At 38.9% G+C, this 144179-nt stretch overlaps 1 pseudogene; it reads left to right on the top strand.

The window, feature by feature from the left end:
- Positions 1–24788: 24788 nt before the first annotated feature.
- LOC144331494 (uncharacterized) lies at positions 24789–120438 on the top strand (annotated as a pseudogene).
- Positions 120439–144179: the final 23741 nt, after the last annotated feature.

Raw genomic sequence — 144179 nt, 5'->3', positions numbered from 1 at the left:
GATAAATCATATTTTGAATGGGGCAGTTTGAATCACTGATTCTTTGGAATCTGAGAGAGGACATTTGGCAATGCTCTTTAGAATACCCTGAAAAGGAAATAATCGGAGATAGAAACCAGGAGAAGCTTTCTGTGAAACTGCTCTGTATCACTTGAATTCCGCTCACACAGTTATGTTTCTCTTTTCATTGAGCAATATTCTAACACTGTTTTTGTTTAGTCTGCAAAGGGAAATTCGGGAGCGCTTTGAGGCTTATGGTGAAAAATGAAATATCTTCAGATAGAAAATGGACAGAAGCTTTCCGAGGAGCTGCTTTGTATTATATGTATTCCACTCACAAAGTTATGCTTTTCTTCACTTAGAGGATTGGGGAATCTCTTTTGGACAAAAAGCTACCAAAGGACATTCGGGAGTATATGGACGGCTATGGTTAAATTGGAAATATCCTCAGACAAAAACTGGAAAGAAGCTTTCTGTGAAACTGCTTTGTGATAGATATGTTTATTCATCTCACATAGGTAAACATTCTTTATATTACGAAGTTTCAAAACTCTGTCATGCATGGATCCACGACAGCACATTCGGGAGCACATTCAGGCCTATGGTGAGAAAGAAAATCTCTTCAGATAAAAACTGAAGAGAAACGTCTGAGAAACTGCTTTGTGATGTGTGCATTCCACTGAGGGAGTCATACTTCTTTTCTCATAAGGCAGTGATTGAACATTATTTCTGTAAAACCGAAAAGGTGATATTTTGGTTCGCCTTCAAGACTATAGCGAAAAGTGATATATCCTCAAATAAAACCCAGAAAGAAGCGTTCCAAGAAACTGCTCTCTGATATGTGCATTCATTTCAGAGTTAAAGCTTACTCTACGTTGTCAAGTAGGAATCTGCGAAGGGATAATAAATGGTGCCTGGAAGCGTGTGGTGAGAAAGGAAATGTCTTCCGATGAAAAATGGAGAGAAGTTTTCTGAGCAACTGCTTTGTGATGTGTGTATTCATCTCATAGAGTTAAACCATTCTTTGGATTGAGCAGTTTGAAATCACTGCTTCTGTGAAATCTGAGGAAGGACGTTCAGGAACACTCTTTAGAATATGGAGACAGAAATGTCCTCCAATAAAAACCAGAAGGAAGCTTCCTATGAAACTACTATGCCTCGTGTTAATTACTCTCTCAGTTAAACTTCTTTTTTCACTGAGCAGTTTTCTAACACTGTTTAGGTTTAGCGTGCAAAGGGATATTCGGGAATGCTGTGAGGCTTATGGTGAAAAAGGAAATATGCTCAGATAGAAACTGGAAAGAAGCTTTTGGAGAATCTGGTTTTTGCTATGTTTATTCATCTCACATAGATAAACCTTTCTTTACATTATACAGCTGGAAACTCCATCATGGACAGATCCGCAAATGGACATTTGGGAGCACATTCAGGAATATGGTGAAAATGGAAATATCTTCACATAAAAACTGGAAAGAAGCATTTTGAGAAACTGCTTTGTGATGTGTACATTGCACTCAGGGAGTTATACCTCTTTTCTCATAAGGCAGCGTTTGAACATGATTCCTGTAAAACTGAAAAAGTGATATTTCGGAGCGCATTGAAGACTTTGGTGAAAATTGAACTATCCTCAAATAAAATCCAGAGAGAAGCATTTCAAGAACCTGCTCTCTGATATATGCATTCATTTCACAGAGTTAAATCTTACTGTACATTGCCCAGTTTGGAAACTCTGTTTTTAAGGAATCTGCGAAGCTATATTGAGTGTCGCCCAGAGGCCTGTGGTGAGTAAGGAAATGTCTTCCGTTGAAAATTGGAGAGAAGATTTCTGAGCAATTGCTTTGTGATGTCTGTATTCATCTCATAGAGATAAATCATTCTTTGTATTGAACAGTTTGAAATTATTATTTCTTTGGAAGCTGGGGAAGTCCATTTGGGAATGGTCTTTAGCATATGCTGAAAAAGAAATACCTTCAGATAAAAACCAGAAGGAAGCTTTCCGTGAAACTCCTCTGTGTCGTGTGAATTCCACTCACATAGATCAGCTTCTCTTTTCATTGAGCCGTATTCTAACACTGTTTTTGTTTAGTCTGCGAAGGGATATTCGTTAGCTCTTTGAGGCTTTTGTGAAAACGAAAATATCTTCAGACAGAAACTGGAGAGAAGCTTTCCGAGGAGTTGCTTTGTGATGTGTGCATTCCACTCACAGACTTATACTTTTCTTCGCTCAGAGGATTGGTTAACCTCTTTTGGAGAAAAGCCACCAAGGTACATGTGGGACCATATGGATGGCTATGGTGAAAAAGGAAATATCCTCAGACAACAACTGGAAAGAAACTTTCTGTGAAACTGCTTTGTGATGGCTATGTTTATTCATCTCACATTGATAAAACTTTCTTTATATTTTGCAGTTTGGAAACTCCGTCATGGACAGATCGGCAAAGGGACATTCGGGAGCACTTTCACGCCTATGGTGAAAAAGGGCATATCTTCAGATAAAATATTGAGAGAAGCTTTCTTAGAAATTGCTGTGTGATGTGTGCATTCCATTCCGGAAGTTACACCTCTTTTCTCATAAAGCAGTGTTTGAATACTCTTCCTGTAAATCCAAAAAAGTTATATTTCGGAGTGCATTGACAACTATGGGGAAAAGTGATCTGTCCTCAAATAAAACCCAGAAAGAAGCATTCCAAGAAACTGGTTTCTGATACGTGCATTCACTTCACAGAGTTAAATCTTACTCTTCATTGCCCAGTTTGGAAACTCTGTCTTTGAGGAAACTGTGAAGGGATATTAAGTGACAACCGAGGCCTGTGGTGAGCAAGGAATAGCCTTCTGATGAAACCGGGAAAGAAGTTTTCTGAGCAACTGCTTTGTGATGTGTGTATTCATCTCATAGAGACAAACCATTCTTTGGATAGAGCAGTTTGAAATCACTGCTTCTGTCGAATCTGAGGAAGGACATTGGGAACGCTCTTTAGAATACAGAGAAAGAAATATCCTCAGATAAAAACCAGAAGGAAGTTTTATGTGAAAATGCTCTGTGTCTTGTGAATTCCTCTTGCTCAGTTAAGCTTCTCTTTTCATTGAGCAGTTTTCAAAGATGGTTTACGTTTAGCGTGCAAAGGGATATTCGGGAGTGGTTTGAGGCTTACAGAGAAAAAAGAAATATGTTCAGCCAGAAACTGGAGAGAAGCTTTCCGAGGAACTGCTTTCTGACGTATGCATTCCACTCACAGTGTTATAACTTTCTTCTCATACGGCATCGGGAAACCCTTTTGGACAAAAAGGTACCCAGAGATATTTGGGATCATATTGACGAATATAGTTAAAAGGGAAATAGCCTCAAAGAAAAACTGAAAAGAAGCTTCCTGTGAAACTGCTCTGTGCTATGTGTATTCACCTCACATAGAAAAAGCTTTCTTTACATTACGCAGTTTGCAACCTCTCTCAGGGATGGATCCGCAAAGGGACATTTGGGAGAACATTCAGGACTATGGTGAAAAAGGAAATATCTTCAGATAAAAACTGGAAAGAAGCTTTCTGTGAATCTGCTTTTTGCTATGTTTATTCACTCACTTAGTAAAGCTTTCTTTACATTATGCAGCTTGGAAACTCTCTCATGGACGGAACCATGAAGGGACATTTCGTAGCACATTCAGTCCTATCGTGAAAAAGGAAATATCTTCAGATAAAAACTGGAGAGAAGTTTTCTGAGAAACTGCTTCTTTGTGATGTGTGCATTCCACTCAGGGAATTATACCTCTTTTCTCATAAGGCAGTGTTTGAACACTGTTCCTGAAAAACCGAAAAAGTGATATTTCGGAGATCATTGAAGACTATGGTGAAAAGTGAAATATCCTCAAATAAAACCCGGAAAGAAGTGTTCCAAGAAACTTCTCTGATATGTGCATTCATTTCACAGAGTTAAAGCTTACTCTACATTGTCCAGCTTGGAAATTCTGTCTTTGAGGAAGCTGCGAAGGGATATTTAGTGGCCCCCGAGGCCTGTAGTGAGCAAGGAATTGTCTGCCGATGAAAACGGGAAAGAAGCTTTCTGAGCAACTGCTTTGTAACGTGTGTATTCATCTCATAGAATTAAATCGTCCTTTGGATGAAGCAGTTTGAAATCACTGTTTCTGTGGAATCTGAGGAAGGACATTTCGGAATGCTTTTTAGAATATGAAGAAAGAAATATCCTCAGATAAAAACCAGATTGAAGTTTTCTGTGAAACTGCTATGTGTCATGTGAATTCCTCTCGCTGAGTTAAGCTTCTCTATTCATTGAGCATTTTTCTAACACTGTTTATGTTTAGTATTCGAAAAGATATTCGGGAGTATTTTGTAGCATACGATGAAAAAGGAAATATGTTCAGATAGAAACTGGAAAGAGGATTTTCAATGAACTACTTTGTGACGTGTATATTTCACTCACAGTATTATATCTCTCTTCTCACAAAGGATTGGGGAATCTCTATTGGAGAAAAAGCTACCAAGGGACAATCGGGAGTACATGGATGGCTATGGTGTAAAAGCAAATATCCTCAGACCAAAGCAGGAGGGAAGATTTCTGTGAATCTGCTTTTTGCTATGTTTATTCATCTCACATACATAAAGCTTTCTTTATATTACGCACCTTGAAAATTCTGTCATGGACGGATCCGCGAAGGGACATTTGGGAGCACATTCTGGCCTATGTTGAAAAAGGAAATATCTTCAGATAAACACTGGAAAGAAACTTTCTGTGAATCCACCCTTTGCAATGTTTAATCACCTCACATAGGTAAAGCTTTCTTTACATTGCACTGCTTGGAAACTCCATCATGGACGGGTCCGTGAAGGAATATTCGAGATCACATTCATGTCCATTGTGTAAAAGGAAAAATCGTCTGACAAAAACTGGAAAGAAGTTTTCTGAGAAACCACTTTGTGATGTGTGCATTCCACTCAGGGTGTTATACCTCTTTTCTTGTAAGGCAGTGTTTGAACACTGTTCCTGCAAACCCATAAGGTGTTATTTTGGAACTCAGTGAAGACTATGGTGAAAAGTGAAATATCCTCAAATAAAACCTAGAAAGATGCATTCCAGGAAACTGCTATCTGATATGTGTATTCATTTCACAGAGTTAAAGCTTACCCTACGTTGCCCAGTTTGGAAACTCTGTCTTTGAGGATTCTACGAAGGGACATTAAGTGTCGCCCTGAGGCCTGTGGTGAGCAAGGAAATATCTTCTGATGAAAACTGGAGAGAAGCTTTCTGAGCAACTGCTTTGTGATGGGTGTGTTCATCTCATAACGTTAAACCACTCTTTGGATTGAACAGTGTGAAACCACTGTTTCTGGGGAATCATAGGAAGGACATTTGGGAATGCTCTTTATAATATGGAGAAAGAAATATCCTCAGAAAAAAATCAGAAGGAAGTTTTCTATGAAACTGCTATGTGTCATGTGAATTCCTCCTCTCACTCAGTTAAGCTTCTCTTTTCACTGAGCAGTTTTCTAACGCTGTTTATGTTTAGCGTGCAAAGCAATATTTGGGAGTGCTTTGAGACTTATGAGGAAAAAGGACATATGGTCAGATAGAAACTGGAGAGAAACTTTCCATGGAACTGCTTTGTGAAGTGTGCATTGCACTCACAGTGTTATACCTCTCTTTTCATACAGCATCGGGGAAACCCTTTTGGAGAAAAAGCTACCAAGGGATATTCGGGAGCATATTGACACTTATGGTGAAAAGGGAAAGAGCCACAGACAAAAACTGGAAATAAATTTCGGTGAAAGTGCTCCATGATGTGTGTATTCAACTAGCATAGATAAAGCATTCCTTACTTTACGGAACTTGGAAGCTCTGTCATGGACAGACTCACAAAGGGACTTTCGGGAGCACATTCAGGACTATTGTGAACAAGTAAATATCGTCAGATAAAAACTGGAAAGAAGCTTTCTGTGAATCTCCTTTGTGCTATGTTTATTTATCTCACATAGATAAAGCTTTCTTTACATTTTGTAGCTTGGAAACACTGTCATGGATGGATCCGCAAAGGGACATTTGGGACCACATTCAGGCCTATGGTGAAAAAGGAAATATCATCAGATAAAAACTGGAGAGAAGCTTTCTGAGAAACTGCTTGGTGATGTGTGCATTCCACTCAGGGAGTTTTACCTTTCTTCTCATAAGGCACTGTTTGAACACTCTTCCTGTAAAACTAAAAAAGTGATATTCAGAGCACTTTGAATACTATGGCAAAAAGTGAAATGTCGCCAAATAAAACCCGGAAAGAAGCATTCCAAGAAACTGCTCTCTAACATGTCCATTCATTTCAGAGAGTTAAAGCTTACTCTACATTTCCCTGTTGGGAAAGTCTGTCTTCGAGGATTCTGTGAAGGGATATTAAGCGGCCACCAGAGGCCTTTGGCGAGTAAAGAAATGTCTTAAGTTGAAAATTGGAGGCCGGGTGCGGTGGCTCAAGCCTGTAATCCCAGCACTTTGGGAGGCCGAGATGGGTGGATCACGAGGTCAGGAGATCGAGACCATCCTGGCTAACACGGTGAAACCCCGTCTCTACTAAGAAATACAAAAAATAGCCGGGCGAGGTGGCAGCGCCTGTAGTCCCAGCTACTCGGGAGGCTGAGGCCGGAGAATGGCGTGAACCCGGGAGGCGGAGCTTGCAGTGAGCTGAGATCCAGCCACTGCACTCCAGCCTGGGCTACAGAGCGAGACTCCGTCTCAAAAAAAAAAAAAAAAAAAAAAGAAAAAGAAAATTGGAGAGAAGCTTTCTCAGCAACTCTTTTGTGATGTTTGTATTCATCTCATAGAGTTAAATCATTCTTTGGATTGAGCAGTTAGAAATCACTGTTTCTGTGGAAAATGAGAATGGACATTTGGGAACGCTCTTTAGAATATTCTGAAAAAGAAATAACCTCAGAAGGAAACCAGAAGGAAGCTTTCTGTGAAACTGCCCTGTGCCACATGAATTCCACTCGAGAGTTAAACTTCTCTTTTCATTCAGCAGTATTCTAACACTGTTTTTGTTTAGTCTGTGAAGGGATATTCAGCAAGGCTTTGAGGGTTATGGTGAAAAAGGAAATATCTTCAGATAGAAACTGGAGAGAAGCTTTCTGAGGAGATGGTTTGTGACATGTGCATTACACTCACAGAGTTATACTTTTCTTCTCATAGAGGATTGGGGAATCCCTTTTGGAGAAAAAGCTACCAGAGGACATTCGGAAGTGTAGGGACGGCTATGGTGAAAAAGGAAATATCTTCAGGCACAAACTGGAAAGAAGCTTTCTGTGAAACTCCTTTGTGATAGATATGTTTATTCCTCTCACATAGATAAAACTTTCCATCTATCACGCAGTTTTGAAACTCCGTCATGGACGGATTCGCAAAGGGACACTCAGGAGCACATTCAGGCCTATGGTGAAATAGGAGATATCTTCAGATCATAACTGGAGAGAAGCATTTTGAGAAAATAATTTGTGTTGTGTGCATTCCACTCATGGAGTTATAGCTCTTTCGTTGTAAGGCAGTGTTTGAACAGTGTTCCTGTAAAACTGAAAAGTGATATTTCAGAGCGCATTGAAGACTATGGCAAAAAGTGAAATATCCTGAAATAAAACCCAGAGAGAAGATTTCCAAGAAACTTCTCTCTGATACATCCATTCATTTCACAGAGTTAAAGCTTACTCTGCATTGCCCAGTTTGGAATCTCTGTCTTTCAGGAATCTCTGAAGGAATATTCAGTGACACCTGGAGGCTTGCGGTGAGGAAGAAAATGCCTTCCAATGAAAACTGGAGGGAAGTTTTCTGAGCAACTGCTTTGTGATATGTGTATTCGCCTCATAGAGTTAAACCATTCTTTGGATTGAGCAGTTTGAAATCACTGCTTTTGTGGAATCTGAGGAAGGACATTTGGGAATGCTCCTTAGAATATGGAGAAAGAAATATGCTCAGGTAAAATCCAGAAGGAAGCTTTCTGTGAAACTGCTCTGTATCATCTTAATTCCTCTCATTCAGTTAAGCCTCTCTCTTCATTGAGCAGCTTTCTCACCCTGTTTATGTTTAACGTGTAAAAGGACATTCGGGAGTGCTTTGATGTTTACGGTGAAGAAGGAAATATGTTCAGATAGAAACTGGAGAGAAGCTTTCTGAGGAACTGCTTTGTGACGTGTGCAGTCCACTCACAGTGTTTTACCTCTCTTCTCATACAGCACTGGGGAAACCCTTTTAGAGAAAAAGGTACCAAGTTATATTCAGGAGCATGTTGATGCCTCTGGTGAAAAGGGAAATAGCCTCAGACAAAAACTGGAAAGAAGCTTTCTATAAAACTGCTCTCTGATATGTGTAATCATCTCACATAGATAAAGCTTTCTATACATTACACAGCTTGGAAACACTGTCATGGACGGATCCACAAAGGGACATTCGGGAAGACATTCAGGACTATGGTGAAAAAGGAATTACCTTCAGATAAAAACTGGAAAGAAGCTTTCTGTGAATCTGCTTTTTGCTATGTTTATTCAAATCACATAGATAAAGCTTTATTTACATTACACAGCTTGGAAACTCTGTCTGGATGGATCCACAAAGGTACGTTCGGGAACACATTCAGGACTATGGCAAAAAAGGAAATATCTTCAGATAAAAACTGGAAAGAAGCTTTCTGTGAATCTGCTTTCTGCTATGTTTATTCATCTCAGAGAGATAAAGCTTTCTTTCCATTTCACAGCTTGGAAACTCTGTCATGGATGGATCCATGAAGGGATATTCGGGACTACATTCAGGCCTATGGTGAAAAAGGAAATATCGTCAGATAAAAACTGGAAAGAAGCTTTCTGAGAAATTGCTTGGTGATGTATGCATTCCACTCAGGGAGTTACACCTTTCTTCTCATTAGGCACTGTTTGAACACTCTTCCTGTAACACTAAAAAAGTGATATTTGGAGCACTTTGAAGACTATGGCAAAAAGTGAAATGTCATCAAATAAAACCTGGAAAGAAGCATTCCAAGAAACTACTCTCTGACATGTCCGTTAATTATAGAGAGTTAAAGTTTACTCTACATTTCCCAGTTGGGAAAGTCTGTCTTTGAGAATTCTGTGAAGGGATATTAAGGGGCCACCAGAGGCCTGTGGTGAGCAAGGAAATGCCTTCAGTTGAAAATTGGAGAGAAGCTTTCTAAGCAACACTTTTGTGATGTTTGTATTCATCTCATAGAGTTAAATCATTCTTTGGATTGAGCAGTTAGAAATCACTGTTTCTGTGGAAAATGAGAATGGACATTTGGGAACGCTCTTTAGAATATTCTGAAAAAGAAATAACCTCAGAAGGAAACCAGAAGGAAGCTTTCTGTAAAACTGTTCTGTGTTGCCTGAATTCTGCTTGCAGAATTAAGCTCTGTGTTGCATGAAAACTGCTCTGTGTCACGTGAATTCCGTTTGCACAGTTAAGCCTCTCTTTTCATTCAGCAGTATTCTAACACTGTTTTTGTTTAGTCTGCGATGAATATTCGGCAGCTCTTTCAGGCTTACAGTGAAAAAGGAAATATCTTCAGATAGAAACTGGAGAGAAGCTTTCTGAGGAGCTGCTTTGTGATGTGTGCATTCCACTCACAGAATTAAACCTGTCTTCTCACAGATGATTGGAGAATCGCTTTTGGAGAAAAAGCTAGCGGAGGACATTTGGGAGTATAAGGACGGCTATGGTGAAAAAGGAAATATCCTCAGACAAAAACTGGAAAGAAGATTTCTGTGAAACTGCTTTATGATAGATCTGTTTATTCATCTCACATAGATAAAACTTTCCTTATATTACACAATTTGGAAACTCCATCATGGAGGGATTCGCGAAGGGACTTTTGGGAGCACATTCAAGCCTACCGTGAAAAAGGAGATATCTTCAGATAAAAATTGGATAGAAGCTTTCTGAGAAACTGCTTTGTGATGTGTGCATTCCACTCAGGGTGTTATACTTCTTTTCTCATAAGGCAGAGTTTGAACTCTGTTCCTGTAAAACCATAAAACTAATATTTCATAGCACATGGAAGACTATGACAAAAGTGAAATACACTGTAATAAAACCCAGAAAGAAGCATTCAAAGAAACTGCACTCTGATGTGTGCATTCTTTTCAGAGAGTTAAAGCTTACTCTACATTTCCAGTTTGGAATGTCTGTCTTTAAGGATTCTGCAAAGGGATATTAAGTGGTGACTGGGGGTTGTGGTGAGCAAGGAAATATCTTCAGTTGAAAACTGGAGAGAAGTTTTCTGAGCAACTGCTTTGTGAAGTGTGTATTCATCTCATAGAGTTAAATCATTCTTTGGATTGAGCAGTTTGAAACCACTCTTTCTGTGGAACCTGGGAAAGGACATTTGTGATTGCTCTTAAGAATATGCTGAAAAAGTAATACCCTCTGAGAAGAACCAGAAGGAAGCTTTCTGTGAAATTGCTGTGTCATGTGAATTCCACTCACATAGTTAAGCTTCGGTTTTCATTGAGCAGTATTCTACCACTGTTTTAGTTTAGTCAGCTTAGGGATACTCGGGAGCCCTTTGAAGATTATGGTGAAAACGAAAGTATCTTCAGATAGAAATTGGAAAGAAGATTTCTGGGGACCTGCTTTGTGATATGTGCATTCCACTCACAGAGTTATACTTTTCTTCTCATAGAGGATTGGTGAATTCCTTTTGATGAAAAAGCTACCAGGGAACATTCAGGTGTATATGGATGGCTATGGCGAAAAAGGAAATATCCTCAGACAAAAACGGGAAAGAAGCTCTCTGTGAAACTGCTTTGTGATAGATATGTTTATTCATCTCACATATATAAAACTTTCTTTCGATTACGCAGTTTGGAAATGCCGTCATGGGCGGATTCATGAAGGGACATTCGGGAACACATTCAGGACTATGGTGAAAAAGGAAATATCTTCAGATAAAAACTGGAAAGAAGCTTTCTGTGAATCTGCTTTTTGCTATGTTTATTCATCTCACATAGATAAAACTTTCTTTACTTTACACAGCTTGGAAACTCCTTGGTGATGTGTGCATTCTACTCAGGGAGTTATACCTTTCTTCTCATAAGGTACTGTTTGAACACTCTTCCTGTAAAACTGAAAAAGTGATATTCAGAGCACATTTAAGTCTATGACGAAAAGTGAAATGTCATGCAATAAAACCTAGAAAGAAGCATTCCAAGAAGCTACTCTCTGACATGTGCATTCATTTCAGAGGATTAAAAGTTACTCTACATTTCCAATTTGGAAAGTCTGTCTTTGAGGATTCTGTGAAGGGATATTAAGTGATGACCGGAGACCTGTGGCGAGCAAGGAAATGTCTTCCATTGAAAACTGGAGAGAAGGTTTCTGAGCAACTGATTTGGGATGTGTGTATTCATCTCATAAAGTTAAATCATTCTTTGGATTGAGCAGTTTGAAATCACTCTTTTTGTGGAACCTGAGAAAGGACATTTGGGAATGCTCTTAAGAATGTGCTGAAAAAGAAATATCCTCCAATAAAAACAAGAAAGAAGCTTTCTATGAAACTGCTCTGGGTCATATGAATTCCACTCGCACAGTTAAGCTTCTCTATTCATTTAGCAGTATTTTAACACTGTTTTTGTTTAGTCTGCGAAGGGATATTCGGGAGGGCTTTGAGGCTTACAGTGAAAAAGGAAATATCCTCAGATAGAAATTGGAGAGAAGCTCTCTGAGGAGCTGCTTTGTGATGTGTGTATTCCACCCACAGAATTATACCTTTCTTCTCATAGAGGATTGGGGAATCCCTTTTGGAGAAAAAACTAACAAGGGACATTCGGGAGTATATGGACTGCAATGGTGTAAAAGGAAATATCCTCAGAAAAAAACTGGAAGGAAGATTTCTGTGAAACGGCTTTGTGATAGATATGTTTATTCATCTCTCATAGATAAAACTTTCCTTATATTATGCAGTTTGAAAATTCGTCATGGACAGATCCACAAAGGGACATTCGGGAGCACATTCAGGACTATGGTGAAAAAGGAAATATCTTCAGATAAAATCTGGAAAGAAGCTTTCTCTGAATCTGCTTTTCACTATGTTTATTCATCTCACATAGATAAAGCTTTCTTTACAATACGTAGCTTGGAAACTCTGTCATGGATGGATCCATGAAGGTACATTCGGGAGCACATTCAGGACTACAGTGAAAAAGGAAATATCTTCAGATAAAAACTGGAAAGAAGCTGTCTGTGAATCTTCTTTTGGCTATGTTTATTCATCTCACATAGATGAAATTTTCTTGACCTTCTGTAGCTTGGAAACACTGTCATGGATGGATCCGTGATGGGATATTTGAGATCATATTCAGGACTATGGTGAAAAAGGAAATATATTCAGATAAAAACTGGAGAGAAGCTCTCTGAGAAACTGCTTTGTGATGTGTGCATTCATCTCATAGAGTTAAATCATTCTTTGGATTGAGCAGCTTGAAATCACTGTTTCTGTGAAACCTGAGAAAGGACATTTGGGAACACTCTTTAGAATATGATGAACAAGAAATACCGCCAAATAAAAACCAAAAGGAAGCCTTCTGTGAAACTGCTCTGTGTCATGTGAATTCACCCCCAGAGTTAAGCTTCTCCTTTCATTGAGCAGTATTCTAACACTGTTTTTGTTTAGTCTGTGATGGGATATTTGGGAGCACTTTGAGGCTTATGGTGAAACCGGAAATATCTTCAGATAGAAACTGGAGAGAAGTTTTCTGAGGAGCTATTTGTGACGTGTGCATTTCACTCACTGAGTTACACATTTCTTCTCACAGAGGGTCTGGGAATCCCTTTTGAAGAAAAAGCTACCAAGGGACATTCAGGAGTACATGGACGGTCATGGTAAAAAAGGGAATATCCTCAGACAAAAACCGGTAAGAAACTTTCTGTGAAACTGCTTTGTGATAGATATGTTTATTCATCTCACATAGATAAAACTTTGTTTATATTACGCAGTTTGGAAACTCCATCATGGACGGATCCGTGAAGGGACATTTGGGAGCACATTCAGGGCTATGATAAAAAAGAAAATATCTTGAGATTATAAGTGTAGAGAAATTTTCTGAGAAACTGCTCTGTGATGTGTGCATTCCACTCAGGGAGTTATATCTCTTTTCTCATGAGGCAGTGTTTGAACATTGTTCCTCTAAAATGAAAAAAGTTATATTTCAGAGTGCATTGAAGACTATGGGGAAAAGTGATCTGTCCTCAAATAAAACCTAGAAAGAAGCACTCCAAGAAACTGCTCTCTGATATGTGCATTCACTTCACAGAGTTAAAGCTTACTCTACATTCCCAGGTTTGGAAACTCTGTCTTTGAGTAATCTGTGAAGTTATATTAAGTGGCGCCCCGAGGCCTGTGTTGAGCAAGGAAATGTCTTCCATTGAAAACTGGAGAGAAGTTTTCTGAGCAACTGCTTTGTGACATGTGTATTAATCTCATAGAGTTAAATCATCCTTTGGATGGAGCAGTTTGAAATCACTTTTTCCATGGAATCTGAGGAAGGACATTTGAGAACGCACTTTAGAATACGGAGAAAGAAATATTCTCAGATAAAAACCAGAAGGAAGCTTTCTGTGAAACTGCTATGTGTCATGTGAATTCCTCTCACTCAGTTAAGCTTCCCTTTTCATTGAGCACTTTTCTAACACTGTTTATGTTTCGTGTGCAAAGGGATATTTGGGAGTGCTTTGAGGCTTAGGGTGAAAAAGGAAATACGTTCAGATAGAAACTGGAGAGAAGCCTTCCAAGGAATTGCTTTGTGTCGTGTGCATTTCACTCACAGTGTTATACCTCTCTTCTCATAAAGGATCGGGGAATCCCTGTTGGAGAAAAAGGTACCAAGGGACATTTGGGAGTATATGGATGGCTATTGTGAAAAATGAAATATCATCAGACAAAAGCTGGAAGAAAAATTTCTGTGAATCTGCTTTTCACTATATTTATTCGTCTCACATAGATAAAGCTTTTTTTTTTACATTACACAGCTTGGAAACTCTGTCATGCACGAATCTGCAAAGGGACATTCGGGAACACATTCAGGACTATTTTGAAAATGGAAATATCTTCACATAAAAACTAGAGAGAAGCATTCTAAGAAACTGCTTTTTGACGTGTGAAGTCCACTCAGGGAGTTTTACCTCTTTGCTCATAAGGCAGTGTTTGAACACGTTTCCTGTAAAACCAAAAAAGTGATATTTTGGAGTGCATACAAGACTATAGTGAAAAGTGAACTATCCTCAAATAAAACCCAGAAAGAAACGTTCCAAGAATCTGCTCTCTGATTTCTGCATTGATTTCACAGAGCTGAATCTTACTCTACATTGTCCAATTTGGAAACTCTGTCTTTCAGGAATATGTGAAGGGATATTAAGTTGTGCCCGGAGGCCTGTGGTTAGCAAGGAATTGTCTTCCGTTGAAAATTGGAGAGAAGCTTTCTGAGCAACTGCTTTGTGATGTGTGTATTCATCTCATAGAGTTAAATCATCCTTTGGATGGAGCACTTTGAAATCACTGTTTCTGTGGAATCTGAGGAAAGACATTTGGGAATGCACTTTAGAATATGGAGAAAGAAATATCCTCAGATAAAAACCGGAAGGAAGCTTTCTGTGAAACTGATCTCTGTAATGTAAATTCCACTCACACAGTTAAGCATCTATTTTCATTCAGCAGTATTCTAACACTGTTTTTGTTTAGTCTGCCAAGGGGTATTCAGCAAGGCTTTGAGGCTTACAGTGAAAAATGAAATATCTTCAGATAGAAACTGGACAGAAGCTTTCCGAGGAGGTCCTTTGTGACGTGTGCATTCCACTCACAGGATTTTACCTTTCTTCTCATAGAGAATTGGGGAATGCCTTTTGGAGAAAAAACTACCTGGGGACATTTGGGAGTATATGGACAGCTATGGTGAAAAAGGAAATATCCTCAGACAAAAACTGGAAAGAAGACTTCTCTGAAACCACTTTGTGATAGATATGTTTATTCATCTCACAGAGATAAAACTTTCTTTCTATTATGTAGTTTTGAAATGCCGTCAAGGACGGATTGACGAAGGGACATTCAGGAGCACATTCAGGCCTCCAGTGGAAAAGGAGATATCTTCAGATAAAAACTCGAAAGAAGCTTTCTGATAAACTGCTCCGAGATGTGTGCATTCCACTCAGGGAGTTATACCTCTTTTCTCATAAGGCAGTGTTTGAACACTGTTCCTGTAAAACGAAAAAGTGATATTTTGGAGTGCAGTGAAAATTGTAGTGAAAAGTGAAATATCCTCAAATAAAATCCAGAAAGAAGCATTCCAAAAAACTGCCCTCTGCTATGTGCATTCATTTCACAGAGTTAAAGCTTACTCTGCATTGCCCAGTTTGGAAAATCTGTCTTTGAGGAATTTGCGAGGGGATATTTAGTGGCCTGTTGTGAGCAGAGAAATCTCTTCCTTTGAACACTGTGGAGAAGCTTTCTGAGCAACTGCCTGTGATGTGTGTTTTCAACTCATAGAGTTAAATCATTCTTTGGATTGAGCAGTTTGAAATCACTGTTTCTGTGGAAATTGAGAAAGGATATTTGGGAACGGTCTTTAGAATTTGCTGAAAAGGAAATATCCTCAGATAAAAGCAGCAGGAAGCGTTCTGTGAAACTGATCTCTGTCATGTAAATTCCACTCACACAGTTAAGCTTCTATTTTCATTCAGCAATATTCTAACGCTCTTTTTGTTTAGTCTGCGAAGGGATATTTGGGATCACTCTGAGGCTTACGGTAAAAAAGGAAATATCTTCAGATAGAAACTGGAGGGAAGATTCCTGAGGAGGTCCTTTGTGAAGGGTGCATTTCACTCACAGAATTTTACCTTTCTTCTCATAGAGGATTGGGGAATGCCTTTTGGAGAAAAAAACTACCTGGGGACATTCGGGACTATATGGATGGCTATGGTGAAAAAGGAAGTATCCTCAGACCAAAACTGGTAAGAAGATTTCTGTGAAACTGCTTTGTGATAGATGTGTTTATTCATCTCACAGAGATAAAACTTTCTTTCTATGACGTAGTTTTGAAACACCATCATGGATGGATTCATGAAGGGACATTCGGGAGCACATTCAGACTTCTGGTGGAAAAGGAGATATCTTCAGATAAAAACTCGAAAGAAGCTTTCTGAGAAACTGCTCTGTGATGTGTGCATTCCACTCAGGGAGTTATACCTCTTTTCTCATAAGGCAGTGTTTGAACACTGTTCCTGTAAAACCCAAAAAGTGATATTTCGGAGCGCAGTGAAGACTGTGGTGAAAAGTGAAATATCCTCAAATAAAATCCAGAAAGAAGCATTCCAAAAAACTGCCCTCTGCTATGTGCATTCATTTCACAGAGTTAAAACTTACTCTGCATTACCCAGTTTGGAAAATCTGTCTTTGAGGAATTTGCAAGGAGATATTTAGTGATGCCCCGAGGCCTGTTGTGAGCAGAGAAATCTCTTCCGTTGAACACTGTGGAGAAGCTTTCTGAGCAACTGCCTGTGATGTGTGTTTTCAACTCATAGAGTTAAATCATTCTTTGGATTGAGCAGTTTGAAATCACTGTTTTTCTGTGGATACTGAGAAAAGACATTTGGGAATGCTCTTTAGAATATGTTGAAAAAGAAATACCCTCAGATAAAAACCAGAAGTAAGCCTTCTGTGTAACTTCTCTGGATGATGCCAATTCCACTCATACAGTTAAGCTTCTTTTTCATTGAGCAGTATTGTACCATTGTTTTTGTTTAGTCTGCAAGCGGATATTCAGGAGCACTTTGAGGTTTATGGTGAAAACGGAAATATCTTCAGATGGAAACTGGAGAGAATTGCTTTGTGACATGTGAATTCCACTCACAGAGTTATACCTTTCTTCCTAGAGAGGATTGGGGAATCAGTTTTGGAGAAAAAGCTACCAAGGGACATTCGGGAGTACATGGACGGCTATGGTGAAAAAGGAATTATGCTAACAAAAAAAACTAGAATTAAGCTTTCTGTGAAACTGCTTTGTGATAGATATGTTTATTCACCTCACATAGATAAAAGTTTCTTTATATAATGCAGTTTGGAAACTCTGTCATGGACAGATCCATGAAGGAACATTCGGGAGCACATTCAGTACTATGGTGAAAATGGAAATATCTTCAGATAAAAATCGCAGAGAAGCTTTCCGAGAAACTGCTTTGTGATGTGTGAATTCCTCTCACTCAGTTAATCATCTCTTTTCATTGAGCTGTTTTCTAACACTGTTTGTGTTTAGCGTGTGAAGGGATATTCGGGAGTGCTTTGAGGCTTATGGTGAAAAAGGAAATATGTTCAGGTAGAAACTGGAGAGAAGCTTTATGAGAAACTGCTTTGTGATGTGTTCATTCCACTCAGGGAATTATACCTCTTTTCTCATAAGGCAGTGTTTGAACACTGTTCCTGTAAAATGAAAAAGTGTTAATTTGGAGTGCATTGAAGACTATGGCGAAAAGTGATATATCCTCAAATGAAACCCAGAAAGAAGCATTCCAATAAACTGTTCTCTGATATGTGCATTCATTTCACAGAGGTAAAGGTTACTCTATATTGCCCCATTTGGAAATTCTGTCTTTGAGAAATCTGCCAAGGGGTATTAAGTGGTGCTTGGAGGCCTGTGGTGAGCAAGGAAAAGTCTTCTGTTGAAAACTGGAGAGAAGCATTCGGAGCAACAGCTTTGTGATGTGTCTATTCATCTCATAGAGTTAATCATATTTTGGATTGAGCAGTTTGAAATCACTGTTTCTGTGGAATCCGAGGAAGGGCATTTGGGAACACTCTTTAGAATATGGAGAAAGAAATATCCTCAGATAAAAAAAAATGAATCTTTCTGTGAAGCTACTATGTGTCTGTGAATTCCTCTCACTCAGTTAAGTTTCTCTTTCCATTGAGCAATTTTATAACACTGTTTTGTTTAGCATGTGAAGGGATATTAGGGAGTGCTTTGAGGCTTACAGTGAAAAAGGAAATATGTTCAGATAGAAATTGGAGAGAAGCTTTCTGAGGAAATGCTTTGTGACGTGTGCATTCAACTTAGGAAGTTATACCTCTTTACTCATAAGGTAGTGTTTGATCACTGTTCCTGTAAAACCGAATAAGTGATATTTTGGAGCGTATTGACAACTATGGCAAAAAATGAAATATCCTCAAATAAAACCCAGAGAGAAGCATTCCAAGAAACTGCTCTTTAATATGTGCATTCATTTACAGAGTTAAAGCTTACTCTACGTTGCCCAATTTGGAAACTTTGTCTTTGAGGAATCTGTGAAGGGATGTTTAGAGGTGCTCTGAGTTTTGTGGTGAGAATGGAAACGTCACTGATGAAAACTGGACAGAAGCTTTCTGAGCAACTGCTTTGTGGTGTGTGTATTCATCGCACAGAGCTAAACCATTATTTGGATTGAGCAGTTTGAAATCACTGTTTTTGTGGAATCTGAGGAAGGACATTTGGAAACACTCCTCAGAATATGGAGAAAGAAATATCCTCATGTAAAATACGGAAGGAAGCTTTCTGTGAAACTGCTCTGTGTCATCTTAATTCCTCTCACTCAGTTAAGTCTCTCTTTTCATTGAGCAGTTTTCTAACTCTGTTTATGTTTAGGTTGTGAAGGGAAATTCGGGATTGCTTTGAGGCTTACAGTGAAAAAGGAAATATGTTCAAACTGAGACTGGAGAAATTTTATCCGAGGAACTGCTTTGCGACGTGTGCATTCCACTCACAGTGTTATACCTCTCTTCTCCTACAGCATCGGGGAAAACCTTTTGGAGAAAAAGGTACCAAGTAATATTCGGGAGCATGTTGATGCCTATGGTGAAAAAGGAAATAGCCTCAGACACAAACTGGAAAGAAGCTTTCTATGAAACTGCTCTGTGATATGTGTATTTATCTCAGATAGAAAAAGCTTTCTTTACATTACACAGCTTGGAAACTGTGTCATGGATGGAGCCATGAAGGAACATTCGGGAGCACATTCAGGAGTATGGTGAAAAAGTAAATATCTTCAGATAAAAACTGGAAAGAAGCTTTCTGTGAATCTGCTTTTTGCTATGTTTATTCATCTCACATAGATAAAACTTTCTTTACATTACGCAGTTTTGAATCTCCATCATGGATGGGTCCGCGAAGGGATATTCAGGATCACATTCAGACCTATGGTGAAGAACAAAATATCAACAGGTAAAAACTGGAAAGAAACTTCCTGAGAAACTGCTGGGTGATGTGTGCATTCCACTCAGGGAGTTACACCTTTCTTCTCATAAGGCATTGTTTGAACACAGTTCCCTTTAAAACTAAAAAAGTGATATTCGGAGCACATATGGCGAGAAGTGTAATGTCATACAATAAAACCTGGAAAGAAGCTTTCCAAGAAACTGCTCTATGACATGTCCATTCATTTCACAGAGTTAAAGCTCACCCTACATTTCCCAGTTTGGAAAGTCTGTTTGAGGATTCTGCGAAGAGATATTAAGTGGTAACCGGAGGCCTCTGGCAAGCAAGGAAATGTCTCCCGTTGAAAATTGGAGAGAAGTTTTCTGAGCAACTCTTTTGTGATGCTTGTATTCATCTCATAGAGTTAAATCATTCTTTGGATTCAGCAGTTTGAAATCACTCTTTCTGTGGAATCTGAGAAAGGACATTTGGGAACGCCCTTTAGAATATCCTGAAAAAGGAATAACCTCAGATAGAAACCCGAAGGGAGCTTTCTGTCAAACTGCTCTGTGTCATGTGAATTCCACTCGCACAGTTAAGCTTCTCTTTTCATTGAGCAGTATTCTGACACTCTTTTTGTTTAGTCTGCAAAGGGACATTCAGGAGCACTTTGAGGCTTACGGTGAAAAAGGAACTATGTTGGGATAGAAACTGGAGAGAAGCTTTCTGATGAACTGCTTTGTGAGGTGTGCATTCCACTCACAGTGTTATACCTCTCTTCTCATAGAGCATCGGGAAAATCCTTTTGGAGAGAAAGGTACCAAGGGACATTCAGAAGCTTATTGACACCTATGATGAAATGGAAGTAGCCTCAGACAAATACTATAAAAAAGTTTTTTGAAATGGCTCTGTGATATGTGTATTCATCTCACATAGATAAAGCTTTCTTTACATTACACAACTTGGAATCTCTGTCATGGACAGATCCGCGAAGGGATGTTTGGAAGCACATTCAGAACTATGGTGAAAAAGGAAATATCTTCAGATAAAAACTGCAAAGAAGCTTTCTGCAAATCTGCTTTTTGCTATGTTTAGTCATCTCACATAGATAAAACCTTCCTTATATTATTGGATTTGGAAACTCCATCATAGACACATCAATGAAGGGACACTCGGGAGCAAATTCAGACCTATGATGAAAAAGGAAATATCTTCAGATAAAAACTGGAGAGAAGATTTCTGAGAAACTGCTTTGTGATGTGTGTATTCATGTCATAGAGTTAAACCATTCTTTGGATTGAGCAGTTTGAAATCATTGTTTCTGTGGAATTTGAGGAAGGACATTTGGGAATGCTCTTTAGAATATGGAGAAAGAAACATTCTCAGATAAAAACCAGATGGAAGCATTCTGTGAAACTGCTATGTGTCATGTGAATTCCTCTCACTTAGTGAAGCTTCTCACTGTTAACTCTGTTTATGCTTAGCATGCGAAGGTATACTGGGGAGTGCTTTGAGGCTTATGGCGAAAAAGGAAATATGTTCAGATAGAAACTATAGAGAAGCTTTCCAAGGAACTGCTTTGTGACGTGTGCATTCCACTTACAGTGTGATACCTCTCATCTCATAGAGCTTCAGGAAAACACTTTTGGAGAAAAAGGTACCAAGGGATATCCGGGAGCATATTGACTCCTATGGTGAAAAGGGAATTAGCCTCAGAGAAAAACTGGAAACAAGCTTTCTGTGAAACTGCTCTGTGATATGTGTATTCATCTGACATAGATAAAACTTTCTATACATTACGCAGCTTGGAAACTCTGTCATGGATGGATCCACGAAGGGACATTTGGGAACACTTTCAGGACTATGGTGTTAAAGCAATTATCGTCAGATAAAAACTGGAGTGAAGTTTTCTGAGAAGCTGCTTTGTGATGTGTGCATTCCACTCAGTGCATCATACCTCTTTTCTCATAAGGCAGTGTTTCAACACGGTTCCTGTAAAACCAAAAAAGTTACATTTATTGGAGCATTGAAGACTATAACGAAAAGTGAAATACCCTCAGATAAAACACAGAAAGAAGCATTCCACGAAACTGCTCTCTGATATGTGCATTCATTTCAGAGTGTTAAAGCTTACTTCTCATTGCCCAGTTCCGGAATCTCTGTCTTTGAGGAATCTCCTGAGGGACATTTAGTGGCTCCCAGAGGCCCTTGGTGAGCAAGGAAACCTCTTACATTGAAAACTGGAAAGAAGCTTTCTGAGCAACTGCTTTGTGATGTGTGTATTCATCTCATAGAGTTAAACCATTGTTTGGATTGAGTAGTTTGAAATCACTGTTTCTGTGGAATCTGAGGAAGTACATTTGGGGACGCACTTTAGAATATGGAGAAAGAATTATCCTCAGATAAAAACCAGAAGGAAGCTTTCAGTGAAACTGCTATGTGTCATGTGAATTCGTCTCACTCAGTTAAGCATCTCTTTTCATTGAGTGGTTTTCTGACACTGTTTCTGTTTAGCATGCGAAGGGATATTCGGGATCGCATTGAGGCTTACAGTGAAAAAGGAAATATGTTCAGACAAAAACTAGAGAGAAGCATTTCTAGGAACTGTTTGTGACGGGTGTATTCCACTCACAGTGTTATCCCTCTTTTCTCATACAGCATCGGGGAAACCCTTTTGGAGAGAAAGGTATCCAGCTATATTCGTTAGCATATTGACGCTAATGGTGAAAAGGGAAATAGCCTCAGATAAAAACTGGAAAGACGCTTTCTGTGAAAATACTCTGTGATATGTGTATTCATCTCACATAGATAAAGCTTTCTTTTCATTACACAGCTTAGACACTGTCATGGAAGGATCCAGGAAGGGACATTAGGGAGCACATTCAGGACTATGGTGAGAAAGGAAATATCTTCAGATAAAAACTGGAAGGAAGCTTTCTGTGAAACTGCTCTGCGTCGTGTGAATTTCACTCACCCAATTCATCTTCTCTTTACATTGAGCAGTATTCTAACACTGTTTTTGCTTAGTCTGCGAAGGGATATTTGTTAGCACTTTGATGCTTATGCTGATAACCGACATATCTTCAGATAGAAACCGGAGAGAAGCTTTCCAAGGAGCTGCTTTGTGACGTGTGCATTGCAGTCACAGAGTTATACCTTTCTTTACTTAGAAGATTGGGGAATCCCTTTTTGAGAAAAAGCTACCAAGAGACATTTGAGAGTATATGGAAGGCTATGGTGAAATGGAAATATTCTAAGACAAAAACTGGAAAGAAGCTTTCTGTGAAACTGCTCTGTGCTATGTGTATTCATCTAGCATAGATAAAGCTTTCTTTACATTACACAGCTTGCAAATTCTGTCATGGACTGATCCACCAAGGGACATTCAAGAGAACCTTCAAGACTATGGTGAAAAAGGAAATAGCTTCAGGTAAAAACAGGAAAGAAGCCTTCTGTAAATCTGCTTTTTGCTATGTTTATTCAATCACATAGATAAAGCTTTCTTTACATTATGCAGCTTGGAAACTCTGTCATGGACAGAACCATGAACGGACATTTGGGAGCACATTCAGGCCAATGGTGAAAAAGGAAATATCGTCAGATAAAAACCGGAGAGAAGTTTTCTGAGAAACTGCTTTGTGATGTGTGCATTCCACTCAGGGAGTTATAACTCCTTTCTCATAAGGCAGTGTTTGAACACTGTTCCTGTAAAACTGAAAACATTATATTTTGGAGTGCATTGAAAACTACAGGGAAAAGTGAACTATCCACAAATAAAACCCAGAAAGAAGCATTCCAAGAAACTGCTCTCTGATATGTGCATTCACTTCACAGAGTTAAAGCTTACTCTACATTGCCCAGTTTGGAAACACTGTCTTTGAGAAATCTGCGAAGTTATATTAAGTGGCACCTGGAGGCCTGTGGTGAGCAACGAAATGTCTTCCATTGAAAACTGGAGGGAAGCTTTCTGAGCAACTGCTTTGTGACATGTGTATCCATCTCATAGAGTTAAATCATTCTTTGGATTGAGCAGTTTGAAATCACTGTTTCTGTGGAACCTGAGAAAGGACATTTGGAAACGCTCTATATGCTGAAAAAGAAATACCCTCCGATAAAAACCAGAAGATAGCTTTCTGTGAAACTACTCTGTATCATGTGAATTCCACTCACACAGTTAAGCTTCTCTTTTCATTGAGCAGTATTTTAACACTGTTTTTGTTTAGTCTGCAAAGGGATATTCGGGAGGGCTTTGAGGCTTACAGTGAAAAAGGAAATATCCTCAGATAGAAACTGGAGAGATGCTTTCTGAGGAGCTGCTTTGTAATGTGTGCATTCCACTCACAGAATTATACCTTTCTTCTCATAGAGGATTGGGGAATCCCTTTTGGAGGAAAAACTACCAAGGGACATTCAGGAGTATATGGACAGCCATGGGGAAAAGGAAATATCCTCAGAAAAATACTGGAAAGAGGATTTATGTGAAACTGCTTTGTGATATATATATTTATTCATCTCACATAGATAAAACTTTTCTTATATTAGGCAGTTTGGAAACTGTCATGGATGGATCCGTGAAGGGACATTTGGGAGCACATTCAGGCCTATGGTTGGAAAGGAGATATCTTCAGATAAACTCTGGATAGAAGATTTCTGAGAAACTGCTTTGTTATGTGTGCATTCTACTCAGGGAGTTATACCTCTACTCTCATAAGGCAGTGTTTGAACACTGTTGCTGTAAAACCGAAAAAGTAATATTTTGGAGCCCATGGAAAACTATGGTGAAAAGTGCAATATCTTGAAATAAAACCCAGAAAGAAGCATTATAAGAAACTTCTCTCTGACATGTGCATTCATTTCAGAGAGATAAAGGTTACTCTACATTTCCCAGTTTGGAAAGTCTGTCATTGAGGATTCTGCAAATGGATATTAAGAGGCGACCAGAGACCTGTGGCAAGCAAGGAAATGCCTTCCGTTGAAAACTGGAGAGAAGCTTTCTGAGCAACTGCTTTGTGATGTGTGTATTCATCTCATAGAGTTAAATCATTCTTTGGATTCAGCAGTTTGAAATCACTCTTTCTGTGGAATCTGAGAAAGGACATTTGGGAATGCTCTTAAGATTATGCTGAAAAAGAAATACCCTCTGATAAAAACCAGAAGGAAGGTTTCTGTGAAACTGTTCTGTGTCATGTTAATTCCACTCACACATTTAAGCTTCTGTTTTCATTGAGCAGTATTCTAATACTGCTTTAGTTTAGTCAGCTAAGGGATGCTAGGGAGTGCTTTGAGGCTTACGGTGAAAACGGAAATATCTTCAGATAGAAAATGGAGAGATTTCCGAGCAGTTGCTTTCTGACGTCCGCATTCCATTCACTGAGTTATGCTTTTCTTCTCATAGAAGATTGGGCAATCCCTTTTGCAGAAGAAGCTACCAGAGGACATTCGGGAGTAAATTGTTGGCTATGGTGGAAAAAGCAATATTCTCAGAAAAAAATTGGAAAGAAGCTTTCTGTGAAACTGCTTTGTGATAAATATGTTTATTAATCTCCCATAGATAAAACTTTCTTTCTATGATGCAGTTTTCAAATGCCGTCATGGACGGATTCGTGAAGGGACTTTCGGGGGCATATTCAGGCCTATGGTGAAATAGGAAATATCTTCAGATATAAACTGGAGATCAGCATTCTGAGAAACTGCTTTGTGATGTGTGCATTCCACCCAGGGAGTTATACCTCTTTTCACATAAGGCAGTATTTGAACACTGTTCCTGTAAAACCGAGAAAGTGATATTTCGGAGTACATTGAACACTATGGTGAAAAGTGAAATATCCTCCAATAAACCCAGGGAGAAGCGTTCCAAGAAACGGCTCTCTGATATGTGCATTCATTTCACAGAGTTAAAGCTTACTCTATGTTGCCCAGTTTGGAAACTCTGTCTTGGAGGAATCTGTGAAGGGATATTGAGTGGTGCCCAGAGGCTTGTGGTGAGCAAGGAAATGTCTTCCAATGAAAACTGCAGAGATGCTTTCTGAGCAACTGCTTTGTGATGTGTTTATTCAACTCATAGAGTTAAACCATTCTTTGGATTAGCAGTTTCAAGTCACTGCTTTGTGGAATCTGAGGAAGGACATTTGGGAACACTTCTTAGAATATGGAGAAAGAAATATCCTCAGGTAAAATCCAGAATGTAGTTTTCTGTGAAACTGCTCTGTGTCATCCTAGTTTCTCTCACTTAGTTAAGCCTCTCTTTTGATTGAGCAGTTTTCTAACCCTGTTTATGTTTAGGATGTAAAAGGCCATTCGGGAGTGCTTTGAGGCTTATGGTGAAAAAGGATACATGTTCAGACCGAAACTGGAGAGAAGCTTTCCGAGGGACTGCTTTGTGAAGCGTACATTCCACTCACAGTGTTATACCTCTCTTCTCCTACAGCATTGGTGAGACCGTTTTCAGGAAAAATGTACCAGGTGATATTCGAGAGCATGTTGATGCCTCTGGTGAAAAGGGAAATAGCCTCAGACAAAAACTGGAAAGAAGCTTTCTACGAAACTGCTCTGTGATATGTGTATTCATCTAACATAGATAAAGCTTTCTTTACATTACGCAGCTTGGAAACTCTGTCATGGACGGATCCACAAAGGGACATTCGGGAGCATATTCAGGACTATGGTGAAAAAGGAAATATCTTCAGATAAAAACTGGAAAGAAGCTTTCTGTGAATCTGCTTTTTGCTATGCTTATTCATCTTACATAGATAAAGCTTTCTTTTGATTACACAGCTTCTGTCATGGATGGATCCGCGAATGGATATTCGGGCTCACATTTGGGCCTATGGTGAAAAAGGAAATATCTTCAGATAAAAACTGGAGAGAAGCTTTCTGAGAAACTGCTGGTGATGTGTGCATTCCACTCAGTGAGTTATACCTTTCTTCTCATAAGGCACTGTTCGAACACCATTCCTGTAAAACTAAAAAAGTGATATTTGGAGTACATTGAAGACTATGGCAAAAAGTGATATGTTGTCAAATAAAACACAGTAAGAAGCATTCCAAGAAACTGCTCTCTAATATGTCCATTCGTTTCACAGAGTTACAGCTTACTGTACATTTCCCAGTTTGGAAAGTCTGTCTTTCAGGATTATACGAAAGGATATTAAGTGGCAACTGGAGGCCTGTGGCGAGTAAGGAAATCTATTCTGTTGAAAATTGGAGAGAGCTTTCTGAGCAACTCTTTTGTGATGTTTGTATTCATCTCATAGAGTTAAATCATTCTTTGGATTGAGCAGTTTGTAATCACTGTTTCTGTGGAATCTGAGAAAGGACATTAGGGAACGCTCTTTAGAATATCATGAAAAAGAAATAACTGTAGATAGAAAAGAGAAGCAAGATTTCTGTGAAACTGCTCTGTGTCGCGTGACTTCTGCTTGCACAGTTAAGCTTCTCTTTTCATTGAGCAGTATTCTAACACTGTTTCTGTATAGTCTGCGAAGGGCTATTCATTAGCACTTTGAGGCTTATGGTGAAAATGGAAATATCTTCAGATACAAAATTGAGAGAAGCTTTCTTAGAAATTGCTGTGTGATGTGTACATTCCACTCAGGGAGTCATACGTCTTTTCTCATAAGGCAGTGTTTGAACACTGTTCCTGTAAAACCGAAAAAGTGATATTTTGGAACTCAGTGAAGACTATGGCAAACAGTGAAACATCCTGAAATAAAACCTAGGAAGAAGCATTCTAAGAAACTGCTCTCTGAAGTGTGCATTCACTTCAGAGAGTTACAGCTTATACTACCTTGCACAGTTTGTAAACTCTGTCTTTGAGGAATCTGTGAAGGGATATTAAGTGGTGCCCGGAGGCTTGTGTTGAGCAAGGAAACGTCTTCCGATGAAAACTGGAGAGAAGCTTTCTGAGAAACTGCTTTGTGATGTTTGCATTCATCTCATAGAAATAAACCATTCTTTTGATTGAGCAGTTTGAAATCCCTGTTTTTATGGAATGTGAGGAAGGACATTTGGGAACACTCCTTAGAATATGGAGAAAGAAATATCCTCAGGTAAAATCCAGAGGGAAGCTTTTTGTGAAACTGCTCTGTGTCATCTTAATTCATCTTGCTCAGTTAAGCCTCTCTTTTCATTGAGCAGTTTTCTAACCCTGTTTGTGTTTAGCATGTGAAGGAATATTCGGGAGCGCTTTGAGGCTTACAGTGAAAAAGGAAATATGTTCAGACTGAAACTGGAAAGAAGCTTTCCGAGGAACTGCTTTGTAACGTGTGCATTCCACTCACAGTGTTATACCTCTCTTCTCATATAGCATTGAGGAAACCGTTTTGGAGAAAAAATTACCAAGTGATATTCGGGAGCATGTTGATGCCTCTGTTGAAAAGGGAAATAGCCTCAGATAAAAACTGGAAATAAGCTTTCTGTGAAACTGATCTGTGATATGTGTATTCATCTCACATAGATAAAGCTTTCTTTTCATTATGCAGCTTGGAAACTCTGTCAAGGACGGATCTGTGAAAGGACATTCGGGAGCATATTCAGGACTATGGTGAAAATGGAAACATCTTCAGATAATTACTGCAGAGAAGCTTTCTGAGAAACTGCTTTTTAATGTGTGCATTCCACTCAGGGAGTTATACCTCTTTTCTCATAAGGCAGTGTTTGAACACTGTTTCTGTGAAACCGAAAAAGTGATATTTTGGAGTGCATTGAAGACAATGGCGAATAGTGAACTATCCTCAAGTAAAACCCAGAAAGAAGCATTCCAAGAAACTGCTCTCTGATATGTGCATTCATTTCACAGTGTTAAAGTTTTCTCTATATTGCCCAGTTTGGAAACTTTGTCTTTGAGGAATATGCAAAGGGATATTAAGTGGCGCCTGGAGGCCTGTGGTGAGCAATGAAATGTCTTCAGTTGAAAACTGGAGGGAAGCTTTCTGAGCAACTGGTTTGTGACGTGTGTATTCATCTCGTAGTGTTAAATCATTCTTTGGATTGAGCAGTTTGAAATCACTGCTTCTGTGAAATCTGAGGAAGGACATTTGAGAACGCTTTTTAGAATATGGACAAAGAAATATCCGCAGACAAAAACAGGAAGGAAGTTTTCTGTGAAACTACTATGTGTCCTGAGAATTCCTCTCCTCAGTTAAGTTTCTTTTTTCATTGAGCAGTTTTCTCTGACTGTTTATGTTTAGCATGTGAAGGGATATTCGGGAGCGCTTTGAGGCTTACGGTGAAAAACGAAATATGTTCTGACCAAAACTGCAGAGAAGCTTTCCGAGGAACTGCCTAGTGACGTGGGCATTCCACTCACTGTATTATACCTCTCTTCTCATACAGCATTGGGGAAACCCTTTTGGAGAAAAAGGTATAAAGGGATATTCGGGAGCATATTGATGCCTAGGGTAAAAAGGGAAATAGCCTCAGAGAAAAACTGTAAAGAAGCTTTATGTGAAACTGCTGTGCTCTGTGTATTCGTCTCACATAGGTAAAGCTTTCTTTATATTACGGAGCTTGGAAACTCTGTCATGGATGGATCTGCGATGGGTTATTCGGGAGAACACTCAGGATTGTGTTGAAAAACGAAATATCTTCAGATAAAAACTGGAAAGAAGTTTCTGTGAATCTGCCTTTTGCTGTGTTTATTCATCTCACATAGATAAAGCTTTCTTTACATCGTGCAGCATAGAAACTCGGTCATGGACGGATCCATGCAGGGATATTCGCGATCACCTTCAGGCCTATGGTGAAAAAGGAAATAACTTCAGATAAAAACTGAAGAGAAGCTTTCTGAGAAACTGCTTTGTGCTGTGTGCATTTCACTCAACGAGTTATACCTCTTTTCTCATAAGGCAGTGTTTGAACACTGTTCATGTAAAACCAAATAGTGATATTTCAGAGCGCATTGAAGACCAAGGCAAAAAGTGAAATATCCTCAAATAAATCCAGGAAAGAAGCGTTCCAAGAAACTGCTCTCTGGTATATGCATTCATTTCACAGAGTTAAAGTTTACTCTATGATGCCCAGTTTGGAAACTCTGTGTTTGAGGAATCTGTGAGGGGTTATTAAGTGGCACCCAGAGGCTTGCAGTGAGCAAGGAAATGCCTTCCAATGAAAATTGGAGAGAAGCTTTCTGAGCAACTGGTTTGTGATGTGTGCATGCATCTCATAGAGTTAAACCGTTCCTTGGATTGAGCAGTTTGAGATCACTGTTTTTGTGGAATCTCAGGAAGGACATTTGGGAACACTCTTTAGAATATGGAGAAAGAAATGTCCTCCAATAAAAACCAGAAGGAAGCTTTCTGTGAAACTGCTCTGTGTCGTCTTAATTCCTCTCACTCAGTTAAGCCTCTCTTTTCATTGAGCAGTTTTCCAACCCTGTTTATGTTTAGCATGTGAAGGGATATTAGGGAATGCTTTGAGGATTACGGTGAAAAAGGAAATATGTTCAGACGGAAACTGGAGAGAAACTTTCCTAGGAACTGCTTTGTGACGTGTGCATTCCACTCACAGTGTTATACCTCTCTTCTCATACAGCATCAGGGAAACTCTTTTGGAGAGAAAGGTACCAAGTGATATTCGGGAGCATGTTGATGCCTATGGTGAAAAGTGAAATAGCCTCGGGTGAAAACTGGAAAGAAGCTTTCTATGAAACTGCTCTGTGATATCTGTATTCATCTCACATAGATAAAGCTTTCTTTACATTACACAGCTTGGAAACTCTGTCATGGATGGCTCCATGAATGGACATTCAGGAGCACATTCAGGTCTATGGTGGAAAAGGAAATATCTTCAGAAAAAGAATGTTAAGAAACTTTCTGTGAATCTGCTTTTTACTATGTTTATTTGTCTCACATAGGTAAAGCTTTCTTTTGATTACGCAGCTTGGAAACTCCATCATGGATGGATCTGCGAACGGATATTCGATATCTCCTTTGGACCTATGGTGGAAAAGGAAATATTGTCAGATAAAAACTGGATAGAAGCTTTCTGAGAAACTGCTGGGTGATGTGTGCGTTCCACTCAGGGAGTTATACCTTTCTTCTCATAAGGCACTGTTGGAACACTGTTCCTGTAAAACTAAAATAGTGATATTCGGAGCACATTGAAGACAATGGCAAAAAGTGAAATGTCCTCAAATAAACGTGAAAAGAAGCATTCCAAGAAACTACTCTCTAACATGGCCATTCGTTTCACAGAGTTAAAGCTTACTCTACATTTCCCAGTTTGCAAAGTCTGTCTTTCAGGATTCTGCGAAGAGATATTAAGTGGCAACCAGAGTGCTGTGGCAAGTAAAGAAATGTCTTCCATTGAAAATTGGAGAGAAGCTTTCTGAGCAACTCTTTTGTGATGTTTGTATTCATCTCATAGAGTTAAATCATTCTTTGGATCGAGCAGCTTGAAATCACTGTTTCTGTGTAATCTGAGAAAGGACATTTGGGAATGCTCTTTAGTACATCCTGAAAAGGAAATAACAACCACATATAGAAAGCAGAAGGAAGCTTTTTGTGAAACTGCTCTGTGTCGTGTGAATTCCACTGCCACAGTTAAGCTTCTCTTTTCATTGAGCAGTATTCTAACACTGTTTTTGCTTAGTCTGCGAAGGGATATTCGGGAGCACTTCGAGGATTGTGGTGAAAAACGAAATATCTTCAGATAGAAAATGGAGAGAAGCTTTCTGAGAAGCTGCTTTTTATCATATGTATTTCACTCACAGAGTTATACTTTTCTTCACTTACAGGATGGGGGAATCTCTTTTGGAGAAAAAACTACCAAGGGACATTCAGGAGTATATGTGCGGCTGTGATGAAATTGGAAATATCCTCAGACAAAAACTGGAAAGAAGCTTTCTGTGAAATTGCTTTGTTATAGATATGTTTATTGATCTCACATAGGTAAAACTTTCTATACATTACGCAGTTTGGAAACTCCATCAGGGACAGATCCACAAAGGGACATTCAGGAGCACCTTCAGGCCTGTGGTGAAAACGGAAATCTCTTCATATAAAAATTTGAGAGAAGCTGTCTGAGAAACTGCTTTGTGATACCTGCATTCCACTATGAGAGTCATACCTATTTTCTCATAAGGCAGTGTTTGAACACTATTCCTGTAAAAGTGAAAAAGTGATATTTTGGATCGCCTTGAAGACTATGGCAAAAAGTGAAATATCCTCAAACAAAACCCAGAAAGAAGCATTCCAAGAAACTGCTCTCAGATATGTGCACTCACTTCACAGTGTTAAAACTTACTCTATGTTTCCCAGTTTGGAAACTCTGTCTTTGAGGAATCTGCAAAGGGATAATAAGTAGCACCCGGAGGCATCTGGTGAGCAAGGAAATGTCTTCCGATGAAAGCTGGAGAGAAGTTTTCTGAGCAACTGCTTTGTGATGGGTGTATTCATCTGATAGTTATACCATTCTTTGGGTTGAGGAGTTAGAAATCACTGCTTCTGTGGAATCTGAGGAAGGACATTTGGGAACACTCTTTAGAATATGGAGAAAGAAATATCCTCCAATAAAAACCGGAAGAAAGCTTTCAGTGTAACTGCTATGAATCATGTTAATTACTCTTGCTCAGTTAAACTTCTCTTTTCAGTGAGCAGTTTTCTTACAACGTTTATGTTTAGCATGTGAAGGGATATTCAGGAACGCTGTGAGGCTTATGGTGAAAAACGAAATATGTTCAGACAGAAACCGGAAAGAAACTTTCTGTGAATCTGGTTTTGCTATCTTTATTAATCTCACATAGATAAAGCTTTCTTTACATTACACAGCTTGGAAACTCCGTCATGGATGGATCTGCGAAGGGACATTTGGGAACACATTCAGGTGTACACAGAAAATGCAAATATCTTCATATAAAAACTGGAAAGAAGCTTTCTGTGAATCTGGTTTTTGCTACGTTTACTCATCTCACATAGATAAAGCTTTCTTTATATTATAGAAACTCTGTCAAGGACGGATCCGCGAAGGGACATTCGGGAGCACATTCAGGACTATGGTGAAAATGGAAATAAATTCAGATAAAAAATGGAGAGAAGCATTCTGAATAACTACTTTGTGATGTGTACATTGCACTCAGGGAGTTATACCTCTTTTCTCATAAGGCTGTGTTTGAACACTGTTCCTGTAAAACCGAAAAAGTGATATTCCGGAGTGCATAGAAGACTATGGCGAAAATTGAACTAACCTCAAGTAAAATCCAGAAAGAAGCGTTTCAAGAAGCTGCTCTCTGATGTGTGCATTCATTTCACAGAGTTAAATCTTACTGTACATTGCCCAGTATGGAAACTCTGTTTCTGAGGAATCTGTGAAGGGATATTAAGTGTCGTCCAGAGGCCTGTGGTGAGCAAGGAAGTGTCTTCCGTTGAAAACTGGAGAGAAGCTTTCTGAGCAACTGCTTTGTGATGTGTGTATTCATCTCACAGAGTTAAATCATTCTTTGTATTGAACAGTTTGAAGTTATTGTTTCTTTGGAACCTGGGAAAGGTCATTTGGGAATGGTTTTTAGCATATGCTGAAAAAGAAATACCCTCAGATAAAAACCAGAAGGAAGCTTTCTGATACTGCTCTGTGTCATATGAATTCCACTCACACAGTTCAGCTTCCCTTTTCATTGAGCAGTATTCTAACACTGTTTTTCTTTAGTCTGCGAAGGGATATTCGTTAGCACTTTGAGACTTATGGTGAAAACGGAAATATCTTGAGACAGAAACTGGAGAGAAGCTTTCTGAGGAGCTCCTTTTTGACGTTTCATTCCACTCACAGACTTATACTTTTCTTTGCTTACAGGATTGGTGAACCTCTTTTGGAGAAAAAGCCACCAAGGAACATTCGGGAGTATATGGGCGGCTATGGTGAAAAAGGAAATATCCTCAGACAAAAACTGGAAAGAAGCTTCCTGTGAAACTGCTTTGTGATAGATATGTTTATTTATCTCACATAGATAAAACTTTCTTTATGGTACGCAGTTTGGAAACTCCGTCATGGACGGACTGGAGATGGGACATTCAGGAGCACATTCAGGCCTATGGTGAAAATGGAATTATCTTCAGATAAAATATTGAGAGAAGCTTTCTTAGAAATTGTTGTATGATGTGTGCCTTCCACTCAGGGAGTTATACCTCTTTTCTCATAAGGCAGTGTTTGAACAATGTTCCTGTAAAACCGAAAATGATATTTTGGAGATCATTGAAGACTATGATGAAAAGTGAAATATCCTCAAATAAAACCCAGAAAGAAGCATTCCACGAAACTGCTCTTTGATATGTGCATTTATTACACAGAGTTAAGGCTTACTCTACATTGCCCAGCTTGCAAATTATGTCTTTGAGGAATCTGAGAAGGGATGTTTAGTGGCGCCCGAGGCCTGTGGTGAGCAAGGAATTGTCTTCTGATGAAAACGGGAGGGAAGCTTTCTGAGCTACTGCTTTGTGATGTGTGTATTCATCTCATAGAGATAAATCATTCTTTGGATAGAGCAGTTTGAAATCACTGCTTCTGTGGAATCTAAGAAAGGACATTGGGAACGTTCCTAGAATATGGAGAAAGAAATATCCTCAGATAAAAACCAGGAGGAATCTTTTTGTGAAAATGCTCTTTGTCTAGTGAATTCCTCTCGCTCAGTTAAGTTTCTCTTTTCATTGAGCAGTTTTCAAACACTTTTTATGTTTAGCGTGTGAAGGGATATTCAGGAGTGCTTTGAGGCTTATGGTGAAAAAGGAAATATGTTCAGACGGAAACTGGATGGAAGCTTTCTGAGGAACTGCTTTGCGACGTGTGCATTCCACTCACAGTATTATAACTTTCTTCTCATACAGCATTTGGAAAACCCTTTTGAACAAAAAGGTACCAAGGGATATTTGGGAGCATATTGACGAATATGGTGAAAAGGGAAATAGTCTCATAGAAAAACTGGAAAGAAGCTTTCTGTGAAACTGCACTGTGCTATGTGTATTCACTCACATATATAAAGCTTTCTTTACATTATGCAGCTTGCAAACTCTGCCATGGACGGATCTGAGAAGGGACATTTGGGAGCATATTCAGGACTATGGTGAAAATGGAAATACCTTCACATAAAAACTGGAAAGAAGCTTTCTGTGAATCTGGTTTTGCTATATTTATTCACTCACATAGATAAAGCTTTCTTTACATTATGCAGCTTGGAAACTCCATCATGGATGGAACCACGAAGGAACATTCAGGAGCACATTCAGGTCTATGGTGAAAAAGGAAATATCTTCAGATAAAAACCAGAGAGAAGTTTTCAGAGAAACTGCTTTGTGATGTGTGCCTTCCACTCAGAAAGTTATACCTCTTTTCTCATAAGGCAGTGTTTGAACACTTTTCCTGTAAATTCAAAAAAGTTATATGTCAGAGTGCATTGAACACTATGGGGAAAAGTGATCTGTCCACAAATAAAACCTAGAAAGAAGCGTCCCAAGAAACCTCTCTCGATATGTGCATTCACTTCACAGAGTTGAAGTTTACTCTACATTGCCCAGTTTGGAAACTCTGTCTTTGAGGAATCTGTGAAGTTATATTAAGTGGCGTCCGGAGCCATATATTCAGCAAGGAAATGTCTTCCGTTGAAAAGTGGACAGAAGATTTCTGAGCAACTGCTTTGTGACGTGTGTATTCATATCATAGAGTTAAATCATCCTTTGGATGATGCAGTTTGAAATCACTGTTCCTGTGGAACCTGACAATGGACATTTGGGAACGCTTTTTAGAATATGGAGAAAGAAATATCCTCAGATAAAAACACGAAGGAAGCTTTCTGTGAAACTGCTATGTGTCATGTGAATTCCTCTCACTGAGTTAAGCTCTTTTCATTGAGCAGTTTTCTAACACTGTTTATGTTTAGTGTGTGAAGGGATATTCAGGAGTACTTTTAAGCTTACGGTGAAAAAGGAAATATGTTCAGATGGAAACTGGAGAGAGGCTTTCCGAGGAACTGCTTTGTGACCTGCACATTTCACTCACAGTGTTATACCTCTCTTCTCATAAAGGATTGGGAAATCCCTTTTGGATAAAAAGCTACCAAGGGACAATCGGGAGTACATGAATGGCTATGGTGAAAAAGGAAATATCCTCACACAAAACCTGGAAGGAAGATTTCTGTAAATCTGTTTTTTGCTATGTTTATTCATCTCATGTAGATAAAGCTTTCTTTACATTATGCACCTTAGAAACTCTGTCATGGACAGATCCGTGAAGGGACATTCAGGAGCACATTCAGGACTATTTTGAAAATGGAAATATCTTCAGATAAAAACTGGAGAGAAGCTGTCGGAGAAACTGCTTTGTGATGTGTGCATTCCACTTAGGGAGTTTTACCTCTTTTGTCATAAGGCAGTGTTTGAACACGTTTCCTGTAAGACCGAAAAAGTGATATTTCGGAGCGCATTGAAGACTATGACGAAAATTAAACTATCCTCAAATAAAACCAGAAAGAAGCGTTCCAAGAAGCTGCTCTCTTGTGTGTGCATTCATTTCACAGAGTTAAAGCTTACTCTACATTGCCCAATTTGGAAACTCTGTCTTTAAGGAATCTGCGAAGGGACATTAAGTGGCGTCCACAGGCCTGTAGTGAGCAAGGAAATTTCTTCCGTTGAAAACTGGAGAGAAGGTTTTTGAGCAACTGCTTTGTGATGTGTGCATTCAACACATAGAGTTAAATCTTTCCTTGGATTAAGGTGAAAACGGAAATATCTCCAGACAGAAACTGGAGAGAAGCTTTCAGAGGGGCTGCTTTGTGATGTGTGCATTGCACTCACAGAGTTATACTTTTCTTCTCTTAGAGGATTGCTGAACCTCTTTTAGAGAAAAAGCCACCAAGAGACATTTTCGAGTATATGACAGGTATGGTGAAAAATGAAATACCCTCAGACTAAAACTGGAAAGAAGCTTTCTGTGAATCTGCTTTGTGATAGATATGTTTATTTATCTCACACAGAAAAAACTTTCTTTATATTACACAGTTTGGAAACTCTGTCATGGATGGATTGGCGATGGAACATTGGTGAAGGGACATTCGGGAGCACTTTCAGGACTATGGTGAAAAAGGAAATATCTTCAGATAAAAACTGGAAAAAAGCTTTCTGTGAATTTACTTTTTGCTATGTTTATTCATCTCACATAGATAACGTTTTCTTTACATTACGTAGCCTGGAAACACCGTCATGGACAGATCTGCCAAATATCATTTGGGAGTACCTTCAGGACTATGGAGAAAAAGGAAATATATTCAGATAAAAACTGGAGAGAAGCTTTCTGAGAAACTGCTTTGTTATGTTTGCATTCCACTGGGGAGTTATATCTCTTTTCTCATAAGGCAGTGATTGAACACTGTTCCTGTAAAGCAGAAAAAGTGATATTTCAGAGCACATTGAGGGCTATGGAGAAAAGTGAAATATCCTCAAATAAAACCCAGAAAGAAGCATTCCAAGAAACTACTCTCTGAAAATGTGCATTCACTTCACAGAGTTAAAGCTTACACCAAGTGGCCCAGTTTGGAAACTGTCTTTGAGGAATCTGCCAAAGGATATTAAGTGGCGCCTGGAAACATGTGGTGAGCAAGGAAATGTCTTCCGATGAAAACTGGAGAGAAGTTTTCTGAGCAACTGCTTTGCAATGTGTGTATTCATCTCATAGAGTTAAACCATTCTTTGGATTGAGCAGTTTGAAATCACTGCTTCTGTGGCATCTGAGGAAGGACATTTGGGAACACTCTTTAGAATATGGAGAAAGAAATATCCTCCAATAAAAACCAGAAGGAAGCTTTCTGTGAAAGTACTATGCATCGTGTTAATTACTCTCACTCAGTTATACTTCTTTTTTCACTCAGCAGTTTTCTAACACTGTTTATGTTTAGCCTGTGAAGGGATATTCGGGAATGCTGTGAGGCTTATGGTGAAAAAGGAAATATGTTCAGACAGAAACTGGAAAGAAACTTTCTGTGAATCTAGTTTTTGCTATGTTTATTCATCTCACACAGATAAAGCTTTCTTTACATTACGCAGCTTGGAAACTCCATCATGGATGGATCTGCGAAGGGACATTTGGGAGCACATTCAAGAATATGGTGAAAATGGAAATATGTTCACATAAAACCTGGAAAAAAGCTTTCTGTGAATCTGGTTTTTGCTAGGTTTATTCATTTCACATAGATAAAGCTTTCTTTATATTATGCAGCTTGGAAACTCTGTCATGGACGGATCCACGAAGGGACATTCAGGAGGAGATCCAGGACTATGGTGAAAATCAAAATATCTTCAGATAAATACTGGAGAGAAGCGTTCTGAGAAACTGTTTTGTGATGTGTACATTGCACTCAGGGAGTTATACCTCTTTTCTCATGAGGCAGTGTTTGAACTTGGTTCCTGTAAAACCAAAAAACTGATATTTTGGAGCACATTGAAGACTATGGCGAAAAGTGAAATATCCTCAAATAAAACCCAGAAAGAAGCGTTTCAAGAAGCTGCTCTCTGATATATGCATTCATTTCACAGAGTTAAATCTTACTGTATGTTGCCCACTTTGGAAATTCTGTTTTTGAGGAATCTGCAAAGCGATATTAAGTGTCGCCCGGAGGCCAGTGGTGAGCAAGGAAATATCTTCCATTGAAAACTGGAGAGAAGCTTTCTGAGCAACTGCTTTGTGATGTGTGTATTCATCTCTTAGAGTTAAGTCATTCTTTGTATTGAACAGTTTGAAGTTACTGTTTCTTTGGGACCTGGGAAAGGCCATTTGGGAACGGTCTTTAGCATATGCTGAAAAAAAATACCCTCAGATAAAAACCAGAAGGAAGCTTTCTGTGAAACTGCTCTAGGTCCTGTGAAATCCACTCACACAGTTAAGCTTCCGTTTTCATTGAGCAGTATCCTAACACTGTTTTTGTTTAATCTGTGAGGGGATATTCGTTAGCACTTTGAGGCTTATGGTAAAAACGGAAATATCTTAAGACAGAAACTGGAGAGAAACTTTCTGAGGAGCTGCTTTGTGACGTGTGCATTCCACTCACAGAGTTATACTTTTCTTCACTTAGAGGATTGGTGAACCTCTTTTGGAGAAGAAGCCACCAAGGGACATGCAGGAGTATATGGAAGGCTATGGTGAAAAAGGAAATATCCTCAGACAAAAACTGGAAAGAAGCTTCCTGCGAAACTGCTTTGGGATAGATATGTTTATTCATCTCACATAGATAAAACTTTCCTTATGTTACGCAATTTGGAAACTCCGTCTTGAACAGATCGGTGAAGGGACATTAGGGAGCACATTCAGGCCTATGGTGAAAAAGGAAATATCTTCAGATAAAAACAGGAGAGAAGCTTTCTGGGAAACTGCTTTGTGATGTGTGCATTCCACTCAGGGAGTTATACCTCTTTTCTCATAAGGCAGTGTTTGAACACTCTTCCTGTAAACCCAAAAAAGTTATATTTCGGAGTGCATTGATGACTATGGGGTAACGTGATCTGTCCTCAAATAAAACCCAGAAAGAAGCGTTCCAAGAAAGTGCTCTCTAATATGTGCACTCACTTCACAGATTTAACGCTTACTCTATATTGCCCAGTTTGGAAATTCTGTCTTTGAGGAATCTGAGAAGGGATATTAGGTGGCTCCCGGAGGTATGTGGTGAGCAAGGAAATGTCTTCCATTGGAAACTGGAGAGATGGTTTCTGAGCAACTGCTTTGTGATGTGTGTATCCATCTCATAGAGTTAAAGCATTCTTTGAATTGAATAGTTTGAAATCACTGCTTCTGTGGAATCTGAGGAAGGACATTTGGAAATGCTCTTTAGAATATGGAGAAATATCTTCTAATAAAAACCAGAAGGAAGCTTTCTGTGAAACTGCTATGTATCATGTTAATTATTCTTGCTCAATTAAACTTCTCTTTCACTGAGCGGTTTTCTAACTCTGTTTATGTTTAGCGTGCGAAGGGATATTCAGGAGCACTGTGAGACTTACAGTGAAAAAGGAAATATGTTCAGATAGAAACTGCAAGGAAGCTTTCTGAGAATATGGTTTTTGCTATGTTTATTCATCTCACATAGATAAAACTTTCTTTACATTACGCAGCTTGATAACTCTGTCATGGATGGATCCGAAGGGACATTTAGGAGCACATTCAGGACTATGGTGAAAATGGAAATATCTTCATGTAAAAACTGGAAAGAAGTTTTCTGTGAATCTGGTTTTTGCTGGGCTTATTCATCTCACATAGATAAAGCTTTCTTTACATCGCAGCTTGGAAAATCTGTCATGGATGGATCCGTGAAGGCACATTCGGGAGCACATTCAGGTCTATGGTGTAAAAGGAAATATCTTCAGATAAAAACTGGAGAGAAGCATTCTGAGAAACTGCTTTGTGATGTGTACATTGCACTCAGGGGGTATACCTTTTTTCTCATAAGGCAGTGTTTGAACCCTGTTCCTGTAAAACCGAAAAAGTGATATTTCATAGCACATAGAAGACTATGGCGAAAATTGAACTATGCTCAAATAAGACCCAGAAACAAGCGTTTCAATAAGCTGCTCTCTGACATATGCATTCATTCCACAGAGTTAAAACTTACTGTACATTGAGCAGTTTGGAATCTGTTTTTGAGGAATCTGCGAAGTTATATTAAGTATTGCATGGAAGCCTGTGGTGAGCAAGGAAATGTCTTCCATTGAAAACGAGAGAGAAGTTTTCTGAGCAACTGCTTTGTGATGTGTGTATTCATCTCATAGAGTTAAATCATTCTCTGTATTGAACAGTTTGAAGTTACTGTTTCTTTGGAACCTGGGAAAGGTCATTTGGGAATGGTCTTTAGCATATACTGAAAAAGAAATACCCTCAGATAAAAACCAGAAGGAAGCTTTCTGTGAAACTCTTCTGTGTCGTGTGAATTCCACTCACATAGCTCAGCTTCTCTTTTCATTGAGCAGTATTCTAACACTGTTTTTCTTTAGTCTGTGAAGGGGTATTCATTAGCACTTTGAGGCTTATGGTGAAAACGCAAATATCTTCAGACAGAAACTGGAGAGAAGCTTTCCGAGGAGCTGCTTTATGACGTGTTCATTCCACTCACAGAGTCATACCTTTCTTTGCTTAGATGATTGGTGAACCTCTTCTGGAGAAAAAGGCACCAAGGGACATGCAGGAGTATATGGATGGCTATGGTGAAAAAGGATATATCTTCAGACAAAAACTGGAAAGAAGCTTTCTGTGAAACTTCTTTGTGATAGATATGCTTATTCACCTCACATAGATAAATCTTTCTTTATGTTATGCAGTTTGGAAACTCTGTCATGGACAGATTGGTGAACAGACATTTGGGAGCACATTCAGGCCTATGGTGAAATAGGACATATCTTCAGATAAAAAATTGAGAGAAGTTTTCTTAGAAATTGCTGTGTGATCTGTGCATTCCACTCCAGGAGTTAAACCTCTTTTCTCATAAGGCAGTGTTTGAACACTGTTTCTGTAAATCCAAAAAAGTTATTTTTCGGAGTGCATTGACATCTATGGGAAAAAGTGATCTGTCCTCAAATAAAACCCAGAAAGAAGCATCCCAAGAAACTGCTCGCTGATATGTGCATTCACTTCACAGAGTTAAATCTTACTCTTCATTGCCCAGTTTGGAAACTCTGTCTTGTAGGAATCTGTGAAGGGATATTAAGTGGCACGCGAGGCCTGTGGTGAGTAAGGAATCATCTTCCAATGAAAACGGGAGAGAAACTTTCTGAGTAACTTCTTTGTGATGTGTGTATTCATCTCATAGAGGTAAATCTTTCTTTGGACAGAGCAGTTCGAAATCACTTCTGTGGAATCTGAGGAAGGATATTGGGAATGCTCTTTAGAATATGGAGAAAGAAATATACTCAGATAAAAACCAGAAGGAAGCTTTCTGTGAAAATGCTGTGTCTTGTGAATTCCTCTTCCTCAGTTAAGCTTCTCTTTTCATTGAGCAGTTTTCAAACACGGTTTATGTTTAGTGTGTGAAGGCATATCGGGAGTGGTTGGAGGCTTATGGTGAAAAAGGAAATATATTCAGACAGAAACTGGAGAGAAGCTTTCTGAGGAACTGCTTTGTGACATGTGCATTCCACTCACAGTGTTTTACCTCTCTTCACATACAGCATTGGGAAACCTTTTTGGACAAAAAGGAACCAAGGGATATTTGGGAGCATATTGACAAATATGATGAAAAGGGAAATAGCCTCAGAGAAAAACTGGAAAGAAGCTTTCTGTGAAACTGCTCTGTGCTATGTGTATTCATTGCACATAGAAAAAGCTTTCTTTACATTATGCAGTTTGCAACCTCTGTCATGGACGGATCCATGAAGGGACATTTGGGAGAACATTCAGGACTATGGTGAAAAAGGAAATATCTTCAGATAAAAACTGGAAAGAAGCTTTCTGTGAATCTGCTTTTTGCTATGTTTATTCACTCACTTAGTAAAGCTTTCTTTATGTTACACAGCTTGGAAACTCTGTCATGGACAGAACTATGAAGGGACATTTGGGAGCACATTCGGTTCTATGGTGAAAAAGGAAATATCTTCAGATAAAAACTGGAGAGAAGTTTTCTGAAAAACTGCTTCTTTGTGATGTGTGCATTTCACTCAGGGAGTTATACCTCTTTTATCATAAGGCAGTGTTTGAACACTGTTCCTGTAAAACCAAAAAAGTGATATTTCGGAGATCATTGAAGACTATGGCGAAAGTGAAATAACCTCAAATAAAACACAGAAAGAAGCGTTCCAAGAAACTAATCTCTGATATGTGCATTTATTTCACAGAGTTAAAGCTTACTCTACATTGGTCATCTTGGAAATTCCGTCTTTGAGGAATCTGCAAAGGGATATTTAGTGGCGCCCAAGGACTGTGGTGAGCAAGGAATTGTCTTCCGATGAAAACGGGAGAGAAGCATTCTGAGCAACTTCTTTGTGACGTGTGTATTCATCCCATAGAATTAAATCATCCTTTGGATGAAGCAGTTTCAAATCACTGTTTCTGTGGAATCTGAAGCAGGACATTTGGGAACGCTTTTTAGAATATGAAGAAAGAAATATCCTCAGATAAAAAATAGAAGGAAGCTTTCTGTGAAACTGCTGTGTGTCATGTGAATTCCTCTCACTGAGTTAAGCTTCTCTTTTCATTGAGCACTTTTCTAACACTGTTTATGTTTAGCATGTGAAGGGATATTCGGGAGTACTTTCCTTTTTTTTTTTTTTTTTTTTTTTTTTGAGACGGAGTCTCGCTGTGACACCCAGGCTGGAGTGCAGTGGCATGATCTCGGCTCACTGCAAGCTCTGCCTCCCGGGTTCACGTCATTCTCCTGCCTCAACCTCCGAGTAGCTGGGACTACAGTTGCCCACCACCACGCTCAGCTAGTTTTTTGTATTTTTAGTAGAGACAGGGTTTCACCATGTTAGCCAGGATGGTCTCGATCTCCTGACCTCGTGATCCACCTGCCTCGGCCTCCCGAAGTGCTGGGATTACAGGCTTGAGCCACCGCGCCCGGCCTGGGAGTACTTTCAAGCTTATGATGAAAAAGGAAATATATTCAGATAGAAACTGGAGAGAGGCTTTCTGAGGAACAGCTTTGTGACATGTGCATTTCACCTGCAGTGTTATATCTCTCTTCTCATAAAGGATTGGGGAATTTCTATTGGAGAAAAAGCTACCAAGGGACAATCGGGAGTACATGGATGGCCATGGTGAAAAAGGAAATATCCTCAGCAAAAGCTGGAAGGAAGATTTCTGTGAATCTGCTTTTTGCTATGTTTATTCATTTCACATAGATAAAGCTTTCTTTACATTATGCACCTTGGAAACTCTGTCATGGACGGGTCCACAAAGGGACATTCGGGAGCACATTCCGGCCCATGGTGAAAAAGGAAATATTTTCAGATAAACACTGGAAAGAAGCTTTCTGTGAATCTACCTTTTGCAATGTTTAATCACCTCACATAGGTAAAGATTTCTTTACATTGTACTACTTGGAAACTCCATCATGGACGGGTCCACAAAGGGATATTAGGGATCACATTCAAGTCTATTGTGTAAAAGGAAATATTTTCAGATAAAAACTAGAAAGAAGTTTCCTGAGAAACTGCTTTGTGATGTGTGCATTCCACTCAGGGTGTTATACCTCTTTCTTTGTAAGGCAGTGTTTGAACACTCTTCCTGGAAAACTAAAAAAGTGTTATATTGGAACGCAGTGAAGAGTATGGCAAAAAGTGTAATATCCTCAAGTAAAACCTAGAAAGAAGCGTTCCAGGAAACTGCTCTCTGATATGTGTATTCATTTCACAGAGTTAAAGCTTACTCTACATAGGCCAGTTTGGAAACTCTGTCTTTGAGGAATCTGCGAGGGGACATTAAGTGTCACCCGGAGGCCTGTGGTGAGCAAGGAAATATCTTTCGATGAAAACTGGAGAGAAGCTTTCTGAGCAACTGCTTTGTGCTGAGTGTGTTCATCTCATAGAGTTAAACCACTCTTGGATTGAGCAGTGTGAAATCACTGTTTCTGGGGAATCATAGGAAGGACATTTGGGAATGCTCTTTAGAATATGGAGAAAGAAATATCCTCAGATAAAAATGAGAAGGAAGCTTTCTGTGAAACTGCTGTATGTCGTGTGAATTCCTCTCAGTTAAGCTCCTCTTTTTATTGAGCAGTTTTTGAACACTGTTTATGTTTAGCGTGCAAAGCGATATTTGGGAGTGCTTTAAGGCTTATGACGAAAAAGGATATACGTTCAGATAGAAACTGGAGATAAACTTTCCGTGGAAATACTTTGTGATGGGTGCATTGCACTTTCAGTGTTACACCTCTCTTTTCATACAGCATTGCTGAAATCCTTTTGGAGAAAAAGAAACCAAGGGATATTCGGGAGCATATTGATGCCTATGGTGAAAAGGGAAATAGCCTCAGACAAAAACTGGAAATAAATTTCTGTGAAACTATTCTGTGATATGTGTATTCATCTCACATAAGTAAAGCATTCTTTACATTACACAGCTTGTAAACACTGTCATGGATGGATCCGCAAAGCGACATTCGGGAGGACATGCAGGACCAGGGTGAAAAATGTAATATCATCAGATAAAAACTGGAAAGAAGCTTTCTGTGAATCTGACTTTGGCTACGTTTATTTACCTCACATAGATAAAGTTTTCCTTACACCATGCAGCTTGGAAACTCCGTCATGGATGGATCGGCAAAGGACATTTGAGTTCACATTCAGGCCTATAGTGAAAAAGGAAATACCTTCAGATAAAAACTGGAGAGAAGCTTTCTGAGAAACTGGTTTGTGATGTGTGCATTCCACTCAGTAAGTTATACCTCTTTTCTCATAAAGTAGTGTTTGAACACTGTTCCTGTAAAACCGAAAAAGTAGTATTTTGGAGCACATTGAAGACTGTGGCGAAAAGTGAAATATACTCAAATAAAACCCAGAGAGAAGTGTTCCAAGAAACTATTCTATGATATGTGCATTCACTTCACAGAGATAAAGCTTACAGTGCACTGTCCACTTTGGAAACACTATCTTTGAGGAATCTGTGAAGGGATAGTAAGTGGCACCCAGAGGCCTTTGGTGAGCAAGGAAACGTCTTCCATTGAAAACTGGAGGGAAGCTTTCTGAGTAACTGCTTTGTGATGTGTGTATTCATCTCAGAGCTAAGTCATTATGTGAATTGTGCAGTTTGAAATCACTCTTTCTGTGGAACCTGAGAAACGACATTTGAGAACACTCTTAAAAATATGCTGAAAAAGAAATACCCTCCGACAAAAAGCAGAAGGAAGCTTTCTGTGAAACTGCTCTGTGTCATGTGAATTCCACTCGCACAGTTAAGCTTCTGTTTTCATTGAGCAGTATTCTAACACTGTTTTAGTTTAGTCAGCTAAGGGATACTTGGGAGCGCTTTGAGGCTTATGGTGAAAATGGAAGTATCTTCAGATAGAAACTGGAGAAAATATTTCCGAGGAGCTGCTTTGTGACGCGTGCATTCCACTCACAGAGCTATACTTTTCTTCCCATACAGGATTGGGGAATCCCTTTTGGAGAGAAAGCTACCAGGGGACATTCGGTATTATATCGATGGTTATGGTGAAAAAGGAAATATCTTCACACATAAACTGGAAAGAAGCTTTCTGTGAAACTGCTTTGTGATAGATATATCTATTCATCTCACATAGATAAAACTTTCCCTCTGTTACACAGTTTTGAAACTCTGTCATGGACGGATTCGTGAAGGGACATTTGGGAGCACTGTCAGGCCTATGGTGAAATAGGAAATATCTTCAGATAAAACCTGGAGAGAAACTTTCTGAGAAACTGCTTTGTGATGTGTGCATTCCACTCATGGAGTTATAGATCTTTTCTCGTAAGGCAGTGTTTAAACACTGTTCCTGTAAAACTGAAAAGTGATATTTCAGAGTGCATTGAAGACTCTGGCAAAAAGTGAAATATCCTCAAATAAAACCCAGAGAGAAGTGTTCCAAGAAACTACTCTCTTATAAGTGCATTCACTCCACAGAGTTAAAGCTTACTCTACGTTGCCCAGTTAGGAAACTCTGTCTTTCAGGAATCTCTGAAGGGATATTAAGTGGCACCTGGAGGCTTGTGGTGAGCAAAGAAATGTCTTCCGATGAAAACTGGAGAGAAGCTTTCTGAGCAACTGCTTCGTGATATGTGTGTTTGTCTCATAGAGTTAAATCATTCTTCGGATTCAGCAGGTTGAAATCACTCTTTCTGTGGAATCTGAGGAAGGACATTTGGGAACACTCCTTAGAATATGGAGAAAGAAATATCCTCAGGTAAAATCCAGAATGTAGTTTTCTGTGAAACTGCTCTCTGTCATCCTAGTTTCTCTCACTCAGTTAAGCCTCTCTTTTCATTGAGCAGTTTTCTAACCCTGTTTATGTTTAGCATGTAAAAGGACACTCAGGAGTGCTTTGAGGCTTACGGTGAAAAAGGAAACAAGTTCAGACCAAAACGGGAGAGAAGCTTTCCGGGAACTGCTCTGTGACGTGTGCATTCCACTCACAGTGTTATACCTCCCTCCTCATAAAGCATCGGGGAAAGCCTTTTGGAGAAAAAGGTACCAAGTGATATATGGGAGCATGTTGATGCCTATGGTGAAAAGGTAAATAGCCTCAGACAAAAACTGGAAAGAAGCTTTCTATGAAACTGCTCTGTGATATGTGTATTCATCTCACATAGATAAAGCTTTCTTTACATTACGCAGGTTGGAACCTTTGTCATGGACTGATCCACAAAGGGACATTCAGGAGGATATTCAGGACTATGGTGAAAAAGGAATTATCTTCAGATAAAAACTGGAAAGAAGATTTCCGTGAATCTGCTTTTTGCTATGTTTATTCAAATCACATAGATAAAGCTTTCTTTACATTATGCAGCTTGGAAACTCTTTAATGGACGGATCCCCGAAGGGACATTCAGGGGCACATTCAGGCCTATGGTGTAAAAGGAAATATCTTCAGATAAAAACTGGAAAGAAGCTTTCTGTGAATCTGCATTTTTCTATGTTAATTCATCTCACATAGATAAAGCTTTCTTTACATTTCGTAGCTTGGAAACTCAGTCATGGATGGATCCGCGAAAGGATATTCAGGATCTCATTCGGGCCTATGGTGTAAAAGGAAATATCATCATATAAAAACTGAAGTGATGCTTTCTGAGAAACTGCTTGGTGATGTGTGCATTCCACTCAGGGAGTTATACCTTTCTTCTCATAAGGCACTACTTGAACACTGTTACTGTAAAACTAAAAAGGTGATATTCGGAGCACTTTGAAGACGATGGCGAAAAGTGAAATGTCATCAAATAAAACCCGGAAAGAAACATTCCAAGAAACTTCTCTCTGACATGTCCATTCATTTCAGACAGTTAAAGCTTACTCTACATTTCCCAGTTGGGAAAGTCTGTCTTCAAGGATTCTGTGAAGGGATATTAAGTGGCAACCGGAGGCCTCTGGTGAGCAAGGAAATGTCTTTCACTCAAAAGTGGGGAGAAGCTTTCTGAGCAACTCTTTTGTGATGTTTGTATTCATCTCATAGAGTTAAATCATTCTTTGGATTCAGCAGTTTGAAATCAGTGCTTCCCTGGAATCTGAAAAAGGACATTTGGGAATGCTCTTTAAAATATCCTGAAAAAAAAAATCCTCTGATAAAAACCAGAAGAAAGCTTTCTGTGAAACTGCTCTATGTCATGTGAATTCCACTCGCACAGTTAAACTTCTGTTTTCATTGAGCAGTATTCTAACACTGCTTTAGTTTAGTCTGCTAAGGGATACTCGGGAACGCTTTCAGGCTTATGGTGAAAACGGAAATATCTTCAGATAGAAACTGGAGAGAAGATTTCTGAGGAGCTGCTTCGTGACATGTCCATTCCATTCACAGAGTTATACATTTTTTCTCAAAGAGAATTGGGGAATTCCTTTTGGAGAAAAAGCTACCAGGGGACATTCATGAGTAAATGGATGGCTATGGTGAAAAAGGAAATATTCTCTGACAAAAACTGGAAAGAAGCTTTCTGTGAAACTGCTTTGTAATAGATGTGTTTATTCATCTCACATAGATGAAAGTTTCTTTCTATTACACAGTTTTGAAATGCAGTCATGGACGGATTTGCGCAGTGACATTCAGGAGCACACTCAGGCCTATGGTGAAATAGCAGATATCTTCAGATAAACACTGGAGAGAAATTTTGTGAGAAACTGATTTGTGATGTGTGCATTTCACTCAGGGAGTTATACATCTTTTCTCATAAGGCTGCGTTTGAACACTGTTTCTGTAAAACTGAAAAAATGATATTTCGGAGTGAATTGGAGACTATGTCAAAGAGTGAAATATCCTTAAATAAAACCCAGACAGAAGCTTTGCAACAAACTGCTCTCTAATATCTACATTCATTTCACAGAGGTAAAACTTACTCTAAGTGGCCCAGGTTGGAAACTCTGTCTTTGAGGAATCTGTGAAGGGATATTAAGTGGCACCCAGAGGCTTGTGGTGAACAAGGAGACGTCTTCCGATGAAAACTGGAGAGAAGCTTTCTGAGCAAGTACTTTATGATGTGTGTATTCTTCTCATAGAGTTAAACCATTCTTTGGATTGAGCAGTTCGAAATCACTGTTTTTGTGGAATCTGAGGAAGGACATTTGGGAGCACTCCTTAGAATATGGAGAAAGAAATATCCTCAGGTAAAATCCAGAAGGAAGATTTCTGTGAAACTTCTCTGTGTCGTCTTAATTCCTCTCACTCTGTTAAACCTCTTCTTTCACTGAGCAGTTTTCTAACCCTCTTTATGTTTAGCATATGAAGGGATATTCGGGAGCACTTTGAGGCTTATGGTCAAAAAGGAAATATGTTCAGACCGAAACTGGAGAGAATCTTTCAGAGGAACTCCTTTGTGATATGTGCATTCCACTCACAGTGTTATACTTCTCTTCATACACAGCATCAGGGAAACCCTTTTGGAGAAAAGGGTACCAAGTGATATTCGGGAGCATGTTGATACCTATGGTGAAAAGGGAAATAGCCTCAGACAGAAACTGGAAAGAAGCTTTCTCTGAAACTGCTCTGTGATATGTGTATTCATCTCACATAGATAAAGCTTTGTCTACATTATGCAGGTTGGAAACTCTGTCATGGATGGATCCATGAAGGGACATCCGGGAGCACGTTCAGGAATATGTTGAAACCAGAAATAACTTCAGATAAAAACTGGAAAGAAGCTTTCTGTGAATCTGCTTTTTGCTATGTTTATTCATCTCACATAGACAAAACTTTCTTTACATTACACAGCTTGGAAATTCCATCATGGATGGATCCGTGAAGGGATATTCGGGATCTCATTTGGCCTGTGGTGAAATAGGAAATATCTTCAGATAGATACTGGAGAGAAGATTTCTGAGGAGCTGCTTTGTGACGTGTGCATTTAACTCACAGAGTTATACTTTTCTTCTCATAGAGGATAGGGGAATCCCGTTTGGAGAAAAAGCTACCAGGGGACATTCAGGAGTAAATGGATGGCTATGGTGAAAAAGGAAATATCCTCAGACAAAAACTGGAAAGAAGCTTTGTGTGAAACTATGTTGTGATAGATACGTCTATTCATCTCACATAGATAAAACTTTCTTTCTATTATGCAGTATTGAAACTGCGTCATGGACGGATTCACGAAGGGACATTCAGGAGCACATTCAGGCCTGGGGGGAGCAAGGAAATATCTTCAGATACAAACTGGAGAGAAGCTTTGTGAGAAACTGCATTGTGATGTGTGCATTCCACTCAGGGAGTTATACCTCTTTCCTCATCAGACACTGTATGAACACTGTTCCTGTAAAACTGAAAATGTGATATTTTGCAGCACTTTGAAGACTATGGCCAAAAGGGAAATATTCTGAAATAAAACTCAGAAAAAAGCATTGCAAGAAACTGCGCTCTGACGTGTGCATTCATTTCAGAGAGCTAAAGCTTACACTATGATGCCCAGTTTGGAAACTCTGTCTTTGAGGAATCTGTGAAAGGATATTAAGTGAAGCCCAGAGGCTTGTGGTGAGAAAGGAAACGTCTTCCAATGAAAACTGGAGAGAAGCTTTCAGAGCAACTGCTTTGTGATGTGTGTATTCATCTTACAGAGTTAAATTATTCTTTGGATTGAGCAGTTTGAAATCACTGTTTCTGTGGCAACAGGGAAAGGACATTTGGGAATGCTCTTAAGAATATGCTGAAAAAGAAATGTGCTCAAATAAAAATCAGAAGCAAATTGTCTTTGAAAGTGCTCTAGGTCACGTGAAGTTCACTTGCACAGCTAAGCTTCTGTTTTCATTGAACAGTATTCTAACACTGTTTTAGGTTAGTCAGCTAAGGGAAATTTGGGAGCGCTTTAAGGAAAACGGTGAAAATGGTAATATCTTCAGTTATATACTGAAGAGAAGATTTCCGAGGAGCTGTTTTGTGATGTGTGCATTCCACTCACAGAGTTATACATTTCTTCTCATACAGGATTGGGGAATCACTTGGGAGAAAAAGCTACCAGGGGACATTCTGGAATATATGTACGGCTATGGTGAAAAAGGAAATATCCTCAGACAAAAACTATAAAGAAGCTTTCTGTGAAACTACTTTGTGATAGATATGTCTCTTCATCTCACATAGATAAAACTTTCTTTCTATTACACAGTTTTGAAACTGCATCATGGATGGATTTGCGAAGGGACATTCGGGAGCACATTCAGGCCTCTGGGGAAATAGGAAATATATTCAGATAAAAACTGGAGAGAAGCTTTCTGAGTAACTGCTTTGTGGTGTGTGCATTCCACTCAGGGAGTTATACGTCGTTTCTCATAATTCAGTGTTTGAACACTGTTCCTGTAAAACTGAAAAAGTGATATTTTGCAGTACATTGAAGACTATGGTGAAAAGTGAAATATCCTGAAATTAAAACCAGAAAGAAGCATTCCAAGAAACTACTATCCAACGTGTGCATTCATTTCAGAGAGTTAAAGGTTTTACTATGTTGCCCAGTTTGGAAACTTTGTGTTAGAGGAATATATGAAGGGATATTAAGTGGCGCCCAGAGGCTTCTGGTGTGAAAGGAAACGTCTTCTGATGAAAACTGGAGAGAAGCTTTTGGAGCAACTGCTTTGTGATGTGTGTATACATCTCATAGAGTTAAATCATTCTTTGTTACTTTTTTTTTTTTGAGACGGAGTCTCGCTCTGTCGCCCAGGTTGGAGTGCAGTGGCCAGATCTCAGCTCACTGCAAGCTCCGCCTCCTGGGTTCACACCATTCTCCAGCCTCCACCTCCCGAGTAACTGGGACTACAGGCACCCGCCACCTCACCCGGCTAGTTTTTTGTATTTTTTAGTAGAGACGGGATTTCACTGTGTTAGCCAGGATGGTCTCAATCTCCTGACTTCGAGTTCCACCCGTCTCAGCCTCCCAAAGTGCTGGCATTACAGGCTTGAGCCACCGCACCTGGCCTTAAATCATTCTTTGGATGCAACAGTTTGAAATCACTGTTTCAGTGGAACTTGAGAAAGGACATTTGGGAATGCTCTTAAGAATATGCTGAAAAAGGAATACCATCCAATGTGAATTTCACTCAGAGAGTTAAGCTTCTGTTTTCATTGAATAGTACTCTAACACTGTTTTAGGTTAGTCAGCTAAGGGATACTTGGGAGTGCTTTGAGGCTTACGTTGAAAACGGAAACATATTCAGATAGATACTGGAGAGAAGATTTCTGAGGAGCAGCTTTGTGACTTGTGCATTCCACTCACAGAGTTATACTTTTCTTCTCATAGAGGATTGGGGAATCCTGATTTTTAGAAAACGCTACCAGGGAACATACGGGAGCATATGGATTGCTATGGTGAAAAAGGAAATAACCTCAGACAAAAACAGGAAAGACGCTTTCTGTGAAATTGCTTTGTGATCGATATGCCTATTCATCTCACATAGATAAAATTTTCTTTCTATTATGCAGTTTTCAAACTGTGTCATCTACGGATTCGTGAAGGGACTTTCGGGAGCTCATCAGGACTGTGAGGAAATAGGAAATGTCTTCAGATAAAAACTGGAGAGAAGCTTTCTGTGAAACTGCTTTGTGATGTGTGCATTCCACTCAGGGAATTATACCTCTTTTCTCATAAGACAGTGTTTGAACTCTGTTCCTGCAAAACTGAAAATGTGATATTTTGCAGCTCTTAGAAGACTCTGGAGAAGTTAAATATCCTGAAATAAAACCACAAAGAAGCGTTACAAGAAACCACTCTCTGACTTGTGCATTCATTTCAGAGAGTTAAAGCTTACACTACAATGCGCAGTTTGGAAACTCTGCCTTTGAGTAATCTGTGAAGGGATATTAAGTGGCACCCAGAGTCTTGTGGTGAGAAAGGAAACGTCTTCCGGTGAAAACCAGAGAGGAGCTTTCAGAGTACCTCCTTTGTGATGTATGTATCCTTCTCATAGAGTTAAATCATTCTTTGGATTGAGCAATTTGAAATCACTGTTTCTGTGGAACCTGAGAAAGGACATTTGAGAACGCTCTTTACAATATGCTGAAAAAGATATACACTCCAATAAAAACCAGAAGGAAACTTTCTGGGAAACTGTTCTAGGTCACTTGAAATGCAATCGCACAGTTAGGCTCCTGTTTTCATTCAGCAGTATTCTAACACTGTTTTAGGGGAGTCAGCTAAGGGATATTCGGGAGCGCTTTGAGGCTTACAGTGAAAAAGAAAATATATTCAGATAGATACTGGAGAGAAGATTTCCAAAGAGCTGCTTAGTGACGTGTGCATTTCACTCACAGAGTTCTACTTTTCTTCTCATAGGCGATTGGGGAATACTGTTTGGAGAAAAAGCTACCAGGGTGCATTAGGGATTATATGGACGGCAATGGTGAAAAAGGAAATATCTTCAGACAAAAACTGGTAAGAAGCTTTCTGTGAAACTGTTTTGTGACAGATATCTCTATTCATCTCACACAGATAAAACTTTCTATCTATACTCGGTTTTCAAACTGCATCGTGGACGGTTTTGCAAACAGACATTTGGGAGCACAGTCAGGTATTCGGTGAAAAAGGCGATATCTTCAAATAAAAACTGGAGAGAAGCTTTCAAAGCGACTGCTTTGTGTTGTGTGTATTCATCTCATAGAGTTAAATCTTTCTTTGGATTGAGCAGTTTAAAATCACTGTTTCTGTGGAGCCTGAGAAAGCACATTTGGGAACACTCTTCAGAATATGCTGAAAAAGAAGCACCCTTCAATAAAAACCAGAAGGAAACTTTCTGTGAAACTGCTGTAGGTCACGTGAATTCCACTCGCACAGTTAAGCTTCTGTTTTCATTAAGCAGTATTCAAACACTGTTTAAGTTACACTGCTAAGGGATACTCGGGAGCGCTTTGAGGCTTAAAAAATGGAAATATCTTCAGATAGATACTGGAGAGAAGATTGCCGAGGAGCTGCTTTGTGATGTGTGCATTCCACTCACAGAGTTATACTTTTCTTCTCATAGAGGATTGGGGAATCATGTTTGGAGAAAAAGCTACCAGGGGACATTCGGGAGTATATTGACGGCTATGGTGAAAAAAGAAATATCCTCAGTCAAAAACTGGAAAGAAACTTTCTGTGAAACTGCTTTGTGATAGATATGTCTATTCATCTCACATAGATAAAACATTCTTTATATTACGCAGTTTTGAAACTGCGTCATGGATGGATTCGCAAAGGGACATTCGGTGGCACACACTGGCCAGTGGGGAAGTAGGAAATATCTCCACATAAAAACTGGAGAGAAGCTTTCTGAGAAACTTCTTTGTGATGTGTACATTCCACTCAGGGAATTATACCTCTTTTCTCATAGGCAGTGCTTGATCACTGTTCCTGTAAAACTGAAAAATTGATACCTTTCAGCATATTGAAGACTATGGCGAAAAGTGAAATATCCTCAAATAAAACCCAGAAAGAAGCATTCCAAGAAACTGCTTTCTGACGTGTTCATTCATTTCATAGATTTAAAGCTTACACTGCATTGCCCAGTTTGGAAACTCTGTCTTTGAGGAATGTGTGAAATGATATTAAGTGGTGCCCAGAGGTTTGTGGTGAGAATGGAAACATCTTCTGATGGAATCTGGAGAGAATCTTTCAGAGCAACTGCTTTGTGATGTGTGTTTTCATCTCATAGAGTTAAATCATTCTTTGGATTTAGCAGTTTGAAATCATTCTTTCTGTGGAACCTGAGAAAGGACATTTGGGAGCACTTGTAAGAATATGCTGAAAAAGTAATACCGTATGATAAAAAGCAGACGGAAACATTCTGTGAAACTACTCTAGGTCACATGAATTCCACTCACACAGTGAAGATTCTGTTTTCATTTAGCAGTATTCTAACACTGCTTTTGGTTAGTCAGCTAAGGGACACTCGGGAGCACTTTGATTCTTATGGTGAAAACAGAAATATCATCAGATAGACACTGGAGAGGAGATTTCCGAGGTGCTGCTTTTTGAAGTGTGCATTTCACTCACAGAGGTATATTATCTTCTCATAGAGGATTGGGGAATCCCTTTTGGAGAAAAAGATACCAGGGGAAATTCGAGAGTATATGGACAGTTATGGTGAAAAAGGAAATATCCTCAGACATAAACTGGAAAGTAGCTTTCTGTGAAAATGCTTTGTTATAGATATGTCTCTCCATCCCACATTGATTAAACTTTCTTTCAATTACACAGTTTTGAAAGTGCATCATGGATGGATTCATGAAGGGACATTCGGGAGCACATTCAGGTCCATGGGGAAATAAGAAATATCTTCAGATAAAACCTGCAGAGAAGCTTTCTGAGAAACTATTTTCTGATGTGTGCATTCCACTCAGGGAGTTATACCTCTTTTCTCATAATGTAGTGTTTGAACACTGTTCCTGTAAAACTGAAAAGGTGATATTTTGCAACGCATTGAAGACTATGGCAAAAAGTGAAATATCCCGAAATACATTCCAGAAAGAAGCATTTCAAGCAACTTCTCTCTGACGTGTGCATTCATTTCAGAGAGTTAAAGCTTACACTACGTTACCCAGTTTGGAAATTCTGTCTTTGAGCAATCTGTGAAGGGATATTAAGTGGAGCCCGGAGGCTTGTGGTGAGAAAGGAAACGTCTACTGATGAAAACTGGAGAGAAGCTTTCAGAGCAACTACTTTGTGAGGAGGGTATTCATCTCATAGAGTTAAATCATTCTTTGGATTTAGGAGTTTGAAATCACTGTTTCTCTGGAACCTGAGAAAGGACATTTGGGAACGCTTTTAAGAATATGCTGAAAAAGAAATACCCTCCGATAAAAACCAGAAGGAAATTTTCTGTGAAACTGCTCTAGGTCACGTGAAATCCACTCACACACTTAAGCATCTGTTTTCATTGAGCAGTATTCTAACACTCTTTTAGGTTTGTCAGCTGAGGGATACTTGGTAGCGTTTTGAGTCTTGCAGTGAAAATGAAGATAGCTTCAGATAGATACTGGAGAGAAGACTTTCGAGGAGCTGCTTTGTGACGTGTGCATTCCACTCACAGAGTTTTACTTTTCTTCTCAAAGAGGATTGGGAAATCCCGTTTGGAGAGAAAGCTACCAGGGGACATTCGGGAGTATGGGGACAGCTATGGTGGAAAAGGAAATATCTGCATTCAAATGCTGGAAAGAAGCTTTCTGTGAAACTCTTTTGTGATAGATATGTCTATTCATCTCACATAGATAAAACTTTCCTTCTATTACACAGTTTTGAAATGGCGTCATGGACAGATTCGCGAAGGGACATTCGGAAGCACATTCAGGCCTGTAGGGAAATAGGAAATATCTTCAGACAAAAAATGGAGAAAAGTTTTCTGAGAAACTTCGTTGTGATGTCTGCATTCCACTCAGATAATTATACCTCTTTTGTCATAAGGCAGTGTTTGAACACCGTTCCTGTAAAACTGAAAAAAAATGATATTTTGCAGTGCATTGAAGGCTTTGGTGAAAAGTGAAATATCCAGAAATAAAACCCAGAAAGAAGCATTCCAAGAAACTGCCCTCTGTTGTGTGCATTCATTTCAGAGAACTAAAGCTTACACTATGTTGCCCAGTTTGGAAACTCTGTCTTTGAGGAATGTGTGAAGGGATATTAAGTGGCGCCCGAAGGCTTCTGGTGAGAAAGGAAAAGTCTTCCGATGAAAACTGGAGAGAAGCTTTTGGAGCAACTGCTTTGTGATGTATGTATTCATCTCATAGAGTTAAATAATTCTTTGGATTGAGCAGTTTGAAATCACTGTATCTGTGGAACCTGAGAAAAAGAACATTTGGGAACGCTCTTAAGAATATGCTGAAAAAGAAATATCCTCCATTAAAAAACAGAAGGAAACGTTCTGTGAAACTGCTCTAGCTCATGTGAATTCCATGCACACAGTTAAGCTGCTGTTTTCATTGAGCAGTATTTAACACTGTTTTTGGTTAGTCAGTTAAGGGATACTCGGGAGCGCTTTGAAGCTTATGGTGATAACGGAAATATCTTCAGATAGATACTGGAGAGAAGATTGCCAAGGAGCTGCTTTGTGACGTGTGCATTCCACTCACAAAGTTATATTTTTCTTCTAATAGAGAATTGGGGAATCATGTTTGGAGAAAAAGCTACCAGGGGACATTCGGGAGTATATCGATGGCTATGGTGAAAAAGGAAATATCCTCAGTCAAAAACTGGAAAGAAACTTTCTGTGAAACTGCTTTGTGATAGATATTTCTATTCATCTCACATAGATAAAACATTCTTTATATTACACAGTTTTGAAAATGTGTCATGGACAGATTCATGAAGGGACATTCGGTGGCACACACTTGCCAGTAAGGAAATAGGAAATATCTCCACATAAGAAGTGGAGAGAAGCTTTCTGAGAAACTTCTTTGTGATTTGTGCATTCCACTCTGAGAATTATACCTCTTTTCTTATAGGCAGTGCTTGATCACTGTTCCTGTAAAACTGAAAAAGTGATATCTTGCAGCGCTTTGAAGACTATAGCGAAAAGTGCAATATCCTCAAATAAAACCCAGAGAGAAGCGTTCCAAGAAACTGCTCTCTGACGTGTGCATTCATTTCATAGATTTAAAGCTTACACTGCATTGCCCAGTTTGGAAACTCTGTCTTTGAGGAATGTGTGAAATGATTTTAAGTGGTGCCCAGAGGTTTGTGGTGAGAAAGGAAAATCTTCTGATGGAATCTGGAGAGAATCTTTCAGAGCAACTGCTTTGTGGTGTGTGTTTTCATCTCATAGAGTTAAATAATTCTTTGGATTTAGCAGTTTGAAATCATTCTTTCTGTGGAACCTGAGAAAGGACATTTGGGAGCACTTGTAAGAATATGCTGAAAAAGTAATACCCTACAATAAAAAGCAAACGGAAACATTCTGTGAAACTGCTCTAGGTCACGTGAATTTCACTCACACAGTGAAAATTCTGTTTTCATTTAGCAGTATTCTAACACTGTTTTAGATTAGCCTGCTGAGGGATACTCGGGAGCCCTTTGAGGATTACAGTGAAAACGGAAATATCATCAGATAGATACTGGAGAGAAGATTTCCGAAGAGCTGCTTTGTGACATGTGCATTCCACTCAGAGTTATACTTTTCTTCTCATAGAGGATTGGGTAATTCCGTCTGGAGAAAAAGCTACCAGGAGACATTTGGGAGTATATGGATGGATAAGGTGAAAAAGGAAATATCCTCAGACAAAAACTGGAAAGAAGCTTTCAGTGAAACTGCTTTGTGATAGATATGTCACTTCATCTCACATAGATAAAACTTGCTTTCTGTTACGCAGTTTTGAAACCTCTTCAAGGACGGATTCATGAAGGAATATTCAGGAGCACATTCAGGCGTGTGGTGAAAAAGGAGATATCTTCAGATAAGAACTGGAGAGAAGCTTTCTGAGAAACTGCTTTACACTGTGTGCATTCCATTCAGGGAGTTATACCACTTTTTTCATAAAGCAGTGTTTGAAGACTGTTCTGTAAAACTGAAAAGGTGATATTTTGCTGCGCATTGAAGACTATGGCGAAAAGTGAAATATCCTGAAATAAAACCCAGAAAGAAGCATTCCAAGAAACTGTTCTCTGACGTGTGCATTCATTTCAGAGAGTTAAAGCTTACACTACGTTGCCCAGTTTGGAAACTCTGTCTTTGAGGAATCTGTGGAAGGATATTAAGTGGCACCATGAGGCTTGTGGTGAGAAAGGGAACGTCTTCTGATGAAAACTGGAGAGAAACCTTCGGATCAACTGCTTTGTGACGTGTGTATTCATCTCATAGAGTTAAATCATTCTTTGGATTGAGCAGTTTGAAATCACCATTTTTGTGGAACCTGAAAAAGGACATTTGGGAACGCTCTTAAGAATATGCTGAAAAAGAAATACCCTCTGATAAAAACCAGAAGCAAACTTTCTGTGAAACTACTCTAGATCACGTGAGGTTCACTCACACACTTAATCTGGTGTTTTCATTGAGCAGTATTCTAACACTCTTTTAGGTTAGTCAGCTAAGGGATACTCGTGAACACTTTGGGGCTTATGGTGAAAACAGAAATATCTTCAGAGATATACTGCTGAGAAGATTTCCTAGGACCTGCTTTGTGATGTGTGCATTTCATCCACAGAGTTACACTTTTCTTCTCCTGGAGGATTGGGAATCCCTTTTAGAGAAAAAGCTACCAGGGGTCATTCAGGAGTATATCGATGGCTATGGTGAAAATGGAAATATCCTCAGACACAAACTGGAAAGAAGCTTTCCGTGAAACTGCTTTGTGATAGATATGTCTATTCATCTCACATAGATAAAACTTTCTTTCTATTACGCAGTTTTGAAATGGCGTAATCGATGGAGTTGCAAAGGGACATTTGGTAGCACATTCAGGCCTGTGGGGAAATAGGAAATATCTCCAAATGAAAACTGGAGAGAAGCTTTCTGAGAAACTGCTTTGTGATGTGTGCACTCCACTCACGGAGTTATACCTCTTTTCTCATAAGGCAGTGTTTCAACACTGTTTCTTTAAAACTGAAAAAGTGATATATTGCAGCGCATTGAAGACTATGGTGAAAAGGATATTTCCTTTATCACCATAAGCTGCAAAGCACTAAGAAGTACCCCATTGCAGATTTCAAGAAAACTGTGTTAGCAAACTGATCCCTGAAGAGGAAAGTGTAACTCTGTGAGTTACATTCACACATCGCAATGCCGTTTCTCAGAACGCTTCTTTCCAGTTTTTATCTGAGGATATTTCCTTCTTCACCATAGCCCTCAAAAAGATCATTGTGCTAAATAATATCCCAATGGAGATTTCAAGCAAACAGTGTTAGCAAATGGATCAATAAATGGAAAGTGTAACTCTGTGAGTTATATTCACATGTCACAATGCAGTTTCTCAGAATGTTTCTTTCCAGTTTTCATCTGAGGATATTTCCTTTTTCACCAAAACCCTCCGTGAGCTCCCAAATGTCACTTTGCAAATTCCGTGAGAAGAGTCTTAGCTAACAGCTTCATGAGGAGAAATGTGTAACTCTGTGAGATGAATTCACAGATCACAAAGAAGTTTCTCACAAGGCTTCTTTCACGTTTTTAATCGAGGATATTTCCTTTATCAGCCTAGGCCTCAATGCGATCTAAAGTAACCCTTCTCAGGTTCCTCAATGATAGTCTTAATGGACTGCTCCATGAAACGTAAGTGTAACTCTGTGAGATGAATTCACACAACACAGAGAAGTTTCTAAGAAAAATTATTTCTAGTTTTATCTGAGGATATCGCCTTTGTCACCATAAGCTTAATTGCACTAAGAAGTATCCCATTGCAGATTTCAAGAAAACTGTGTTTGCAAGCTGATCACTGGAGAGGAAAGTGTAACTCTGTGAGTTGCATTCACACATCACAATGCCATTTCTCAGAATGCTTCTTTTCAGTTTTTATCTGAGGATATTTCCTTTTTCACCATAGTCTTCATTGACCTCCCAAATATCACTTTGCAGAATCCACGAAAACAGTGTTAGCAAACTGCTACAACAAGGGAAAGGTGAATCTCTGTGTGATGAATTCACACATCAGAAAGTAATTTCTCAGAAAGCTTCTTTATAGTTTTTATCTGAGGATATTTCCGTTTTCACCATGGGCCACGATGCGCTCCCAAATATCACTTTGCAGATTCTACAAAAACAGTGTTAGCAAACTGCTTCATGAAGACAAAATTGTAACTCAGTGAGATGAATCATATATCACAAAGTAGTTTTCCAGAAAGCTACTTTCTAGTTTTTGTTTGAAGATATTTCCTTTTTCACCGTAAGCTTCATTGCGCTAAGAAATATCCCTATGCAGACTTCAAGAAAACAGTGTTAGCGAATGGATCAATGAAAAGGAAAGTGTAACTCTGTGAATTGCATACACATGTCACAATACAGTTTCTCAGAACGCTTCTTTCCAGTTTTTATCTGAGGATATTTCCTTTTTCACCATAGCCCTCCATGGGCTCCCAAATATCACTTTGCAAATTTCACGAGAACAGTGTTAGCAATTGACTTCATGAGGGCAAAGGTGTAACTCTGTGAGATGAATTCACAGATCTCAAAGAAGTTTCTCAGGAAGCTTCTTTCTCATTTTTATCAGAGGATATTTCCTTTGGCCCTATAGTCTTCAATGGGATTCAAAATATCACTTCTCAGATTCCACAAAAACCGGGCTAGCAAACGTCTCCACGAAATACAGCTGTAACTCAGTGAGTTGAATTCACACATCACAAAGCAGTTTCTCAGAAAGCGTCTTTCTTTTTTAAGTTGAGGTTATTTGTGGCGTTGGAGCACCACCATATGTCTTATTGCAGATTCTGCGAAAACACTGTTATCAAGCTTCTCAATGAAAACAATGATGTAATTCTGTGGGCTGAATTCACCCACAACAAAGAAGTTTCTGAGAAGGCTTCTCTGTAGATTTGTCTGAGGATATTTCATTATTCACCATGGGATTCAACGATATCCAGGATATCACTTCTGAGATTCCACAAAATCAGTGCTGGCAAACTCCTTCATGAAAGAGTGGTGTAACACTGTGAAATGAATTCTCACATCACAAAGCAGTTTCTCAGAAAGCTTCATTCCGGTTTTCCTCAGAGGATATTTCCTTTGTCCTTATACTCTTCAAACCCATCTGAAATATCAGTTCTCAGAATCCACAAAAACAGTGCTTGCAAACGGCTGCACGAAATGTGTTGTATCTCTGTGAGATGAAGTCACATATCAGAAAACAATTTCTCAGAAAGCTTCTTCACTTTTTATCTGAGGATATCTCCTTTGTCACTGTAAGCTGCATAGTGCTAAGAAATATCCTCTTGCAGATTTCAACAAAACTGTGTTAGCAAACTGATCCCTGAAGGGAAAAGTGTTACTCTGTGAGTACATTCACACATTACAATGCCGTTTCTCAGAATGCTTCTTTCCAGTTTTTATCTGAGAATATTTCCTTTTTCACCATAGCCCTCAATGAGCTCCCAAATATCACTTTGCAGAATCCACGAAAACAGTGTTAGCAAACTGCTACAACAAGGGAAAGGTGAATCTCTGTGTGATGAATTCACACATCAGAAAGTAATTTCTCAGAAAGCTTCTCTATAGTTTTTATCTGAGGATATTTCCATTTTCACCATGGGCCTTGATGCGCTCCCAAATATCACTTTGCAGATTCCACGAACACAGTGTTAGCAAACTGCTTCTTGAAGACTAAGTTGTAATGCTGTGCGGTGAATTCCCATATCACAAAGAAGTTTCTCACAATGATTCTTTCACGTTTTTATTTGAGAATAGTTCCTATATCAGCGTAGGCCTCAAGGCAATCCAAAGTAGCCCTTCTCAGTTTCCTCAAAGACAATGTTAATCGACTGCTCCATGAAACGTAACTGTAACCCTTTGAGATGAATTCACACATTATAAAGCAGTCTCTCAGAAAACTTCTTTCTAGTTTTTATTTGAGGATATTTCCTTTGTCACCAGAAGCTTCATTGTGCTGAGAAGTATCCGATTGCAGATTTGAAGGAAACTGTTAGCAAACTGATCAACGAAGGGAAAAGTGTAACTCAGTGAGTTGCATTCAAACATCACAATGCAGTTCTCAGAACGCTTCTTTCCATTTTTAACTCTGGGTATTTCCTTTTTCTCCCTTGGACTCAATGCTCTCCCCAATATTACTTTGCAGATTTCACGAAAACATTGTTAGCAATCTGGTACAAGAAAGGAAAGGTGAATCTCTGTGTGATGATTTCACTCATCAGAAAGCAAGTTCTCAGAAAGCTTCATTCTAGTTATTATCTGAGGAAACTTCCTTTTCACTATAGGCCTCAATGGGCTCCCAAATATCACTTTGCAAATTCCATGAGAACAGTCTTAGTGAACGACTTTATGAAGAGAAAGGTGTAACCCTGTGAGATGAACTCACATATCACAAAGCAATTTCTCAGAGAGCTTCTTTCACGTTTTTAATTGAGGATATTTCGTTTATCAGTGTGGGCCTCAATGCAATCCAAACTATGCCTTCTCAGATTCCCCAAAGACAGTGGTAACAGACTGCTCCATGAAACGAAAGTGTAACTCTGTGAGTTGCATTCACACGTCACAATGCAGTTTCTCAGAATGCTTCTTTCTGATTTTTATCTGAGGATATTTCCTTTTTCACCGTAGCCTTCAATGCACTCCCAAATATCAATTTGCAGATTCCAGGAGAATAGTGTTAGCAAACAGCTTCATGGATAGAAAGGTGTAACTCTTTGAGATGAATGCACATATCACAAGGAAGTTTCTCAGAAAGCTGCTTTCTGGTTTTTATTTCAGGGTATTTCCTTTGTCCTTATACTCTTCAAAGTGGTCCGAAATATGAGTTCTCAGATTCCACAAAAACAGGGCTAGCAAAGGGTTCCAGGAAATACAGGGGTAACTCAAAGAGTTGAATTCACACATCACAAAGCAGTTTCTTAGAAAACTTCTTCCTAGTTTTATCTGAGGATATTTCCTTTGTCACCGTAAGCTTCATTGCACTAATTATCCCATTGCATATTTCAAGAAAACTGTGTTAGCAAACTGATCAATGAAAAGAAAAGTGGAAGTCTGTGAGTTGAATTCACAAGTCATAATGCACTTTCTCAGAACGCTTCTTTCCAGTTTTTATCTGAGGATATTTCCTTTTTCACCATAGCTCTCAAAGCGCTCCCAAATTTCACTTTGCATATTCCACCAGAACAGTGTTAGCAAAGGCTTCATGAAGAGAAAGGTGTAACTCTGTGTGATGAATTCACACATCACAAAGAAGTTTCTCAGAAAGCTTCTTTCTCGTTTTTATCTGAAGATATTTCCTTTGGCCGTATAGTCTTCAAAGCCATCTGAAATATCAGTTCTCAGATTGTACAAAAACAGGGCTAGCAAAGGGCTCTATGAAATACAAGTGAAACTCAGTGAGTTGAATTCACACATTACAAAGCAGTTTCTCAGAAAACTTCTTTCTAGTTTTTATTTGAGATATTTCCTTTGTCACCAAAAGCTTCATTGTGCTAAGAAGTATCCGATTGCAGATTTCAATAAAACTGTGTTAGCAAAGTGATCAATGAAGAGAAAAGTGTAACTCTGTGAGTTGCATTTTTCTTCACAATGCAGTTTCTTAGAACGCTTCTTTCCAGTTTTTATCTGTGGATATTTCCTTTTTCACCATAGCCCCCAATGCACTCCGAAATATCACTTTGCAGATTTCATAAAACAGTGTTAGCAAACTGCTACAACAAGAGAAAGGTGAATCTCTGTGTGATGAATTCACACATCAGAAAGCAATTTGTCAGAAGCTTCTTTCTAGTTATTATCTGCAGATAGTTCCTTTTTCACCATAGGCCTCAATGCGCTTCCAAATATCACTTTGCAGATTCCACGAAAACAGTGTTAGCAAACTGCTTCATGAAGACTAAGTTGTAACTCTGTGAGATGAATTCACATATGACAAAGAAGTTTCTCAGAAAGCTTCTTTCACGTTTTTAATTGAGGATATTACCTTTATCAGTGTAGGCCTCAATGCAATCCAAAGTATCCCTTCTCACATTCCACAAACAGTGGTAATAGAATGCTCCACGAAACGAAAGTGTAACTCTGTGAGATAAATTCACACATCACAAAGCAGTTTCTCAAAACGCTTCTTTCCAGTTTTTTCCTGAGGATATTTCCTTTTCCACCGTAGCCCTCAATGAGCTCCCAAATATCACTTTGTGGATTCCATGAGAACAGTGTTCACAAAACGGCTTCATGAAGAGAAAGGTGTAACTGTGTGTGATGAATTCACACATCAGAAAGCAATTTCTCAGAAAGCTTCTTGGTAGTTATTATCTGAGGAAACTTCCTTTTTCACCATAGGCCTCAATGCACTCTGAAATATCACTTTGCAGATTCCACAAAAATAGTGGTAGCAAACTGCTCAAAGAAAATAAAGGTGTAACTCTGTGAGATGAATTCACACATCATGAAGAACTTTTCAGAAAACGTCTTTCTAGTTTTCTTCTTAGGGTTTTTCCTTTCTCAACACAGGCTTCAATGCTTTCCAAAATATGCTTTCTCAGATTTGCCAAAAAGATGCTACCAAAAGATCCATGAAGAGACTCGTGTAACTCTGTGAGATGAATTAACACATCACATAGCGGTTTCTCAGAATGCTTCTTTCTCTGTTTTATCTTAGGATATTTCCATCCAAAATATCCCTCTTCAGATTCCCCAAAAATCATGCTACCAAACTGCTCCATGAAAACAGTGGTGTAGCTCTGTGAGAGGAATTAACACATCACAAAGCTGTTTCCCAGAAAGCTTCTCTCTAGTTTTTATCTGAAGATATTTCCTTTGACATCCTAGGATTCAATGTGGTCCCAAGTACCCTATTACAGATTCTACAAAACCAGTTTTATCAGACTGCTGAATGAACACAATCATGTAACTCTGTCTGAAGAATTCACACATCCAAAAGCAGTGTATTAGAAACCTTCTTTCTAGTTTTTATCTGAGGATATGAAATTTTTCACCATAGGCCTCAATGCACTCCCAATCATCCCTTTGCAGATTCCATGAAAACAGTGTTATGAAACTGCTCAGTGAAAAGTGTGGTGTAACTCTGTGAGATGAATTCACACATCACAAAGAACTTTCTCAGAAAGTTTCTTTCAAGTTTTTATCTGAGGGTATTTTCTGTGTCTTCACAAGTTTAAATGCGATCCAAAATATCCCTTCTCAGATTCCAGAAAAACAGTGCTTCCAAACTGATCCCTGAAAAGAATCGTGTAACTCTGAGAGATGAATTAACACACCAGAAATCAGTTTATCTGAAAACTTCATTCTCGTTTTTATCTGAGGATATTTGCTTTTTCACTACAGATCTCAATGCTCTCCCAAATATACATTTGCAGATTTCATGAAAAGAGTGTTAGCAAACTGCTCCATGAAAAGAATGATGTACCTCTCTGAGATGAAATTACACTTCAAAAAGAACTTTCTTAGAATGTTTCTTTCTAGTTTTTATCAGTGGATTATTCCTTTGACACCATAGGCTTCAATGCCATTCAAAATATCCCCCTCAGATTCCCCAAAAGCAGTGCTACCAAGTGCTCCATGAAAAATGTGGTGGTACTCAGTGAATACAAAGCTGTTTCTCAAAAAGCTTCCTTCCAGTTGTTATCTGAGGATATTTTTTTCTCACCATATTCCTCAATGCCCTCCCAAATATCCCATTGAAGATTAAACAAAAAAAGTGTTAGTAAACTTCTCAATGAAAAAAATGGTGCAACTCTGTGAGATGAATTCACCATCACAAAGTAGTTTCTCAGAAAGCTTCTTCCTAATATTTATCTGAGGATATTTCCTTTCTCAGTAAAGGCCTAAATGAGCTCCAAATATCCCTTTGAAGATTCCATGAAAACTGTGTCATCAAACTGCTCAATATAAAGAATGCTGTACCTCACTGAGAAGAAATGACACTTCACAAAGAACTTTCATGGAAAGCTTCTTTCCAGGTTTTGTCTGAGGTTATTTCCCTTTTCACCATAGGCATCAACATACTCCCGAATATCACTTGGTACCTTTTTCTCCAAAAGGTTTTCCCCGATGCTGTATTAGAAGAGAGGTATAACACTGTGAGTGGAATGCACACGTCACAAAGCAGTTCCTTGGAAAGCTTCTCTCCAGTTTCGATCTAAATCTATTTCCTTTTTCACCATAAGCCTCACAGTGCTCCCGAATTCCCCTTCACACTCTAAACATAAACAGGGTTAGAAAACTGCTCAATGAAAAGAGAGGCTTAACAGAGTGAGAGGAATTAAGATGACACAGAGCAGTTTCACAGAAAGCTTCCTTCTGGATTTTACCTGAGGATATTTATTTCTCCATATTCTAAGGAGCGTTCCCAAATGCCCTTCCTCATATTCCATAAAAACAGTGATTTCAAAGTGCTCAATCCAAAGAATGGTTTAACTCTATGAGACTAACACACACATCACAAAGCAGTTGCTCAGAAAGCTTCTCGCCAGTTTTCATTGGAAGACGTTTCCTTGTTCCCCACAAGCCTCCAGGCACTACATAATATCCCTTCACAGATTCCTCAAAGACAGAGTTTCCAAACTGTGCAACGGAGAATAAACTTTAACTCTGTGAAATGAATGCACATATCAGAGAGCAGTTCCTTGGAACGATTCTCTCTGCATTTCATTTGAGGATATTTCACTTTTTGCCATAGTGTTCAATGTGCTCTGAAATATCACGTTTTCAGTTTTACAGGAACAGTGTTCAAACACTGCCTTATGAGAAAAGAGGTATCACTCCCTGAGTGGAGTGCACACATCACAAACCAGTTTCTCAGAAAGCTTCTCTCCAGTTTTTATCTGAAGATATTTCCTATTTCACCATAGGCCTGAATGTGTCTCCAAATGTCCCTTTGAAAATCCGTCCATTACGGCATTTCAAAATTGTGCAATAGAAAGAAAGTTTTATCTATGTGAGATGAATAAACATATCTATCACAAAGCAATTTCACAGAAAGCTTCTTTCCAGTTTTTGCCTGAGGATATTTCCTTTTTCACCATAGCCATCTATATACTCCCAAATGTCCCCTGGTAGGTTTTTCTCCAAAAGGGATCCCCCAATTTTCTATGAGAATAAAAGTAAAACTCTGTGAGTGGAATGCACATGTCACAAAGCAGCTCTTTGGAAATCTACTCTCCTATATCTATCTGAAGATATTTCCTTTTTCACCGTAAGCCTCAAAGCGCTCCCGAGTATCCCTTAGCTGACTAAACTTAAACAGTGTTAGAATACTGCTCAATGAAAATAGAAGCTTAACTGCGTGAGTGGAATTCACATGACACAGAGCAGTTACACAGAAAGCTTCCTTCGGGTTTTTAACAGAGGATATTTCATTTTCAGCATATTCTTAAGTGAGTTCCCAAATGTCCTTTCTCAGGTCCACAGAAAGAGTGATTTCAAAGTGCTCAATCCAAACAATGATTTAACTCTATGAGATTAATACACACATCACAAAGCAGTTGCTCAGAAAGCTTCTCTTCAATTTACAATGGATGACAATTCCTTGCTCGCCACTAGGCCATCGGTCGCCACTTAATATCCCTTCACAGAATCCTCAAAAACAGACTTTCCAAACTGGGAAATGTAGAGTAAGCTTTAACTCTCTGAAACGAATGCACATTTCAGAGAGCCGTTTCTTTGAAAACTTCTTTCTGGGTTTTATTTCAGGATATTTCACTTTTCACCTTAGTCGTCCATGCGCTCCAAAATATTCCTTTTTCGGTTTTACAGGAACATTGTTCAAACACTGTCTTATGAGAAAAGAGGTATATTACCCTGAGTGGAATGCACACATCACAAAGCAATTTCTCAGAAAGCTTCTATCCAGTTTTTATCTGAACATGTCTCGTTTTTCACCGTAGGCCTGAATGTGCTCCCGAATGCCCCTTTGCGGTTTCATCCATGACGGAGTTTCAAAACTGTGTATTATAAGGAAAGTTTTATCTATGTGAGATGAATAAACATATCTATCACAAAGCAGTTTCACAGAAATCTTCTTTCCAGTTTTTGTCTGAGGATATTTCCCTTTTCACCATAGCTGTCCATATACTTTCGAATGTCCCTTGGTAGTTTTTTCTCCAAAAGGGATTTCCCAATCCTCTATGAGAAGAAAGGTATAATTCTGTGAATGGAATGCACACGTAACAAAGCAGCTCCTCGGAAAGCTTCTCTCCAGTTTGTATCTGAAGTTATTTCCTTTTTCACCATAAGCCTCAAAACACTCCTGAATATCCCTTTGCAGATTAAACTAAAACAGTGTTAGAATACTGCTCAATGGAAAGAGAAGCTTAACTGTGCAAGTGGAATTCACGCGACACAGAGTAGTTTCACAGAAAGCTTCCTTTTGGTTTCTATCTGAGGTTATTCCTTTTTCAGGATATTCTAAGGAGCCTTCCCAAATGTCCTTTCTCCGATTCCACAGAAACAGTGGTTTCAAAATGCTCAATCCAAAATTGATTTAAATCTATGAGATGAAAACACACATCACAGGCAGTTGCTCAGAAAGTTTCTCTACAGTTTTCAACAGAAGAGATTTCCTTGCTCACCACAGGTCTTTGGGTGCCACTTAATATCCCCTCGCAGATTCCTCAAAGACAGATTTTCCAAAGTGGTCAATGTAGAGTATGTTTTAACTCTGTGAAATGAATGCACATATCAGAGTAGCTTCTTGGAACGCTTCTTTCTGGATTTTATTTGAGGATATTTCACTTTTTGCCATATTCTTCAATGCGCTCTGAAATATCGCTTTTTCAGTGTCACAGAAACAGTGTTCAAACACTGAATTAGGAGAAAAGAGGTATAACTCCCTAAGTGGAATGTACACATCACAAAGTAGTTTCTATGAAAGCTTCTCTCCAGTTTTTATCTGAAGATATTTCCTTCTTCACCATAGGCCAGAATGTGATCCCGAATATCCCTTCGCAGATCCGTCCATGACGGAATTTGGAAGCTGCGTAATATAAAGAAAACTTTACCTGTGTGAGATGAATAAACACAGCAAAAACAGATTCACAGAAAGCTTCTATCCAGATTTTATCTGAATAGATTTCCTTTTTCACATAGTCCTATATGTGCTCCCGAACGTCCCTTCACAGATCTGTCCATGACAGAGTTTCCAAGTTGTATAATGTAAAGAAAGCTTTATCTATGTGAGATGAATACACATATCACAGAGCAGTTTCATAAAAAACTTCTTTCCAGCTTTGGTCTGAGGCTATTTACCTTTTCACCATAGGCATCAACATGCTCCCGAATATCACCTGGTACCTTTTTCTCCAAAAGGGTTTCCCCAATGCTGTATGAGAAGAGAAGTATAACACTGTGAGTGGAATGCACATGTCACAAAGCAGTTCCTCGGAAAGCTTCTCTCCAGTTTCGGTCTGAACATATTTCCTTTTTCACCATAAGCCCCAAAGTTCTCCCGAATATCCCTTCACACGCTAAACATAAACAGGGTTAGAAAACTGCTCAATGAAAATGGATGCCTAACTGACAGAGAGGAATTAAGACGACACAGAGCAGTTTAACAGAAAGCTTCCTTCTAGATTTTATCTGAGGATATTTCTTTCTCCATATTCCAAGGAGTGTTCCCAAATGTCCTTCCTCAGATTCCACAAAAACAGTGATTTCAAAGTGCTCAATCCAAAGAATGGTTTAATTCTATGAGACGAATACACACATCACAAAGCAGTTGCTCAGAAAGCTTCTCTCCAGTTTTCATCAGAAGACATTTCCTTGCTCACCACAAGCCTCTGGGCACCACTTAATATTCCTTCACAGATTCCTCAAAGACAGTGTTTCCAAACTGGGCAACATACAGTAAGCTTTAACTCTGTGAAATGAATGCACATTTCAGAAAGCAGTATCTTGGAACGCTTCTTTCTGGGTTTTATTTGAGGATATTTCACTTTTCACCATAGTCATCAAAGCGCTCCGAAATATCACATTTCTGTTTTACAGGAACAGTGTTCAAATACTGCCTTATGAGAAAAGAGGTATATCTCCCTGAGTGGAATGCACACATCACAAAGCAGTTTCTCAGAAAGCTTCTCTCCAGTTTTTATCTGAAGATATTTCCTACTTCACCATAGGCCTGAATGTGCTCCCTAATGTCCCTTCTTGAATCTCTCCATGATGCAGTTTCAAAACTGCGTAATAGAAAGAAAGTTTTATCTATGTGAGATGAATAGACATATGTATCATAAAGTAGTTTCACAGAAAGCTTCTTTACAGTTTTTGTCTGAGGATATTTCCTTTTTCACCATGGCCATCCATATACTCCCGAATGTCCCCTGGTAGCTTTTTCTCCAAAAGGGATTCCCCAATCCTCTATGAGAAGAAAGGTAAGATTCTGTGAGTGGAAAGCACATGCCACAAAACAGTTCCCCAGAAATCTTCTCTCTAGTTTCTATCTGAAGACATTTACTTTTTCACCATAAGCCTCAAAGCGCTCCCGAATATCCCTTCACAGACTAAACTAAAAAGTGTTAGAATACTGCTCAATGAAAAAAGAAATTTCCCTCCAGTTTCTATCTGAACAGATATCCTTTTTCACGGTAAGCCTCAAAGCACTCCTTAATATCCCTTCACAAGCTAAACATAAGCAGTGTTAGAAAATTGCCCATTGGAAAGAGAAGCTTAACTTAGTGAGAGAAATTCACATGACACATAGTAGTTTCAGAGAAAGTTTCCTTCATTTTTTTATCTGAGGATATTTCTTTCTTCATATTCTAAAGAGCCTTCCCTAATGTCCTTCCTCAGATTCCAAAGAAAGAGTGATTTCAAACTGCTCAATCCAAAGTATGATTTAACTCTCTGAGATGAATACACACATCACAAAGCAGTTGCTCAGAATGCTTCTCTCCAGTTTTCAATGGAAGACGTTACCTTGCTCACCACATGACTCTGGGTGCCACTTAATATCCCTTCAGAGACTTCTCAAAGACAGAATTTCAACTGGGTAATATAAAGTGAACTTTACCTCTGTGAAATGAATGCACATTTCTGAGAACAGTTTCTTGGAACACTTCCTTCTGGGTTTTATTTGAGGATATATCACTTTCCGCCATAGTCTTTGATGCTCTCCGAAATATCATTTTTTTCTTTTACAGGAACAGTGTTCAAACACTGCCTTATGAGAAAAGAGGTATAACTCCCTGAGTGGAATGCACACATCACAAAACAGTTTCTCTGAAAGCTTCTCTCCAGTTTCTACCTGAACATATTTCCTTTTACACCATAAGCCTCTAAGTGCTCCTGAATATCCCTTTGCACGCTAAACATAAACCATGTTTGAAAACGGCTCAATGAAAAGGGAAGCTTAACTGAGTGAGAGGAATTCACACATCACAAAGCAGTTTCTCTGAAAGCTTCTTTCCGGTTTTTATCTGAAGATATTTCCATTTTCACCATAATGCTGAATGTGCTCCCGAATGTCGCTTCACGGATCCGTCCATGACAGAGTTTCCAAACTGCATTATATAAAGAAACTTTTAACAATTTGAGGTGAATAACTTATCTATTACAAAGCAGTTTCACAGAAAGCTTCTTTCTAAATTTTGTTTGAGCATAATTCCTTTTTCATCATAGCCGCGCATGTACTCCCAAATGTCCCTTGGTAGCTTTTTCTCTAAAAGTGATTCCCCAATCCTCTAGGAGTAGAAAGGTATAACTCAGTGAGTGGAATTCGCATGTCACAAAGCTACTGCTCAGAAAGCTTCTCTCCAGTTTCTATCTGAGGATATTTCCGTTTTCACCATAAACCTAAAAGCACTCCCGAATATCCCTTTGCAGACTAAACAAAAACAATGGTACAATATTGTTCAATGAAAAGAGAAGCTTAATTGTGTGAGTGGAATTCACATGATGCAGAGCAGTTTCACAGAAAGCTTACTTCTTGTTTTTATCTGAGGGTATTTCTTTTTCAACATATTCTAAAGAGCATTCCCAAATGTCCTTTCTCAGGTTCCACAGAAACAGTGATTTCAAACTGCTCAATCCAAAGAATGATTTAACTTTATGAGATGAAAACACATATCACACGCAGTTGCTCACAAAGCTTCTCTACAGTTTTCAATGGAATAGATTTCCTTGCTCACCACTGGCCTCTGAGCTCCACTTAATATCCCCTCGTAGATTTCTCAAAGACAGATTTTTCAAACTGGGCAATGTAGAGTAAGCTTTAACTCTGTGAAATGAATGCACAATCAGAGAGCAGCTTTTTGGAATGCTACTTTCGGATTTTATTTGAGGGCATTTCACTTTTGGCCATGTTCTTCATTGAGCTCCAAAACATCACTTTTTCGGTTTTTCAGGAACATTGTTCAAACACTGCCTTATGAGAAAAGAGGTATAACTCCCGGAGTGGAATGCACACATCACACAGCAGTTTCTAAGAAAGCTTCTCTCAATTTTTTATCTGAAGATATTTCCTTTTTCACCATAGGCCTGAATGTACTCCTGAATGTCCCTTCGCCGATCCGTGACGTCCATGACGGAGTTTCCAAACTGCATAACATAAAGAAAGTTTTCTCTATGTGAGATGAATAAACATATCTATCATAAAGCAGTTTCACAGGAAGCTTCTTTCCAGTTTTTGTCTGAGGATATTTCATTTTTCACTATAGCCATCCATGTACTCCCAAATGTCCCTTGGTGGCTTTTTGTGCAAAAGACGTTCACCAATCCTCTAATTGAAGAAAAGTATAACTCTGTGAGTGGAATGCACATGTCACAATGCAGTTTCTCGGAAAGCTTCTCTCTAGTTTCTGTCTGAAGATATTTCCGTTTTCACCATAAGCCTTTAAGTGCTAACGAATATCTCTTCATAGACTAAACAAAAACAGAGTTAGAATACTGCTCAATGAAAACAGAAACTGAACTGTGTGAGTGGAATTCACACAGCACAGAGCAGTTTCACAGAAAGCTTCCTTCTGGTTTTTATCTGAGGGTATTTCTTTTTCAACTTATGCTATAGACTGCTCCCAAATGGCCTTTCTCAGGTTCCAAAGAAACAGTGATTTCAAACTGTTCAATACAAAGAATGATTTAACTCTATGAGATGAATACACACATCACAATGCCATTGCTCAAAAAGCTTTCCTCCAGTTTTCAATGGAAGACATTTCCTTGCTCACCACAGGCCTCCAGGCGACACTTAATATCCCTTCACAGATTCCTCAAAAACACAGTTTCCAAACTGGGCAATGTACAGTAAGATTTAACTCTGTGAAATGAATGCATATATCAGAGAGTAACTTCTTTTTTTTTTTTTTTTTTTTTTTGAGACGGAGTCTCGCTCTGTCGCCCAGGCTGGAGTGCAGTGGCCGGATCTCAGCTCACTGCAAGTTCCGCCTCCTGGGTTCACGCCATTCTCCTGCCTCAGCCTCCTGAGTAGCTGGGACTACAGGCACCCACAACCGCGCCCAGCTAATTTTTGGTATTTTTAGTAGAGACGGGGTTTCACCGTGGTCTCGATCTCCTGACCTTGTGATCCACCCACCTCGGCCTCCCAAAGTGCTGGGATTACAGGCGTGAGCCACCGCGCCCGGCCCAGAGAGTAACTTCTAGAAATGCTTCTTTCTGGGTTTTATTTGAGGATAGTTCAATTTTTGCCATAGTCTTCAATGTGCTCCAAAATATTACTTTTTCGGTTTTACAGGAACCGTATTCAAACACTGCCTTATGAGAAAAGAGGTATAGCTCCCTGAGTGCAATGTACACAACATAAAGCAGTTTCTCAGAATGCTTCTCTCCAGTTTTTATCTGAAGATATTTCAATTTTCACCACATTCCTCAATGTGCTACCAAATGTCCCTTCAGGGATGGGTTCATGACAGAGTTTCCAAGCTGCGTAATATAAAGAAAGCTTTATCTATGTGAGATGAATAAAACTAGCAAAAACCAGATTCACAGAAAGCTTCTTTTCAGTTTTTATGTGAAGATATTTCCATTTTTACCATAGTTCTGAATGTCCTCCCAAGTGTCCCTTCACGAATCCGTCCATGACAGAGATTCGAAGCTACGTAATGTAAAGAAAGCTTTATCTATGTGAGATGAATAAACATAGCAAAAACCAGATTCACAGAAAGCTTCCTTCCAGTTTCTATCTGAACTTATTTCCTTTTTCACCGTAAGCCTCACAGTGCTCCAGAATCTCCCTTCGCACATTAGCATAAACAGTGTTAGAAAACTGCTCAGTGAAAAAGGAAGTTTAACTGAGTGAGAGTAATTAACATGATGCATAGCAATTTCACAGAAAGCGTCCTTCTGGTTTCTATTGGAGGATATTTCTTTCTCCATATTCAAAACAGCGTTACCAAATGTCCTTCCTCAGATTCCACAGAGCAGTGATTTCAAACTGCTCAATCCAAAGAATGGTTTAACTCTATGAGATAAATACACACATCACAAAGCAGTTGCTCAGAAAACTTCTCTTCAGTTTTCATTGGAAGACATTTCCTTGCTCACTACAGGCCTCCGGGCACCACTTAATATCCATTCACAGATTTCTCAAAGACAGAGCTTCCAAACTGGGCAATGGAGAGTAAACTTTAACTCTGTGAAATGAATGCACATATCAGAGAGCAGTTTCTTGGAATGCTTCTTTCTGGGTTTTATTTGAGGATATTTCACTTCACCATAGTATTCAAGGTGATCAGAAATATCACTTTTTCAGTTTTACAGGAACAGTGTTCAAACACTGCCTTATGAGAAAGGAGGTATGACTCTCTGAGTGGAATGCACACATCACAAAGCAATTTCTCTGAAAGCTTCTCTCCAGTTTTATCTGAAGAGATTTTCTTTCTCACCATAGGCCTGAATGTGCTCTTGAATGTCCTGTCACGGATCCATCCATGACAGAGATTCTAAACTGCATAACATAAAGAAATTTTTACCTATGCGAGAGGAATAAACATATCTATCACAAAGCACTTTCACAGAAAGCTTCTTTCCAATTTTTGTCTGAGAATATTTTCTTTCTCACCATAAATGTCCATATACTCCTGAATGTCCCCTGGTAGCTTTTTCTCCAAAAGAGATTCCCCAATCCTCTATGATAAAAAAAGTATAAATCAGTGAGTGGAATGCACAGGTCACAAAGCAGCTTCTTGGAAATCTTCTCTCCAGTTTCTATCTGTAGATATTTCCGTTTTCACCATAAGCCTCAATGTGCTTCCAAGTATCCCTTAGCTGTCTAAACTAAAACAGTGGTAGAATACTGCTCAATGAAAACAGAAGTTTAACTGTGCGAGTGGAATTAACATGACACAGAGCAGTTTCACAGAAAGTTTCCTTCTGGTTTTTATCGGAGGGTATTTCTTTTTCAGCATATTCTTAAGACTGTTCCCAAATGCCCTTTCTAAGTTTCCACAGAAAGAGTGATTTCAAACTGCTCAATCCAAAGAATGATTTAACTCTATGAGATGAGTACACATCACAAAGCAGTTTCTCAGAAAGCTTCTATCCAGTTTTTATCTGAAAATATCTCCTTTTCCACCATTGGCCTGAATGTGCTCCCGAATGTCCCTTTGTGAATCCGTCCATGATGGAGTTTCCAAACTGCGTAATATATGGGAAGTTTTATCTATGTGAGATGAATAAACACAACTATCACAAAGCAGTTTCACAGAAATCTTCTTTCCAGTTTTTGTCTGAGGATATTTTCTTTTTCACCATAGCCATCCATTTACTCCCAAATGTCCCCTGGTAGCTTTTGCTCCAAAAGGGATTCCCCAATCCTCTATGAGAAGAAAAGTATAACTCTGTGAATGTAATACACACGTCACAAAGCAGTGCCTTGCAAATCTTCTCTCCATTTTCTATCTGAAGATATTTCGGTTTTCACCATAGGCCTCAAAGCGATCCCGAGTATCCCTTAGCTGACCAAACTAAAACAGTGTTGGAATACTGCTCAATGAAAACCAAAGCTTAACTGTGTGAGTGGAATTCACATGACACAGAGCAGTTTCACAGAAGGTGTCCTTCTGGTTTTTATCAGAGGGTATTTCTTTTTCAGCATATTCTTCTTTTTGTCATTTTTTCCCTTTTTGTGGAGAACGGTGTCTCGCTATATTACCCAGGCCAGTCTCAAACTCCTGGGCTCAAGCTATCCTCCCACCTCTGCTTCCCTGAGATCTGGATTACAGGCATGAGCCACCGCGCCCGATTCAGCATATTCTTAAGTGCGTTCTCAAATGTCCTTTCTCAATTCCACAGAAAGAGTGATTTCAAACTGCTTAATCCAAAGAATGATTTAACTCTATGAGATGAATACAGATATCGCAAAGCAGTTGTCCAGAAATCTTCTCTCCAGTTTTCAATGGAAGACATTTCCTTCCTCGACACAGGCCTCCGGTCACCACTTAATATCCTTTCGTAGAATCCTCAAACACAGACTTTACAACCTGGGAAATGTAGAGTAAGATTTAATTCTCTGAAATGAATGCACATGTCAGAGATCAGTTTCTTGGAACACTTCTTTCTGAGTTTTATTTCAGGATATTTCACTTTTTGCCATAGTCTTCCATGTTCTCCAAAATATTACTTTTGCAGTTTTGCAGGAACAGTGTTCAAACACCACCTTATGAGAAAAGAGGTATAACTCTCTAAGTGGAATGCACACACCATAAAACAGTTTCTCAGAAACTTCTATCCAGTTTTTCTCTGAAAATATCTCTTTTTTACCATAGTCCTGAATGTGCTCCCAAATGTCCCTTCATGAATCCGTCCATGACGGAGTTTCCAAACTCTGTAATATAAGGAAAGTTTTATCTATGTGAGATTAATAAACATATCAATCACAAAGCAGTTTCACAGAAATCTTCTTTCCAATTTTTGTCTGAGGATATATCCTTTTTCACCGTAGCCATCCAAATACTCCCGAATGTCCCCTGGTAGCTTTTTCTCAAAAAGGGATTCCCCAATCCTCTATGAGAAGAAAGGTATAATTCTGTGACTGGAATGCACACATCACAAAGCAGCTCCTTAGAAAGGTTTTTTCCAGTTTCTATCTGAAGATATTTCCTTTTTCTCCGTAAGCCTCAAAGTGCTCCCAAATATCCCTTTGCAGACTAAACAAAAACAGTGTTAGAATACTGCTGAATGAAAAGAGAAGCTTAATTGTGCGAGCAGAACTCACGCAACACAGAGCAGTTTCACAGAAGCTTCCTTCTGATTTCTATCTGAGGTTATTTCTTTTTTAGTATATGCTAAAAGCGTTCTCAAATGTCCTTTCTCAGATTCCACAGAAACAGTGATTTCAAACTCCTCAATCCAAAGAATGATATAACTCTATGAGATGAATACAAACATCACAAAAGAGTTGCTCAGAAATCTTCTCTCCAATTTTCGATGGAAGACATTTCCTTGCTCATCACAAGCCTCTGGGCACCACTTATTATCCCTTCACAGATTCCTCAAAGACAGACTTTCCAATCTGGGAAAAGTAGAGTAAGATTTAACACTGTGAAATGAATGGAAATGTCAGAGAACAGTTTCCTGGAATGCTTCTTTTTGGTTTTAATTGGATGACAATTCACTTTTTGTCATAGTCTTCAATGTGCTCTGAATATCACTTTTTTAGTTTTACAGGAACATTGTTGAAATAGTGCCTTATGAGAAGAAAGGTATAACTCCCTGACTGGAATGCTCACATCACCATGCAGTTTCTCAGAAAGCTTCTCTCCAGTTTTTATCAGACGATATTTACTTTTTCACCATAGGCCTGAATGTGATCCCGAATATCCTTTCGCGGATCCAGCCATGACTGGGTTAGAAATCTACTCAATGAAAAGAGAGTCTTAACTGAGTGAGAGGAATTAAGATGACACAGAGCAGTTTCACAGAAAACTTCCTTCTGGATTTTACCTGAGGATATTTATTTCTCCATATTCTAAGGAGGGTTTCCAAACGTCCTTCCTCAGATTCCACAAAAACAGTGATTTCAAACTGCTCAATCCAAAGAATGATTTAACTGTATGAGACGAATACACATATCACAAAGCAGTTGCTCAGAAAATTTCTCTCCAGTTTTCATCGGAAGACGTTTCCTTGCTCACAACAAACCTCCAGGTGCCACTTAATATCCCTTCACAGATTCCTCAAAGACAGAGTTTCCAAACTGGGCAATGGATAGTAAGCTTTAACTCTGTGAAATGAATGCACACATCAGAGAGCGGATTCTTGGAACGCTTCTCTCTGGGTTTTATTTGAGGATATTTCACTTTTCACCATAGTCTTCAATGTGTTCCAAAATATCACTTTTTCAGTTTTACAGGAGTGTTCAAACACTGCCTCATGAGAAAAGAGGTATAACTCCCTGAGTGGAATACACACATCACAAAGCAGTTACTCAGAAAGCTTCTCTCCAGTTTTTATCTGAAGATATTTTCTATTTCACCATATGTCTGAATGTGATCCCGATTGCCCCTTCGTGAATCTATTCATGACAGAGTTTCAAAACTGTGTAATAGAAAGAATATTTCATCTATGTGAGATGAATAACCATATCTATGACAAAGCAGTTTCACAGAAAGCTTCCTTCCAGTTTTTGTCTGAGGATATTTCCTTTTTCACCATAGCCATCCATTTACTCCTGAATGTCCTCTGGTAGCTTTTTCTCCAAAAGGGATTCCCCAATCCTCTATGAAAAGAGAAGTATAACTCTTTGAATGCAATGCACATGTCACAAAGCAGCTCATCGGAAATCTCCCCAGTTTCTACCTGAAGATACTTCCATTTTCACCATAAGCCTCAAAGTGCTCCCGAGTATCCCTAAGCTGACTAAGCTAAAACAGTGTTAGAATACTGCTCAATGAAAACCGAAGCTTTACTGTGCGAGTGGAATTCACGTGACACAGTGCCGTTTCACAGAAACTTCCTTCTGGTTTTTATCAGAGGGTATTTCTTTTTCAACATATTCTTAAGAGCGTTTCCAAATGTCCTCTCTCAGGTTCCACAGAAACAGTGATTTCAAACTGCTCAATCCAAAGAATTATTCAACTCTATGAGATGAATACACACATCACAAAGCAGTTGCTCAGAAAGCTTCTTTCCAGTTTTCAATGGAAGACATTCCCTTGCTCACCACAGGCCTCCGGTTGCCACTTAATATCCCTTCGTATAATACTCAAAGACAGACTTTCCAAGCTGGGAAATGTAGAGTAAGCTTTAACTCTCTGAAATGAATGCACATGTCAGAGAGTAGTTTCTTGGAATGCTTCATTCTGGGTTTTATTTCAGGATATTTCACTTTTCACCATAGTCTTCCATGTTCTATGAAATATTACTTTTTCAGATTTACAAGAACAGTGTTCAAACACTGCCTTATGAGAAAAGAAGTATAACTCCCTGAGTGGAATGCACACATCACAAAGCAGTTTCTCAGAAAGCTTCTCTCCAGTTTTTTTCTGAAGATATCTCTTTTATCACCATAGTCCTGGATGTTCTCCCGAATGTCTCTTCATGGATCCGTCCACAATGGAGTTTCCAAACTCCATAATATAAGTTAAGTTTCATCTATGTGCGATGAATAAACATATCTATCACAAAGCTGTTTCACAGAAATCTTCTTTCCAATATTTCTGTGAGCATATATCCTTTTTCACCATAGCCATCCAAATACTCCCGAATGTCCCCTGGTAGCTTTTTCTCCAAAAGGGATTCCCCAATCCTCTATGAGAAGAAAGTTATAATTCTGTGACTGGAATGCACACATCACAAAACAGCTCCTCGGAAAGCTTCTTTCCAGTTTCTATCTGAAGATATTTCCTTTTTCACTGTAAGCCTCAGAGCGCTCCCGATTATCCCTTCACAGACTAAACAAAAACAGTCTTTGAATACTGATCAATGAAAAGAGAAGCTTAACTGTGTGGATGGAATTCACGTGACACAGAGCAGTTTCACAGAAAGCTTCGTTCTGGTTTCTATCTGAGGTTATTTCTTTTTTAGGATATTCTAAAATCTTTCCCAAATGTTCTTTCTCAGATTCCACAGAAACAGTGATTTGAGACTGCTCAATTCAAAGAATGTTTTAAATCTATGAGATGAATACAAACATCTCAAAACACTTGCTCAGAAAGCTTCTCTCCAATTTTCAATGGAAGACATTTCCTTGCTCGCCACAGGCCTCCGGTTACCACTTAATATCCCTTCGCAGAATCCTCAAAGACAGACCTTCCCAACTGGGAAATGTAGAGTAAGCTTTAACTCTGAGAAATGAAAGGACATGTCAGAGAGCAGTTTCCTGGAGTGCTTCTTTCTGGGTTTTATTGGACGATATTTCATTTTTCGCCATAGTCTTCAATGTGCTCCAAAAATCACTTTTTTAGTTTTACAGGAACAGTGTTCAAATAGTGCCTTATGAGAAGAAAGGTATAACTACCTGAGTGGAAAGCACACATCACAAAGCAGTTTCTCAAAAGCTTCTCTTCAGTTTTTATCTGATGATATTTCATTCTTCACCATAGGCCTGAATGTGATCCTGAATATCCCTTCATGGATCAATCCATGATGGAGTTTACAAGCTGCATAATGTAAACAAAGCTTTATCTATGTGAGATGAACAAACATAGCATAAAGCAAATTCACAGAAAGCTTCTTTCCAGTTTTTATCTGAAGATATTTCCTTTTTCACCATAGTCCTGAATGTGCTCCCAAATATCCCCTCATGAATCCGTCCATGACAGAGTCTCCAAGCTGAATAATGTAAAGAAAGCTTGGTCTATGTGAGATGAATACAGATATCACAGAGCAGTTTCATAGAAAGCTTCTTTCCAGTTTTTGTCTGAGGCTATTTCCCTTTTCACTATAGGCATCAACATGCTCCCAAATATCACTTGGTACCTTTTTCTCCAACAGGGTTTCCCCGATGCTGTATGAGAAGAGAGGTATAACACTTTGAGTGGAATGCACATGTCACAGAGCAGTTCCTCGGAAAGCTTCTATCCAGTTTCGGTCTGAACATGTTTCCTTTTTCACTGTAAGCGTCAAAGTACTCCTGAATATCCCTTCACACACTAAACATAAACAGGGTTAGAAAACTGCTCAATGAAAAGAGAGGCTTAACTGAGTGAGAGGAATGAAGACGTCACAGAGCAGTTTCACAGAAAGCTTCCTTCTGGATTTTACCTGAGGATATTTCTTTCTCCATATCCTAAGGAGCATTCCCAAATGTCCTTCCTCAGATTCCACAAAAACAGTGATTTCAAACTGCTCAATCCAAATAATGGTTTAACTCTATGAGAAGAATACACACATCACAAAGCAGTTGCTCAGAATGCTTCTCTCCAGTTTTCATCGGAAGACGTTTCCTTGCTCACCACGAGCTTCCGCTCTCCACTTAATATCCCTTCACAGATTCCTCAAAGACAAAGTTTCCAAACTGGGCAATGTAGAGAGTAAGCTTTAACTCTGTGAAATGAATGCACATCGCAGAGAGCAGTTTCTTGAGATTCTTCCTTCTAGGTTTTATTTCAGGAAATTTTACTTTTCGCCATAGATTTCCAAGTGCTCTGACATACTACATTTTCGGTTTCACAGGAACAGTGTTCGAACACTGCCATATGAGGAAAGAGGTATAACTCCCTGAGTGGAATGCACACATCACAAAGCAGTTTCTTAGAAAGCTTCTATGCAGTTTCTATGATGCCTCCAGCTTTGTTCTTTTGACTTTGGATTGTCTTGGAGATGCGGGCTCTTTTTTGGTTCCATATGAAATTTAAAACAGTTTTTTTTCCAATTCTGTAAAGAAAGTCGTTGGTAGCTTGATGGGGATTGCATTGAATCTATAACTTACCTTGGGCAGTATGGCCATTTTCACGGTATTGATTCATCCTATCCATGAGCATGGTATGTTCTTCCATTTGTTTATGTCCTCTTTTATTTCACTGAGCAGTGGTTTGTAGTTCTCCTTGAAGGGATCCTTTACATCCCTTGTAAGTTGGATTCCTAGGTATTTTATTCTCTTTGAAGCAGTTGTGAATGGAAGTTCATTCATGATTTGGCTCTCTGTCTGTCTGTCACTGGTGTATAAAAATGCTTGTGATTTTTGCACATTAATTTTGTATCCTGAGACTTTGCTGAAGTTTCTTATCAGCTTAAGGAGATTTTGGGCTGAGACAATGGGGTTTTCTAAATATATAATAACGTCACCTGTAAACAGGGACAATTTGACTTCTTTTTTTCCTAACTGAATACCCTTTATTTCTTTCTCTTGCCTGATTGCCCTAGCCAAAATTTCCAACACTATGTTGAATAGGAGTGGTGAGAGAGGGCATCCCTGTCTTGTGCCAGTTTTCAAAGGGAATTTTTCCAGTTTTTGCCCATTCAGTATGATATTGGCTGTGGAGTTGTCATAAATAGCTCTTATGATTTTGAGATACGTTCTATGAACACCGAATTTATTGAGAGATTTTAGCATGAAGGGCTGTTGAATTTTGTCAAAGGCCTTTTCTACATATATTGAGATAATCATGTGGTTTTGGTCTTTGGTTCTGTTTGTATGCTGGATTACGTTTATTGATTTGCATATGTTGAACCAGCTTTGCATCCCAGGGATGAAGCCCACTTGATCATGGTGGATAAGCTTTTTGATGTGCTGCTGGATCCGGTTTGCCAGTATTTTATTGAGGATTTTTGCATCGATGTTCATCAGGGATATTGGTCAAAAATTCTCTTGTTTTGTTGTGTCTCTGCCAGGTTTTGTTATCAGGATGATGTTGGCCTCATAAAATGAGCTAGGGAGGATTCCCTCTTTTTCTATTGACTGGAATAGTTTCAGAAGGAATGGTACCAGCTCCTCCTTGTACCTCTGGTAGAATTCAGCTGTGAATCCATCTGGTCCTGGACTTTTCTTGGTTGCTAGGCTATTAATTATTGTCTCAATTTCAGAGCCTGCTATTGGTCTATTCAGGGATTCAGCTTCTTCCTGGTTTAGTCTTGGGAGAGTGTAAATGTCCAAGAAATTATTCATTTCCTCTACATTTTCTAGTTTATTTGCATAGACGTGTTTATAGTTTTCTCTGATGGTAGTTTGTATTTCTGTGGGGTCGGTGGTGATATCCCTTTTATCATTTTTTATTGCATCTATTTGATTCTTCTCTCTTTTCTTCTTTGTTAGTTTTGCTAGCGGTCTGTCAATTTTGTTGATCTTTTCAAAAAACCAACTCCTGGATTCATTGATTTTTTGGAGGGTTTTTTGTGTCTCTGTCTCCTTCAGTTCTGCTCTAATCTTAGTTATTTCTTGCCTGCTGCTAGCTTTTGAGTTTGTTTGCTCTTGCTTCTCTAGTTCTTTTAATTGTGATGTTAGAGTGTCAATTTTAGATCTTTCCTGCTTTCTCTTGTGGGCATTTAGTGCTATAAATTTCCCTCTACACACTGCTTTAAATGTGTCCCAGAGATTCTGGTATGTTGTATCTTTGTTCTCATTGGTTTGAAAGAACATCTTTATTTCTGCCTTCATTTCGTTGTGTACCCAGTAGTCATTTAGGAGCAGTTCATTCATTTTCCATGTAGTTGAGCGGTTTTGATTGAGTTTCTTAGTCCTGAGTTCTAGTTTGTTTGCACTGTGGTTTGAGAGACAGTTTGTTATAATTTCTGTTCTTGTACATTTGCTGAGGAGTGCTTTACTTCCAGTTATGTGGTCAATTTTGGAATAAGTGTGATGTGGTGCTGAGAATAATGTATATTCTGTTGATTTGGGGTGGAGAGTTCTATAGATGTCTATTAGGTTTGCTTGCTGCAGAGATGAGTTCAATTCCTGGATATCTTGTTAACTTTCTGTCTCGTTGATCTGTCTAATGTTGACAGTGGGGTGTTGAAGTCTCCCATTATTATTGTATGGGAGTCTAAGTCTCTTTGTAAGTCTCTAAGGACTTGCTTTATGAATCTGGGTGCTCCTGCATTGGGTGCATATATATTTAGGATAGTTAGCTCTTCCTGTTGAATTGATCCCTTTACCATTATGTAATGGCCTTCTTTGTCTCTTTTGCTCTTTGATGGTTTAAAGTCTGTTTTATCAGAGACTAGTATTGCAACCTCTGCTTTTTTCTGTTCTCCATTTGCTTGATAGACCTTTCTCCATCCCTTTATTTTGAGCCTATGTATGTCTCTGCATGTGAAATGGGTCTCCTGAATACAGCAGACTTATTGGTCTTGACTCTTTATCCAGTTTGCCAGTCTGTGTCTTTTATTTGGAGCATTTAGTCCATTTAAATGTAAGGTTAATATTGTTATGTGTGAACTTGATCCTGCCATTATGATAGTAACTGGTTATTTTGCTGGTTAGTTGATGCAGTTTCTTCCTAGCCTCGATGGTCTTTACATTTTGGCATGTTTTTGCAATGGCTGGTACTGGTTATTCCTTTCCATGTTTAGTGCTTCCTTCAGGGTCTCTTGTAAGGCAGGTCTGGTGGTTACAAAATCTCTAAACATTTGCTTATCTATAAAGGATTTTATTTCTCCTTCACTGATGAAACTTAGTTTGTCTGGATATGAAATTCTGGGTTTAAAATTCTTTTCTTTAAGAATGTTGAATATTGGCCCCCACTCTCTTCTGGCTTGTAGAGTTTCTGCCAAGAGATCTGCTTTTAGTCTGATGGGCTTCCCTTTGTGGGTAACCCTACCTTTCTCTCTGGATGCCCTTCAGATTTTTTCCTTCATTTCAGCTATGGTGAATCTGGCAATTATGTGTCTTGGAGTTGCTGTTCTCAGGGAGTATCTTTGTGGCGTTCTCTGTATTTCCTGAATTTGAATGTTGGCCTGCCCTACTAGGTTGGAGAAGTTCTCCTGGATGATATCTTGCAGAGTGTTTTCCAACTTGGTTCCATTTTCCCCCTCACTTTCAGGCACCCCAATCAGACGTAGATTTGGTCTTTTTACATAATCCCATACTTCTTGTAGGCTTTGTTCATTTCTTTTTCTTCTTTTTTCTTTAGATTTCTCTTCTCACTTCATTTCATTCATTTGATCCTCAATCGCTGAAACTCTTTCTTCCAGTTGATCGAGTCGGTTACAGAAGCTTGTGCATTTGTCACGTAGTTCTCTTATCATGATTTTCATCTCTGTCCGTTCATTTATGGACTTCTCTGTGTTAATTATCCTGGTTATCAATTCTTCCAGTCTTTTTTCAAGATTTTTGTTTTCTTTGCACTGGGTACATAATTCCTAATTAGCTCTGAGAAGTTTGATGGACTGGAGGCTGCTTCTTTCATCTCGTCAAAGTCATTCTCCATCCAGCTTTGATCCCTTGCTGGCGATGAGCTGCGCTCCTTTGGAGGGGGAGATGTGCTCTTATTTTTTGAATTTCCAGCTTTTCTGCCCTGCTTTTTCCCCATCTTTGTGGTTTTATCTGCCTCTGGTCTTTGATGATGGTGACATACTGATGGGGTTTTGGTGTCGGTGTCCTTCCTGTTTGATAGTTTTCCTTCTAACAGTGAGGACCCTCAGTTGTAGGTCGGTTGGGGATTGCTTGAGGTCCACTCCAAATCCTGTTTGCCTGGATGTCAGCAGCAGAGGCTGCAGAAGACAGAATACTGCTGAACAGCGAGTGTACCTGTCTGATTCTTGCTTTGGAATATTCCTCTCGGGGTGTACTCCACCGTGTGAGGTGTGGGGTGTCAGTCTTCCCCTAGTGGAGGATGTCTCCCAGTTAAGTTACTCTGGGGTCAGGGACCCACTTGAGCAGGCATTTTACCTGTTCTCACTTCTAAACCTCCGTGTTGGGAGATCCACCACTCTCTTCAAAGCGGTCAGACAGTTGCTTGCGTCTGCAGAGGTTTCTGCTGCTTTTGTTGTTGTTGTGGTTGTTGTTGTTTAGCTGTGGCCTGTCCCCAGGGGTGGAGTCTACAGAGGCTGGAAGGCCTCCTTGAGCTGCTGTGAACTCCATACAGTTCGATCTTCCCAGGGCTTTGTTTACCTACTTAAGCCTCAGCAATAGCAGGCAACCCTCCCCCAGCCTCGTTGCTGCCTTGCAGTTAGATCGCATACTGCTGTGCTAGCAATGAGGGAAGCTCCGTGGGCGTGGGACCCTCCTGACCAGGTGTTGGATATACTCTTCTGGTGTGCCTGTTTGCTAAGACCCTTGATAAGGCACAGTAATGGAGTGGGAGTTACCTGATTTTCCAGGTGTTATGTGTCTCAGTTCCCCTTGCTAAGAAAAGGAATTTCCTTCCCCCTTGCACTTCCCAGGTGAGGTGATGCCTCGCCCTGCTTCAGCTCTCGCTGGTCAGGCTGCAGCAGCTGACCAACACCGATTGTCCAGCAATCCCTAGTGAGATGAACACAGTACCTCAGTTGAAAATGCAGAAATCACCTGTCTTCTGTGTCACTCCTGCTGGGAGCTGGAGACTGGAGCTGCTCCTATTTGGCCATCTTGCTCTGCCACCCTCCTTCTGGTTTTATCAGAGGGTATTTCTTTTTCAGCATATTTTTAAGAACGTTCCCAAATGTCCTTTCTCAGGTTCCACACATACAATGATTTCACTGCTCAATCCAAAGAAAGATTTAAATCTATGGGATGAATACACACATCACAAAGCAGTTGCTCCAAAATCTTCTCTCCAGTTTTCATCAGAAGACGTTTCCTTTCACACCACAGCCCCAAGGTGCCACTTAATATCCCTTCATAGATTCCTCAAAGACAGAGTTTCCAAATTGGGCAACTTAGTGTAAGCTTTAACTCTCTGAAATTAATGCACACGTCAGAAAGCATTTTCTTTGAATGCTTCTTTCTGGGTTTTATTTCAGGATGTTTCACTTTTTGACATAGTATTCAAAGTGCTGCAAAATATCACTATTTCAGTTTTACAGGAACGGTGATCAAACACTGCCTTATAAGAGGTATAACTCCCTGAGTGGAATGCATACATCACAAAGCAGTTTCTCAGAAAGCTTGTCTCCAGTTTGAATCTGAAGATGTTTCCTATTTCCCCACAGGCCTGAAAGTGCTCTCAAATGTCCCTTCAGGAATTCGTCCGTGACGCAGTTTAGAAACTGCGTAATAGAAAGAACGTTTTATCTATGTGAGATGAATAGACATGTTTATCACAAAGCAGTTTCACAGAAAGCTTCTTTCAAATATTTGTCTCAGGATATTTCCTTTTTCAACATAGCCGTCCATATATTCTCAAGTGTCCCCTGCTAGGTTTTTCTCTAAACCGGATTCCCCAATCCTCAAGGAGAAGAAAAGTATAACTCTGTGAGTGGAATGCACATGTCAAAAAGCAGCTCCTCGGAATTCTTCTCTCCAGTATCTATCTGAAGATATTTCCATTTTCACTGTAGGCCTCAATGTGCTCCCTGGTATCCCTTAGCTGACAAACCTAAAACAGTATTAGAATACTGCTGACTGAAGACAGAAGCTTAACTGTGCTAGTGGACTTCATGTGAGCTAGAACAGTTTCAGAGAAAGTTTCCTTCTGTTTTTTTATTGGAGTGTATTTCTTTTTCAGCATATTCTTAAGAGCATTCCCAAATATCCTTTCTCTGGTTTCACAGAAACAGTGATTTCAAACTGCTCAATCCAAAGAATAATTTAACTCTATGAGATGAATACACACATCATGAAGTAGTTGCTCCGAAAGCTACTCTCCAGTTTTTGTCAGAAGACGTTTCCTTTCTCACCACAAGCCTCTGGGCGCCACTTAATATACCTTCACAGATTCCTCACAGACAGAGTTTCCAAACTGGGCAATGTGGTGTAAGCTTTAACTCTCTGAAATGAATGCACACGTCGGAGATTAGTTTCTTGGAACGCTTCTTTCTGGATTTTATTTCAGGATATTTCACTTTTTGCCATAGTCTTCAATGCACTGCAAAATATCTCTTTTTCCGTTTTACAGGAACAGTGTTCAAACACTGCCTTATGAGAAAAGACGTATAACTCCCTGAGGGAAATGCACACATCACAAAGTAGTCTCTCGGATAGCTTCTCTACAGTTTTTATATGAAGATATCTGTTATTTCCCCACAATCCTGAATGTGGTCCCAAATATCCCTTGGCAAATCTGTCCATGAGGCAGTTTCAAAACTGCATAATAGAAAGAAAGTTTTATCTTTGTGAGATGAATAGACGTATCTGTCACAAAGTAGTTTCACAGAAAGCTTCTTACCAGTTTTTGTCAGAGGATACTTCTTATATCACCAAAGCCGTCCATATACTCCAGAATGTCCTCTGGTAACTTTTTCTCCAAACGGGATTCCCCAATCCTCTATGAGAAGAAAAGCATAACTCTGTGAGCGGAATGCACATGTCACAAAGCGGCTCCTCAGAAATCTTCAAAATCTTCCCTCCAGTATTTATCTGAAGATATTTCCATTTTCAACGTGAGCCTCAAAGTGCTCCCATGTATCCCTTAGCTGACTCTCCTAAAACAGTTTTAGAATACTGCTAAATGAAAACAGAAGCTTAACTGTGTGAGTGGACTTCACATGTCCTAGAGCAGTTTCACAGAAAGTTTCCTTCTTGTTTTGTCGGAGGGTATTTCTTTCTCAGCATATTCTTAAGAGCCTTCCAAAATGTCCTCTCTCAAGTTCCACAGAAACAGTGATTTCAAACACCTCATTCAAAAGAACGATTTATTTCTATGAGGTGAATACACACATCACAAAGCAGTTGCTCTGAAAGCTTCTCTCCAGTTTTCATCGGAAGTCATTTCCTTTCACACCACAAGCCTCCGGGCGCCGCTTAATATCCCTTCACAGATTTCTTAAAGACTGGGTTTCCAAACTGGGCAACATAGTGTAAACTTAAACTCTCTGAAATAAGTGCACACATCAGAGAGCAGTTTCTTGGAATGCTTCTTTCTGGGTTTTCTTTCCAGATATACCATTTGTCACCATAGTCTTCATGCGCTGCAAAATATCACTTTTTCAGTTTTACAGGAACAGTGTTCAAACACTGCATTATGGGAAAAGAGGTATAATGCGCTGAGTGGAATGCACACGTCAAAAAGCAGCTACTCGAAAATCTTCTCTCCAGTGTCTTTCTGATGATATTTCCGTTTTCACCATAAGCCTCAAAGCACTCCTGAGTATTCCTTAGCTGACTAACCTAAAACAGTGTTAGAATACTGCTCAAAGAAAACAGGAGATTAACTGTGCGAGTGCACTTCACATGACCTAGAGCTGTTTCACAGAAAGTTTCCTTCTGGCTTTTATCAGAGGGTATTTTTTTCAACATATTCTTAGGAGCATTTCAAAATGTACTTTCTCAGGTTCCACAGAAACAGTGATTTCAAACTGCTCAATCCAAAGAATGATTTAACTCTATGAGGTGAATACACACATCACAAAGCAGTTGCTCTGAGAGCATCTCTCCAGTTTTCATCGAAAGATATTTCCTTTCTCATCACAAGCCTCTGGGCGCCACTTAATATCCCTTCGCATATTCCTCAAAGACAGAGTTTCCAATCTGGACAACGTAGTGTAAGCTTTAACACTGTGAAATGAATGCACACGTCAGAGAACTGTTTCTTGGAATGCTTCTTTCTGGGTTTTATTTCCGGATATTTCACTTTTTGCCAAACCCTTTAATGCACTGCAAAATATCACTTCTTCAGTTTTACAGGAAAAATGTTCACACACTGCCCTATGAGAAAAGAGGTAAAACTCTCTGAGGGGAATGCACACATCACAAAGGAGTTTCTCAGAAAGCTTCTCTCTAGTTTTTATATGAAGATATTTCCTATTTCCCCACAGTCCTGAAGGTGTTCCCGAATATCCCTTCATGAATCCGTCCATTACACAGTTTCTAAACTGTGTAATAGAAAGAAAGTTATGTCTATGTGACATGAATAGGCATATCTATTAAAAAACAGTTTCACATCAAGCTTCTTACCAGTTTTTGTCTGAGGATATTTCCTTTTTCATCGTAGTCTTCCATATACTCTCGAATGTCCCCTTGTAGCTTTTTCTCCAAATGGGATTCCCCAGTCCTCTCAGAGTAGAAAAATATAAGTCTGTGAGTACAATGAACACGTCATAAAGCATCTCCTCCGAAATCTTCTCTCCAGTATCTATCTGAAGATATTTCCGTTTTCACCATAAGCCTCAAAGCGCTCCCAAGTATTCCTTAGCTTACTAACCTAAAACAGTGTTAGAATACTGCTCAATGAAAACAGGAGCTTAACTGTGTCAGTAGACCTCACATGACGTAGAGCAGTTTCACAGAAAGTTTCCTTCCGGTTTTTATCAGAGGATATTTCTTTTTCAGCATATAACTAACTGAGTGGAATGCACACATCACAAAGAAGTTTCTCAGAAACCTTCTCTCCTGTTTTCATCTGAAGATATATCTTAATTCCCCACAGGCCTGAATGTGCTCCCGAATGTCCCTTCGCAAGTCTGTCCATGATGCAGTTTCAATACTGTGTGATAGAAAGAAAGTTTTATCTATTTGAGATGAATAAACATATCTATCACAAAGGATTTTCACAGAAAGCTTCTTTCCAGTGTTTGTCTGAGGATATTTCCTTTATCACCATAGCCGTCCATATACCCCTGAAGGTCCCCTGGTAACTCTTCCTCCAAACGTCATTCCCCAATCCTCAATGAGAAGAAAAGTATAACTCTGTGAGTGGAATGCACACGTCACAAAGCTGCTCCTCGGAAATCATCTCTCCAGTATCTATCTGGAGATAATTTCGGTTTTACCATAAGCCTCAAAGTGCTACCGAGAATCCCTTAGCTGACTCACCTAAAACAGTGTTAGAATACTGCTCAATGAAAACAGAAGCTTAAATGTAAGAGTGGACTTCACATGAACTAGAGAAGTTTCACAGAAAGTTTCCTTCTGGTTTTTATCGGAGGGTATTGCTTTTTCAGTGTATTCTTAAGAGCATTCCCAAATGTCCTTTTTCAGGTTCCACAGAAACAAAAATTTCAAACGGCTCAATCCAAAGAATGATTTAACTCTATGAGATGAATACACACATCACAAAGCAGTTGCACCAAAAGCTTCTCTCCAGTTTTCATTGGAAGACGTTTCCTTTCTCACTGCAAGCCTCAGAGTGCCACTTAATTTCTTCCACAGATTCTTCAAAGACAGAGTTTCCAAACTGGACAACGTAGTGTAAGCTTTAACACTCTGAAATGAATGTGACCTAGAGCAGTTTCACAGAAAGTTCCCTTCTGTTTTTTGTCAGAGGATACTTCTTTTTCAGCATATTTTTAAGAGCATTCCTAAATGTCCTTTCTCAGGTTCCACAGAAACAGTGATTTCAAACTGCTCAATCCAAAGAATGATTTAAGTCTATGAGATGAATACCCACATCACAAAGCAGTTGCTCTGAATGTTTCTCTGATGTTTTCATTGGAAGATGTTTCCTTTCTCACCAGAAGCTTCCGGGCTCCAATTAATATCCCTTCCCAGATTCCTCAAAGACAGGGTTTCCAAACTGGGCAACGTAGTGTAAGCTTTAACTCTCTGAGGTGAATGCACACGTAAGAGATCAGTTTCTTGGAATGCTTCTTTCTGGATTTTATTTCAGGATATTTCACTTTTAGCCATAGTCTTCAATGCATTGCAATATATCTCTTTTTTTGTTTTTCAGGAACAGTGTTCAAACACTACCTTATGAGAAAAGAAGTATAACTCCCTGAGGGGAATGCACACATCGAAAAGCAGTTTCTCAGAAAGATTCTCTCCAGTTTTCATCTGAAGATATTTGTTATTTCCCCACAGGCCTGTATGTGCTCCGAATGTCCCTTCACGAATCTGTCCATGCACAGTTTCAAAACTGCATAATAGAAAGAAAGTTTAATCTATGTGAGATGAATAGTCATATCAATCACAAAAAAGTTTTACAGGAAGCTTCTTTCCAGTTTTTGTCTGAGGATATTTCCTTTTTCACCATAGCAGTCCATATACTCCTGTATGTTCCCTGGTAGCTTTTTCTCCAAACGGGATTTCCCAATCCTCTATGAGAAGAAAAGTATAACTCTGTGTGTGGAATGCACATGTCACAAAACAGATCATCAGCAATCTTCCTGCCAGTATCTATCTGAAGATAGTTCCGTGTTAATCGTAAGCCTCAAAGGACTCCCAAATATCCCTTAGCTGACAAACCTAAAACACTGTTAGAATGGTGCTCAATGAAAACAGAAGCTTAACTCTGCCAGTGGACTTCACGTGATTGAGAGCAATTTCACAGATACTTTTCTTCTGGTTTTTATCAGTGGGTGTTTCTTTTTCAGCGTATTCTTAAGAGCGTTCCCAAATGTCCTTTCTCAGGTTCCATAGAAACAGTGATTACAAACTGCACAATCCAAAGAATGATGTAACTCTATGAGATAAATACACACATCACAAAGCAGTTGCTCCAAAAGCTTCTCTCCAGTTTTCATCGGAAGAGGTTTCCATTCTCACCACAAGCCTCCGGGTGCCACTTAATATCCCTTCACAGATTCCTCAAAGATGGAGTTTCCAAAATTGGCAATATAGTGTCAGTTTAAATCTCTGAAATGAATGCACACATCAGAAAGCAGTTTCCTGGAATGCTTCTTTCTGGGTTTTATTTCAGGATATTTCACTTTTCACCGTAGTCTTCAATGAGCTGCAAATTATCACTTTTTCAGTTTTACAGGAACAGTGTTCAAACACTCCCTATGAAAAAAGAAGTATAACTCCATGAGTGGAATTCGCACTTCACAGAGCAGTTTCTCAGAAAGCTTCTCTCTGGTTTCCAGCTGGAGGTATTTCCTATTTCCCCACAGGCCTGAATGTGCCCCTGAATGTCCCTTCATGAATCGGTCGATGACGTCATTTCAAAACTGCATAATAGAAATAAAGTTTAATCTATGTGAGATGAAGAGCCATCTTTATCACAAAGCAGTTTCTCAGAAAACTTCTTTCCAGTTTTTGTCTCAGAATATTTCCTTTTTCACCATAGCCGTGCATATACACCCGAATGTCCCCTGGTAGCATTTACTCCAAATGGGATTACCCAATCCTCTATGAGAAGAAAAGTAAAACTCTGTGAGTGGAATGCACACATCATAAAGCAGTTCCTCGGAAATCTTCTCTCCAGTATCTATCTGAAGTTATTTCCGTTTTCACCATAAGCCTGAAAACGCCTCCGAGTATCTCTTAGGTGACTAACCTAAAACAGTTTTAGAATACTGCTCAATGAAAACAGAAGCTTAACGGTGCGAGTGGACTTCACAAGACCTAAAGCAGTTTCTGAGAAAGTTTCCATTTGGTTTTTATAGGTGGGTATTTCTTTTTCACGATATTCTTAAGAGCGTTCCCACATGTCCTTTCTCAGGTTCCACAGAAACAGTGATTTCAAACTGCTCAATCCAAAGAATGATTTCACTCTATGAGATGAATACACACATTACAAAGCAGTTGCTCCAAAAGCTTCTCTCCAGTTTTCATCGGAAGATGTTTCCTTTCCCACCACAAGCCTCTGGGCCCCAATTAATACCCCTTCACAGATTGCTAAAAGACATAGTTTCCAAACTGGGCAACGTCAGGTAAGCTTTAACTCTCTGAAATGAATGCACACGTCAGAGAGCAGTTTCTGGCAACGCTTCTTTCTGGGTTTTATTTCCAGATATTTCACTTTTCACCATACTCTTCTGTGCACTGCAAAATATCACTTTTTCAGTTTTACAGGAACAGTGTTCAAACACTGTGTTATGAGAAAAGAGGTATAACTCCCTGAATGGAATGCATGCATCACAAAGCAGGTTCTCAGACAGCTTCTATCCAGTTTTTATTTGAAGATATTTCCTATTTCTCCAGAGGCATGAATGTGCTTCCTAATGTCCCTTCATGAATGCGTCCATGACGCAGTTTCAAACTGTGTAATACATAGATAGTTTTACCTATGTGAGGTGAACAGATATATCTATCACAAAGCAGTTTCACAGAAAGCTTCTTTCCAGTTTTTGTCTGAGGATATTAGCTTTTTCACCATGGTTGCCAACATACTTTCAAATATCTGTTGGTAGCTTTTTATATCAAATGGGATTCCACAGTTCTCTATGAGAAGAAAAGTATAACTATGTGAGTGGAGTGCACACGTCAGAATCTTCTCTCCAGTATCTATCTGAAGATATTTCTGTTTTCACCACAAGCCTTAAAGCACTCTCGAGTATCCATTAGGTGACTAACCTATAACAGTGTTAGAATACTGCTCAATGAAAACTGAAGCTTAACTGTGTGAGTGGAATTCACGTGATGTAGAGTAGTTTCACAGAAAGTTTCCTTCTGGTTTTTATCAGAGGGTATTTCTTTTTCAGCATATTCTTAAGAGCGTTCCCAAATGTCCTTTCTCATCTTCCACAGAAACAGTGATTTCAAACTGCTCAATCCAAGGAATGATTTAACTCCATGAGATGAATACACACATCAGAAAGCAGTTTCTCATAAACCTTCTATCCAGTTTTTATCTGAAAATATCTCCTTTTTCACTATACATCTGAGTGTGCTCCTGATTATCACTTCGCGGATCCGTCCATGACGGAGTGGCCAAACTCCCTAATATAAGGAAAGTTTTATCTATCTGAGATGAATAAACATATCTATCAAAAACCAGTTTCACAGAAATCTTTCCAGTTTTTATCTGAGGATATATCCTTATTCACCATTGCCGTCCATGTACTCACAAATGTTCCCTGGTAGCTTTTTCTCCAAATGGATTCCCCAATCCTCTATGAGAAGGAAGGTATAATTCTGTGAGTGTAATGCACACGTCACAAAACAGCTCCTCGGAAAGCTTCTTTCCAGTATCTACCTGAAGATATTTCCATTTTCACTCTAAGCATCAAAGTGCTCCCGAGTATCCCTTAGCTGACTAACTTAAAACACTGTTAGAATACTGCTCAATGAAAACAGAAACTTAACTGCACGAGTGTATTTCACGTGGCCTACAGCAGTTTGTCAGAAAGATTCCTTCTGCTTTTTATCGGAGAATATTTCTTTTTCAGCATATTCTTAAGAACGTTTCCAAATGTCCTTTCTCAGGTTCCACAGAAACAGTGATTTAAAACTGCTCAATCCAAAGAATTATTTAAGTCTATGAGATGAATACACACATCACAAAGCAGTTGCTCCGAAAGCTTCTCTCCAGTTTTCATCCAAAGACGTTTCCTTTCTCACAACAGGGCACCGGGCGCCACTTAATATCCCTTCACAGGTTCCTCAAAGACAGAGTTTCCAAACTGGGCAACGTAGTGTAAGCTTTAACTCTCTGAAATGAAAGCAAACGTCAGAGAGTGTCTCTTGGAATGCTTCTTTCTGGGTTTTATTTCCGGATAGTTGACTTTTCGCCGTAGTCTTCAATGCGCTGCAAAAAATCACTTCCTCAGTTTTACAGGAACAGTGTGCAAACACTGCTTTATAAGAAAAGAGGTATAACTCCCTGAGTGAAATGTACACATCACAAAGCAGATTCTCAGAAAGCTTCTCTCCAGTTTTTATCTGAAGATATCTCCTATTTCCCCTCAGGCATGAATGTGCTCCAAAATATCCTTTCACAATTCCGTCCATGACACAGTTTCAAAACTGCATAATAGAAAGAAAGTTTTATCTATGTGAGATGAATAGACATATTTTGCAGGAAGCAGTGTCACAGAAAACTTCTTTCCAGTTTTTTTCTGAGGATATTTCCTTTCTCATCACAGTCGTCCATATACTCCCGAATGTCCCCTGGTACATTTTTCTCCAAACGGGATTCCGCAATCCTCTATGAGAAGAAAAGTATAACTCTGTGAATGGAATGCACACGTCACAAAACAGCTCCCTGAAAATCTTCTCTCCAGTATCTAGCTGAAGATATTTCCGTTTTCACTGTAAGTATCAAAGTGCTCCCGAGTATCCCTTAGCTGACTAACCTAAAACAGCACTAGAATACTGCTCAATGAAAACAGAAGCTTAACTGCACGAGTGTATTTCACGTGACCTAGAGCAGTTTCTCAGAAAGATTCCTTCTACTTTTTTCAGAGAGAATTTCTTTTTCAGCATATTCTTAAGAGCGTTTCCAAATGTTCTTTCTCAGGTTCCATAGAAACAGTGATTTCAAACTGCTCAATCCAAAGAATGATTTAACTCTATGAGATGAATACACACATCACAAAGCGGTTGCTCCGAAAGCTTCTCTCCAGCTTTCATCGGAAGACGTTTTCTTTCTCACCACAAGCCCTCAGGTCCCACTTAGTATCTCTTCACAGATTCCTCAAAGACACAGTTTCCAAACTGGGCAACGTAGTGTAAGCTTTAACTCTCTGAAATGAAGGCACACGTCAGAGAGCAGTTTCTTGGAATGCTTCTTTCTGACTTTTATTTCAGGATATTTCACTTTTCAGCATAGTCTTCAATGCTCTGCAAAATATCACTTTTTCAGGTTTACGGTAACAGTGTTCCAACACTGCCTTGTGAGAAAAAAGGTATAACTCCCTGAATGGAATGCACACTTCACCAAGCAGTTTTTCAGAAAGCTTCTCTCCAATTTTTATCTGAAGATATCTTCTATTTCCCCCCAGGCCTGAATGTGCTCCTGAATGTCTCTTCGCAAATCCGTCCATGAAGCAGTTTCAAAACTGCTTAATAGAAAGAAAGTTTTATCTATGTGAGACGAATAGACATATCTATCCCAAAGCAGTTTCTCAGAAAGCTTCTTTCCAGTTTTTGTCTGAAGGTATTACGTTTTTCACCATAGCTGTCCATATACCCCCTAATGTACCCTGGTAGCGTTTTCTGTAGATGGGATTCCCCAATCCTCTATGAGAAGAAAGGTATAGCTCTTTGTATGGATTGCACACATCACAAAGTAACTCCTCGGAAATCTTCTCTCCAGTATCTATCTGAAGATATTTCCGTTTTCACCATAAGCCTGAAAGTGTTCCCAAGTATCCCTTAGCTGTCTAACCTAAAACAGTGTTAGAATACTGCTCCATGAAAACGGAAGTTTAACTGTGTGAGTGAAATTTACGTGACCTAGAGCCATTTCACAGAAAGTTCCTTCTGTTTTTTTTCGGAGTGTATTGCTTTTTCAGCATATTCTTAAGAGCGTTCCCAAATGTCCATTCTCAGGTTCCACTGAAACAATGATTTCAAACTGCTCAATCCAAATAATGATTTCACTCTATGAGATGAGTAAACACATCACAAAGCAGTTGCTCCGAAAACTTCTCTCCAGTTTTCATCCGAAGACGTTTCCTTTCTTACCACGAAACTCCGGGCGCCACTTAATATCCCTCCATAGATTCCTCAAAGAGAGTTTCCAAACCGGGCAACGTAGTGTAAGCTTTAACTCTCTAAAATGAATGCACACGTCAGACAGCAGTTTCTTGGAAGGCTTCTTTCCGGGTTTTATTTCCGGATATTTCACTTTTCACCATAATCTGTGCACTGCAGAATATCACTTTTTCAATTTTACAGGAACAGTGTTCACACACTGCCTTTTGAGAAAAGAGGTATAACTTCCTGAGTGGAATTCACATATCACAAAGGACTTTCACAGAAGGTTTCTCTCCAGTTTTTATCTGAAGTTATCTCCTATTTCCTGACAGGCCTGAATGGGCTCCCGAATGTCCTTTCATGAATCCGTCCATGACGCAGATTCAAAACTGCGTAATAGAAAGAAAGTTTTATCTATATGAGATTAATAGACATATCTATCACAAAGCAGTTTCACAGAAAGCTTCTCCCCAGTTTGTCTGAGGATATTCCCTTTTTCACCATAGCCGTACATATACTCCAGAATGTCCCCTGGTAGGTTTTTCTCCAGATGGAATTCCCCAATCCTCTGTGAGAAGAAAAGTATAATTCTGTGAGTGGAATGCACCCGTCACAAAGTAACTCCTCAGAAATATTTTCTCCAGTATCTATCTGATAATATTTCTGTTTTCACAGTAAGCCTCAAAGTGCTCCCGAGTATCCCTTAGTTGACTTACCTAAAACAGAGTTAGAATACTGCTCAATGAAAACAGAAGCTTAACTGTGTGTGTGGAATTCACGTGACCTAGAGCAGTTTCACAGAAAGTTTCCTTCCGGTTTTTATCTGAGGGTATTTCTTTTTCAGTGTATTCTTAAGAGCGTTCCGAAATGTCCTTTCTCAGGTTCCACAGAAACAGTGATTTCAAACTCCTCAATTCAAAGAATGATTTAACTGTATGAGATGAATACACACATCACAAAACAGTTACTCCAAAAGCTTCTCTCCGGTTTTCATCGGAAGATGTTTCCTTTCTCACCACAAGCCTCTGGGTGTCACTTAATATCCCTTCAAAGATTCCTCAAAGACAGAATTTACAAACAGGGCAACATAGTGTAAGCTTTAGCTCTCTGAAATGAATGCAAAGGTCAGAGAGGAGTTTCTTGGAATGCTTCTTTGTGGTTTTATTTCAGGATATTTCACTTCTCGCCATAGTCTTCAAAACACTGCAAAATATCGCTTTTTCACTTATACAGGAGCAGTGTTGAAACATGCCTTATGAGAAAAGAGGTATAACTCCCTGAGTGGAATTCTCACATCACAAAGCAGTTCGCTAAGACTGTTTTCCTGGAATTGCAAAGTGATATTTCAGAGCCCACATAGGGCTATGGTGAAAAAGGAAATATCCTCAGATACAAACTGGAAAGAAGTGTTCTGAGAAACTGCATTGTGACATGTGAATGTAACTTACTGAGTTACACTTTCCTTTTCATTGATCTGTTTGCTAACAGTGTTTTCTTGAAATCTGCATTGGGATATTTCTTAGCACAATGAAGCTTATGGTGACAAAAGAAATATCCTTAAATAAAAACTAGAAAGAAGCTTTCTGAGAAACTTCTTTGTGATGTATGAATTCATCTCACCGAGTTGCAACTTTGTCTTCATTAAGCAGTTTGCTAACACTGTGGTCGTGGATTCTGCAAAGTGATATTTTATGAGCTCATTGAGGGCAATAGCAAAAAAGGAAATATCCTCACATTAAAACTGCAAAGAAGCGTTCTGAGAAACTGCGCTGTGGTGTGTGAATGCAACTGACAGAGTTACACATTTCTCTTCAGGCATCAGTTTGCTAACACAATTTTCTTGAAACCAGCAGTGGGATACTTCTTAGTGCAATGAAGCTGACGGTGACAAAGGAGATATCCTCAGATAAAAACTAGAAAGAAGCTTTCTTAGAAACTTCTTTGTTATGTGTGAATTCATCCCACAGTGTTACACTTATGTTTCGTGGGGCAGTTGATTAACATTGTCTTTGAGGAACCTGAGAAGGGCTACTTTGGACAGCATTGAGGCCTGTGCTGATAAAGGAAATATCCTCAATTAGAAACATGAAAGAAGCTTTGTGAGAAACTGCTTTGTGATATATGAATTCATCTCACAGAGTTACAACTTAGTCTTCATGAAGCAGTTTGCTAACACTGTTTTCGTGGAATCTACAAAGTGATATGAGGGAGCTCCTTGAGGCCTAGGGTGAAAAAGGAAATATCCTTAGATAATAACGAGAAAGAAGCTTTCTCAGAAAATGTTTTCTGATGTGTGACTTCATTACACAGAGTTTCACCTTTTCCTTCTCGTAGCAGTTTGCTAACACGGTTTTCGTGGATTCTGCAAAATGATATTTCGGAGCTCATTGAGGGCTATAGTGAAAAAGGAAATATCCTCAGATAAAAACTGGAAAGAAGCCTTCTGAGAAACTGCATTGCGATCTGTGAATGCAACTCACAGAGTTACACTTTTCTCTTCAGGGTTCAGTTTGCTAACACAGTTTTCTTGAAATCTGTCATGGGATGCTTCTTAATACTACGCAGCTTATGGGGACAATGGAGATATCCTCAGAAAAAAACGTGAAAGAATGTTTCTGAGAAATTGCTTTCTGATAGGTGACTTCATCTCCCAGAGTTACATCACTATTTCGTGCAGCCGTTTTCTAGCCCTGTTTTTGTGGATTCTGAGAACTGATATTTCGGATGGGTTTGAAGAGTAGAAGGAGAAAGGAAACATCTTCTGAGAAAAACCGGAATGAAGCTTTCTGAGAAACCACTCTGTGATGTGTGAATTCATTTCACAGTGTTACACCACTCTTTCATGGAGGAGTTTGCTAACACTGATTTTGTGGAATCTCAGAAGTGATATCCTGGATATCGTTGAATCCCATGGTGAATAATGAAAGAACCTCAGACAAATCTGCAGAGAAGACTTCTCAGAAACTTCTTTGGTGTGGGTGAATTCAGCTCACAGGGTTACATCATTGTTTTCATTGAGAAGGTTGCTAAGAGTGTTTTCGCAGAATCTGCAAGAAGACACACGGGGGCGCTCCGACACCACAAATAACCTCAGCTCCAAAAAGAAAGACGCTTTCTGAGAAACTACTTTGTGACGTGTGAATTCAACTCACTGAATTACAGCTGTTTTTCGTGGAGCCGTTTGTTAGCACAGTTTTTGTGGAATCTGAGAACTGATATTTCGGATCCCTTTGAGGACTATAGGGCCAAAGGAAATATCCTCCGATAAAAATGAGAAAGAAGTTTTCTGAGAAACTTCTTTGTGATCTGAGAATTTATCTCACAGAGTTACACCTCTCTCCTCATGAAGCGGTTCGCTAAGACTGTTCTCGTGGAATTGGCAAAGTGATCTTTGGGAGCCCATGGAGGGCTATGGTGAAAAAGGAAATATCCACAGATAAAAACTGGAAAGAAGCATTCTGAGAAACTGCATTGTGACAGGTCAATGGAACTCACAGAGTTACACTTTCCTTTTCATTGATCCGTTTACTAACACTGTTTTCTTGAAATCTGCATTGGGATATTTCTGAGCACAATGAAGCTTACAGGGACAAAGGAAATATCCTCAAATAAAAACTAGAAAGTAGCTTTCTGAGAAACTTCTTTGTGATATTTGAATTCATCTCACTGAGTTACAACTTTGTCTTCACGAAGCAGTTTGCTAACACTGTGTTCGTGGATTCTGCAAAGTGATATTTGGGAGCTCATTGAGGGCTATGGTGAAAAACGAAATATCCTCAGATAAAAACTGGAAAGAAGCGTTCCAAGATACTGCACTGTGATGTATGAATGCAACTCACAGAGTTACATATTTCTCTTCAGGCATCAGTTTGCTAACACAGTTTTCTTGAAATCTGTCATGGGATGCTTCTTAACACTATGCAGCTTATGGGGACAATGGATATATCCTCAGAAAAAAACGTGAAAGAAGCTTTCTGAGAAATTGCTTTCTGATATGTGACTTCATCTCCCAGAGTTACATCACTATTTCGTGCAGCCGTTTTCTAGCCCTGTTTTTGTGGATTCTGAGAACTGACATTTCGGATGGGTTTTAGGAGTAGAAGGACAAAGGAAATATCCTCCGAGAAAAATCTCAATGAAGCTTTCTGAGAAACAGCTTTGTGATGTGTGAATTCATTTCACAGTGTTACACCACTCTTTCATGGAGGAGTTTGCTAACACTGATTTTGTGGAATCTCAGAAGTGATATCCTGGATATCGTTGAATCCCATGGTGAATAATGAAAGAACCTCAGACAAATCTGCAGAGAAACCTTCTCAGAAACTTCTTTGGTGTGGGTGAATTCAGCTCACAGGGTTACATCATTATTTCACTGAGAATCTTGCTAAGAGTGTTTTCGCAGAATCTGCAAGAAGACAGACGGTGGTGCTCCAAGACCACAAATAACCTCAGCTCAATAAACAAAGATGCTTTCTGAGAAACTGCTTTGTGACCTGTGAATTCAACTCACTGAGTTACAGCTGTATTTCGTGGAGCCGTTGACTAGCCGGATTTTTGTGGAATCTGAGAACTGAAATTTCGGATCCCTTTGAGGACTATAGGGCCAAAGGAAATATCCTCCGATAGAAATGAGAAAGATGCTTTCTGAGAAACTTCTTCATGATCTGTGAATGCATCTCACAGAGTTACACCTTTCCCCTCAAGAAGCCGTTCGCTAAGACTGTTCTTGTGGAATTTGCCAAGTGATATTTGGAAGCCCATTGAGGACTATGGTGAAAAAGAATGTATCCTCAGATCAAAACTGGAAATAAGTGTTCTACGAAACTGTATTGTGACCTGTGAATGCAACTGATAGAGTTACACTTACCATTTCATTGATCCGTTTGCTAACACTTTTTTCTAGAAATCTGCAGTGGGATATTTCTTAGTGCAAGGAAGCTTACAGTGACAAAGGAAATATCCTCAAATAAAAACTAGAAAGTAGCTTTCTGAGAAATTTCTTTGTGATATGTGAATTCATCTCACCGAATTACCTCTTTGTCTTCATGAAGCAGTTTGTTAACACTGTTTTTGTGGAATCTGCAAAGTGATATTTGGGAGCTCATTGAGGGCTATGGTGAAAAAGGAAATATCCTCAGATAAAAACTGAAAAGAAGCGTTCTGAGAACCCGCATTGGGATGGGTGAATGTAACTCACGGACTTACACTATTTCTTCAGAGATCAGTTTGCTAACACCGTTTTTTTTTTAAATCTGCAATGGGATACTTCTTAGCGCAAGTAAGCTTATGGTGACAAAGCAAATATCCTCAAATAAAAACTAGAAAGTATCTTTCTGAGAAACTACTTTGTGATCTGTGAATTCATCTCACAGAGTTGCACCTTTCCCCTCAAGAATCCGTTCGCTAAGACTCTTCTTGTGGAAAATGCAAAGTGATATTTGGAAGCCCATGGAGGGCTATGGTGAAAAAGAATATATCCTCAGATAAAAACTGGAAAGAAGCTTTCTGAGAAACTGGATTGTGACCTATGAATGCAATTCACATAGTTACACTTTCCTTTTCATTGAGCTGTTTGCTAACACTCTTTTCTAGAAATCTGCATTGGGATGTTTCTTAGCACAATGAAGCTTATGGTGAGAAAGGAAATATCCTGAAATAAAAACTAGAAAATAGCTTTCTGAGAAACTTCTTTGTGATCTGTGAATTCATCTCACAGAGCTACCCCTTTCCTCTCGTGAAGCCATTCACTAAGACTGTTCTTCTGGAAGTTTCATAGTGATATTTGGAAGCCCATGGAGGCATATGGAGAAAAAGAATATATCCTCAGATAAAAACTGGAAAGAAGCATTCTGAGAAACTGCGAAAGCAGCTCACAGAGTTACAATTTCCTTTTCATTGATCCGTTTACTAACACTCTTTTCCAGAAATCTGCATTGAGATATTTGTTAGTGCAGTGAAGCTTGCAATGACAAAGCAAATATCCTCAAATAAAAACCAGAAAGTAGTTTTCTGAGAAACTTTTTTGTAATATGTGAATTCACCTCACCGAGTTACATCTTTGTCTTCATGAAGCAGTTTGCTAACACTGTTTTTGGGGATTCTGCAAAGTGATATTTTGTAGCTCATTGAGGGCTATGGTGAAAAAGGCAATATCCTCAGATGAAAACTGGAAAGAAGAGTTCTGAGAACCCGCACTGGGATGTGAATGCAACTCACAGACTTACACTTTTTTCTTCAGAGATCAGTTTGCTAACACAATTTTCTTGAAATCTGCAATGGGATATTTCTTAGTGCAATGAAGCTTACGGTAACAAAGCAAATATCCTCAAATAAAAACTAGAAAGTAGCTTTCTGAGAATCTTCTTTGTGATCTGTGAATTCATCTCACAGAGTTACACCTTTCCCTTCAGGAAGCCATTGACTAAGACTGTTCTTGTGGAATTTGCAAAGTGATATTTGGAAGCCCATGGAGGGCTATGTTGAAAAAGGAAATATCATCAGGAAAAAACTGGAAAGAAGTGTTTTGGGAACCTGCTTTGGTTGCTTTCACGCAACTCATGGACTGACACTTTTATCTTCAGAGATCAGTTTGCTAACACAGTTTCCTTGAAATCTGCAATGGGATACTACTAAGCGCAATGAAGCTTATGGTGACAAAGGAAATATCCTCAAATAAAAACTAGAAAGTAGCTTTCTGAGAATCTTCTTTGTGATCTTTGAATTCATCTCACAGAGTTACACCTTTCCCCTTAAAAAGCCGTTGACTAAGACTGTTCTCGTGGAATTTGCAAAGTGATACTTGAAGGCCCTTGTAGGGCTATGGTGAAAAAGAAAATATCCTCAGATAAAAACTGGAAAGAAGCTTTCTGAAAAACTGCATTGTGACCTGTGAATGCAACTCACTGAGTTACATTTTCCTTTTCATTGATCCGTTTGCTAACATGCTTTTCTAGAAATCTGCATTGGGTTATTTCTTAGTGCAATGAAGCTTACAGTGACAAAGGAAATATCCTCAAATAAAAACTAGAAAGTAGCTTTCTGGGAATCTTCTTTGTGATATTTGAATTCATCTCAGCGAGTTATACCTTTGTCTTCATGAAGCAGTTTGCTAACACGGTTTCGTGGATTCTGCAAAGTGATATTTGGGAGCTCTTTGAGGGTTATGGTGAAATAGGAAATATCCGCAGATAAAAACTGGAAAGAAGGGTAGTGAGAACCCGCATTGGGATATCTGAATGCAACTCATGGACTTAAACTTTTTTCTTCAGAGATCAGTTTGCTAACACAGTTTTCTTGAAATCTGCAATGGGATATTTCTTAGTGCAATGAAACTTACGGTGACAAAGGAAATATCCTCATATGAAAACTAGAAAATAGGTTTGTGAGAAACTTCTTTGTGATCTGTGAATTCATCTCACAGAGTTACCCATTTCCCCTCAAGGAGCCATTCACTAAGACTGTTCTTGTGGAATTTGTAAAGTGATATTTGGAAGCCAATGGAGAGCTATGGTGAAAAAGAAAATATCCTCAGATAAAAACTGGAGAGAAGTATTCTGAGAAACTTCATTGTGACCTGTGAATGCAACATACAAAGTTACTCCTTCATTTTCATTGAACCGTTTGCTTACACTCTTTTCTAGAAATCTGCATTGGGATATTTCTTGGTGCAATGAAACTTAAGGTGACAAAGGAGATATCCTCAAATAAAAAGTAGAAAGTAGCTTTCTGAGAAACTTCATTGTGATATGACAATTCATCTCACCGAATTATCTTTGTCTTCATGAGGCAGTTTGCTAACACTGTTTTCCTGGATTCTGCGAAGTGATATTGGGGAGCTTATTGAGGGGCTATTCAGAAAAAGGAAGTATCCTCAGATAAAAACTGGAAAGAAGTGTTCTGAGAACCTGCAATGGGATGTGTCAATGGAACTCACAGATATACACTTTTCTCTTCAGAGATCGGTTTTCTGTCACAGTTTTCTTGAAATCTGCTATGGGATAATGCTTAGTGCAATGAAGCTTATGGGGACAAAGGAAATATCCTCAAATAAAAACTAGAAAGTAGCTTTCTGAGAAACTTCTTTGTGATGTGTGAATTCATCTCACAGAGTTAAACTTGCATTTCATGGAGCTGTCGATTAACACTGTCTTTGAGAAAACCGAGAAGGGCTACCTCGATCGCATTGAGGCTTATGCTGATAAAGGAAATATCCTCCATCAAAAAAGTGAAAGAAACTTTGTGAGAAACTTCTTTGTGACATATGAATACATTTCACAGAGTTACATCTTAGTTTTCATGAAGAAGTTTGCTAACACTGTTTCATGGAATCTGGAAATGTTATTTGGGAGTGCATTGAGGCCTATGGTGAAAAATGAAATATCCTCAGATACTAACTAGAATGAATCTTTCTTAGAAATTGTTTTCAGATGTGTGAATTCATCACACAGATTTTCACTTTTCCCTTATTGTAGAAGTTTGCTAAAACTGTTTTCATAGATTCTACAAAGTGATATTTGGGAGCTCATTGAGGGCTATGGTGAAAAAGGAAATATCCTCCGATAAACACTGGAAAGAAGCGTTCTGGGAACCCTCATTGCACTGTGTGAATGCAACTCACAGAGTTACACTTTTCTCTTCAGAGATCAGTTTGTTAACACAGTTTTCTTGAAATCTGCAATGGTATATTTCTTAGTGCTATGGAGCTTACAGTGACAAAAGAAATAACCTCAGATAAAAACGTGAGAGAAGCTTTCTGAGAAATTGTTCTCTAATATGTGACTTCATCTCACAGAGTTACACCACTGTTTCGTGCAACTGTTTGCTAGTATTGCTTTTGTGGATTTTGATAACTGATATTTAGGATGGGTTTGAAGAGAATAAGGACAAAGGGAACATCCCCTGAGGAGAAACGGAATGAAGCTTACTGAGAAACTGCTTTGTGATGTGTGAATTCATTTCACACTGTTAAACCACTCTTTCATGGAGGAGTTTGCCAGCACTGATTTTGTGGAATGTCAGAAGTGATGTCTTGGATATCGTTTAATCCCTTGGTGAATAACGAAATATCCTCAGACAAACCGGCAGAGAAGCCTTCTGAGAAACTTCTTTGTTGTGGGTGAATTCAGCTCCCAGAGTTTCATCATTGTTTTCATTGAGAAGCTTGCTAACACTGTTTTCACAGAATCTGCAATAAGACACACGGTGGCACTCCGAGACCACAAATAACCTTAGCTTAAACAAGAAAGCAGCTTTCTGAGAAACTGCTTGGTGATGTGTGAATTCAACTCACTGAGTTAAACCTGTATTTGGTGGAGTCGTTTCCTAGCCCTGTATTGTGGAATCTGAGAACTGATATTTCGGATCCCTCTGAAGATTATAGGGACAAAGGAAATATCCTCTAATAAAATGAGAAAGAAACTTTCTGGGAAACTTCTCTGAGATCTGAGAATTCATCTTAAAGAGTTAAAACTTTCCCCTCAAGAGGCATTTGCTAAGACAGTTCTTCTGTAATTTGCAAAGTGATATTTGGAAGGCAAAGGAGGGCTATGGTGAAAAAGAAAATATCCTCAGATAAAAACTAAAAAGAAGCATTCTGAGAACCCGCAATGGGATGTGTGAATGCAACTCACAGACTTACACTTTTCTCTTCAGAGAACAGTAGGCTAACACAGTTTTCTTGAAATCTGCAATGGGATACTTAGTGCAATGAAGCTGATGGTGACAAAGGAAATATTCTCAATCAAAACTAGAGAGTAGCTTTCTGAGAAACTTCTTTGTGATCTGTGAATTCTTCCCACAGAGTTACACCTTTCCCCTCAAGAAGCCGTTTGCTAAGACTCTTCTTGTGGAATTTGCAAAGTGATATTTGGAAACCCATGGAGGGCTATGGTGAAAAAGAATATATCTTCAGATAAAAACTGCAAAGAAGCGTTCTGTGAAACTGCATTGTGACCTGTGAATGCAATTCACAGAGTTACACTTTCGTTTTCATTAATTCGTTTGCTAACACTCTTTTCGAGAAATCTGCATTGGGATACTTCTTAGCGCAAGGAAGCTTACGGTGACAAAGAAAATATCTTCAAATAAAAACTAGAAAGTAGCTTTCCGAGAATCTTCTTTGTGATATGTGAATTCATCTCACAGAGTTTCATCTTTGTCTTTTAGAAGCAGTTTGCTAACATGTTTTCGTGGATTCTCTAAAGTGATAATTGGGAGCTCATTGAGGGCTATGGTGAAAAAGAAAATATCCTCATAAGAACTGGAAAGAAGCGTTCTGAGAACCCGCATGGGTTGTGTGAATGCAACTCACGGACTTACACTTTTTTGTTCAGAGATCAGTTTGCTAATACAGTCTTTTTGAAATCTGCAATGGGATACTTCTTAGCACAATGAAGCTTATGGTGACAAAGGAAATATCCTCAAACAAAAACTAGAAAGTAGCTTTCTGAGAAACATCTTTGTGATCTGTGAATTCATCTGACAGAGTTACACCTTTCCACTCAGGAAGCCGTTTGCTAAGACTGTTCTTCTGGAATTTGCATAGAGATATTTGTAAGGCTATGGTGAAAAAGGAAATATCCTCAGATAAAAACTGGAAAGAAGTGTTCTGAGAACCCACATTGGGATGCGTGAATGCAACTCACGGACTTACACTGTTCTCTTCAGAAATCAGTTTGGTAGCACAGTTTTCTTGAAATATGCAATGGGATACTTCTTAGCACAATGAAGCTTATGGTGACAAAGGAAATATCCTCAAACAAATACTAGAAAATAGCTTTCTGAGAAACATCTTTGTGATCTGTGAATTCATCTCAGTGTTACACCTTTCCACTCAGGAAGCCGTTCGCTAAGACTGTTCTTCTGGAATATGCATAGAGATGTTTGTAAGGCTACGGCGAAAAAGGAAATATCCTCAGATAAAAACTGGAAAGAAGTGTTCTGAGAACCCACATTGGGATGCGTGAATGCAACTCACGGACTTACACTGTTCTCTTCAGAAATCATTTTGGTAGCACAGTTTTCTTGAAATCTGCAATGGGATACTTCTTAGCACAATACAGCTTATGGTGACAAAGGAAATATTCTCAAATAAAAACTAGAAAGTAGCTTTCTGAGAAACTTCTTTGTGATCTGTGAATTCATCTCACAGAGTTACACTTTCCCCTCAAGAAGCCATGCGCTAAGCCTGTTCTGTGGAATTTGTAAAGTGATATTTGGAAGCCCATGGAGGGCCATGGTGAAAAAGAAAATATCTTCAGATAAAAACTGGAAAGAAGTGTTTTGAGAAACGATATTGTGACCTGTGAATGCAACTCACAGTGTTACACTTTCCTTTTCATTGAACCGCTTGCTAACACTCTTTTCTAGAAGTCTGCATTGGGATGTTTCTTAGTGCAATGAAGCTTACGGTGACAGAGGAAATATCCTCAAATAAAAACTAGAAAGTAGCTTTCTGAGCAAATTTTTTGTGATATGTGCATTCATCTCACCGAGTTATGTCTTTGTCTTCATGAAGCAGTTTGCTAACACGGTTTTCATGGATTCTTCAAAGTGATATTTTGGAGTTAATTGAGGTCTAGGGTGAAAAAGGAAATATCCTCAGATAAAAACTGGAATGAAGCGTTCTGAGAACCCACATTGGGATGTGAGAATGCAACGCAAGGACTTACACTTTTCAGAGATCAGTTTGCTAACACACTTTTGTTGAAATCAGCAATGGGATAATTGTTAGCGCAATGAAACTTAGGGTGACAAATGAAATATCCTCAAGTAAAAACAAGAAAGTAGCTTTCTGAGAAACTTCTTTGTGATATGTGAATTCTTCTCACTGAGTTACATCTTTGTCTTCATGAAGCAGTTTGCTAACACAGTTTTCTTGGATTCTGCAAAGTGATATTTGGGAGCTCATTGAGGGTTACGGTGAAATAGGATATATTCTCAGATAAAAACTGGAAAGAAGCGTTCTGAGAACCCGCATTGGGATGTGTGACTGCAACTCACGGACTTACACTTTCTTCTTCAGAGATCAGTTTACTAACACAGTTGTCTTGAAATATGCAATGGGATAATTCTTAGTGCAATGAAGCTTACAGTGAAAAAGGGAAAATCCTCAAATAAAAACTACAAAGTAGCTTTCTGAGAAAGTTCTTTGTGATCTATGAATTCATCTCACACAGTTACACCTGTCCCCTCAGGAAGCCATTCGCTAAGACTGTTCTTGTGGAAGTTGCAAAGTGATATTTGGAAGCCCATGGAGAGCTATGGTGAAAAAGGAAATATCCGCAGATTAAAACTGGAAAGAAGCGTTCTGAGATTCTGCATTGGGATGCATGAATGCAATTCATGGGACAAACACTTTTCTCTTCAGAGATCAGTTTGCTAACACAGTTTTCTTTAAATCTGCAATGGCATAATTCTTAGCACAATGAAGCTTATGGTGAGAAAGGAAATATCCTCAAATAAAAACTAGAAAGTAGCTTTCTGAGAAACGTATTTGTGATCTGTGAATTCATCTCACAGAGTTACACCTTTACCCTCAAGAAGCCGTTCACTAAGACTGTGCTGGTGGAATTTGCAAAGTGATATTTGGAAGCCCATGGAGAGCTATGGTGAAAAAGAAAATATCTTCAGATAAAAACTGGGAAGAAGCGTTCTGAGAAACTGCATTGTGACCTGTGAATGCAACTGACAAAGTTACACTTTCCTTTTGATTGATCCGTTTGCCAACACTGTTTTGTAGAAATCTGCATTCGGATAATTCTTAAGGCAATGAAGCTAACGGTGACAAAGGAAATATCCTCAAATAAAAACTAGAAAGTAGCTTTCTGAGAAACTTCTTGGTGATATGTGAATTCATCTCACTGAGTTACATCATTGTCTTCACGAAACAGTTTGCTAATGCTATTTTCGTGGATTCTGCAACGTGATGTTTGGGAGCTCTTTGTGGGCTATGGTGAAAAAGGAAATATCGTCAGATAAAAACTGGAAAGAAGAGTTCTGAGAACCCGCATTGGGATGTGTGAATGCAACTCACAGACTTACACTTTTCTCTTCAGAGATCAGTTTGCTAACACTGTTTTCTTGAAATCTGCAATGGGATACTTCTTAGTGCAATGAAGCTTACGGGGACAAAGGATATATCCTCAGATAAAAACTAGAAAGAAGCTTTCTGAGAAACTTCTTTGTGATGTGTGAATTCATCTCACAGAGTTACACTTGCTTTTCATGGAGCTGTCGATTAACACTGTCTTTGAGGAATCTGAGAAGGGCTGCTTCGATTGCATTGAGGCCTACGCTGATAAAAGAAATATCCTCCATCAAAAAAGTGAAAGAAACTTCGTGAGAATCTTCTTTGTGATTTGTGAATGCATCTTAGAGAGTTACAACTTTGTCTTCATGAAGCAGTTTGCTAACACTGTTTTCATGGAATCTGGAAAGTGTTATTTGGGAGAGCATGGAGGCCTATGGTGAAAAATGAAATATCTTCAGATACTATCTAGAAAGAATCTTTCTCAGAAATTGCTTTCTGATGTGTGAATTCATCACACAGAGTTTCACTTTTCCCTTATTGTAGAAGTTTGCTAAAACTGTTTTCGTGGATTCTACAAGGTGATATTTGGGAACTCATTGAGGGCTATGGTGAAAAAGAAAATATCCTCCGATAAACACTGGAAAGAAGCGTTCTGAGAACCTGCATTGCACTGTGTGAATGCAAATCACAGAGGTACACTTTTGTTTTCAGAGATCAGTTTGCTAACACAGTTTTCTTGAAATCTGCAATAGGATATTTCTTAGCACTATGGAGCTTACAGTGACAAAAGAAATAACCTCAGATAAAAACATGAGAGAAGCTTTCTGAGAAATTGCTTTCTAATATGTGACTTTGTCTCCCAGAGTTACACCACTGTTTCGTGCAACCATTTGCTAGCATTGCTTTTGTGGATTCTGAAAACTGATATTTCGGATAGGTTTGAAGAGTGTAAGGACAAAGGAAACATCCTCTGATAAAAAACGGAATGAAGCTTACTGAGAAACTGCTTTGTGATGTGTGAATTCATTTCAAACTGTTACACCACTCTTTCATGGAGGAGTTTGCTGGCACTGATTTTGTGGAATTTCAGAAGTGATGTCTTGGATATCGTTGAATCCCTTGGTGAATAACGAAATATCCTCAGACAAACCGGCAGAGAAGCCTTCTGAGAAACTTCTTTGTTGTGGGTGAATTCAGCTCCCAGAGTTTCATCATTGTTTTCATTGAGAAGCTTGCTAACAATGTTTTCGCAGAATCTGCAATAAGACACACGGTGGCACTCCGAGACCACAAATAACCTTAGCTCAAACAAGAAAGCAGCTTTCTGAGAAACTGCTTGGTGATGTGTGAATTCAACTCACTGAGTTAAACCTGTATTTGGTCACGTCGTTTCCTAGCCCTGTACTGTGGAATCTGAGAACCGATATTTCAGATCCCTTTGAAGACTATAGGGCCAAAGGAAATATCCTCTAATAAAATGAGAAAGAAACTTTCTGGGAAACTTCTCTGTGATCTGTGAATTCATCTCACAGTGATACACCTTTCCTGTCAAGAAGCCGTTTGCTAAGACTGTGCAGGTGGAATTTGCAAAGTGATATTTGGAAGCCCATGGAGGGCTCTTGTGAAAAAGAATATACCCTCAGATAAAAAGTTGAAGGAAGCGTTCTGAGAAACTGCATTGTGACCTGTGAATGCAACTCACAGAGTTACACTTTCCTTTTCATTGATCCGTTTGCTTACACTCTTTTCTAGAAATCTGCATTGGGATATTTCTTAGTACAAGGAAGCTTATGGTGACAAAGGGAATATCCTCAAATAAAAACTAGAAAGTATCTTTCTGAGAAACTTCTTTGTGATATGTGAATTTATTTCACCGAGTTACATCTTTGTCTTCATGAAGCAGTTTGCTAACACTGTTTTCGTGGATTCTGCAAAGTGATATTTGGAAGCCCTTGGAGGGCTATGGTGAAAAAGGAAATATCCTCAGATAAAAACTGGAAAGAAGCGTTCTGAAAACCCGCATTGGGATGTGTGAATGCAACTCACTTGCTTCACTTTTCTCTTCAGAGATCAGTTTGCTAACACAGTTTTCTTTAAATCTGCAATGGGATACTTCTTAGCGCAATGAAGCTTACCAGGACAAAGGATATATCCTCAGATAAAAGCTAGAAAGAAGCTTTCTGAGAAACTTCTTTGTGATGTGTGAATTCATCTCACAGAGTTACACTTGCTTTTCATGGAGCTGTCGATTAACACTGTCTTTGAAGAATCTGAGAAGATCTACTTCGATTGCATTGAGGCCTCTGCTGATAAAGGAAATATCCTCCATCAAAAAAGTGAAATAAACTTTGTGAGAAACTTCTTTGTGATTTGTGAATGCATCTTAGAGAGTTACAACTTCGTCTTCATGAAGCGGTTTGCTAATACTCTTTTCGTGGAATCTGGAAAGTGTTATTTGGAGGCGCATTGAGGCCTATGGTGAAAAATGAAATATCTTCAGATACTATCTAGAAAGAAGCTTTCTCAGAAATTGCTTTCTGATGTGTGAATTCATCACACAGAGTTTCACTTTTCCCTTATTGTAGCAGTTTGCTAAAACTGTTTTCGTGGCTTCTACAAAGTGATATTTGGGAGCTCATTGAGGGCTATGGTGAAAAAGAAAATATCCTCCAATAAACACTGGAAAGAAGCATTCTGAGAACCTGCATTGCACTGTGTGAATGCAACTCACAGAGTTACACTTTTCTCTTCAGGGATCAGTTTGTTAACACAGTTTTCTTGAAATCTGCAATGGGATATTTCTTAGCGCTATGGAGCTTACAGTGACAAAAGAAATAACCTCAGATAAAAACGTGAGAGAAGCTTTCTGAGAAATTGCTTTCTGATATGTGACCTCATCTCCCAGAGTTACACCACTGTTTCGTGCAACCATTTGCTAGCACTGTTTCTGAGGATCCTGAGAACTGATATTTCGGATGGGTTTGAAGAGTGTGAGGACAAAGGAAACATCCTCTGAGAAAAAACGGAATGAAGTTTACTGAGAAACTGCTTTGTGATGTGTGAATTCATTTCAAACTGTTACACCACTCTTTCATGGAGAAGTTTGCTGGCACTGATTTTGTGGAATGTCAGAAGTGATGTCTTGGATCTCATTGAATCCCATGGTGAATAACGAAATATCCTCAGACAAACTGGCAGAGAAGCCTTCTGAGAAACTTCTTTGTTGTGGGTGAATTCAGCTCCCAGAGTTTCATCATTGTTTTCATTGAGAAGCTTGCTAACAATGTTTTCGCAGAATCTGCAATAAGACACACGGTGGCGCTCCGAGACCACAAATAACCCTAGCTCAAACAAAAAAGCATCATTCTGAGAAATTGGTGATGTGTGAATTCAACTCACTGAGTTAAACCTGTATTTGGTGGCGCCGTTTCCTAGCCCTGTATTATGGAATCTGAGAACTGATATTTTGGATCTCTTTGAAGACTATACGGCCAAAGGAAATATCCTCCGATAAAATGAGAAAGAAACTTTCTGGGAAATTTCTCTGTGATCTGTGAATTCTGAATTCGTCTCACTGAATTACATCTTTGTCTTCACGAAGTAGTTTGCCAACACTGTTTTCGTGGATTCTGCAATGTGATATTGGGGAGCTCATTGATGACTATGGTGAAAAATGAAATATCCTCAAATAAAAACTGAAAGGAAGCGTTCTGAGAACCCGCATTGGGATGTGTGAGTTCACTTCCCAGTGTTACAATTTTCTCTTCAGATATCAGTTTGCCAAAACAGTTTTCTTGAAAACTGTAATGGGATTCTTCTTAGTGCAATGAAGCTTACAGTGTCTAAGGTAATATCCTCAAATAAAAACTTGAAAATAGCTTTCTGAGAAACTTCTTTGTGAACAGTGAATTCATCTCACAGAGATACACCTTTCCCCTTAAGAAGCCATTCGCTAAGACTCTTCTTGTGGAATTTGCAAAGTGATATTTGGAAGCCCATGGAGGGCTAAGGTGAAAAAGAATATATACTCAGATAAAAACTGGAAAGAAGCGTTCTGAAAAACTGCATTGTGACTTGAGAATGCAAGTCACAGAGTTACACTTTCCTTTTCATTGATTCATTTGCTCACACTCTTTTCTAGAAATCTACATTCTGATATTTCTTAGCTCAATGAAGCTTACGGTGACAAAGGAAATATCCTCAAATAAAAAATAGAAAGTGGCTTTCTGAGAAACTTCTTTGAGATATGTGAATTCATCTCAGTGAATAACATCTTTGTCTTCATGAAGCATTTTACTAACACTGTTTTCGTGGATTCTACAAAGTGATATTTGGGAGCTCATTGAGGACTATAGTTAAAAAGGAAATAACCTCAGATAAAAACTGGAAAAAAGCGTTCTGAGTGCACGCATTGGGATGTGTGGATGCAATTCACAGAGTTACACTTTTCTCTTCAGAAATCAGTTTGCTTAACAGTTTTCTTGAAATCTGCAAAGTGATACTTCTTAGCGCAATGAAGCGTCCGATGTCTAAGGAAATATCCTCAAATAAAAACTAGAAAATAGCTTTCTGAGAAACTTCTTTGTGATCTGTGATTTCACATCACAGAGTTACACCTTTAACCTCAAGATGCCGCTCGCCTAGTCTGTTCTGTGGAATTTACAAAGTGATAGTTGGAAGCCCATGGAGAGCTATCATGAATAAGAAAATATTGTCTAATAAAAACTGGAAAGAAGCATTCTGAGAAACTGCATGTGACTTGTGAATGCAACTCACAGAGTTACACTTTCATTTTCATTGACCCGCTTGCTAACACTCTTTTCTACAAATCTGCATTGGGATATTTCTTAGCGCAATGAAGCTTATGGCGACAAAGGAAATATCTTCAAAAAAAAAAAAAACTAAAAAGAAGCTTTCTGAGAAACTTCTTTGTGATATGTGAATTCATCTCACTGAGTTACATCTTTGTCTTCATGAAGCAGTTTGCTAACACTGTTTTCGTGGATTCTGCAAAGTGATATTTGGGAGCTCTTTGAGGGCTATGGTGAAAAAGGAAATATCCTAAGATAAAAACTGGAAAGAAGCATTCTGGGAACCTGCATTGGGATGTGTGAATGCAACTCACGGACTTAAACTTTATTCTTCATAGATCAGTTTGCTAATACAGTTTCTTTAAATCTGCAATGGGATACTTCTTAGCCCAATGAAGCTTATGGTGACAAAGGAAATATCCTCAAATAAAAACTAGAAAGTACCTTTCTGAGAAACTTATTTGTGATCTGTGAATTCACCTCAAAGAGTTACACATTTCCCCTCAAGAAGCCACTCGCTAAGACTGTTCTTGTGGAATTGACAAAGTGATATTTGGAAGCCCTGAGAGGGCTATGGTGAAAAAGAATATATTCTCAGATGAAAACTGGAAAGAAGCGTTCTGAGAACCTGCCTTGTGACCTGTGAATGCAAATCACAGTGTTACACTTGCCTTTTCATTGATCCGTTTGATAACACTCTTTTGTAGAAATCTGCATTGGGATATTTCTTAGCGCCATGAAGCTTACGGTGACAAAGGAAATATCCTCAAATAAAAACTAGAAAGTAGCTTTCTGAGAAACTTATTTGTGGTATGTGAATTCATCTCACCGAGTTGCATCTTTATCTTCACGAAGCAGTGTGCTAACACTGTTTTTATGGATTCTTCAAAGTGATATTTTGGAACTCATTGAGGGCTATGGTGAAAAAAAAATCCTCAGATAAAAACTGGAAAGAAGCATTCTGAGAACCCGCATTGGGATGTGTGAATGCAACTCACCGTGTTACACTTTTCTCTTCAGAGATCCATTTGCTAACACAACTTTGTTGAAATCTGCAATGGGATACTTCTTAGCACATTGAAGTTTATGGTGACAAAGGAAATATCCTCAATTAAAAACTAGAAAGTAGCTTTCAAAGAAACTTCTTTGTGAGCTGTGAATTTATCACACAGAGTTACACCTTTCCCTCAAGAAGCCGTTCGTTAGATTGTCTTGTGGAATTTGCAAAGTGACATTTGGAAGTGAATGGTGGTCTAAGGTGAAAAAGGTAATATCCTCAAATAAAAACTGGAAAGACGTGTTCTCAGAAACTGCATTGTGACCTGTGAATGCAACTCACAGAGTTACACTTTCCTTTTCATTTATCCGTTTGCTAACACTCTTTTCAAAAAATCTGCATTGGGATATATCTTAGCGCAATGAGGCTTATGGTGACCAAGGAAATATCTTCAAAGAAAAACTAGAAAGTAGCTTTCTGAGAAACTTCTTTATGATCTGTGAATACTTCTCACAGAGTTACATCTTTGTCTTCATGAAGCAGTTTGCTAACACCTTTTAGTGGATTCTGCAAAGTGATATTTGGGAGCTCATTGAGGGCTATGGTGAAAAAGGAAATATCCTCAGATGAAAACTCGAAAGAAGTGTTCTGAGAACTCACATTGTGATGTATGAGTGCAACTCACGGATTTACTCTTTTTTCTCAGAGATCAGTTTCCTAACACAGTTTTTTTGAAATCTGTAATGGGATACTTCTTACCGCAATGAAGCATACGGTGACAAAGGAAATATACTCAAATAAAAACTAGAAAGTAGCTTTCTGAGAAACTTCTTTAGGGTATGTGAATTCATCTCACCGTGTGACATCTTTGTCTTCACAAAACAGTTTGCTAATACTGTTTTCGTGGATTCTGCAAGGTGATATTTGAGAGCTAATTGAGGGCTATGGTGAAAACGTAAATATCCTCAGCTAAAAACTGGAAAGAAGAGTTCTGAGAACCCGCATTGGGATGTGAGAAAGCAACGCATGGACTTTCACTTTTCTCTTCAGAAAGCCATTTGGTAACACAGTTCTTTGAAATCTGCAATGGGATACTTCTTAGCCCAATGAAGCTTACGGTGAAAAAGGAAATATCCTCAAATAAAAAATAGAAAGTAGCTTTCTGAGAAAATTCTTTGTGATCTGTGAATTCATCTCACAGATAACACCTTTCTTCTAAGGCAGCCGTTTGCTCAGACTGTTCTTGTGGAATTTGCAAAGTGATATTTGGAAGCCGTTCAAGGGCTATGATGAAAAAGAAAATATCCTCAGATAAAAGCTGGAAAGAAGCATTCTGAGAAACTGCATTGTGACATGTGAATGCAACTCACAGAGTTACACTTGCCTTTTCAATGATCCGTTTGCTAACACTCTTTTCTTTAAATCTGCATTGGGATATATCTTAGCACAATGAGGCTTACGGTGACAAAGCAAATATCCTCAAAGAAAAACTCGAAAGTAGCTTTCATGAAAAAATTCTTTGTGATATGTCAATTAATCTCACCGAAGTACATCTTTGCCTTCATGAAACAGTTTGCTAACACTCTTTTCGTGGATTCTGCAAAATGATATTTGGGAGCTCATTGAGGGCTATGGTGAAAAAGGAAATATCCTCAGATAAAAACTGGAAAAAAGCATTCTGAGAACCTGCATTGGGATGTGTGAATGCAACTCACAGAGTTACAGTTTTCTCTTGAGAGATCTGTTTGCTAACACAGTTTTCTTGAAATCTGCAATGCATGCTTCTTAGTGCAAGGAAGCTTATGGTGACAAAGGAAATATCCTCAAATAAAAACTAGAAAGTAGCTTTCTGAGAAACTTCTTTGTGTTATGTCAATTCATCTCACCGATTTACATGTTTCTCTTCACGAAGCAGTTTGCTAACACTGTTTTCGTGGATTCTGCAAAGTGATATTTGGGAGCTCTTTGAGGGCTATGGTGAAAAACGAAATATCCTCAGATAAAAACTGGAAAGAAGCATTCTGAGTACCCGCATTGGGATGTGTGAATGCAACTCACAGAGTTACACTTTTCTTTTCAGAGATCAGTTTGCTAACACAGTTTCCTTGAAATCTGCATTGAGATACTTCTTAGTGCAATGAAGCTTACAGTGTCTAGGGAAATTTTCTCAAATAAAATCTAGGAAATAGCTTTCTGAAAAACTTCTTTGTGATCTGTGAATTCATCACACAGATTTACACCTTTCCCCTCAAGAAGCCATTCGCTCAGACTGTTCTTGTGGAATTTGCAAAGTGATATTTGGAAGCCCATGGAGGGCTATGGTGAAAAAGAATATATCCTCAGATAAAAACTGGAAAGGAGCATTCCGAGAAACTGCCTTGTGACCTGTGAATGCAACTTACAGAGTTACACTTTCCTTTTCAGTAATCCATTTGCTAACACTCTTTAGTAGAAATTTGCATTGGGATATTTCTCAGTGCACTGTAGCTTATGGAGACAAATGAGATATCTTCAAATAAAAACTAGAAACTAGCTTACTGAGAAACTTCTTTGTGATATGTGAGTTCATCTCACCGAGCTACATCTTTGTCTTCACGAACTAGTGTGCTAACACTGTTTTCATGGATTCCAAAAAGTGATATTTGGAAGCTTCTTGAGCGCAATGGTGAAAAAGGAAATATCCTCAGATAAAAACTGGAAAGAAGCGATCTGAGAACCCGCATTAGGATGTGTAAATGCAACACACAGACTTACACTTTTCTCTTCAGAGATCAGTTTGCAAACACAGTTTTCTTGAAATATGCAATGAGATACTTCTTTCCGCAATAAAGCTTACGGTGAAAAAGGAAATATCCTCACATAAAAATTAGAAAGTACCTTTCTGAGAAACTTATTTGCGATCTGTGAATTCATCTCACAGAGTTACACCTTTCCCCTCAAGAAGCCATTCGCTAAGACAGTTCCTGTAGAATTTGCAAGAGATATTTTGAATCCCATGGAGGTCTTTGGTGAAAAAGAATATATCCTCAGATAAAAACTGGAAAGAAGTGTCCTGAGAAACTACATTGTGACCTATGAATTGAATTCACGGGGTTACACTTTCCTTTTCGATGACCCGTTTGCTAACATTCTTTTGTAGAAATCTGCATTGGGATATTTCTTAGCGCTATGAAGCTTACGGTGACAAAGGAAATATCCTCAAATAAAAACTAGAAAGTAGCTTTCTGAGAAACTTCCTTGTGATGTTTGAATTAATCTCACCGAGTTACATCTTTGTCTTCATGAAGTAGTTTGCACACACCGTTTCCGTGAATTCTTCAAAGTGATATTTGGGAGCTCATTGAGGGCTATGGTGAAAAAGGAAATATCCCCTGATACTAAATACAAAGAAGCTTTCTCAGAAATTGCTTTCTGATGTGTAAATTCATTAAACAGAGTTTCACATTCCTCTTCTTATAGCAGATTGCTAACACTGTTTTCATGGATTCTACAAAGTGATATTTGGGAGCTCATTGAGGGCTAGGGTGAAAAAGGAAATATCCTCATATAAAAATTGGAAAGAAGCATTCTGAGAAACTGCATTGCACTATGTGAATGCAACCCACGGAATTACAGTTTTCTCTTCAGAAATCAGGTTGCTAACACAGTTTTCGTGAATTCTACAATGGGATACTACTTTACACTATGCAGCATACAGTGACAAAGAAAATAACCTCAGACAAAAACGTGAGGAAATCATTCTGAGAAATTGCTTTCTGATATGTAACTTCCTCTCACTGAGTTACACCACTATTTCGTGCAATCATTTGCTACCATTGTTTTTGTCGATTCTGAAACCTGATATTTCGGATGAAATTGAAGAGGATAAGGACAAAGGAAGTATCGTCTGAGAAAAACCGGAATGAAGCTTACTGAGAAACTGCTTTGTGATGTGTGAATTCATTTCACACTGTTACGCCACTTTTTCATGGAGCAGTTTGCTAGCACTGATTTTGTGGAATCTCAGAAGTGATATCTTGGATATCGTTGAATCCCATGGTGAATAATGAAATATCTTCAGACAAATCTGCAGAGAAGCCTTCTCAGAAACCTCTGATGTGGGTGAATTCAGCTCCCAGAGTTTCATCATTGTTTTCATTCAGAAGCTTGCTAACAGTATTTTCGCAGAATCAGCAATAAGACACAGGTGGCGCTCCGAGACCCCAAATAACCTTAGCTCAAACAAGAAAGCAGCTTTCTGAGAAACTGATTTGTGATGTGTGAATTCAACTCCCTGAGTTAAACCTGTATTTCATGAAGACGTTTGCTAGCCCTGTTTTTGTGGAATCTGAGAACCGACATTGCGGATCCCTTTGAAGGCTATAGGAGCAAAGGAAATATCCTTCGATAAAAATGAGAAAGAACCTTCTGAGAAACTTCTCTGTGGTCTGTGAATTCCTCTCACAGAGTTACATCTTTTCCCTCAAGAAGCCGTTCGACAAGACTCTTCCTGTGGAATTTGCAAAGTGATATTTTGAAGCCCATGGAGGTCTATGGTGAAAAAGAATATATACTCAGATAAAAACTCCAAAGAAGCGTTCTGAGAAACTGCATTGTGACCTGTGAATGCAAGTCACAGAGTTAGACTTTCCTTTTCATTGATCCGTTTGTTAACACTCTTCTGTAGAAATCTGCATTGGGATATTTCTTAGCGCAGTGAAGCTTATGGTGACAAAGGAAATATACTCAAATAAAAATGTGAAAGTAGCTTTCTGAGAAACTTCTCTGTGATATGTGAATTCATCTAACCAAGTTACATCTTTGTCTTCAAGAAGCAGTTGGCTCACACTCTTTTCGTGGATACTGCAGTGATATTTGGGAGTTGAATGAGGGCTATGGTAAAAAAGGAAATATCCTCAGATAAAAACTGGAAAGAAGCGTTCTGAGAACCTGCATTGAGATGTGCGAATGCAACTCATGGACTTACAATTTTTTCTTCAGAGATCAGGGTGCTAACACATTTGTCTTGAAATCTGCAATGGGATAATTCTTAGTGTAATGAAGCTTATGGTGACAAAGGAAATATCCTCAAATGAAAACTAGAAAGTAGCTTACTGAGAAACTTCTTTGTGATCTGGAAATTCATCTCATACAGTTACACCTTTAACCTCAAGACTCCGTTCGCTAAGACTGTTCTTGTGGAATTTGCAAAGTGATATTTGGAAGCCAACGGAGGGCTACGGTGAAAAAGAAAATATCCTCAGATAAAAACTGGAAAGAAACGTTCTGAGATATTGCATTGTGACCTGTGAATGCAATTCACAGAGTTGCACTCTCCTTTTCATTGATCGGTTTGATAACACTCTTTTCTAGAAGTCTGCATTGGAACGTTTCTTAGAGCAATGAAACTTATGGTCACAAAGGAAATCTCCTCAAATAAAAACTAGAAAAAACCTTTCTGAGAAACTTCTTTGTGATATGTGAATTCATCTCACAGAGATACAGCTTTCCCCTAAATAAGCAGTTTCCTAAGACTGTTCTGGTGGAATTTGCAAAGTTATATTTGGAAGCTCAAGGACCGCGATGGTGAAAAAGAAAATATCCTCAGATAAAAACTGGAAAGAAGCTTTCTGAGAAACTGTTTTGTGGTGTGTGACTTCGATTCACTGAGTTACAGCAGTTATTCATGTAGATGTTTGCTAGCCCTGTTTCTGTGGAGTCTCAGAACTCATATTTCGGATTCCTTAGAAGACTATAGGGCCAAAGGAAATATCCTACGATAAAAAAGAGAAAGAAGCTTTCTGAGAAACTTCTTTGTGATCTGTGAATTCATCACACAGAGTTAGAGCTTTTCCCTCAAGAAGCCGTTCGCTAAGACTGTTCTTGTGGAATTTGCAAAGTGATATTTGGAAGCCCATGGAGGGCACTGGTGAAAAAGAAAATATCCTCAGATAAAAACTGGAAAGAAGCTTTCTGAGAGACAGCTTTGTGATGTGTGACCTCCACTCACTGAGTTACAGCTGTATTTCATGGAGCGGTTTACTAGCCGTTCTACTGTGTAATATGAGAACTGATTTTTCGGATCCCTTTCAAGACTATAAGGTCAAAGGAAATATCCTCTGATAAAAATGAGAAAGAAGCTTTCCGAGAAATGTCTTTGTGATCTGAGAATTCATCACACAGAGTTACAGCTTTCCCCTACAAAAGCCGTTTGCTAAGACTGTTCTTGTGGAATTTGCAAAGTGATACTGGAAGCCCCTGGAGGCATATGGTGAAAAATAAAATATCCTGAGATAAAAACTGGAAATAAGCTTTCTGAGAAACGGCTTTGTGATGTGTGACTTCCACTCACTGAGTTACAACTGTATTTCATGGAGCGATTTGCTAGCCCTGTTTCTGTGGAATCTGAGAACTGTTTTATCGGATCCCATTGAAGACTATAGGGCCAAAGGAAATATCCTCCGATAAAAATGAGAAAGAAGTTTTCTGAGAAATTTCTTTGTGATCTCTGAATTCATCATACATACTTACAGCTTTCCCTTCAGAAGCCGTTCGCTAAGACTCTTCTTGTGTAATTTGCAAAGTGATATTTGGAGCCCATGGAGGGCTATGGTGAAAAAGAAAATATCCTTAGATAAAAAATGGAAAGAAGCTTTCTGAGAAACTGTTTTGTGATGTGTGACTTCCACTCACTGAGTTACAGCTGTATTTCACGGAGCGTTTTGCTAGCCCTTCTACTGTGTAATATGAGAACTGATTTTTCGGATCCCTTTGAAGACTATAGGGCCAAAGGAAATATCCTCTGATAAAAATGAGAAAGAAGCTTTCTGAGAAACGTCTTTGTGATCTGAGAATTCATCACACAGAGTTACAGCTTTCCCCTCCAGAAGCCGTTTGCTGAGACTGTTCTTGTGGAATTTGCAAAGTGATATTGGAAGCCCCTGGAGGCCTATGGTGAAAAATAAAATATCCTGAGATAAAAACTGGAAAGAAGCTTTCTGAGAAACGGCTTTGTGATGTGTGACTTCCACTCACTGAGTTACAACTGTATTTCATGGAGCCATTTGCTAGCCCTGTTTCTGTGGAATCTGAGAACGGTTTTATTGGATCCCTTTGAAGACTATAGGGCCAAAGGAAATATCCTCCGATAAAAATGAGAAAGAAGTTTTCTGGGAAATTTCTTTGTGATCTGTGAATTCATCACACATACTTACAGCTTTCCCTTCAGAAATTGTTTGCTAAGATTGTTCTTGTGTAATTTGCAAAGTGATATTTGGAAGCCCATGGAGGGCTATGGTGAAAAAGAAAATATCCTCAAATAAAAACTGGAAAGAAACTTTCTGAGAGAGTGCTTTGGGATGTGTGACTTCCACTCACTGAGTTATATATGTGTTTCATGGAGCCGTTTGCTAGCCCTGTTTCTGTGGAATGTGAGAACTGATATTTCAGATTCACTTGAAGACTACAGGCCCAAAGGAAATATCCCCCAATAAAAATGAGAAAGAAGCTTTCTGAGACTTCTTTGTTATATTTGAATACATCTCACAGAGATAAAGCATCCACCTACGAAGCCGTTTCCTAAGACTGTTCTTGTGGAATTTGCAATTCATATCTGGAAGTCCATGGAGGCCTATGGTGAAAAAGAAAATATCGTCAGATAAAAATTGGAAAGAAGCTTTCTGAGAAACTGCTTTGCGATGTGAGACTTCACTCACTGAGTTACATCTCTATTTCATGGAGCCGTTTGCTAGCCCTGCTTCTGTGGAATCTGAGAACTGTATTTTCGGATCTCTTTGAAGACTATAGGACGAAAGGAAATATCCTCCGATAAAAAAGGGAAAGAGGCTTTCTGAGAAACTTCTTTGTGATCTGTGAATTCATCACACAGAGTTACAGCTTTGCCCTCAAGAAGCCATTCGCTAAGACTGTACTAGTGAAATTTGCAAAGTGATATTTGGAAGCCCATGGAGGCCTACGATGAAAAAGAAAATATCTTCAGATAAAAACTGGAAAGAAGCTTTCTGAGAAACTGCTTTGTGATGTGTGACTTCCACTCACTGAGTTACAGCTGTATTTCATGGAGCCATTTGCTAGACCTGTTTTTCTGAAATCTGAGAACTGTTATTTCGGATACTTTTAAGACTATAGGGCCAAAGGCAATATCTTCCGATAAAACTGAGAAAGAAGCTTTTGGAGAAACTTCTTTGTCATCTGTGAATTCATCACTCAGACTTACAGCTTTAACTTCAAGAAGCCGTTCGCTAAGATTGTTCTTATTTAATTTGCAAAGTGATATTTGGAAGCCCATGGAGGGCAATGGTGAAAAAGAAAATATCCTTAGATAAAAACTGGAAAGAAGCTTTCTGAGAAACTGCTTTGTGATGTTTGACTTCCACTCACTGAGTTACATATGTATTTAGTGGAGTCACTTGGTTGCCCCGTTTCTGTGGAATCTGAGAATTGATATTTCGGATCCATTTGAAGACTCTAGGGCCAAAGAAAATAAGCTCTGATAAAAATGAGAAAGAAGCTTTATGAGAAACTTCTTTGTGGTCTGTGTATTCATCTCACAGAGATACAGCTTTCCCCTCAAGAAGCCGTTCACTAGGACTGTTCTTGTGGAATTTGCAAAGTGATATTTGGAAGCCCATGGAGGGATATGGTGAAAAAGAAAATATCCTCAGATAAAAATTGGAAGGAAGCTTCTTGAGAAACTGCTTTGTGATGTGTGAATTCCACTCACTGCGTTACACCTGTATTTCGTGGAGAAGTGTGCTAGCCCTGTTTCTGTGGAATCTGAGAACTGGTTTTTCCGTTCCCTTTGAAAATTATAGGGCCAAAGGATATATCCTCGGATAAAAATGAAAAAGAAGCTTTCTGAGAAATTCTTTTGTGATCTGTGAATTCATCACACAGACTTACAGCTTTCTTCTCATGAAGCAGTTCGCTAAAATTGTTCTTGTGGAAATTGCAAAGTCATATATGGAAGCCCATGGAGGGCTAAGGTGAAAAAGAAAATATCCTCAGATAAAAACTGGAAAGAAGCTTTCTGAGAGACAGCTTTGTGATGTGTGACCTCCACTCACTGAGTTACAGCTGTATTTCATGGAGCCGTTTGCTAGTCCTGTTTCTGTGGAATCTGAGAACGGTTTTATTGGATCCCTTTGAAGACTATAGGGCCAAAGGAAATATCCTCCGATAAAATTGAGAAAGAAGCTTTCTGAGAAACTCCTTTTTGATCTCTGAATTCATCACACAGAGTTACAATTTTCCCCTCAAGAAGCCGTTTGCTAAGACTGTTCTTCTGGAATTTGCAAAGTGATATTTGGAAGCCCATAAAGGGCTATTGTGAAAAAGAAAATATCCTGAGATAAAAATTGAAAGAAGCTTTCTGAGAAACTGCTTTGTGATCTGTCTCCCACTCATTGACTTATAGCTGTATTTTGTGGAGCTGTTTGTTAGCGCTGTCTCTGTGGAATCTAAGAACTGATATTTTGCATCCCTTTGAAGACAATAGGGCTAAAGGAAAAATCCTCTGATAAAAATAAGAAAGAAGCTTTCTGAGATGCTCCTTTGTAATTTGTAAATTCCTCACACAGAGTTACAGCTTTCCTCTGAAGAAGCCGTTCGCTAAGACTCTTCTTGTGGAATTTGCAAAGTGATATTTGGAAGCCCATGGAGGGCTATGGTGAAAAAGAAAATATCCTGAGGAAAAAACTGGAAAGAAGCTTTCCGAGAAACTGCTTTCTGATGTTTGACTTCTGCTCACTGAGTTACATATGTATTTAGTGGAGTCGTTTGCTAGCCCTGTTTCTGTGGAATCTGAGAACTGATATTTCAGATCCATTTGAAGACTATAGGGCCAAACGAAATATCCTCCCGTGAAAATGATAAAGAAGCTTTCTGAGAAACTTCTTTGTTATATTTGAATACATCTCAAAGAGATACATTATTCCACCTAAGAAGCCATTTCCTAAGACTGTTCTTCTGGAATTTTCCATTGATATTTGGAAGCCCATGGAGGGCTATGGTGAAAAAGAAAATATCCTCAGATGAAAACTGGAAAGAAGCTTTCTGAGAAACTGCTTTGTGATGTGCGACTTCCACTCACTGAGTTACAGCTGTATTTAATGCAGCCATCTGCATGACCTGTTTCTGTGGAATCTGAGATCTGATATTTCGGATCCCTTTGTAGAATATAGGGCCAAAGTAATTGTCCTTCGACAAAAATGAGAAAGAAGCTTTCTGAGAAACTCTTTTGTGATCACTGAATATATCTCAGAGAGATACAGCTTTCCCCCACAAAAAGCAGTTTATAAGACTGTTCTTGTGTTATTTGAAAAGTGATATTTGGAAGCCCATGGAGGGCTATGGTGAAAAAGTAAATATCCTCAGAAAAGAAATGGAAAGAAATTTTCTGAGAAAATGCTTTGTGATGTGTGACTTCCACTCAAAGGTTTACAGTTGTATTTCATGGGGCCGGTTGCTAGCCCTGTTTCTGTGGAATCAGAGAACTGACACTTCGGATCCCTTTGAAGTCTTTAGGTCCAAAAGAAATATCCTCTGATAAAAATGAGAAAGAATCTTTCTGAGAAACTTTTTTGTGATCTATGATTTCATCACACAGAGTTACAGCTTCCCCATCAAAAAGACATTCGCTAAAACTCTTTTTGAGGAATTTCCAAAGTGATATTTGGAAGCCCATGGAGGGCTATGGTGAAAAAGAAAATATACTCTGATAAATACTGGAAAGAAGCTCTGTGAGAAACTGCTTTGTGATGTGTGACTTTCAGTAATTGAGTTACAGCTGTATTTCATGGAGCTGTTTGCTGGCCCTGTTTCTTTGGAATCTCAGAACTGATATTTCAGATCCCTTTGAAGACAATAGGGCCAAAGGAAGTATCCTTCAATAAAAATGAGAAAGACGCTGTCTGAGAAACTACTTTGTGATCTGTGAATTCATCTCACAGAGTTACAGCCTTTTTCTCAAGAAGCCATTCGCTAAGACTGTTCTTGTGGAATTTGCAACGTGATATTTTTAAGCCCATGGAGGGCTATGGTGAAAAAGAATATATCCTCAGATAAAAACTGGAAAGAAGCTTTCTGAGAAACTGCTTTGTGATGTGTGACTTCCACTGACTGAGTTACAGCAGTATTTCGTGGAGCCGTTTGCTAGCCCTGTTTCTTTGGAATCTGAGAATTGATATTTCGGATTCCTTTGAAGACTATAGGGCCAAAAGAAATATCCTACGATAAAAATGCGAAGGAAATTTTCTGAGAAAATTTTTTTTGATCTGTGAATTAATCACCGTGAGTTACAGCTTTACCCTCAAGAAGCCTTGTGCTAGGACTGTGTTTGTCTAATTTGCAAAGTGATATTTGAAAGCCCATGGAGGGCTATGGTGAAAAAGAAAATATCCTCAGATAAAACTGGGAAGAAGCTTTCTGAAAAACTGCTCAGTGATGTGTGACTTTCACTCACTGAGTTCCAACTGTATTTCATGGACCCATTTCCTTGCCCTGTTTCTCTGGAATCTGAGAACAGATATTTCGGATGCCTTTGAAGACTATAGGGCCAAAGGAAATATCCTCTGATAAAAATGAGAAAGAAGCTTTCTGAGAAACCTCTTTGTGATCTGTGAATTTATCTCACAGAAATACAGCTTTCCCCTCAAGAAGCCGTTCCCTAAGACTCTTCTTGTAGAATTTGCAAAATTATATTTGGAAGCCCCTGGAGGACTACGGTGAAAAATAAAATATCCTCAGATAAAAACTGGAAAGAAGCTTTCTGAGAAACTGCTTTACAATGTGTGATTTCCACTCACTGAGTTATAGCAGTATTTCACGGAGCCGTTTGCTTTCACAGTTTCTATTGAATCTGATAACTGATATTATGGAACCCTCTGAAGACTATAGGCCCAAAGGAAATATCCTCCGATAAAAACGAGAAAGAATCTTTCTGAGAAACATCTTTGTGTTTTGTGCATTCATCAAACAGAGTTACATCTTCCCCTTCAATAAGCCGTTCGGTAAGTCTCTTCTTGTGGAATTTGCAAATTGATATTTGGAAGGCCTTGGACTGCTATGGTGAAAAAGAAAATACCCTCAAATAAAAACTGGTAAGAAGCTTTCTGAAATTGCTTTGGGATGTGTGACTTCCACTCACTGAGTTGCAGCTGTATTTTCTTCAGCCGCTTGCTAGACCTGTTAATGTGGAATCTCAGAACTGTTATTTCGGATCCCTTTGAAGACCATAGGGCCAAAGGACGTATCCTCTGATAAAAATGAGAAAGAAGCTTTCTGAGAAACTTCTTTGTAATCTGTGAATTCATCACACAGAGTTACAGCTTTCCCCTCAATAAGCCGTATGCTAAGACTCTTCCTGTGGAATTTGAAAAGTGATATTTGGAAACCCATGGAAGGATATGGTGAAAAAGAAAATATCTTCAGATAAAAACTGGAAAGAAGCTTTCTGAAAAACTACTTTGTGATGTGTGACGTCCACTCACAGAGTTACAGCTGTATTTCAAGGGCCCTTTTGCTAGCCCTGTTTCTCTGGATCTGAGAACTGATATTTTGGATCCCTTTGTCGACTACAGGGCCAAAGAAAATATCCTCTGATGAAAATGAGAAAGAAGCTTTCTGAGAATCTTCTTTGTGATCTCTGAATTCATCTCACAGCGATACAGCTTTCCCCTCCAGAAGCCGTTCGCTAAGACTCTTCTTGTGGAATTTGCAAAGGAATAATTGGAGGCCCGTAGTGGGATATGGTGAAACAGAAAATATCCTCAGATAAAAACTGGAAAGAAGCTTTCTGAGAAACTGGTTTGTGATGTGCAACTTCCACTCTCAGAGTTACAGCAGTATTTCAAGGAGGCTTTTGCTAGCCCTGTTTATGTTGGATCTGACAACTAATATTTCGGATATCTTTGAAGACTATAGGGCCAAAGGAAATATCCTCAGATAAAAATGAGAAAGAAGCTTTCTGAGAAACTTCTTTGCAATCTGTGAATTTATCTCACAGAAAGAGCTTTCCCCTGAAGAAGCTGTTTGCTAAGACTCTTCTTCTGGAATTTGCAAAGTGGTATTTGGAAGTCCAAGGAAGGCTATGGTGAAAAAGAAAATATCCTACAATAAAAACTGGAAAGAAGCTTTCTTAGAAACTGCTTTGGGATGAGTGAGTTACACTCACTGAGTTCAAGCTGTATTTCATGGAGCTGTTTGCTTGCCGTGTTTCTCTGGAATCTGAGAACTGATATTTCGGAACCCTTTGAAGACTATAGACCCAGAGGAACTATCCTTCGATAAAAACGAGAAAGAAGCTGTCTGAGAAATTTCCTTGTGATCTGTGAATTCATCACACAGTGTTACAGCTTTCCCTTTAATAAGCCGTACAGTAAGAATGTTCTTGTGCAATTTGAAAAGTGATATTTTGAAGCCCCTGGAGGGTTTCGGTGAAAAGAAAATATCCTCAGATGAAAAGTGGAAAGAAGCTTTCTGAGAAACTGCTTGATGATGTGTGACTTCCACTCTCAGAGTTACATCTCTATTACAAGGAGACTTTCGTTAGACCTGTTTCTGTGTAATCTGAGAACTGATATTTCGGATCCCTTAGAAGAGTATGGGAGTAAAGGAAATATCCTACGATAAAAATGAGAAAGAAGCTTTCTGAGAAACTTCTCTGTGATCTGTGAATTCATCTCACAGTGGTACAGCTTTCCCCTTAAGAAGCCGTTCACTAAGACTCTTCTTGTGGAATTTTCAAAGGTATTTTTGGAGGCCTATAGAGGGCTATGGTGAAAAAAAGAATATCCTCAGATAAAAACTGGAAAGAAGCTTTCTGAGGAGCTGCTTTGTGATGAGTGACTTCCACTCTCAGAGTTACAACTCTATTTCAGGGAGCCTTTTGCTACACCTGTTTCTGTGGAATCTGAGTACTGATAATTCGGATCGCTTTGAAGTGTATAGGGCCAAAAGAAATATCCTCTGATAAAAATGAGAAAGAAGCTTTCTCAGAAATTTCTTTGTGTTCTGTGAATTCATCTCACAGAGACACAGACTTTCCCTCAAGAAGCTGTTCGCTAAGACTCTTCTTGTAAAATTTGTGAAGGGATATTAGGAGGCCCATACAGGGCTATGATGAAAAAGAAAATATCCTCAGATAAAAACTGGAAAGAAGCTTTCTGAGAAACTGCTTTGTGATCTGTGAATTCATCTCACAGAAATACAGCGTTCTCCTCAAGAAACCGTTTACTAAGACTCTTTTTATGGAATTTGCAAAGGGATATTTGGAGGCAGATGGAGGGCTATGGTGAAAAAGAAAATATCCTCAGATAAAAACTGGAAATAAGCTTTCTGAGAAACTGCTTTGTGATGTGAGACTTCCACTCACAGAGTTACAGCTGTATTTCATAGACCCGTTTCCTACATCTGTTTCTGAGGAATTTGAGAACTGATATTTCGGATCCCTTTGAAGACTATTGGGCCAAAGGAAATATACTCTGATAAAAATGAGAAAGAAGCTTTCTGAGAAACTTCCTTGTGATCTCTGAATTCACGACACAGAGATACAGCTTTCCCCTCAAGAAACCTTTTGCTAAGACTCATCTTATGGAATTGGCAAAGGGATATTTCCATGCCCCTGGAGGGCTAGTGTGAATATGAAAATATCCTCAGATAAAAACTGGAAAGAAGCTTTCTGAGAAACTGCTTTGTGTTGTGTGACTTCCACTCACTGAGTTACAGCTGTATCTCATGGAGACGTTTCCTAGCCCTGTTTCTGTGGAATCTGAGAACTGGTATTTCGGATGCCTTTGAAGACTATAGGTCCAAAGGAAACATCCTCCGATGAAAATGAGATAGTAGCTTTTGGAGAAACTTCTTTGTGATCTGTGAATTCATCTCACAGAAATACAGCTTTCCCCTCAAGAAGCTGGTTGCTAAGACTCTTTTTGTGGAATTTGCAAAGGGATATTGGGAGGCCCATGGAGGGCTATGGTGGAAAGGAAATTATCCTCTGATAAAAACTAGAAAGAAGCTTTCTGAGAAACTGCTTTATGATCTCTGAATTCACCTCATATACATACAGCTTTCCCCTGAAGAAACCGATCGCTAGGACCCTTCTTATGGAATTGGCAAAGGGATATTTGGGGGCCGATAGAGGGCAATGGTGAAAAAGAAATTATCCTCAGATAAAAACTAGAAGGAAGCTTTCTGAGAAACTGCATTGTGATGTGGGACTTCCACTCACTGTGTTACAGCTGTATTTCATGGGCCCAATCCTTGCACTGTTTCTGGGGAATCTGAGAACTGATATTTCGGATCCCTTTGAAGACTATAGGCAAAAGGAAATATCCTCCAATAAAAATGAGAAGAATATTTCTGAGAAACTTCTTTGTGATCTACGATTTCATTGCACAGAGTTAGAGCGTTCTTCTCAAGAAGCCGTTCGCTCAGACAGGTCTTGTGGAATTTGCAAAGTGATACTTGGAAGCCCATGGAGGGCTATGGTGAAAAAGAAAATATCCTCAGATAAAAACTGGAATGATGCTTTCTGAGAAACTGCTTTGGGATGAGTGAATTCCACTCACTTAGTTACAGCTGTATTGCTTGTACCCATATCCTTTTTCTGTTTCTGAGAATTCTGAGAACTGGTATTTCGGATCCCTTTGAAGACTATAGGGCCAAAGGAAATATCCTCCGATAAAAACTGGAAAGAAGCTTTCCGAGAAACTGCTTTGTGATGTGTGCCTTCCACTCACAGAGTTACAGCTGTATGTTGTGGAGTTGTTTGCTGGCCTTATTTCTGTGGAAACTTAGAACTGATATTTCGTATCACTTTGAAGACTATAGGGCAAAGGAAATAACTTCCGATAAAAATGAGAAAGAAGCTTTCTGAGAAACTTCTTTGTGCTCTGAAAATGCATCTCACAGAGTTACTGTTTTCCTCTCAAGAAGCCTTTCGCTAACACTGTTCTTGTGGAATTTGCAAAGTGATGTTTGGAAGCCCATAGAGGGGTATAGTGAAAAAGAAATATCTTCAGTTAAAAACTGGAAAGAAGCTTTTTGAGAACCTGCTTTGTGATGTGTGACTTCCACTAACAGAGTTACAGCTGTATTTCTTGAAGCTGTTTGGTAGCCTTATTCAGGTTGAATCTTAGAACTGATATTTGGGATCCCTACAAAGACTATAGGGTCAAAGGAAATATCCTCTGATAGAAATGAGAAAGAAGTTTTCTGAGAAACTTCTTTGTGATCTGTGAATTTGTCTCACAGAGATACATCTTTCCCATCAAGAAGCCTTTCGCTAAGACTGTTCTTTTAGAATTTGCAAAGTGATATTTGGAAGCCCATGGAGGGCTATGGTGAAAAAGAAAATATCCTCAGTTATAAACTAGAAAGAAGCTTTCTGAGACACTGCTTTGTGTTCTGTGAATTCATCTCACAGAGTTACAGCTTTCCCCTCAAGAAGCCGTTCGCTAAGACTGTTCTTGTGGAATATGCAAAGTGATGTTGGAAGCCCACAGTGGTCTATGTTCAAAAAGAAAATATCCTCAGATGAAAACTGGAAAGAAGCATTCTGAGAAAATGTTTTGTGATGTATGACTTCCACTCGCTGAGTTACAGTGGTATTTCGTGGAGCTGCTTGCTAGACTTATTTCTGTGGAATCTGAGGACTGATATTTCGGATCCCTTGGAAGTCTACAGTGGCCAAAGGAAATATCCTCCAATAAAAATGAAAAAGAATCTCACTGAGAAACTTCTTGGTGATTTGTGAATTCATCTCATAGAATTACAGCTTTCCCCTCAGGAAGCTTTTTGCTGAGACTGTTCTTGTGGAATTTGCAAAGTGATATTTGGAAGCCTATGGAGGGCTTTGGTGGAAAAGAAAACATCCTCAGATAAAAACTGGAAAGAAGCTTGTGAGAAACAGCTTTGTGTTCTGTGAATTCATCTCGCAGAGTTACAGCTTTCCCCTCAGAAGCCGTTCACGAAGACAGTTCTTGTGGAATTTGCAAAGTGATATTTGGAAGCCCATAGAGGGCTATGGTGAGAAATAATATATTCTCAGATAAAAACTGGAAAGAAGCTTTCCGAGAAACTGCTTTGTGATGTGTGACTTCCACTCAATGAGTTACAGCTGTATTTTGCAAAGCAGTTTGATAGCCTTATTTCTGTGGAATCTAAGAACTGATGTTTCAGATCCCTTGGAAGACTATAGGGCCAAAGAAAATATTCAGATAAAAATCACAAAAAAGCTTTCTGAGAAACTTCTTTGTGATATGTGAATTCATCTCACAGTGTTACAGCTTTCCCCTGAAGAAGCCTTTTGCTAAGACTCTTCTTGTGGAATTTGAAAAGTGATATTTGGAAGCCGATGGAGGGGAATGGTGAAAAACAAAATGTCCTCAGATGAAAACGGGAAAGAAGCTTCCTGAGAAACTGCTTTGTGTTCTATGAATTTATTTCAAAGAGTTACAGCTATTCTCTCAAGAAGCCTTTCGCTAAGACTGTTGTTGTGGAGTATTTCACAGGGATATTTGGAAGCCCATAGAGGGCTCGGGTGAAAAAGAAAATATCCTCAGATAAATACTGGAAAGAAGCTTTCTGAGAAACTGCTTTGTGGTGTGTGAATTCCACTCACTGAGTTACAGCTGTATTTCGTGAAGCTGTTAGCTAACCTGATTGCTGTAGAATCTGACAACTGATATTTCGGATCCCTTGGAAGATTATAGCGCCTAAGGAAATATCCTCCGATAAAAATCACAAAGAAGGTTTCTATGATACTTCTTTGTGATCTGTGAATTCATCTCACAAAGTTACAGCTTTCCCCTCATAAGTCTTTCGCTAAGACTGTTCTTGTGGAATTTGCAAAATGATATTGGAAGCCCATGGAAGGCTATGGTGAAAAGGAAAATATCCTCAGAAAAAAACTGGAAAGAAGCTTTCTGAGGAACTGCTTTGTGTTCTGTGAATTCATCTCACAAACCTACAGCTTTCCCCACAAGAAGCCATTCGCAAAGACTGTTGTTGTGGAATTTTTCAAAGGGATATTTGGAAGCCTATAGAGGGCTATGGGGAAATAGAAAATATCCTCAGGAAAAACTGGAGAGAAGGTTCCTGGGAAACTGCTTCGTGATGTGTGACTTCCACTCACTGAGTTCCAGCTGTATTTCGTGAAGCTGTTTGGTAGCCTTCTTTATGTGGAATATAAGAACTGATATTTCGGAACCGTTTAAAGACTATAGGGCCAAAGGAAATATCCTTAGATAAAAATCACAAAGAAGCTTTCTCAGAAACTTCTTTGTGATCTGTGAATTCATCTTACAGAGTTACATCTTTCCCCTCAAGAAGCCTTTGGCTAAGACTGCTCTTGTGGAAATTGCAAAGTGACATTTGGAAGCCCATTGAGGGCTACGGTGAAAAAGAAAATATCCTCAGATAAAAACTGGAAAGAAGCTTTCTGAGAAACTGCTTTGTGTTCTGTGAATTCATCTCACAGACTTACAGCTTTCCCCTCAAGAAGCCGTTCACTAAGACTGTTCTTGTGGAATTTGCAAGGAGATATTTGGAAGCCCATAGAGGGCTATGGTGAAAAAGAAAATGTCCTCAGATAAAAACCGAAAGAAGCTTTCTGAGAAACTGCTTTGTGATGTGTGACTTCCACTCACTGTGTTACAGCGGTATTTCGTGGAGCTGTTTGCTAGCCTTATTTCTGTGGAATCTGAGGACTGATATTTCAGATCCCTTGGAAGTCTGTAGTGGCCAAAGGAAATATCCTCCAATAAAAATGAAAAAGAATCTCTCTGAGAAACTTCTTTGTGATCTGTGAATTCATCTCATAGAATTACAGCTTTCCCCTCAAGAAGCCTTTCGTTGAGACTGTTCCTGTGGAATTTGCAAAGTGATATTTGAAAGCCTATGGAGGTCTATGGTGGAAAAGAAAACATGCTCAGATAAAAACTGGAAAGAAGCTTTGTGAGAAACTGCTTTGTGTTCTGTGAATTCATCTCAAAGAGTTACAGCTTTTCCTTCAAGAAGCCGTTTTCTTAGACTGTTCTTGTCGAATTTGCAAACGGATACTTGGAAGCACCTATAGGGCTATGGTGAAAAAGAAAATATCCTCAGATAAAAACTGGAAAGAAGCTTTCTGAGAAACTGCTTTGTGATGTGTGACTTCCACTCACTGAGTTACAGCTGTATTACGTGGAGCTATTTGCTAGCCTTATTTCAGTGTAATATTAGAACTGATATTTCGGATCCCTTGAAAGACTATAGGGCCAAAGGAAAATTCCTCCAGAAAAATGAGAAAGAAGTTTCTGAGAAACTTCTTTGTGATCTGTGAAAATCGTCACTCCTAGTTACATATTTCTCCTTAACAAACCTTTCGATAAGACTGTTCTTGTGGAATTTGTAAAGTGATATTTTGAAGTCCATGGAGGGCTAAGGTGAAAAAGAAATTATCCTAAGATAAAAACTGGGAAGAAGCTTTCTCAGAAACTGCTTTGTGATGTGTCACTTTCACTCACTGAGGTACAGCTGTATTTCTTGGAACTCTTTGCTAGCCTTATTTATATGGAATCTGAGAAAAGATATTTCGGTTCCCTGGGAAGACTATAGGGCCAAAGGTAATATCTTCCGATAAAAATGAGAAAGAAGCTTTCTTTGATACTTCTTTTTGATCTGTGAATTCATCTCAGAGAGTAACACCTTTCCCGTCATAAACTCTTTCGCTAAGATTTTTCTTGTGGAATTTTCAAAGTGATATTTAGAAGCCCATGGAGGGCTATGGAGAAAAAGAAAATATGCTCAGATAAAAACTGGAAAGAAGCTTTCCGAGAAACGGCTTTGTGTTACGTGAATTCATCTCACAGAGTTACAGCTTTCCCCTCAAGAAGACGTTTGATAAGAATGTTCTTCTGGAATTTGCAAAGTGATAACTGGAAGTTAATAGAGGGCTATGGTGAAAAAGAAAATAACCTAGATAAGAACTGGAAACAAGCTTTCTGAGAAACTGCTTTGTGATGTGTGACTTCCACTCACTGAGTTACAGCTGTGTTTCATGGAGCTGTATGCTAGCGTTATTTCTGTGAAATCTGAGAACAGATATTTTGGATCCCATTAATGAATATAGGCTCAAAGGAAATATCCTCCGAAAGAAAAGAGAAAGAATCTTTCTGAGAACCTTCCTTGAGATCTGTGAATACTTCTCACAGAATTCCAGCTTTCCCCACAATAAGCCTTTCGCTAAGACTGTTCTTGTGGAATTTTAAAGTGATATTTCGAAGCCTATGGAGGGCTACGGAGAAAAAGAAAATATCCTCAGAAAAACTGGAAAGAAGCTTTCCGAGGAACAGCTATGTGATGTGTGACTTCCACTCACTGATTTACAGCTGTATTTCGTGGAGCTGTTTGCTAGCTTTATTTCTGTGGAATGTGAAAAGTGATATTTTGGATCCCTTGGAAGATTATAGGGCCAAAGGAAATATCCTCCGACAGAAATGATAAAGAAACTTTCTGAGAAACTGCTTTGAGATCTGTGAATTCATCTGACAGAGTTACAGCTTTCCCCTCAATAAGCCTTTCGTTAAGACTGTTCTTGTGGAATTCACAAAGTGATATTTCGAGGCCCATGGAGGGCAAAGGGGAAAAAGAAAATATCCTCAGATAAAAACTGGAAAGAAGCTTCCCGAGAAACTGCTTTCTGTTCTGTGAATTCATCTCACAGAGTTACAGCTATCCCCACAACAAGCCGTTCGCTAAGACTGTCCTCGTGGAATTTGCAAAGTGATATTTGTAATCCCATGGAGGAAATGAGGAAAAAGAAAATATCCTCAGATAAAAACTATAAAGAAGTTTTCTGAGAAACTGCTTTGTGATGTGTGACTTCCACTCACTGAGTTACAGCTGTATTTCGGGAGCTCTTTGCTAGCCTTTTTTCTGTGTAAACTGAGAACTGATATTTCGGATCCATTGGAAGACTATAGGGCCAAAGGAATTATCCTGGGATAGAAATGAGAAAGATGGTTTCTAAGAAACTTTTTTGTGATCTGTGAATTCATCTCAGAGATTTACAGCTTTCCCTTCAAGAAGCCTTTCACTAAGACTGTTCTTGTGTTATTTGCAAGGTGATATTTGGAAGCCCTTCGAGGGCTATAGGGAAAATGAAAATATCTTCAGATTAAAAACTGCAAAGAAGCTGTCTGAGAACCTTCTTGTGATCTGCGAATTCATCTCACAGAGTTACAGCTTTCTCCTCCAGTAGTCTTTCTAAAGACTGTTCTTGTGTTATTTGCAAGGTGATATTTGGAAGCCCATAAAGAGCTATATGGAAAATGAAATTATCCTCAGATAAAAACTGGAAAGAAGCTTTCTGAGAAACTTCTTTGTGTTCTGTGAATTCATGTCACAGAGTTACAGCTTTCCCCTCAAGAAGCCGTTCGCTAAGACTGTTCTTGTGGAATTTGCAAAGTGATATTTGGAAACCCCTAGAGTGCAATGGTGAAAAAGAAAATATCCTTGGATAAAAACTGGAAAGAAGCTTTCTGAGAAACTGCTTTGTGATGTGAGACTTCCACTCACTGAATTGCAGCTGTATTTCACGGATCTCTTTGCTAGCCTTACCTCCGTGGAATCTGAGAACTAATATTTCGGATCCCTTGGAAATCTATAGGGTCAAAGGAAATATCCTCCGATAGAAATGAGAAAGATGTTTTCTGAGAAACTTCTTTGTGATCTGTGAATTCATCTCATAGAGTTACAGCTTTCCCTGGAAGAAGCCTTTCACAAAGACTGTTCTTGTGTAATTTGCAAAGTGATATTAGGAAGCCCATGCAGGGCTACAGAGAAAAAGAAAATACCCTCAGATAAAATCTGGAAAGAATCTTTCTGAGAAACTGCTTTGTGTTCTGTGAATTCATCTCACAGAGTTACAGCTTTCCCCTCAAGAAGCCGTACACTAAGAGTGTTCTTGTGGAATTTGCAAAGTGATATTTCGAAGCGCATGGAGGGCTAGGGGAAAATGAAAATATCCTCAGACAACAACTGGAAAGAAGCTTTCTGAGAAAGTACTTTGTGATGTGTAACTTCCACTCACTGTGTTACACCTGTATTTCGTGGAGCTGTATGCCAGCCTTATTTCTGTGGAATCTGAGAACTGATATTTTACATCCCTTGGAAGACTATAGGGCCAAAGGAAATATCCTCCGATTGTAATGAGAAAGATGCTTTCCGGGAAACTTTGTGACGTGTGAATTCATCTCACAGAGTTACAGCTTTCCCTTCAAGAGGCCTTTCGCTAAGACTGTTCTTCTGGAATTTGCAAAGTGACATGTGGAAGCCCATGGAGGGCTATGGAGAAAAAGAAAATATCCTCAGATAAAAATTGGAAAGAAGCTTTATGGGAAACTGCTTTGTGATGTGTGATTTCCACTCACTGAGTTACAGCTGTATTTCGGGGAGCTGTGTGCTACCCTTATTTCTGTGGAAACTGAGAACGGATATTATGGATCCCTTAGAAGACTATAGGGCCAAAGGAAATATCCTCCAATAGAAATGAGAAGTATGCTTTCTTAGAAACTTCTTTGTGATCTGTGAATTCATCTCACGGAGTTACAGCTTTCCCTTCAAGTAGCCTTTTGCTATGCCTGTTCTTGTGGAATTTGCAAAGTGATATTTGGAAGCCCACGGAGGTCTGTTCGGAAAAAGAAAATATCCTGAGATAAAAACTGTAAAGAAGCTTTCTGAGAAACTGTTTTATGTTCTGTGAATTCATCTCACAAAGTTACAGCTTTGCTTTCAAGAAGCCGTTTGCTAAGACTGTTCTTGTGTAATTTGGAAAGTGCTACTTGGGAAACTGTAGAGGGCTATGGTGGAAATGAAAATATCCTCAGATAAAAACTGGAAAGAAACTTTCTGAGAAACTGCTTTGTGATGTGTGAATTCCTCTCAGAGTGTTACAGCTGTATTTTGTGAAGCTGTCTGCTAGCCTTATTCCTGTGGAATCTGAGAATTGATATATCGGAACCCTTGGAAGACTATGGGGCCAAGGGAAATATCATCCGATAGAAATGAGAAAGATGATTTCTGAGAAACATCTTTGTGATCTGTGAATTCATCTGAAAGAGTACAGCTTTCCTTTCAAGAAGCCGTTCGCTGAGCCTGTTCTTGTGCAATTTGCAAAGTGATATTTGGAAGCCCATGGAGGGCTAAGGTGAAAAAGAAATTATCCTTAGGTAAAAACTGGGAAGAAGGTTTCTCAGAAAATGCTTTGTGATGTCTGACTTACACTCAGAGTTAAGCTGTATTTTGCGGAAATCTTTGCTAGCCTTATTTCTGTGGAATCTGAGAAATGATATTTCAGTTCCCTTGGAGAACTACAGGGCCTAAGGAACTATCTTCCGATAAAAATGAGAAAGAAGCTTTCTTTGAAACTTCTTTGTGATCTGTGAATTCATCTCACAGAGTAACAGCGTTTCCGTCAAAAACTAATTCGCTAAGACTGTTCTTGTGGAATTTGCAAAATGATATTTGGAAGCCCATGGAGGGCTATGGGGAAAAAGAAAATATCCTCAGATAAAAACTGGAAAGAAGCTTTCTGAGAAACTGCTTTGTGTTCTGTGAATTCATCTAACAGACTTACAGTATTCCCCTCAAGAAGCCGTTCGCTAAGATAGTTGTTGTGGAATTTTTCAAAGGGGTATTTGGAAGCCCATAAATGGCTATGGTGAAAAAGAAAATATCCTCCGATAAAAACTGGAAAGAAGCTTTCGGAGAAACTGCTTTGTGATGTGTGACTTCCACTCACTGAGTTACAGTTGTGTTTCGTGGAGTTGTTTGCTAGCCTTATTTGTGTGGAATCTGAGAACTGATATTTCGGATAACTTGGAAGACAATAGGGCCAAAGAAAATATCCGCCGATAAAAATCATAAGGAAGCTTTAAGAGAAACTTCTTTGTGAACTGTGAGTTCATGTCACGGTGTTACATATTTCCCCTTAAGAGGCCTATTGCTAAGACTGTTCTTGTGAAATTTGCAAAGTGATATTTGGAAGCCCATGGAGGGCTATGGTGAAAAAGAATATATCCTCAGATAAAAACTGGAAAGAACCATTCTGAGAAACTGTTTTGTGTTCTGCGAATTCATCTCACAGAGTTATAGCTTTCCCCTCAAGAAGCCGTGGCTATGACTGTTCTAGTCGAATTTGCAAAACGATGTTTTGAAGTCCATAGAGGGCTATGGTGAGAAGGAAAATATCCTCAGATAAAAACTGGAAGAAGATTTCTGAGAAACTGCATTGAGATGCGTGACTTCCACTCACTGAGTTAGAGCTGTATTTCGTGGAGTTTATTACTAGCTTTATTTCTGTGGATTCTGAGAAATGATATTTCAGATCCCTTGGAAGACTATAGGGCCAAAGGAAATATCCTCCGATAAAAATCACAAAGAAGCTTTCTGAGAAATTTCTTTGTGATTTGTGCATTCATCTCACAGAGTTACAGCTTTCCCCTCAAGAAGCCTTTTGCTAAGACTGTTCTTGTGGAATTTGCAAAGTGATATTTGGAAGCCCATGGAGGGCTATGGTGAAAAAGAAAATATCCTCAGAAGAAATCTGGAAAGAAGCTTTCTGAGAAACTGCTTTATGTTCCCTGAATTCATTTCACAGAGTTACAACTTTCCTCTCAAGAAGTCTTTCGGTAAGGCTGTTTTTCTGGGATTTTTCATAGGGATATTTAGAAGCCCATGGAGGGCAATGGTGAAAAAGGAAGTAACCTCAGATAAAAACTTGAAAGAAGCTTTCAGAGAAACTGCTTTGTGATGTGTGACTTCCACTCACTGAGTTAGAGCTATATTTCATGGAGCTGTTTGCATGCCTTATTTCTGGAGAATGTAAGAACTGATATTTCGGATCACTTGGAAGACTATAGGGCCAAAGGAAATATCCTCTGATAAAAATGAGAAAGAAGCTTTCTGAGAAACTTCTTTGTTTTCTGTGAATTCATTTCACAGAGTTACAGCTTTCCTCTCAGGTAGCCTTTGCCTAAGACTATTCTTGTAATATTTGCAAAGTGATATTAGGAGGCCCATGGAGGGCTATGGTGAAAAAGAAAATACCGTCAGATAAAAACTGGAAAGAAGCTTTTTAGAAACTGCTTTGTGTTCTGTGAATTCACCTCACAGAGTTACAACTTTCCCCTCCAGAAGCCTTTCACTAAGACTATTCTTGTGGAATTTGGAAAGTGATATTTAGAAGCCCATATATGACTATGGTGAAAAAGAAAATATCCTCAGATAAAAACAGGAAAGAAGCTTTCTGAGAAACTGCTTTGTAATGTGTGACTTCCACTCACTGAGTTACAGCTGCATTTCGTGGAGCTGTTTGCTAGCCTTATTTCTGTGGAATCTGAGAACTGATATTTCGGATCTCTTGGAAGACTATAGGGCCAAAGGAAAAATCTTCCAATAAAAATGAGAAACAAGCTTTCTGAGAAACTTCTTTGTGATCTGTGAATTCGTCTCACAAAGTAATATCTTTCCCCTCAAGAAGCCTTTCGCAAGGACTGTTCTTGTGTAATTTGCAAAGTGATATTTGGAAGACCATGGAGGACTATGGTGAAAAAGAAAATATCCTCAGATAAAAACTAGAAAGAAACTTTCTGAGAAACTGCTTTGTGTTGTGTGATTTCATCTCACTGTGTTACAGCTTTCCCCTTAAGAGGCGTTGGCTAAGACTGTTCTTGTGGAATTTGAAAGGAGACATTTGGAAGCCCATAGTGGGGTGTGGTGAAAAAGAAAATATTCTCAGATAAAAACTGGAAAGAACTTTTGAGAAACAGCTTTTTGATGTGTGACTTCCACTGACTGAGATACAGCTGTATTTCAGAGAGCTGTTTGCTAGCCATATTTTTGTGGAATCTGAGAACTGATATTTCGGATCCCTTGGAAGACTATAGGTCCAAAGGAAATATCCTCCGATAAAAATCACAAAGAAGCTTTCTGAGAAACTTCTTCGTGATGTTTGAATTCATCTCACAGAATAACAGCTTTCCCTTCAAAAAGCCTTTCGCTTAGACTGTTCTTGTGGAATTTGCAAAGTGATATTTGGAAGCCCATGGAGGGCAATGGTGAAAAAGAAAATATCCTCAGATAAAAACTGGAAAGAAGATTTGTGAGAAATTGCTTTGTTTTGTGTGACTTCCACTCATTGAGTTAGAGCTGTATTTCGTGGAGCTGTTTGCTAGCCTTATTTCTGTGGAATATGAGAACTGATATTTCGGATCCCTTGGAAGACTATAGAGGCATAGGAAATATCCTCCAATAGAAATGAGAAAGAAACTTTCTGAAAAACTTCTTTGTTATCCGTGAATTCACCTCAAAGATTTGCAGCTTTCCCCTCAAGAAGCCTTTCGTTAAGACTGTTCTTGTGGAATTTACAAAGTGATATTTCGAAGCCCATGGGGGGCAATGGGGAAAAAGAAAATATCCTCAGATAAAAATTGGAAAGAAGCTTTCTGAGAATCTACTTTGTGTTCTGAGAATTCATCTCACAGAGTTACAACTTTCCCCTGAAGAAGCCGTTTACTAAGACTGTTCTTGTGGAATTTGCAAAGTGATATTTGGAAACACCTAGAGTGCAATGGTGAAAAAGAAAATATCCTCAGATAAAAACTGGAAAGAAGCTTTCTGCGAAACTTCTTTGTTATGTGTGACTTCCACACAATGAATTACAGCTGTATTACGTGGAGCTGTTTGCTAGCCTTCTTTCTGTGGAATCTCAGAACTGATATTTCGATCCCTTGGAAGACTTTAGGGCCAAAGGTAATATACTCCGATAGAAATGAGAAAGAAGCTTTCTGAGAAACTTCCTTGTGATCTGTGAATTCCTCTCACAAAGTTACAGCTTTCCCTTCAAGAAGCCTTTTCATAAGACTGTTCTTGTGGAATTTGCAAAGTGATGTTTGGAAGAGCATGAAGGTATATAGGGAAAAAGAAAATATCCTCAGATAAAAACTGGAAAGAAGGTTTCAGAGAAATGGCTTTGTGTTCCGTGAACTCATCTGGCACAGTTACAGCTTTCCCTTCAAGAAGCCGTTCGCTAAGACTGTTCTTGTGGATTTGGCAAAGTGATATTTGGAGGTCCATAGAGGGCTATGGTGAAAAAGAAAATATCCTCAGATAGAAACTGGAAAGAAGCTTTCTGAGAAACTGCTTTGTGATGTGTGACATCCACTCACTGAGTTACAGATATATTTCGTGGAGCTGTTTGCTAGCCTTATTTCGTTGGAATCTGAAAACTGATATTTCTGATCCCTGTGAAGACTATAGCGCCAAAGGGAATATCCTCAGATAAAAACTGGAAAGAACGTTTCGGAGAAACTGCTTTGTGTTCTGTGAATTCATCTCACAGAGTTACAGCTTTCCCCTCAGAAGCCGTTCGCGGATACAATTCTTGTATAATTTGCAAAGTGATATTTGGAAGCCCTTAGAGGGCTATGGTAAGAAAGAATATATTCTCCGATAAAAACTGGAAAGAAGTTTTCCGAGAAACTGTTTTGTGATGTGTGACTTCCACTCACTGAATTACAGCTGTATTCGTGGAGCTGTTTCCTAGCCTTATTTCTGTGGAATCTGAGAACTGGTATTTCGGATCTTTGGAAGACTATAGGGCCAAAGGAAATATCCTCCGATAAAAATGAGAAAGAAGATTTCTGAGAATCTTCTTTGTGATCTGTGAATTCGTCTCTCCGAGTTACATATTTCCCCTTAACAAAACTTTCGATAAGACTGTTCTTGTGGAATTTGAAAAGTGATATGTGGAAGCCCATGGAGGGCTATGATGAAAAAGAAATTATCCTCAGATAAAAACTGGGAAGAAGCTTCCTCAGAAACTGCTTTGTGATGTGTCACTTTCACTCACTGAGGTACAGCTGTATTTCCTGGAACTCTTTGCTAGCCTTATTTCTGTGAAATCTGAGAAATGATATATCGGTTCCCTGGGAAGACTATAGGGCCAAAGGTAATATCTTCTGATAAAAATAAGAAGGAAGCTTTCTTTGAATCTTCTTTGTGATCTGTGAATTCATCTCAGAGAGTAACAGCTTTCCCCCCAAGAAGCTGTTGGCTAAGACTGTTCTCATGGAATTTGCAATGTGATATTTGGAAGCCCATGGAAGTCTATGGGGAAAAAGAAAATATTCTCAGATAGAAACTGGAAAGAAGCTTTCTGGGAAACTGCTTTGTCAAGTGTGTCTTCCATTCACTGAGATACTGCTGTATTTCGTGGAACTGTTTACTAGCCTTATTTCTGTGGAACCTGAGAACTGA

Source organism: Macaca mulatta, chromosome 10, assembly GCF_049350105.2.
Source record: "Macaca mulatta isolate MMU2019108-1 chromosome 10, T2T-MMU8v2.0, whole genome shotgun sequence".
Taxonomy (NCBI): Eukaryota; Metazoa; Chordata; class Mammalia; order Primates; family Cercopithecidae; genus Macaca; species Macaca mulatta.
The sequence above is the reverse complement of the archived record's forward strand: the minus strand, read 5'-3'. Positions and strand labels throughout refer to the sequence as shown.